Genomic DNA, 121,729 nt, shown 5'->3' on the forward strand with positions numbered 1-121,729 from the left:
ATTAAGTTTTTGTACAAAGAGTCCCAGTACAATATCAGTCTGTTGGCGTGCGATGAAGAGGATGCGCGCTTGCTAATTTTACTTTTCTATTAAACATACTTCTTTCCGTATTAAATATTATAGTTGATTTACATTTTAGGATACCTGAGGATTAATTAGAGACGTAGTTTGACTTGTTTGAACAAAGTTTAGCGGAAGCTTTTTGGACTCCTTTGTCTGCACGTTCAACGAGTGGATTACTGGAATCGATGGCGCCAACTGAACTGACTTTTTGGGATATAAGGATTTTATCTAACAAAATGACCATTCATGTTGTAGCTGGGACCCTTGGGATTGCAAACAGAGGAAGATTTTCAAAAGTAAGTGATTTATTTAATCGCTATTTGTGATTTTTATGAAGCCTGTGCTGGTTGACAAATATGTTGTGGGGCGCCGTCCTCAAACAATCGCATGGTTTCGCTGTAAAGCCTATTGTAAATCGGACAATGCAGTTAGATTAACAATAATTTACGATTTGAAACGATACAAGATACTTGTATGTTCATAAATGTTTAATATTACAATTATAGATTTGAATTGCGCACCCTCCAATTTCACCGGATGTTGTCGACTGGTTTCCCACTAGCGGGACGCCTAGCCTTATTAAGGGGGAAGGTGTTACAGGCTTTGGTTTTTCCATTTATGTTTTCTTGCTGGGAAACGTAACAACAAACAATGGTGTAAAACAAGCTTATATTTTGGGTTGGATGTTGCATCCAATTGTTAATATTTTAATCAATGTTCATTAGTCTTTCAGTTGTTAGTCTTGTTTTTTATCCTCTTATGTATGTTGTGTACTAAATATTTCTGTTTATTTTCATTGTTTTTTTCTGTGAAGCCATTGCGTTGCATCCATGTCTGAAATGTGCTGTATAAATAAAGCTTGATTTGATTTGAACATATTGTAAAACAAATGAACCCAATGACTGACCAAACAAGACTCTTGCAAAACCAATGAACAAATATGTGCAAAAGCAACACATTTCTTGGTCAATCTTAGTATGAAAAACTATCACTTTTCAAGCGTGGTGGAGTTGTAAACACCACCCCCGGCTCTACCAGGGGCTTGAGGTGGTCTCCCGCAGCTCTGCTTATGTCATGTTCTGTGGCCTTGCTGTTCCATTTCTTGACTGCCCCTGCAACATGGAAAGAAACACATTTAGTAATAGTATATAAAACACTCAGGGCCGGTTTCACAGACAAGGCTTAAGCTTAGTCCCAGACTAAAATGCTTGTTTGAGCTGTCTTAACTCAAAGCGACTTGCACAGACTTATCTTAAAATAGTGGTAGATTTAGCCTGTTCTGGACTAAACAAGCCGATTGCAAGAAGGAGGATTAGAGCTACTCCAGGACTAAATTGAAGCTTAAATACATATTTCAAAAGAGGCAGGTTTAACTTCTGCTTAGTGCTGTTTGTGAGGAAGCCTGGACTATTTGTAATATCTAAATGAAGACCAACATGCACTACAGAGGCCAGCCAGACCAGTACTTGTGGATGGGAGTAAACCATTAAATTACTTTGAGACCGCTTTCGTATGTACAAAGAAAATGCATTGGAGATAATATCTCTGCTTGAGCCTACTTTCCTCTCTGTCTCAAAGAGGAAGGCCTTCACCCAATTCTCTCCAAGTTCTGATCACTTTGAGGTTTTTGGCATCTGGAATCTTTCATTGTGAAACTGGTGATTTGTGTGGTGCCAATGAAGCAACTGTGTATAGAATAGTTCAAAGTCTGCATGGCCATTTGTGAACTGAGGAGTCTTTACATCAAGTTTCCTGATGCTGCAGGCCAAAGCAACTATAAAGTGCACTTCTCTGAATATGGGCACTTCCCAGGAGTGATTGGCTGGTTAGATGGATGTCATGTTCCCATCTCGTGTCCATCAACTCCTGATGCTGAGGAGTACCATAACCCACGGTACACACCCGAGCTGGGGTCCGTCCTCACGGTCCATCAACTCCTGATGCTGAGGAGTACCGTAACCATCACGGCCACAACCCTGGCTGGGGTCCTCCTCACGGATCACACTCCTGATGCTGAGGAGTACCGGAACCATAACAACTGGTTTTCCATCAATGTTCAGGGTGGATGCACTCCTAATTTAGAGTTGTCGAACATTGTTGCCCGTTAGAAAGGTGCAACTCAGGATTGAAGGATTTCCCTCAACTCTTCATTGGTCTCAGTTTCAGAGAGGACAACATAGTGGATCACTACTTGGTGACAGTGGATATTAGGGTGAGAAACATGGTCTACTAATAGTTACTACATAGTAATATGGTCTACTAGTAGTTACTACATAGTAATATGGTCTACTAATAGTTACTACATAGTAATATGGTCTACTAGTAGTTACTACATAGTAATATGGTCTACTAACAGTTACTACATAGTAATATGGTCAGAGGATATTAGGGTGAGAAACAGATGTACCCATGGCTGAGGCAGATGTGTCCATGACTGAGGTAGTTGTGTCCGTGGCTGAGGCAGATGTGCTCATGGCTGAGGCAGATGTGTCCGAGGCTGAGGCAGATGTGTCTGTGGCTGAGGCAGGTGTGTCCGTGGCTGAGGCAGATGTGTCCGTGGCTGAGGCAGATGTGTCCGTGGCTGAGGCAGATGTGTCCGTGGCTGAGGCAGATGTATCCATGGCAGAGGCGTCCATGACTGAGGCAGATGTGTCCATGACTGAGGCAGGCAATGACCAACGATGACTTGCACACGCAGTTGCTTCACATTGCAGCATTTCAACTAGATGAGATTCATTTAAATATGGAATGTGTTCATTATGTCTTATTTTTGCTTTGATAATGTTTGTTCTGTACAAAATTCAAATAGTGTGCAGCAAAATTAAATGAGTTACTAAACCAAGGCTGGTTTAAAATGTAGTTTGTGGAAATTAAAATACTCTCTCTCATGAATATCCAAATGACAAAAACATGTATTTTTTTACATATCATATTGTTCACCATGGCTGGTAATCACAATTGTCTCATTACTGTCTCTTTTTTGGATCATACCTCTCGCTTCCAACTTCATATCCAATTCAACCTGTACAATTCTTATTTCATGTTCTTCCTTCAGATATTTCATTTTATTCTCATGAAATTCTCTGGTTAACGTTTCATGCATGGTCATCTTCTTTGTTCTCTGCTTAAAGGTGGTGGCAGCATCTTCTCTCAGGGATGTTATAGCAGATGTGGAGGGTTCACACTCACTGTGTACTGCTCTTCCAACCTGTTCACATTACACACTCACTGTGTACTGGCTCTTCCAACCTGTTCACATTACGCACTCACTGGGTACTGGCTCTTCCAACCTGTTCACATTACGCACTCACTGTGTACTGGCTCTTCCAACCTGTTCACATTACGCACTCACTGTGTACTGGCTCTTCCAACCTGTTCACATTACGCACTCACTGTGTACTGGCTCTTCCAACCTGTTCACATTACACACTCACTGTGTACTGGCTCTTCCAACCTGTTCACATTACGCACTCACTGTGTACTGGCTCTTCCAACCTGTTCACATTACACACTCACTGTGTACTGGCTCTTAGTCCCGTGTGGCGCAGTTGGTAGAGCATGGTGTTTGCAACGCCAGGGTTGTGGGTTCGCTTCCCACGGGGGACCAGTACGGAGAAGAAATGTATGCATTCACTACTGTAAGTCACTCTGGATAAGAGCGTCTGCTAAATGACTAAAATGTAAAATGTAAATGTACAACCTGTTCACATTACACACTCACTGTGTACTAGCTCTTCCAACCTGTTCACATTCCTTTCCTCTGGAAAAAGAACACGGTTAGAAGCACAAATAAACTCATATGGTCTTTAGAATGAAGAAGAATAAAGATTGACACAGACAGTGGAATATATTTACCAAAGGAAGTAACCAATTTACTGTCTTTGGTATATGTACCAGTTGTGCTGAGTTCTTCATCTGAACTGTCCAAATGGTCATCGTCTGGTATACCATCCAGAGGTTGGTCATCGTCTGGTATACCATCCAGAGGTTGCTGCTGCTCTATTATTCCAGACAGGAAGTCACTCAATTCATCTTGTTTTGGTGGTCCACCACCAGTAGTAAATCGCTCTCTTCTGATCTCTGCTTTTTCTCTTTTTAAAGCCATTTTAAGGTTCTTCCACAGAGTCTATAAAAGGCAGATATCATTTAATAATAGAAGTGATGTCACAAAAATATGAATATGAGAAATGTGAAATACTGAAAATAATGCAGATATTTCACCTGAAGTTGTTGTTTCTTCTTGTAATCCTGATAATAATGCAGATATCTCACCTGAAGTTGTTGTCTCTTCTTGTAATCCTGATAATAATGCAGATATCTCACCTGAAGTTGTTGTCTCTTCTTGTAATCCTGATAATAATGCAGATATCTCACCTGAAGTTGTTGTCTCTTCTTGTAATCCTGATAATAATGCAGATATCTCACCTGAAGTTGTTGTCTCTTCTTGTAATCCTGATAATAATGCAGATATCTCACCTCTAGTTGTTGTTTCTTCTTGTAATCCTGATAATAATGCAGATATCTCACCTCTAGTTGTTGTACTCTTCTTGTGGTTACATTTCCATTGAATTCACTGCAAATTGCAGCTCAACCCGCTTGTTCTACTGCTCAGTAGCAGCGGTGTGGTTTTAACCTTCAATACTGGATGGTTTAACATTTGTTTTGGAGCGTTTTTTCATACACGCAAAAAAAAATTCGAACAAATTATTTTGGCCTCTGCTGTTGTTTCATCTCAAGATTCACACAAGTATTGGTGTTTTCTATTCCGGGTTTTAATGAGCACCACTAGACCAACAGCATGTGTTCATACTGAACCTAATCAGGATTAACCCAAGTGTTCATACTGAACCTAATCAGGATAAACCCAGGTGTTCATACTGAACCTAATCAGGATTAACCCAGGTGTTCTCATTTAGGCTTACTTACCTGACTCCAGGACTCCAGTCTCTGACTAACTAAGCCAAATTTAAGATACGTTCAAAGCTACTTAAATGTCCTAGTTTAACTAGTCCTGGCTTAATCTAAGTCCTGCACGGTCTGAATCAAACCCAATGTGTAGTGGGATTGATCTGTTTGATCCATTTGTTTTTTCAGTTTTCTGTAGTTGAATCCTTGACGTATTGTTGATTTCAAAACTTTTCAGTTTCAACAAATGCACTGGATTGGTTGAAAAGTGATACTAAACTTACATACCATGCACTATTTTGACATAGTGGAAGATATACTGAATTCATACTGTTTTTAATACTAAGATGGACCAAGATATGTGCTCATTGGTTTGCAAGAGGGCAGCAGGTAGCCTAGTGGTTAGAGCTGACAAGGTAAAAATATGTTGTTCTGCACCTGAACAAGGCAGTTAACCCACTGCTCCCTGGTAGGCAATCATTGTAAATAACAATTTGTTCTTAACTGACTTGCCTAGTTAAATAAATAAAAATCTGTTGATTGTCAGTCATGAGGTTCATTTGTTTTGCAATATGTTCAAATCGAGCTTTATTTATACAGCACATTTCAGACATGGATGTAACGCAATGTCTTCACAGGAAAAGAACAATGAAAATAAACAGAAATATTTTCTACACAACAAACACAGAAGATTAACAACTGAAAGACTAATGAGCATCCCAAGGAAAATCCATTGATTAAAATATTAACAACTGGATGCAATATTCAACCCTAACGAGATGGACAAGCCAGAACAGGTGTAACACATACTGACTAACGAGGTGACACCAATCAGTGCGCCCTACGTGCTAACGAGCTATACCTGCTAAAGTCCAACCTCAAAACATAAATGGAAAAACCAAAGCCTGTAACACCTTCCCCTTTAAGACAACAAATATATCCTATATTTTTGTTGGACAAGTTTGCTCACCGCCAACAGAAAACAACTTCCATTTCACATTATAATCAACTACAATGCTTCACCTTCTACAATATAAACATGGTGTTTACTGGCTGTCAACAATTAAAAACATTTCTAAATAATAATAATATACAATCGTATCTTTTCTCCTTTTTCTTTCTACAGAATCCTAAAACTCATTAGCTTCTAGAACTCTCGTCTTCCGAAAACTCACTAGCTTCTAGAACTCTCGTCCCATTGGAACGAGCCCAAACAAAACTTATCCCCAATACAGAAAAACGTGCAGTCAAAATAAATTGTGATCCATGGCAACACACTGGCTAAACGCAAAACACTAATCTTTTTGACTGCCCACCCTTGACAAAATCAGCAACCAAGTTGTCCTTACCACGGACATGTCCGATTTCAAGAGGAAACTCCTGCAATATCCGTAGTAACTTTCCACCTGACTGCAGAGCTTCTCTCTCTTTTCAGGGTTCACGAGATAGGCATGTTGTTGGATCTGGGCCCAGTCCCTAATGTCATGCTCTAGTACATTTGGGTTGGCACATCTGAGAATGAACCCTGATATTCTAAATGCAGGGCAACAATGTCAATATAATTGTACCAAAAAATTGTCAGTTGGTTGCATAAATAATTATCTGTAGTAAATGTTACATGAAATGTAAATATGAAATACTTGGTTGCATAGTCTACTTCCAACATCTTTTCAATTACATTTTGCTAGGTAGGATAGCCCAATGTCAAAACACAGTTTTAACGTTTCCAAATCAATAACCAATATGCAGAAACAGTTTGGGATAAATTGAAAACCTCAACATAAAATGTGCTATATACACAAACATCTGCCACAATAATCATATTACTTGTATTTTTTTTAAACAAGCACCTTATAAACTGCACAAGCACCAGAAACGCTGTTGTTTTGACAAGTAGCAATAAATCACTATCTATTAGGGGGGGAAATCAGGTTGTACGTGCTGTTGAAACTAACAACTAAAGCAAACACATGTAAATCGGAGATATCTGTTACCTCACTGGTTAGAGGACAACCTGCAGAAGACAGTCAGCTACATTTTGGAGTGATGTATTTAAATGTAGGGGTCGCTAAACAAAGGAACGCAACACTTATTTGTCATCACTCATCGATATCATGTTGAAATCAATTGCTCGAGATGAGGTTGCACGCCCTGTTAAAACTAACAGCTCAAAAACCACATGGAATCTGGGAATAATGTGTACATCACTGGTTAGAGGACCGTTTGTAGAAAACAGCTAGCTACATTTTGATTCAAGTGGGTCACCAACGTGGTAAGTGTAACCCAGCTCTTTTTTTGTTAGTCACTTTTTGTTAAATCACATAAATAATACTCTTTCAATTCAGAGCCTGGATTTTCCCCTGAGGCTAATATCCATATCATGCTGAACTCAATAGAACAGGGGGCAAACGTTTAGGTTCTACATTGTGACATCATTAAAATACTCCTACTACAAATATTCTACATTGTGACATTATTTCATTGATATCATGAAACAACTCCTTCATGCATGTATTTTCTGATGTGTAATCAGAGAACATTTATCATAGTATCTCAACTTTGTTGAGTGGGCCAATGGCATTCTGGAGGAGCAGCAGGACTATGATGCCGAAGCTCAGACTGCTCTCCCAGAGAAGAGAACAACAACAAAAAAGAAGAGAAAACCAGGTGAGTTGGCAGAAGACGAACCCATTGCTAATGCAGACATGGATTACAAAATCAAGATCCACAATGTGGTACTGGACACTGTTGAAAGTATTCACCGCCGTTATGCAGCAAATGCAGTGCTGTGTGCAGATGTCTCCTGCATGAATCCCAAGCCTTTTCCTGAGATCAGAGAAAAGAGCCTTCCAAAGACAGCCATGAAGGAGCTCCGCAAAAATGCTTACTGGAATTTGATGAACACGCCACTGTTGAGGCATTGCAGGCTGAACTGATCAGCCTTGCACAACAGTGGGAAAGACTGAAACAGTCAGCATTGGAGGAGTACAACAGCAGGGCTGCCGCCGCCACCAGTGATGTATCAGGGGAAGGCTTTGAGGATCCTGATGAAAGGGTGGAGTTGGTGAGCAGAGGTTGTTCCACATGTAAAAACAGCCCGATATGCTGCTATCTTCTCCTGTCTCAGTACAATCTGCTCACGGATTCGTATCACATCATTAATTTGGGCTACAAGTTCCTCCTCACCCTATCCATCACTCAGGTGGCTTGTGAGAGGACCGTCTCCACCATGAAATTTGTGAAGAACCACCTAAGAACCTCCCTCACTCAAGAGAACCTTGAAGCATTCCTTTTGATGGCAACAGAGAAGGAGATTATTATGGGACTTGGCAAAGATGATATCATTGACAAGATGTCAGAGAGCAGTGAGTTACTGCGCCGCCTACTGGTTTACTAGTGGTAATTACTTCCTGGTTACTCTGAAGTAGCTATGCTATGACTCTTCCTTAACAGGCTTTTGTACAGAGGCATTTTTTGGGGGCTTTTGTATTATACTTGCAGTTATGTAGCCAATGTTCAATTTCATTCACTCAGTGTATAGATGTGTTTATTGTTGTGCTGTTTGCTTTATGGACACCAGTGAGTGAACATTGTAATCTACATTTCTTTGCCAAGGAGTGCTTTTTCGATTTTTGTATTATACTTACATTGTTGTAGCTTATGTTCAAGTTCAGTGAATGTGTGTGAAGTTTTATCCATTTATTAAAGTGTCCAGTGATTGGGTCAGGAGAGCCTTACAGTTGAGGGCGGTGCAGTTGCCGTACACAGGCTGTGATACAGATGCTCTTGATTGTGCATCTGTAAAAGTTTGTCAGGGTTTTGGGTGACAGGCCAAATTTCTTCAGCCTCCTGAGGTTGAAGAGGCGCTGTTGCAACTTCTTCACCACGATATCGGTGTGGGTGGATCATTTCAGTTTGTCTGTGATGTGGACTCCCAGGAACTTAAAACTTTCCACCTTCTCCACTGCTGTCCCTTCGATGTGGATAGGGGAGTGTTCCCTCTGCTGTTTCCTGAAGTCCATGATCATCTCCTTTGTTTTGTTGACGTTGAGTAAGAGGTTGTTTTCCTGACACATTTACATTACATTTACGTCATTTAGCAGACGCTCTTATCCAGAGCGACTTACAAATTGGCACCACACTGCATCTTCTTTAGGAGTGCTATTTTTACCCTGTCGACTACTGATCATTCATCCATACTGTGTGTCCTGTCATTGCAGGTAATTTATGACAAATGTAAAAAGTATATGTTTTATAAACTCATGAACACCCGCCAGTTATTAGCCCGGTTTTGTTAGTGTAGGTGTATTATACTTCTTCACCACCAGAGGGGGACATTGAGTAATTCTTCAGGTTAATTTGATATATTTTGAATACTAAAATGGATGTTAGTTTATTCTGATGTTGTGAGTATGAGATTACACATGGAAACAATGTATTTATTTTTATTATAGTCAATTAGGAATTGTTAAATCCGCTATACGATCACAATAACTTTGATAGACATTTCGATAGTTTTTTGTTACTATATTATAAGGCAGATTTATCGAGAATTGCTGTGTGAGTGCTATTTATATCCCGTCACTACTGATCATTCATCCATACTGTGTGTGTCCCATCATTGCAGCTTTGGAAATAAATGAACTATCCATCCATTGCACCTTCCCGTGTTGACTCACTGACTTGTGGGACCAGGAAGGTCACACTAGCTCGATATCTAGCTCAAGCTTGCAAAAGTTGTTTTATTATTTATTTATTATTTTTATTTATTGAATATTCTAAACATACAATATCCTTGCAGTGAAGCCGCTCAACAACTACCTCACACCAGTCATCCAATAGATTCCCATTCAGAGTGACACACAGAAGCATCCAGGGTCAATGCCCTGCTCAAGAGCACGTTGACCAATCTACCACCAGGCCAAAAAACGTGAACCCGAACCCTCCAAAATCCCCAATAGCTGTCCTTCAACCATTCGAGACCCCTCCCACAGTCCCCCCTCAGGAAGAAAAATGAAAAATAAAACATACAATTAATTCCATTCCCCAACCCCAAGAACCCCCCAATGCACCAACAACCAAGAGAATGAACTAAAGAGAAAAAAGGAAAAGACAGAAGAAAACAGCAAACAACAATGCAAAAAAAGAAAACAAAATAATACATTTAAAACAAAGGACATCAAGGACAACTCAAATCATAACAGCAATGCCCACTTTATATGTTTGTGTGCATGTCTGGCACTATTACATGTATGTGTGTGTTCTTGTATGTGTTTATTTGAATGAGAGTGTGTGTATATGCATGTGTACATACACCTGCACGGCATCAGCCTCAGGCAAACCGGCATTAGTTGTAAAAACACTACCACTTAGTGTCATTCAAATGTACTTTTTATTATGTTTTATTTTGACTTTTATTTTGACTTTTACTTTTATCTTTTGACCATCATTCTATCTCCTATCATCTATCTATCATGATGTAGTCACCTGGAATGCATTTCAATTTACAGGTGTGCCTTGTTAAATGTTAATTTGCGGAATTTCTTTCTTAATGCATTTGAGACAATCAGTTGTGTTGTGACAAGGTAGGGGTGGTATACAGAAGATAGCCCTATTTGCTGAAAGAACAAGTCCATATTATATCAAGAACAGCTCAAATAAGCTAAAATAAATGACAGTCCATCATTACTTTAACACATGAAGGTCAGTCAATGCGGAAACTTTCAAGGAAAGGAAGACCCAGAGGAGGAAAGGAAGACCCAGAGTTACCTCTGCTGCAGAAGATAAGTTCATTAGAGTTAACTGTGAAGACAACACAACTATGCCTATGAGATGGTTTGGGATGAATCGGACCGCAGAGTGAATGAAATGCAGCCAACAAGTGCTCAGCATATGTGGGAACTCTTTCAAGACTGTTGGAAAAGCAGCTGGTTGAGAGAATGCCAAGAGTGTGCAAAGCTGTCATCAAGGCAAAGGGTGGCTACTTTGAAGAATCTAAAATATATTTGGACTTTTTTTTACACTTTTTTGGTTACTTCAGGATAACCATATGTGTTACTTCATAGTTTTGATGTCTTCATGATTATTGTAAAATGTAGAAAATAGTAAAGATAAGGAAAAACCCTTGAATGAGTAGGTGTGTCCAAACTTTTGACTGGTAATGTATATACAGTTGAAGTCGTAAGTTTACATACACTTAGGTTGGAGTCATTAAAACTTGTTTTTCAACCACTCCACAAATTTCTTGTTAACAAACTATAGTTTTGGCACGTCGGTTAGGACATCTACTTTGTGCATGACACAAGTAATTTTTCAAAAAATTGTTTACAGACAGATTATTTCACTTATAATTCACTGTATCACAATTCCAGTGGGTCAGAAGTTTACATACACTAAGTTGACTGTGCTTTTAAACAGCTTGGAAAATTCCAGAAAATTATGTCATGGCTTTAGAAGCTTCTGATAGGCTAATTGACATCATTTGAGTCAATTGGAGATGTACCTATGGATGTATTTCAAGGCCTACCTTCAAACTCAGTGCCTGTTTGCTTGACATCATGGGAAAATCAAAAGAAATCAGCCAAGACCTCAGAAAAATAATTGTAGACCTCCACAATTCTGGTTCATCCTTGGGAGCAATTTGCAAATGCCTGAAGGTACCACGTTCATCTGTACAAACAATAGTACGCAAGTATAAACACCATGGGACCACGCAGTCGTCATACCGCTCAGGAAGGAGACGCGTTCTGTCTCCTAGAGATAAATGTACTTTGGTGCGAAAAGTGCAAATCAATCACAGAACAACAGTAAAAGACCTTGTGAAGATGCTGGAGGAAACAGGTACAAAAGTATCTATGTCCACAGTAAAACGAGTCCTATATCGACATAACCTGGAAGGCCGCTCAGCAAGGAAGAAGCCACTGCTCCAAAACCGCCATAAAAAAGCCAGACTATGGTTTGCAACTGCACATGGGGACAAAGATCGTACTTTTTGGAGAAATGTCCTCTGGTCTGATGAAACAAATATAGAACTGTTTGGCCATAATTACCATTGTTATGTTTGGAGGAGAAAGGGGCAGACTTGCAAGCCGAAGAACACCATCCCAACCGTTTAACACGGGGGTGGCAGCATCATGTTGTGGGGGTGCTTTGCTGCAGGAGGGACTGGTGCACTTCACAAAATAGATGGCATCATGAGGATGGAAAATTATGTGGATATATTGAAGCACTATCTCAAGACATCAGTCAGGAAGTTAAAGCTTGGTCGCAAATGGGTCTTCCAAATGGACAATGACCCCAAGCATACTTCCAAAGTTGTGGCAAAATGGCTTAAGGACAACAAAGTCAAGGTATTGGAGTGGCCATCACAAAGCCCTGACATCAATCCTATAGAAAGTTTGTGGGCAGAACTGAAAAAGCGTGTGCGAGCAAGGAGGCCTACAAACCTGACTCAGTTACACCAGCTCTGTCAGGAGGACTGGGCCAAAATTCCCCCAACTTACTGTAGGAAGCTTGTGGAAAGCTACCCAAAACGTTTGACCAAAGTAAAACAATTTAAAGGTAATGCTACCAAATACTAATTGAGTGTATGTAAACTTCTGACCCACTGGAAATTTGATGATAGAAATAAAAGCTGAAATAAATCATTCTCTACTATTATTCTGACATTTCACATTCTTCAAATAAAGTGGTGATCCTAACTGACCTAAAACAGGGAATGTTTACTAGGATTAAATGTTAGGAATTGTGAACAACTGAGTTTAAATGTATTTGGCTAAGGTGTATGTAAACTTCTGACTTCAGCTGTATATATATATATATATATATATATATATATATATATATATATATATATATATATATATATATATATATATATATATATATATATATTAGTATATACATCTATATATTAGTATATACATGGCTTAATGCATCATTACATTAGCCATTTAGCCCCAATATGAATCTCAACTGGTCTCTCACTGTTTAACCAGAATAACAGGAGTTGTGTCCTTCAAACTGTTAGACTGTTAGTCCATAATCAACTAGTCTCTCACTGTTTAACCAGAAGGAGTTGTGTCTTTCAAACTGTTAGACTGTTAGTCCTTAAGCATATCCAGCTACTTACAGTGGCAAGAAAAGTATGTGAAGCCTTGGATTTAATAACTGGTTGACCCATTTTGGCAGCAATAACCACAACCACACGTTTTCTTGAGTTGCGGATCAAACCTGCACAATGGTCAGGAGGAATTTTGGACCATTCCTATTTACAAAACTGTTTCAGTTCACCAATATTCTTGGGGTGTCTGGTGTGAACTGCTCTCTTTAGGTCATGCCACAGCATCTCAAATTGGGTTGAGGTCGCCACTCCAGAAGGCGTTTTTTCTTCTGTAGAAGCCATTCTGTTGTTGATTTACTTCTGTGTTTTGGGTCGTTGTCCTGTTGCATCGCCTAAATTCTGTTGAGCTTCAATTGGCGGACAGATAGCCTAACATTTTCCTGTAAAATGTCTTGATAAACTTGGGAATTCATTTTTCCGTAGATGATAGCAAGCTGTCCAGGCCCTGAGGCAGCAAAGCAGCCCCAAACCACGATGCTCCCTCCACCATACCTTACAGTTGGGATGAGGTTTTGATGTTGGTGTGCTGTGCCTTTTTTTCTGTGTTCCTTCCAAACAAGTCAACTGTAGTTTAATCTGTCCACAGTATATTTTGCCAGTAGCGCTGTGGAACATCCAGGTGCACTTTTGCAAACTTCAGATGTGCAGCAATGTTTTTTTTGGACAGCAGTGGCTTCTTCCGTGATGTCCTCCCATGAACACCATTCTTGTTTAGTGTTTTACATATTGTAGACTCGTCAACAAAGATGTTAGCATGTTCCAGAGATTTCTGTAAGTCTTTAGCTGACACTCTAGGATTCTTCTTAACCTCATTGAGCTTTTGCGCTGTGCTCTTGCTGTCATCTTTGCAGGATGGCCACTCCTAGGGAGAGTAGCAACAGTGCTGAACTTTGCTTCTTGTGAATAGCAAACTCAAATTTTGTGAGAATTTAGTTTTTTATAGGGCAAGGCAGCTCTAATCTTGTCTCATTGATTGTACTCAATTAGCTTTTTGAGAAGTCATTAGCCTGGGGGTTCACATACTTTTTCCAACCTACACTATGAATGTTAAAATGTATTCAATATAGACAAGATAAATACAATTTGTGTGTTATTATTTTAAGCACACTATGTTTGTCTATTGTGGTGACTTAGATGAAGCTCAGATGAAATGTGATGACCAATTTATGCAGAAATCCAGGTCATTCCAAAGGGTTCACATACTTTTTCTTGCCACTTTAGATGTCATGTATTGTCATGTTATGTTCTCTGTAATGAAACATCACCAAGTGAAATAAAGTTGATAAGATACTCTTAATTGACATTAAATAAAAAATGGTTGTTCAGAAATCATTAATTATCATGTTGCTCTGATGAAATGAACAAAATATTTCACAATCATTCCCACTGCTGATATTCACATTGAATAATTACAAGGATCATATTTCTCAGTTGCATTGACCTGCAGACATCAGACACCACCTCTCCCTTATGCACAAGTGACTGAAATGTAACCAATTACACAAAACAGCAAGTGTCTGCCAGCCAATGTGATAATTCCAGTGCAGCACATGTGTAGAGGGATAATTCCAGTACAGTACATTTACATTTAAGTCATTTAGCAGACGCTCTTATCCAGAGCGACTTACAAATTGGTGCATTCACCTTATAATATCCAGTGGAACAACCACTTTACAATAGTGCATCTAAATCTTTTAAGGGGGGGGGGGTTAGAAGGATTACTTTATCCTATCCTAGGTATTCCTTAAAGAGGTGGGGTTTCAGGTGTCTCCGGACGGTGGTGATTGACTCCGCTGTCCTGGCGTCGTGAGGGAGCTTGTTCCACCATTGGGGTGCCAGAGCAGCGAACAGTTTTGACTGGGCTGAGCGGGAACTGTGCTTCCTCAGAGGTAGGGAGGCGAGCAGGCCAGAGGTGGATGAACGCAGTGCCCTTGTTTGAGTGTAGGGCCTGATCAGAGCCTGAAGGTACGGAGGTGCCGTTCCCCTCACAGCTCCGTAGGCAAGCACCATGGTCTTGTAGCGGATGCGAGCTTCGACTGGAAGCCAGTGGAGAGAGAGGAGGAGCGGGGTGACGTGAGAGAACTTGGGAAGGTTGAACACCAGACGGGCTGCGGCGTTCTGGATGAGTTGGAGGGGTTTAATGGCACAGGCAGGGAGCCCAGCCAACAACGAGTTGCAGTAATCCAGACGGGAGATGACAAGTGCCTGGATTAGGACCTGCGCCGCTTCCTGTGTGAGGCAGGGTCGTACTCTGCGAATGTTGTAGAGCATGAACCTACAGGATCGGGTCACCGCCTTGATGTTAGTGGAGAACGACAGGGTGTTGTCCAGGGTCACGCCGAGGCTCTTAGCACTCTGGGAGGAGGACACAAGGGAGTTGTCAACCGTGATGGCGAGATCATGGAACGGGCAGTCCTTCCCCGGGAGGAAGAGCAGTCCTTCCCCGGGAGGAAGAGCAGTACATGTGTAAAGGGTGTAGAGGGATAATTCCAGTGCAGTACATGTGTAAGGGGATAATTCCAGTACAGTGCATGTATAAAGGGTGTAGAGGGATAATTCCAGTGCAGTACATGTGTAAAGGGGGTAGGGGGATAATTCCAGTACAGTACATGTGTAAGGGGATAATTCCAGTACAGTGCATGTATAAAGGATGTAGAGGGATAATTCCAGTGCAGTGCATGTATAAAGGGTGTAGAGGGATAATTCCAGTGCAGTACATGTGTAAAGGGGGTAGGGGGATAATTCCAGTGCAGTACATGTGTAAGGGGATAATTCCAGTACAGTACATGTATAAAGGGTGTAGAGGGATAATTCCAGTGCAGTACATGTGTAAGGGGATAATTCCAGTACAGTGCATGTATAAAGGGTGTAGAGGGGTAATTCCAGTGCAGTACATGTGTAAAGGGTGTAGAGGGATAATTCCTGTGCAGTACATGTGTAAAGGGTGTAGAGGAATAATTCCAGTGCAGTACATGTGTAAAGGGTGTAGAGGAATAATTCCAGCGCAGTACATGTGTAAAGGGTGTTGAGGGATAACTCCAGTGCACCGGTTATTGACTGGAGACTTAAAATGCTGAAAACAGGTCCCTAGTGGAATGACAACAACATGGCTGCTTGCTAAAGAAGAGAGAGAGAGAGAGATAACCATATACATTGCACATGGACCGTAAGAAATCCTGAATGTATTGAAATGCCTGGGCTCGCAGGGGATGTGTTAATTCATAACCCATAATTTATACCTGTTAATTCATAACCCATAATTTATACCTGTTAATTCATAACCCATAATTTATATCTGTTAGTTCATAACCCAACATTTATACCTGTTAATTCATAACCCATCATTTATACCTGTTAATTCATAACCCATCAATTATACCTGTTAATTCATAACCCATCATTTATACCTGTTAATTCATAACCCATCATTTATACCTGTTAATTCATAACCCATCATTTATACCTGTTAATTCATAACCCATCATTTATACCTGTTAATTCATAACCCATCATTTATGCCTGTTAATTCATAACCCATCATTTATACCTGTTAGTTCTTAACCCCATCATTTATGACCTGTTCATTCATAACCCATCATTTATACCTGTTAGTTCATAACCCATCAATTATACCTTTTGCTTGAAAGGGGTGGTTCAGGCAGGCTGGCACGCTCCCTGACCTTATTCGGCAGGAACTAATGGGGATCCATAATAAACCCCAGGAAGAGTAGCTGCTGCCTTGACAGGAAATAATGGGGATCCACAATAAACCCCAGGAAGAGTAGCTGCTGCCTTGGCAGGAACTAATGGGGATCCATAGAGAGATGGTTGTCCTTCTGGAAGGTTCTCCCATTTCCACAGAGGAACTCTGGAGCTGTGTCAGAGTGAACATCGGGTTCTTGTTCACCTCCTTGACAAAGGCCCTTCTCCTGCAATTTCTCAGTTTGGCCAGGCAGCCAGCTCTTGGAAGAGTCTTGGTGGTTCCAAACTTCTTCCATTTAATAATGATGGAGGCCATGGTGTTCTTGGGGACTGTCACGCCCTGACCATAGAGAGCCCTTGGGGTTCTCTATGGTGAAATAGGTCAGAGCGTGACTAGGGGGTGTTCTAGTCTAAAATGTCTATGTTGGTGTGAGTATGGTTCCCAATTGGAGGCAGCTGATGATCGTTGCCTCTAATTGGGGATCATACTTAATGTGGTCCTTTTCCCACCTGCTTTTGTAGGATATTGTTTTGTTTTGTTTAGTGCCTATTGTGTGCTACGTACTGCACGTTCATTTATTCTTTGTTGTTTTAAGTTTCACTGAAATAAATATGTGGAACTCTACGCACGCTGCGCCTTGGTCCGTTCATTTCTCCAACAAACGTGACAGAGACCTTCAATGCTGCAGACATTTTTTGGTACCTTTCCCCAGATCTGTGCCTCGACACTATCCTGTCTCAGAGCACTATGGATAATTCCTTTGACCTCATGGCTTGGTTTTTGCTCTGACATGCACTGTAAACTGTGGGACCTTATATAGACAGGTGTGTACCTTTCCAAATCATGTCCAATCAATTGAATTTACCACAGGTGGACTCCAAGTTGTAGAAACGTCTCAAGGATGATCAATGGAATCAGGATGCATCTGAGCTCAATTTCGACTCTCATTGCAAAGGGTCTGAATACTTAAGTAAATACATTTGCAAAAATAAAAAATATAAATATTTTTGGTTTGTCATCATGGGGTATTGTGTGTAGATTAATGAGGGGGGAAAAGTATTACATTTTAGAATAAGACTGTAACGTAACAAAATGTGGAAAAAGTGAAGGGGTCTGAATACTTAACGAATGCACTGTATACCACTGGCAGAGTTTTCTACCTCTGGCAGAATTTTCTACCACTGCAGTTTTGTACACAGTCATGTGGTATAGAAAAGTCCAATCTTAGGCGAGTACATGGGAGGCACTATACTGTGTGTCTGCAGGTGTCTATCTGGTCAAAACCACTGATACAGATGCCCCTCCACCCTCTGGTGGGATGGATCATGTCTACAGAGAAACCTAGATTCAAATACTTAGATGTGTGTGTATTGGGTATATGTTGTGAAATTGTTAGATATTACTTGTTAGATATTACTGCACTGTTGGAGCTAGAAACACAAGCATTTCGCTATACCCGCAATAACATCTGCTAAACACGTGTATGTGACCAATAAAATGTGATTTTGATTTGAAATGAATGTCCTATTTATCGAAGATGCTTTTGGCTGGAGTCAAAATGACTCCAAAGGATTTGAATTTGTTAAATGTCCATATTGATACAGAAACACTAAACCATGATTTAGATTTATTAAGAACAAGTTGATTGACAAAGTCATGAAAAATTGGAAGAATTTAATTAACCACATTTTGGCTATGATAAAAGATATGCCTCTGGGGTCAAAATGATCCATGTCAGAAGTGTGGTTCAATGAACATATGTAGTGGGTGTAAAGTTTGTTTTAATTTCTCACTCATTAAACACGAATCAATCAACACATGCTTCTCTTTGAACGACTTAATATAATATTCAACTTTTATGAAATAAATGAAAATTTAACTTTTTCCTCACCTGCGTTGCCCACTCCAGACAGCAGATGGCGATGTGCATCTTTTAGGTTCAGGCGATGCTGCCAGTGTGACGTATAATCTAGTGGACGGGACGCTCCAACAACAACAGCTAGTCAGACACCTCGGTAGCTTTCTAGCAAACATAGCTACAACATTCACGCTCTTTACACTGTTTTGGTGTATATTAGTCTCGGTGTATTAAACACACTTCTGTTGTATGCACTTGTTGGCCCATTCAATTATATATGTACGTTGTTTGTCAGCTAGCTGGTTTGCTAAGTTAGCTTAAAACTAGGGTAGTCGCTAATGCTAGCTAGCTAACGTCTCCGACCATGAGTTCACTAAGCTACTCTCCTCCTGATAAAGAAGAAGAGGTCTGCTGGACGGAGAAAGAAGCTCTCGTGAAAGAGGAGGAGGAAGAGGAGGCTGTTACAATACAAAAACAAGTAGAGGGTGAGGCTGTTAAAGAAGAAGAGAAATACGTTTCAGTGAAAGAAGAGGAAGACGCGTTCAGAGTGAAAGAGGAGGAGGATGTTACAGTAAAAGAAGAGGAGGATGAGAAAGAGGATGCAGTTTTTGGAGTGAAAAAGGAGGAGGAAGAAGAGGAGGAAAATGGATTTCTAGGCCCGGTTTCCCAAACGCATCTTAAGGCATCCAATGGTTCTAACGAAAAACGGGCCCTGATTAACACTAGTAAGTACTGTCTTGAAAACAGAGCCACAAACTCTGCAGTTGTTGAACTGATGTGTGGTGTTAAAGGGGAAATCTTAAATTGCTACATCAATATTTTGACTTTTAAATTATGTATTTATAGCCATTGATTCTTGAGGAATATAACACATGCTTCATGAGCTTAGTTCAACTGTTGTACCCCATCAGAACCCCAAATAAGCTTGTTTTACTCCAATGTCTAGAAACAATGTAAATCAACACTGTATAGCCTCAACATGGTTAACTATAATGTTGATATCATTGATGGTCAGTCCTTCCATCATAGGTCTGTCTATGCGTTTGAGACCAGTTACATTTCTCCAGCCCCATCCATCATCTTATTACCAAAACAGTGGTGGAATTACAGCTTTGTTATTGTTTCCAACTCCAGCTTGGTTGATTGATTGTTGTGTGGCTTTTTTAAAGGGACAACCTAGGATTTAAACAGCAACAAAATGGCTGCCCAGAGACTTGGTAAATAGTTGAGGGATGGGGGCTGGAGAAATGTAACCACTCTCAAATTCATAGAGAAAGCTATTGTAGCAACCGTAACCCAACACCTAGTATCTCAAAATCATTGTCTGTGATTAATCTACATTCTATCTAAATTTACATTAAATTATGCAAATCTAAAAGTAACTTTTATTGCCATTGCCAACTGTGTAAAAATAGCCTGCATAAAGCTAGATATAAAAACATTGCAGCCTGCAGGTAGAAAATATCCCAATAAAAATAAATATCCTATATGTCACATTGGCTGCACATGGCCTGTCTACAACAAACTTAACATTCTATCAACGATCAACTGGGTCGGGCCGAAGCTTGCGATAGCATGCTTGCAACATTGTATAAAATATTCTGGGCCCTCAGTTTCCTGCTCCAGTGAGTTTGGGACAGACACAGCTGTCGGCTATTTGTTCAAGGGATTAGAAGTAATCAGGTATTTTATGACATTTCCACTGGATCAGAGCATTACATTTTTACCTTTCATGCCGAGTGGTTATCGAAAGAGTGAGAGCTGGACATATATTACAAATACTTTAAAGAACTATTCTCATTTGCAACTGATTTTAATAAGACTTTGTTTACTTGTTGTTTGAGGTGAAGAGAAATTTGCGTTGAGAAGCTCCTCAGCTCATTAGTGGTGGTGTGTTAAGACAATCAGAAGTACTATCAGACAGCCCCAAAAAGGCACATTTATAGGCCTACATTTGCACGCAGGACAGGTAGACTAGTCCTACTTCTATATGCGTAATCGGGTGCCCGACCTTACTCAGCGCGTTGACAGGAGTGTTTCATACAAAAGACAATGAATAAATTGACAAAACTGACGCATCTTGCGGGGTCAGGTCTGGGTGGTCTGCCATGGGCCGTTTCATTCAGTGCATTGGGTCGGCATGGGGAATGATTCTATTTCCCCATAGTATGTTGTACCGAAGTTGACCGACTGAAAGGGAGTGTAACTTTATGACTATAATTACTGTTCCCTGGAGGAGGGAAACGAGGTACAACACCTGTTTGGCCCCACCCCTTCCTGGGTCGGTGAAGAGCAGTATTACATTGAAGGAATAAATCCGAGCCTCATGCTCATCACCTGTGGAAGGCGGGGCTTCCATCGAGGCACGGATTTAAAAGTATGTTGTACCTAGTTTCCCTCCTTCAGGGAACATTAGTTATAGTCATAGCATGTGGATTTAATAGTATGTTGTAGCTCATTTCCCTCCTTCAGGGAACAGTAGTTATAGTCATAACATGTGGATTTAATAGTATGTTGTACCTAGTTTCCCTCGTTCAGGGAACAGTAGTTATAGTCATAACGTTAAGCTTGTCATATGATGAACTTCAACTTAAATACTGGGTCTTGCTGTGGGACAGTTTTTTGTATTCAGATCTCTGAAATGCACTCTAACTATGTAACATTTAGTGTCTCCTTATGTCATGCTTGGAAAACAGTTTTCATGGGCACAGAAATCCAAAATAATTTCAGAGCTTGCTAAATCCAATGGTTGTAACTGAGAGTCACCTTAAGTTGATTCACAACACCCAAATGGATACTGTCATTAACGTGGTTGTTCAATAATTACACATCATTCTTAATACTGTAGCGGTTTAGTTAGTCACATGTTCAACTATCATGAGCTGATCCAGGAAATCATTTTCTGAATGACAGTCAAATGACAAATATCACAACATACAACAACCAAAGTCCTTCTTCATTCATTACTCTGGTAAAGACAGTTATGCCGTGCTCCACGTTGGATCCAACATCCCTAACAAATTGATGATTAAAATGTGTTATTGTCTGCTTGATTTACAGTAGGGTCTCGTTAGTCTGTTTGGACACAGAGATACTTAGCTCAGAGCTATTTTCCTTTATTCGGGACATTTAGAATGACAACACATTATAGAGTAGCCGAGTGGGATTATTCACAAAATTATCTAGTTATGTTTCCATGTTTCACCTGAAATATTAAATGATTTATAGTCCTAGGTCTATGTTGTTGTTAGGTGAAGTTATGCGTCCTACAGTAGATCTGTTGTTGTTAGGTGAAGTTATGGGCCAATTTGTTTAACAGTTAGTGTACAAACCCTCATTGTCAGGCTGATGGAAAACTAGCCAAAGAGCATTTTACTTGTTGAAGTCGTTTTAAAATATAAAGTAGTACATTTGACAATAACACATACATTATATTATTCAGGACATTCAAACGAGCCTTACAGTTATAATACAAAGTAGTGTGAAATGCACTCTAACCTGGAAATGGAGGCTGTATTTGCTGTCAGCTTATGAGAACTCCACTGAGTTTTCCCCCACGGTGGTGAATTAGTGAATAGACACAGAGCTTAATGTGAGTTTCCTTGAGTAGCACTCCTGATCTTGTGCTGATAGTGCGCTGTAATATTCAGAATACATTGTGAAAAATGAAAAACTTAGCTCACCATTTTTGTTCCAGGCAGATACAGTGGGGGTAAAAAGTATTTGATCCCTTGCTGATTTTGTACGTTTGCCCACTTACAAAGAAATTATTAGTCTATAATTTTAATAGTAGGTTTATTTGAACAGTGAGAGACAGAATAACAACAACAACAAAAAACGCATTTCAAAAATGTTATAAAATGATTTGAATTTCAATGAGGGAAATAAATATTTGACCCCTCTGCAAAACATGACTTAGTACTTGGTGGCAAAACCCTTGTTGGCAATCACAGAGGTCAGACGTTTCTTGTAGTTGGCCACCAGGTTGTCCTCTGAGTCATTCAGATGTTCATTGGCAAACTTCAGACGGGCATGTATATGTATTCTTGAGCAGGGGGACCTTGCGGGCGCTGCAGGATTTCAGTCCTTCACGGCGTAGTGTGTTACCAATTGTTTTCTTGGTGACTATGGTCCCAGCTGCCTTGAGATTATTGACAAGATCCTCCCGTGTAGTTCTGGTCTGATTCCTCACCGTTCTCATGATCATTGCAACTCCACGAGGTGAGATCTTGCTTGGAGCCCCAGGCCGAGGGATATTAACAGTTCTTTTGTGTTTCTTCCATTTGCGAATAATCGCACCAAATATTGTCACCTTCTCACCAAGCTGCATGGCGATGGTCTTGTAGCCCATTCCAGCCTTGTGTAGGTCTACAATCTTGTCCCTAACATCCTTGGAGAGCTCTTTGGTCTTGGCTATGGTGGAGAGTTTGGAATCTGATTGATTGCTTCTGTGGACAGGTGTCTTTTATACAGGTAACAAGCTGAGATTAGGAGCACTCCCTTTAAGAGTGTATAAAAGACACCAGGGAGCCAGAAATCTTTCTGATTGAGAGGGGGTCAAATACTTATTTCCCTCATTAAAATGCAAATCAATTTATAAAATTTTTGGCATGCATTTTTCTGGATTTTTTTGTTGTTATTCTGTCTCTCACTGTTCAAATAAACCTACCATTAAAATAATAGACTGATCCTTTCTTTGTCAGTGGGCAAACGTACAAAATCAGCAGGGGATCAAATACTTTTTTCCCCCACTGTATATTAGATCCATAACTGGCGGTTTCCTCATTAGCAGGAAGGACTTTCTGCAACCAATTGTGTGTGCTTTGCCCTCGTGCTGCAATTTTAGCAAACACAGGTTGGAGCCTATATTGGAGACCAAAAGTCGTCTGGCACAGTGCTTAACGTTTCAGCAACATGAATAACTTATTTCTAGCCTACAATCATTGATGTTACTACTGTGAAAACGAGAAAACAAGACAATTGTCATATAATTTAACAGACGTCAATTGTTGTACAACTTCATGGGTATGCTCTGGGCATCACCTTTTACCTCAAATAAATATTGGATTTCTGCTGTTGTGGGCCTTTAACTGTCTGTCTGACTTTGTCTTCACACAGGAGAGAAATGTGGATCCTCTGGGGAGCCTCAACAACATCATGATGCTGACGAGGCAGAGAAGAGTCTCTCCACATCAGAACACCTCAAGAAACACCAGCAGAGACCCACTGGAAAGAAATCTCACCACTGCTCTGACTGTGGGAAGAGTTACTCAAGATCAGATTCACTAAAAGTGCACCAGAGAATTCACACAGGTGATAAATCTCATTGCTGCTCTGACTGTGGGAAACGTTGCAAATCTTCATCAGAACTTAAAATACACCTGAGAATTCACACAGGAGAGAAATCTTACTGCTGCTCTGACTGTGGGAAATGTTTCTCAAGATCAAATTCACTAAAAGTACACCTGAGAATTCATACTGGAGAGAAATCTCACAGCTGCTCTGACTGTGGGAAGAGATTCGGCTCTTCGTCAGACCTTAAAATACATCAAAGAATTCACACAGGAGAGAAACCTTTTGGCTGTGATCAGTGTGGGAGGAGTTTTACTCTGCTACAAAACCTGAAATCACACCAGAGAATACACGCTGGAGAGAAACCTTATGGCTGTGATCAATGTGGGAAGAGTTTTTCTCGGCCAAGCAACCTGAAATCACACCAGAAAATACACACTGGAGAGAAACCTTATGGCTGTGATCAATGTGGGAAGGGTTTTACTCTCTCAAGCTGCCTGAAATCACACCAGAGAATACACACTGGAGAGAAACCATATAGCTGTGATCATTGTGGGAAGAGTTTTGTTACAGCTAGCCAACTGACTGTACACCAGAGAACACACACAGGACAGAAACCTTTTAGCTGTAATCAATGTGGGAAGAGTTTTGTTACATCTAGCGATCTGACTGTACATCAGAGAATACACACAGGAGAGAAATCCTATAGCTGTAATGAATGTGGGAAGAGTTTTACTCAGTCAAGTAGCCTGAATAGACACCAGCGAACACACACAGGAGAGAAACCTTATGGCTGTGATCAATGTGGGAAGAGTTTTGTTTCATCTCAAAATTTGAAGGTACACCAGAGAACACACACAGGAGAGAAATCTTTTAGCTGTGCTCAATGTGGGAAGAGTTTTACTTGGCTTTACAGCCTGGAATCACACCAGAGAACACATACAGGAGAGAACTCTCATAGCTGTTTTCAATGTGACAAGAGATACTCTGATAAAAGATCTCTGATCAAACATCAGAAAGTACATGCATGAAGGAGTTTTTTCATGATATCAATGAAATAATGTCACAATGTTTTAACATTGTAGAAGGAGTATTTTAATAATTTCACAATGTGGGTAGTTGTTTCAGTGACTTGAAAACAACATAATTTCAACATACTTGCAATCTGTACACATAGAGTTATATAATAAATTGGTCTGTAATCAATAATAATACATTTTATTAACAATCTTACATCACTCCAGTATTCCTTGACAACATTCAAGTGCTAATTGTCTTCATTCCACTACTGAATAAGCATGACTCATATTTCAAACATTCAGCCTGACTAAAGACATCCAGCCTGTTTTATTATTGCCAATACATATTAATGTACATTTGGTTTTGATATTTCAGATTTACAATTCATGTAATAATTATTAATGCAACCAACTGACAATTTTTGGGTACTATTATATTGACATTGTTGCCCTGCTTTTAGAATATCAGGGTTCATTCTCAGATGTGCCAACCCAAATGTACTAGAGCATGACATTGGGGACTGGGCCCCGATCCAACAACATGCCTATCTAGTGAACCCGGAAAAGAGAGAGAAGCTCTGTAGTGAGGTGGAAAGTTACTACGGGTATTGCAGGAGTTTCCTCTTGAAATCAGACATGTCCGTGGTAAGGACAACTTGGTTGCTGATTGTCTCAGATGTGGGCAGTCAAAAAGATTTGTGTTTTGCGTTTAGCCAATGCGTTACTATGGATCACAATTTATTTTGACTGCACGTTTTTCTGTATTGGAGATTAGTTTTGTTTGGGCTCGTTCCAAGTGGGACGAGAGTTCTAGAAGCTAGTGAGTTTTAGGAAAATGAGAGTTCTAGAAGCTAGTGAGTTTTTCAAAAATTAAGATTGTAGAAAAATATATATATTTAGAAATGTGTTTTTTCCTGTTTTTAATTGTTGACAGCCTAGTTAGTTCCCTCTTCTATCTAAGGGACATTTCTGGTTTTCCTGCTGGGGAACGAAACGACAAACAATGTAGTAAAACAAGCTGATATTTTATCCAATTCTTACTATTTTAATCGATGGCATTTCCATAGGATGCTCATTAGTCTTTCAGTTGTTAACCTTATGTTTGTGTGGTAAATAAGTTTTTTCCTGTGAAGCCATTGCATTGCATTGCATCCATGTCTGAAATGTGCTGTGTAAATAAAGCTTGTTTTGATTTGAACATATTGCGAAACAAATTAACCCAATGACTGACCAATCAACAAACAAATATGTGCAAAAGCAACACATATCTTGGTATGAAAAAGAAAATAAATTCAGTGTATCTTCCTCTATGCCAAAATAGTGCATTGTATGTATGTTTAGTATCACTTTTCAACCAACCCAGTTCATTTGTTGAAATCAACTATACGTCTAAGGATTCAACTACTTCAACTGAAACAAACAAATGGATCAATCCCACTTTTCCAGCATGCTGAAGGCGTGGTGGAGTGGTAAACACCACCCCCGGCTCTACCAGGGGCTTGAGGTGGTCTCCCACAGCTCTGCTTATGTCATGTTCTGTGGCCTTGCCGTTCCATTTCTTGACTGCCCCTGTAACAAAGAAACACATTTAGTCATATTATATAAAACACTCAATGTAATGGCAAAGAAGCATCTACGACCTCAGTTACACCTGGCACCTAAATGTGACTTTTGTTATCTGATCACTCCAAGCTGCATTAGGTTCAGATCTACCAGGATGGGCCTTGGACGCAGTCAGGCCACTGAATATGCATAAGCAAAGTACATTCTTCACAAATTACCTTCATAATATCAAAGAACAAATGTGTCTGAGGGGAAATTCACGTTCATACAGCCAAAAGGGGTGAGAAATTACACGAATGTGATGGAACATATTCCTTTTTGCTGACGTGATGAAACGCTAAGGGTTCATAAATATTTACCATCTAAACCATGTGTGACCTCTCACCTCTCTGGCTGTAGAAGTGTTCTTCCTAACCAGTCCCTCACTGGGCCTTCAGAGGAGAGGAAGACTGAGGAGGGATGGATGGGTCAGTCAAAGTGTAGAGCTGCTGTCTGACAAAATCACTATTTTAGTAGTTCATTAAAGTAAATAAGGCTTTATGACTGCGAATACTAACTATCACTTAGATCATGTATTTTCAGGTAGAGATACATCTTTGAGACGTCCCTAGCCCATTAAAGTTGACATTTAAAATGGTTAAGGTAGGGGTTAAGGTCAGGGTTTAGGATAGGGATGTCCCAAGGATCCCGGATAGCATTGACCATTGTGCATTCTTCTGTCTCTTTTACATGATGGGTTCTGACTTCTGAACTTGAAAATATGAAATATCCTTATTATGTGAAATTGAATGAAACAATAATATATGTTGATGCTAATATGATGTACAATATTCCATGATGTTTCTAACAATATATTTAATATGCCATATACTATTTTTTAACAGTTTCACTAATTCATTTTAATTAACTTAATCATTATGATTCAACTTCAGTACACCGTCTCACCTCATACTGTATTCCAGCAGCTGACTTGATCGTTGATGCTAATCAGCATGTTTGAATCTGAGAGTAAATAGAGCCGACTACACTCTAAAAGTGAAGGGTTCAACTGGAGTTGTTCTCAGATCCCCTAAGAACCGTAGGGTTGTTGGTCAATGAAAAACATCCCCATACGGTTCTTCAAAGAACTTGTTAGAAGGTGGGTTCATCGAGGAACCTCCGTTGTTGCTGGACTTCTTCCGGGAACTTCGCAATTAATACTGAAAACGCTGGTGACAAGTTTGGATGCGACTACAGTTAAAAAGGTTAAATTGGGTTGATGTTTGGCTCTGAATGTCTCGAAATAATTTATAGAATAATATAACATACTAATAATGAATAACGAAGACAATTATGGTTTTCTGTTAATATCTTCCATAACGTTACTATAGCTAATTAACGTAAATATTAGAAAGCTGGGTTTGACCGTTGTATGAGCTACAGTACAGTAACGTTAGCTAGCTAGCCCCAGCTCCTCTCATACTGGGAAGACCCCCCACGAATTTTCAGGCCTTAAGGGCAGTTTTATTTCAAATGTAGTACCCGGATGGAGAAAATCTAAAACGCGTTTTATAGTTACATCGTTAGGGTAAGTTAACCTAAAGTGGACACACTCCCACCAGTTTCTGAGACAATTGGCCAGACTTTGTAGACTGTTTAATAATGCTTAAACCTCATCTTTATCAAATTATCAATTCAAAATACCAACTCAAAACCTACGTTTGTCCTCATGTAACCGATGTGAAATGGCTAGTTAGTTAGCGGTGGTGCGCGCTAATAGCGTTTCAATCAGTGACGTCACTCGCTCTGAGTCTTGAAGTAGGGTTTCCCGATGCTTCGTGGGGTGTCAGTTGTTGATGTGTGCAAGGGTCCCGGGGACGGAACCTACACTGTTACACTCATATGGGTTGTTTAAATTGTATCTAATTATATTCCCAGTATTACTTAATCAAATCTCTAGTAATCGATTATACACACATACAATTGATCATATTTACATATATTCACAAAATCCATATAAAACTTAAGAAATTCTCAGGTACTCACGGCAAACATTCCATTTGTTTTTTCAAGGACTCTCCACAGCTACGAAGCAGCTCTCCAAACATACTCCCAGCGAACCAAAAAAATATAAGTTTGGTTCCGGGGCAACGACCGGATCGTCAACGGTTCTCTAACCTCCCAGAGACCGCAGCAAAATCAAGCCTCCCAGGAACTATAGACCTTCCGCTGCTTTCTAAAATATCATCCCGCTCTCAATACCACCCAGTGATATTCTACGATGGAAGTGAAGGAACGGAACCCCAAGATAACGTTATATCAAAGCTTATTATCCAAATGTCAATCATCTGATTAAGCATATTTCTATATGAGGAACTGTAGATCTCTATGTTACTATCCAAACATCAGATTATGACTGTCACACAACTCTCATATCACAGTCACACAATGCTATTCCCAAACATACCTAATCAATTAGTTGTTTTTCAACAATATTTTAACCTGCAGGAATATTTTAACATTTCGATCTCATGGTTAGTTCCTAGGATAATGCAACTCATACATTTACATATTTCAATACTTCTAAAATGGGGTCCAGGTTTAAAACAATTACAGGTGCACCTTACTATCTTATACTATATCATAAATTGTCTTAACTAAACACAGATTCTAGTTTTCATCCAGTTCACACAGATAGCTGACAGCCTCAGAGCCTCCTGACTGGGCCCTGTTTACTCCTCCAAGGTGCCCCCCTCACACAGGAAAACACACTCAGAGCCTACGAGGCTTTTCTAAAAACTACACTTTGTGTTTCGCTCACCTCATTCTTTTTTTTTTTAAACTACGTTCGAGATGTGGTACCCACTCAGATCAAAGGTGGGTCCATCTGCGCCGTTCCCGAAGTGTGGTCTCCCAAGATAAAGGATCCCTCGTGCACGATTTACCCAGGTCGTCAGGAGCGGTCACCAAGTGAAGATTCACATTCTCATCTCCAAATGTGGTTGTTAATTTCGTTAATATCAAATGAGAAGACAAACTTATCACACAAGTCAGTTATTCTTAAAATAAATCTTTATTCACTTATAAGGGAGCAGGTCAATACAACGTACACATAAAGTGAATCAATTGAGTGCTCTACGATAATGATGGCTGGTCGACGAATCACCCCCAGATGATTCGTTGAGAGCCCAGAGACAAAAGTACAAAGGTCTTTTACAGCCAAGATACACCCCTTTCAACCTACATGATGAACAACAGATGTATAGAACGGGTCACAAGGTTAAGATTTGTATGAAAGATACTTATAATTCTCAGCAGGTCATCTCTCCCTTGTACCATATAGAACAGAAACATTAACTCATGCTCTGGAATGTGGTCTCTTTAGGTTTTATCACCCAAAAGACATTGTAAATCTCCTGTCAGTGTTATCTCCCAGAGGCCCATCAGTAGAACACACAGACACAATAGTTCTAAGAACCCTCTATTCTGTTGCATAAAACCACCATTTGATGCAATAAAAGTATTTTAACATAATCTTGCAGTTTTGCTCTGTGTCCACTGAAAGTTGACTAGTAACAACAACTGGGACCTAAAAGACACCAATGAGACCCACTAAATCAGAAACAAAAGAAAAACAGGACGCAAACCAAAAAAGGTGGCGCAACCAAAGTTGTTGGCTCTCCACATCTATCAAGACAACTGGAGCACTGGGCCAGACACTCTTAAATAGCACCTGGACCAGCTCAGGTGAAACACCTTCCCACTAATGAGATGGACAAGCCAGCACAGGTGTAACACATACTGACTAACGAGGTGACACCAATCAGTGCGCCCTACGTGCTAACGAGCTATGTGCTAAAATCCAAACCTCAAAATATAAATGGAAAAACCAAAGACTAACACCTTAAGAGAATGCTTACCACCAACAGAAAACAACTTTTATTTCACATTATAATCAACAACAATGCTTCACCAATATCAACATGGTGTCTACTGGCTGTCAACAATTAAAAACAAGAAAAAAAAAACATTTTCCCCCCCACTAGCTTCTAGAACTCTCATCCACTTGGAACGAGCCCAAACAAAACTCATCCCCAAAATGGAAAAACGTGCAGTCAAAATAAGATCCATGGCAACTCACTGGCTAAACGCAAAACAAAAAACTTTTTGACTGCCCAACCTTGAGACAATCAGAAACCAAGTTGTCCTCACCATGTACACAAGCACCAAAAACGCTGTTGTTTTGACAAGTAGCAATAAATCACTGATATCGATTAGGGTGGAAATCAAGTTGTACGTGCTGTTGAAACTAGCACAACTAAAAAAACACATGGAAATGGGAGATATCTTTTACCTCGACTGATTAGAAAACAACTTGCAGAAGACAGTCAGCTACATTTGGAATGATGCATTTACATTTAGGGGTCGCTAAACAAAGGAACACAACACTTATTTGTCATAACTCTTCAATATCATGCTAAAATCATTTGTGAGCGAGGAGGGAGATGAGGTTGCGCGTCCTGTTAAAACTAACAGCTCAAAAACCACATGGAATCTGGGAGAAATGTGTACATCCCTGGATAGAGGACAATTTGTAGAAAACAGCTAGCTAAATTTTGAAGTGTTGCATCTTGATTCCAGTGGGTCACCAACGTGGTAAGTGTAACACAACTCTTTTTTTGTTAGTCACTTTTTGTTCAATCACATAAATAGTACTCTTCCATTTCAGAGCCTGGATTTTCCCCCTGAGGCTAATATCCATATCATGCTGAAATCAATTGATAAGGGGGCAAGCATTTAGGCTTCTACATTGTGACATCATTAAAATACTGCTACTACTTTCTCTCCTGTGTGTGTTCTCTGGTGTCGTATCAGACTGCTTGACTGAGTAAAACTTTTCCCACATTGACCACAGCTATAAGGTTTCTCTCCTGTGTGTGTTATCTGGTGTCGATTCAGAATGCTAGATGTAATAAAACTCTTCCCACATTGCTTACAGCTAAAATACTTCTCTCCTGTGTGTGTTCTCTGGTGTACAGTCAGATGCCCAGATTGACCAAAACTCTTCCCACATTGATCACAGCTATAAGGTTTCTCTCCTGTGTGTCTTCTCTGGTGCACTGTCAGATCTCTAGATTGACCAAAACTCTTCCCACATTGACCACAGCCATAAGATTTCTCTCCTGTGTGTGTTCTCTGGTGTAGAGTCAGATTGCTAGATGCAGCAAAACTCTTCCCACATTGATCACAGCTATAGGATTTCTCTCCTGTGTGTATTCTCTGGTGCACTGTCAGATCTCCAGATTGACCAAAACTCTTCCCACATTGACCACAGCTATAAGGTTTCTCTCCTGTGTGTGTTCTCTGGTGTAGAGTCAGATTGCTAGATGCCGCAAAACTTTTCCCATATTGCTTACAGCTAAAATACTTCTCTCCTGTGTGTGTTCTCTGGTGTACAGTCAGATGTCCAGATTGACCAAAACTCTTCCCACATTGACCACAGCTATAAGGTTTCTCTCCTGTGTGTGTTCTCTGGTGTAGAATCAGATTGCTAGATGCAGCAAAACTCTTCCCACATTGACCACAGCCATAAGGTTTCTCTCCTGTGTGTGTTCTCTGGTGTTGCGTCAGATTGCTAGATGCAGCAAAACTCTTCCCACATTGACCACAGCTAAAAGGTTTCTCTCCTGTGTGTGTTCTCTGGTGTAGAGTCAGACTGCTAGATGCAGCAAAGGTCTTCCCACATTGACTACAGCTATAAGATTTCTCTCCTGTGTGTGTTCTCTGGTGTAGAGTCAGATTGCTAGATGAGGTAAAACTCTTTCCACATTGACCACAGCTAAAAGGTTTCTCTCCTGTGTGTGTTCTCTGGTGTAGAGTCAGACTGCTAGATGCAGCAAAACTCTTCCCACATTGATCACAGCTATAAGGTTTCTCTCCTGTGTGTATTCTCTGGTGTAATGTCATATGGCCAGATCTAACAAAACTCTTCCCACATTGATCACAGCTATAAGGTTTCTCTCCTGTGTTGATTCTCTGATGAATTTTAATGCCTGTTGAGGAGGTGAATCTCTTCCCTGTGGATCTCTGCAGGTGTTTCTTGAGGTGTTCTGATCTGGAGAGAGACTTCTCTGCGTCTTCAGCATCATGATGTTGAGGCTCCCCAGAGGATCCACGATAGTCCCGTATCTCTCCTGTGTGAACAACAAAGTCAGACAGATGGTTAAAGGCCTACAACAGCGGAAATCCACTGTAAAGGTGATGCCAACAGCGTAGCCATGATATTGTACAACAATTGACGTCTGTAATGAATGTTAAAATTATTTGACAAATGTCTTAAAATGAGCAAGAAGTCATATTTTGTCTTGTTTTCACATTAGTAGTAAATCGGTGATTGTAGGCTAGAAATAAGTTATTAAAGTTGTTGAAATCCTAAGCAGTGTGCCAGATGACTTTTGGTCTCCAATACAGGATCCTTTCTGTGTTTGCTAAAATTGCGGCACGAGGGCGATGCGCACACAATTTGGTTGGAGAAACTCCTCCCTGCTAATGAGGAAACCACTAGTTATGGATGTAGTGTTTCTGCCTGGAGCAAAAATGGTGAGCAAAGATTTTAGTTTTTCACAATGTATTCTGAATGTGAATGGGGGGAAACTCAGGGGAGTAACCTCCATTTCCAGGTTGCTTATGAGTACATTGCACACTACTTTGGATTATAATTGTAAGGCTCATTTGAATGTCCTGCTTAATATAATGTTTGTGTCATTATTGCAAATCAACTGCTTTATACTTTAAAAAACACTTCAACCAGTAAAATGCTAGCTTTTCCATCAGCCTGACAATGAGTGTTTGTACACTATTTGCAAATTGGTCCATAACTTCACCTAACAATAACATAGACCTACTGTAGGACCCATAACTTCACCAAACAACAACATAGACCTAGGACTATAAATAATTTAATATTTCAGGTGAAAAATGTAAAAATACCAGATACTTTTGTGAATAATCCCACTAGACTACTCTGTAATGTGTTGTCATTCTAAATGTCCTGAATAAAGGAAAATAGCTCTGTATGTTGTACAATAGCCTACCAATCAAGGAACGGCGGACTATGTATTTTTGTAAATAATAGCTGGTGCACGATATCTAAGGAAGTCTAAGGAGTATCTCATGATAAGCTGTAGACCACACGATCTACCTCCCAAGTTTATCTGTATTTTTCGAAGCTGTTTACATACGACCACAGACTGAGGCTGGCACTAAGACCGTATTGAATGAGCTGTATTCTGCCATAAACAAACAGGAAAACGCTCACCCAGAGGCGGCGCTCCTAGTAGCCGGGGACTTTGCTTTGCTTCCTGGTCAGGTCGCAGTTGCAAATGAGAACTTGTTCTCAACTAGCCTACCTGGTTAAATAAAGGTGAAATAAAGAAATAAAAAATAATGCAGGGAAACTTAAATCTGTCTTACCAAATTTCTAAGATTTCCAAAGCTCTCCCCCACCCTCCATTTGGCAAATCTGACCATAATTCTATCCTCCTGATTCCTGCTTACAAGCTAAAATTAAAGCAGGATGCACCAGTAACTCGGTCTATAAAAAAGTGGTCAGATGAAGCAGATGCTAAGCTACAGGACTGTTTTGCTATCACAGACTGGAACATGTTCCGGGATTCTTCCGATGACATTGAGGAATACACCACATCACTTACTGGCTTTATCAATAAGTGCATCGATGACGTCGTCCCCACAGTGAACGTACGTACATACCCCAAACCATTGATTACAGGCAACATCTGCACTGAGCTAAAGGCTAGAGCTGCCGCTTTCAAGGAGCGGGTCTCTAACCCGGAAGCTTATAAGAAATCCCGCTATGCCCTCCAACGAACCATCACAGGCAATGCGTCAATACAGGACTAAGATTCAATCGTACTACACCGGCTCTGACGCTCATTGGATGTGGCAGGGCTTGCAAACTATTACAGACTACAAAGGGAAGCACAGCCGAGAGCTGCCCAGTGACACAAGCCTACCAGACAAGCTAAACTACAGCAAATAACACTAAAACATGCATGAGAGCACCAGCTGTTCCGGAAGACTGTGTAATCCCGCTCTACGCAGTCGATGTGAGTAAGACCTTTAAACAGGTCAACATTCACAAGGCCGCAGGGCCAGATGGATTACCAGGATGTGGACTGCGAGCATGTGCTGACCAACTGGCAAGTGTCTTCACTGACATTTCCCACCTCTCCCTGTCCGAGTCTGTAATACCAACATGTTATAAGCAGACCACCATAGTCCCTGTGCCCAAGAACACTAAGGTAACCTGTCTAAATTACTACCAACCCGTAACACTCACATCTGTAGCCATGAAGTGCTTTGAAAGGCTGGTCATGGCTCACATCAACACCATTATCCCAGAAACCTTAGACCCACTCCAATTTGCATACCGCCCGAACAGATCCACAGATGATGCAATCTCTATTGCACTCCACACTGTCCTTTCCCACCTGGACAAAAGGAACACCTATGTGAGAATGCTATTCATTGACTACAGCTCAGCGTTCAACACCATAGTGCCCTCAAAGCTCATCAATAACCTAAGGACCCTGGGACTAAATACCTCCCTCTGCAACTGGATCCTGATGGGCCGCCCACAGTTGGTAAGGGTAGGTAACAACACAAACGCCACAATGATCCTCAACACAGGGGCCCCTCAGGGATGCGTGCTCAGTCCCCTCCTGTACTCCCTGTTCACTCATGACTGCACGGCCAGGCACGACTCCAACACCATCATTAAGTTTGCCAATGACACAACAGTGGTAGGCCTGATCAACGACGAGAGAGTCTATAGGGAAGAGGTCAGAGACCTGTCCTTGTAGTGCCAGGACAACAACCACTCCCTCAATGTGATCAAGGCTAAGGAGATGATTGTGGACTACAGAAAAAAGAGGACAGAGCACGCACCCATTCTCATCGACGGGGCGTAGTGGAGCAGGTTGAGAGCTTCAAGTTCCTTGGTATCCACATCCTTGGTGTCCACATTATAGGCTTAGTGAAATGGTGAACTGTTGAAATCATGGAAACATAATGACTATTCTAATTCTAGAGCTGGAATAGAATGTGCAGCACCTTGAATACATTGTTTTTTTCATGACTACCAACTAATAAACCAGGGAGGAATTATTGACAGGTTAGGAGGGTGGTGGAGACATCCAAGAGAGGGAAATCAGGAAGGGAAATGGTGGCAAGTAGTGCAGACGAAAGGGAGAAAAAGTTGGTGAAGCAACAGATGTGCTGGAATGAGAACAATATAGATGCTACTTCAAGAAACTCACATCTTTCACAGCAAAGAGAGTGGGAGTCTGGGGGATGACTGGAGGAGCAATGGAGGAAACATTGTGGGATTCTCTTGGAGTGAGTACAGTTGTTGAGAATGAGTGGACGATGGTAAAGGACAGTGGAGTGAAAAGGGCTAAAGTTGGTAATGAACAGCAGTTTATGGTTGGAGTGCATCAGCAAGGATGTTTTTTTGGGTGACCCGTTAGCAGTCTCAAAGATGGTGAAGGATGAATTGGGTAAAGTGGAATTGGTTTGAGTGACCAGGAGCGGTATGATGCTGATTTCGTGTGTCAACAGCGCAAAAGGAGAAAGCTCTGTGATTCAACAAGATGTGGACGTATGATGTGGAAGGCTATAACTTTCAGAGTAGGGCACCGGTTAAAAGTGTCATCTCTGGTGTTGCGTTGAACATAGAGGCTGGGTGGTTTAGGGATAACATTCCAGGTAGACGCACGTCGATTAAATTGAATGATAGACGGAAGGTTTTACTGTCGTTTGGTGAACTGGTTCTCCCATCTTATGTATAACCTGGGTATGTGAGATATGCGGTGAGACCCTATGTATAGAAGCCGCTGCGGTGTTACAATTGTAAAAGTTTGGACACGTGGCAAGTGTTTGTCTAAGGAATAAATATGTCGTAGTTGAAGAGTCAGATGAAGCATGTTGTTGTAATTGTGATGGGAATCACGCTCCCAAGTTCCTGGAATGCCCTGTATGGATGAAGGATGTCACAGTAGCTAGGCCCATCTAGCAGGTGTCCTATGTGGAGGCAGTGAAAATAGCTGAAGAAGTGAGTAGAGAGAAGGTAGTGGATGTCCCACAGTCTGCATTGAAGCCATGCAGGAGAAGGATCCCAAAACACTAATAGTGAAGGTGGACTTTGTTGTGTTTATAGTGCAAGAGATAAATTGCACTAGTCACACTAATACAAAATCAAAAGAAGCTTGACATTGTGAAGGCGGCAAATAGATTTCTAGATCTCCAGAATACTGAATGAAGAGGTTCCCCCCCTCCCAGATTCCTGAAAATGTTTTGTTTTTGGGGTACATCACATTTAACAAACCAAACATTGAAATACCCTTATAGAAGGTAAAGTAAAAACCCAAACCGGTCCGTGCATCAATACTGGTATATAGTCAAATACGGTATACCGCCCATCCCCAAGGCTAGGTTGAGAGTGGGCAGACATCGTACACATCACACTCAGGCAGACAAGACGTTTGATCCGACCAAAGACCCAATCCATCTCCATGTCCCGCAACTCAGACTTAGCCGAGGTAAGGGCACCAAGGAGAGGAAGTCACTATCAGAAACACTAAGCCTCATAAATAATGCTACACGATTGTCAAGAGAACTTGAGGGTGGACTGGCAGGGAAATAGTGTCAGACGTCCCCTAGTCTCGTAAATTAACTGATGTACATGAACACAAAGTCCAGGGGGTGAGCACGCTCTACCACTAACATGCTGACCACAGTGCTCGCGTCACGTGCGCGAGCATTGCAAAACAAATAAATGTACACATACATGTTAATCAATCATTGCACCCACACTGCTTGCGCGCATCAACGAGCTTCTGCGTACCCAGGCGCTAAAATACAACTTGCTTCTATTTGTGACTCTCGACGCACTGCAAGTCCCACCTCTCCCATCTCCTCATTGGTTTTTAGGAGCATATACCCACGTGGGTGATTGAAAGATGAACTGAGATCCAGACTACAGTCCAGTTGTTGGTGGTAATGCACCTTAAAGTTGGTTGCCAACCGCCATATAAAGTCCAAAGAAGAAAAGGAAGCCTGAAGGAAGGAGGAGAGATGATGAGAAACTAATTTGGTTCGAACGCAAGGCACTACTGCCATCTAGGACCGTTTGGGGCGTTGCTACTGGTTACTGATTTTGATGTGATCTGCAAGTATTATGTGAAAGTATATTAAATTATTTTGAAGTGATAGTATTTGAAACTATTTGGATGTGATATGAAAGTATTGTGTTTAATTATTTTGATATGATATGAAAGGATCGTATCAGGATCCGCCCCTTTTTTAAAACATTTTCGCCTAAAATTATATTCCCAAATCTAACTGCCTGTAGCTCAGGCCCTGAAGCAAGGGCATGCATATTCTTGGTACCATTTGAAAGGAAACAGTTTGAAGTTTGTGGAAATGTGAAAGGAATGTAGGAGTATTTAACACATTAGATCTGGTAAAAGATAACACAAAGAAAAAAAACAACCGTTCTTTTGTATTTTTTTGTACCATCATCTTTGAAATGCACGAGAAAGGCCATAATGGATTATTACAGCCCAGATGCAATTTAGAGTTTGTCCACTAGAGGGCAGCAGTGTATGTGCAAAGTTTATTCTGATCCAATGAGCCATTGCATTTCTGTTCAAAATTGTCTATCAAGACTGCACAAATGTGTCTAATTTGTTTATTAGGGATGGGGCTGGAGAAATGTAACCATCCATGATATCAACATTATAGTTTTAACCTGTTAGGGCTAGGGGGCAGCATTTGCACGTCTGGATAAAAAAAATGTACCCGATTTAATCTGGTTACTAATCCTACCCAGTAACTAGAATATGCATATACTTATTATATATGGATAGAAAACACTCTAAAGTTTCTAAAACTGTTTGAATGGTGTCTGTGAGTATAACAGAACTCATTTGGCAGGCAAAACCCTGAGACATTTTCTGACAGGAAGTGGATACCTGATGTGTTGTATTGACTTTAAACCTATCCCATTGAAAAACACAGGGGCTGAGGAATATTTTGGCACTTCCTATTGCTTCCACTAGATGTCACCAGCCTTTACAAAGTGTTTTGAGTCTTCTGGAGGGAGATCTGACCGAACAAGAGCCATGGAACGATGATGTCCCATTAGACACCTGGCGCGCGAGTTCATGTTGGGTACCCTCGTTCCAATACGTTATAAAAGAGTATGCATTCGTCCACCTTGAATATTATTCATGTTCTGGTTAAAAAAGGCCCTAATGATTTATGCTATACAACGTTTGACATGTTTGAACGAACGGAAATATATTTTTTCCCCTCGTTCATGACGAGAAGTCCGGCTGGCTTAGATCATGTGCTAACAAGACGGAGATTTTTGGACATAAATGATGAGCTTTTTTGAACAAAACTACATTCGTTATGGACCTGTGATACCTGGAAGTGACATCTGATGAAGAGAATCAAAGGTAATGGATTATTTACATAGTATTTTCGATTTTAGATCTCCCCAACATGACGTCTAGTCTGTATCGCAACGCGTATTTTTCTGGGCGCAGTGCTCAGATTATTGCAAAGTGTGATTTCCCAGTAAGGTTATTTTTAAATCTGGCAAGTTGATTGCGTTCAAGAGATGTAAATCTATAATTCTTTAAATGACAATATAATATTTTACCAATGTTTTCTAATTTTAATTATTTAATTTGTGACGCTGACTTGACTGCCGGTTATTGGAGGGAAACGATTTCCTCAACATCAATGCCATAGTAAAACGCTGTTTTTGGATATAAATATGAACTTGATAGAACTAAAAATGCATGCATTGTCTAACATAATGTCCTAGGAGTGTCATCTGATGGAGATTGTAAAAGGTTAGTGCATCATTTTAGCTGGTTTTATGGTTTTGGTGACCCTGTCTTTGACTTGACAAAACATTACACACAACTCTTGTAAATGTACTGTCCTAACATACTCTAAATCTATGCTTTCGCCGTAAAACCTTTTTGAAATCGTAAAACGTGGTTAGATTAAGGAGATGTTTATCTTTCAAAGGGTGTAAAATAGTTGTATGTTTGAAAAATTTGAATTTTGACATTTATTTGGATTCAAATTTGCCGCTCTTGAAATGCACCTGCTGTTGATGGAGTGCACCACGGGTGGCACGCTAGCGTCCCACCTAGCCCATAGAGGTTAACCATGTTTTGAGGATATATGGTGTTTGTTATATTTACTGACAAACATTGGAGTAAGAAAAACGTATATTTTGGGTTCAGATCAAATCAAATCAAAAAAAAAATTATATAGCCCTTCGTACATCAGCTGATATCTCAAAGTGCTGTACAGAAACCCAGCCTAAAACCCCAAACAGCAAGCAAAGCATGTGAAAGAAGCACGGTGGCTAGGAAAAACTCCCTAGGAAAAACTCCCTAGAAAGGCCAAAAACCTAGGAAGAAACCTAGAGAGGAACCAGGCTATGAGGGATGGCCAGTCCTCTTCTGGCTGTGCAGGGTGGATATTATAACAGAACATGGTCAAGATGTTAAAATGTTCATAAATGACCAGCATGGTCAAATAATAATAATCATAGTAGTTGTCGAGGGTGCAACAAGCACGTCCGGTGAACAGGTCAGGGTTCCATAGCCGCAGGCAGAACAGTTGAAACTGGAGCAGCAGCATGGCCAGGTGGACTGGGGACAGCAAGGAGTCATCATACCAGGTAGTCCTGAGGCATGGTCCTAGGGCTCAGGTCCTCCGAGAGAAAGACAGAAAGAGAGAAGAGAGAATTAGGGAGAGCATATTTAAATTCACACAGGACACCGGATAAGACAAGAGAAATACTCCAGATGTAATAGACTGACCCTAGCCCCCCCGACACATAAACTACTGCAGCATAAATACTGGAGGCTGAGACAGGAGGGATCAGAAGACACTGTTGCCCCATCCGATGATACCCCCGGACAGGGCCAAACAGGCAGGATATAACCCCATCCACTTTGCCAAAGCACAGCCCCCACACCACTAGAGGGATGTCTCCAACCACCAACTTACCGTCCTAAGACAAGGCCGAGTATAGCCCACAGCGATCTCCGCCATGGCACAACCCAAGGGGGGGGGGGGGGCCAACCCAGACAGGAAGACCACGTCAGTGACTCAACCCACTCAAGTGACACACCCCTCCCATGGACGGCATGGAAGAACACCAGTAAGCCAGTGACTCAGCCCCTGTAAAAGGGTTAGAGGCAGAGAATCCCAGTGGAAAGAGGGGAACCGGCAAGGCAGAGACAGCAAGGGCGGTTCGTTGCTCCAGCCTTTCCGTTCACCTTCACACTCCTGGGCCAGACTATACTTAATCATAGGACCTACTGAAGAGATAAGTCTTCAGTAAAGACTTAAAGGTTGAGACTGAGTCTGCGTCTCTCACATTGGTAGGCAGACCATTCCATAAAAATGGAGCTCTATAGGAGAAAGCCCTACCTCCAGCCGTTTGCTTAGAAATTCTAGGGACAATTAGGAGGCCTGCGTCTTCTGACCGTAGCGTACGTGTAGGTATGTACGGCAGGACCAAATCGGAAAGATAGGTAGGAGCAAGCCCATGTAATGCTTTGTAGGTTAGCAGTAAATCCTTGAAATCAGCCCTTGCCTTAACAGGAAGCCAGTGTAGGGAGGCTAGCACTGGAGTAATATGATAAAATTTCTTGGTTCTAGTCAGGATTCTAGCAGCCGTATTTAGCACTAACTGAAGTTTATTTAGTGCTTTATCCAGGTAGCCGGAAAGTAGAGCATTGCAGTAGTCCAGCCTAGAAGTAACAAAAGCATGGATTAATTTTTCTGCGTCATTTTTGGACAGAAAGTTTCTGATTTTTGCAATGTTACGTAGATGGAAAAAAGCTGTCCTTGAAACAGTCTTGATATGTTCTTCAAAAGAGAGATCAGGGTCCAGAGTAACGCCGAGGTCCTTCACAGTTTTATTTGAGACGACTGTACAACCATCCAGATTAATTGTCAGATTCAACAGAAGATCTCTTTGTTTCTTGGGACCTAGAACAAGCATCTCTGTTTTGTCCGAGTTTAAAAGTAGAAAGTTTGCAGCCATCCACTTCTTTATGTCTGAAACACAGGCTTCTAGCGAGGGCAATTTTGGGGCTTCACCATGTTTCATTGAAATGTACAGCTGTGTGTCGTCCGCATAGCAGTGAAATTTAACATTATGTTTTCGAATGACATCCCCAAGAGGTAAAATATATAGTGAAAACAATAGTGGTCCTAAAACGGAACCTTGAGGAACACCGAAATTTACAATTGATTTGTCAGAGGACAAACCATTCACAGAGACAAACTGATATCTTTCCGACAGATAAGATCTAAACCAGGCCAGAACTTGTCCATGTAGACCAATTTGGGTTTCCAATCTCTCCAAAAGAATGTGGTGATCGATGGTATCAAAAGCGGCACTAAGATCTAGGAGCACGAGGACAGATGCAGAGCCTCGGTCTGACGTCATTAAAAGGTCATTTACCACCTTCACAAGTGCAGTCTCAGTGCTATGATGGGGTCTAAAACCAGACTGAAGCGTTTCGTATACATTGTTTGTCTTCAGGAAGGCAGTGAGTTGCTGTGCAACAGCTTTTTCTAAAATGTTTGAGAGGAATGGAAGATTCGATATAGGCCGATAGTTTTTTATAGTTTCTGGATCAAGATTCGGCTTTTTCAAGAGAGGCTTTATTACTGCCACTTTTAGTGAGCTTGGTACACATCCGGTGGATAGAGAGCCGTTTATTATGTTCAACATAGGAGGGCCAAGCACAGGAAGCAGCTCTTTCAGTAGTTTAGTTGGAATAGGGTCCAGTATGCAGCTTGAGGGTTTGGAGGCCATGATTATTTTCATCATTGTGTCAAGAGATATAGTACTAAAACACTTTAGTATCTCCCTTGATCCTAGGTCCTGGCAGAGTTGTGTAGACTCAGGACAATGGAGCTTTGGAGGAATACCCAGATTTAAAGAGGAGTCTGTAATTTGCTTTCTAATGATCATGATCTTTTCCTCAAAGAAGTTCATAAATGTATTACTGCTGAAGTGAAAGCCATCCTCCATTTGCGAAGGCTGCTTTTTAGTTAGCTTTGCGACAGTATCAAAAAGAAATTTCGGATTGTTCTTATTTTCCTCAATTAAGTTGGAAAAATAGGATGATCGAGCAGCAGTGAGGGCTCTTCGATACTGCACGGTACTGTCTTTCCAAGTTAGTCGGAAGACTTCCAGTTTGGTGTGGCGCCATTTCCGTTCCAATTTTCTGGAAGCTTGCTTCAGAGCTCGTGTATTTTCTGTATACCAGGGAGCTAGTTTCTTATGACAGATGTTTTTAGTTTTTAGGGGTGCAACTGCATCTAGGGTATTGCGCAAGGTTAAATTGAGTTCCTCGGTTAGGTGGTTAACTGATTTTTGTCCTCTGACGTCCTTGGGTAGGCAGAGGCAGTCTGGAAGGGCATCAAGGAATCTTTGGGTTGTCTGAGAATTTATAGCACGACTTTTAATGCTCCTTGGTTGGGGTCTGAGCAGATTATTTGTTGCGATTGCAAACGTAATAAAATGGTGGTCCGATAGTCCAGGATTATGAGGAAAAACATTAAGATCCACAACATTTATTCCATGGGACAAAACTAGGTCCAGAGTATGACTGTGGCAGTGAGTAGGTCCAGAGACATGTTGGACAAAACCCACTGAGTCGATGATGGCTCCGAAAGCCTTTTGGAGTGGGTCTGTGGACTTTTCCATGTGAATGTTAAAGTCACCAAAAATTTGAATATTATCTGCTATGACTACAAGATCCGATAGGAATTCAGGGAACTCAGTGAGGAACACTGTATATGGCCCAGGAGGCCTGTAAACAGTAGCTATAAAAAGTGAGTGAGTAGGCTGCATAGATTTCATGACTAGAAGCTCAAAAGACGAAAACGTCATTGTTTTTTTTTTTGTAAATTGAAATTTGCTATCGTAAATATTAGCAACACCTCCGCCTTTGCCGGATGCACGGGGGGTATGGTCACTAGTGTAACCAGGGGGTGAGGCCTCATTTAACACAGTAAATTGATCAGGCTTAAGCCATGTTTCAGTCAGGCCAATCACATCAAGATTATTATCAGTGATTAGTTCATTGACTATAACTGCCTTGGAAGTGAGGGATCTAACATTAAGTAACCCAATTTTGAGATGTGAGGTATCACAATCTCTTTCAATAATGGCAGGAATGGAGGAGGTCTTTATACTAGTGAGATTGCTAAAGCGAACACCGCCATTTTTAATTTTGCCCAACCTAGATCGAGGCACAGACACGGTCTCAATGGGGAAAGCTGAGCTGACTACGCTGACTGTGCTAGTGGCAGACTCCACTAAGCTGGCAGGCTGGCTAACAGCCTGCTGCCTGGCCTGCACCCTATTTCATTGTGGAGCTAGAGGAGTTAGAGCCCTGTCTATGTTCGTAGATAAGATGAGAGCACCCCTCCAGCTAGGATGGAGTCCGTCACTCCTCAACAGGCCAGGCTTGGTCCTGTTTGTGGGTGAGTCCCAGAAAGAGGGCCAATTATCTACAAATTCTATCTTTTGGGAGGGGCAGAAAACAGTTTTCAACCAGCGATTGAGTTGTGAGACTCTGCTGTAGAGCTCATCACTCCCCCTAACTGGGAGGGGGCCAGAGACAATTAATCGATGCCGACACATCTTTCTAGCTGATTTACACGCTGAAGCTATGTTGCGCTTGGTGACCTCTGACTGTTTCATCCTAACATCGTTGGTGCCGACGTGGATAACAATATCTCTATACTCTCTACACTCGCCAGTTTTAGCTTTAGCCAGCAACGTCTTTAGATTAGCCTTAACGTCGGTAGCCCTGCCCCCTGGTAAACAGTGTATGATCGCTGGATGATTAGTTTTAAGTCTAATACTGCGGGTAATGGAGTCGCCAATGACTAGGGTTTTCAATTTGTCAGAGCTAATGGTGGGAGCCGTCGGCGTCTCAGACCCCACAACGGGAGGAGTAGAGACCAGAGAAGTCTCGGCCTCCGACTCCGACTCGCTTAATGGGGAGAACCGGTTGAAAGTTTCTGTCGGCTGAATAAGCGACACCGGTTGAGCATTCCTACAGCGTTTCCCTCCAGAAGCCATGAGAAAGATGTCCGGCTGCGGGGACCGTGCGAGGGGGTTTATACTAACGTTACTATCTGTATCTGTACTAGCTGTACTTACTGGTGGCACAGACGCTGTTTCATCCTTTCCTACACTGAAATTACCCTTTCCTAACGATTGCGTCTGAAGCTGGGCTTGCAGCACAGCTATCCTTGCCGTAAGGCGATCGTTCTCCTGTATATTATAAGTACAACGACTGCAATTAGAAGGCATCATGTTAATGTTACTTAGCTTCGGCTGTTTGAAGTCCTGACGAACCATGTCCAGATAAAACCTCCGGGTTGAAAAAGTTGAATGAAAAAAGTTGAGTGAGGGAAAAAGTAAAAATATACGGTAATGAAAAAGTAAAAAACCGTCAGGTAGCAAAGTAAGATCGGCAACAAAACGCACAGCAGCGTAAAAAAGTCTGCAAGTTGTGACCGGAAACAGGAAACAGAGATACGACAGTTGAACTAAGCTCATGAGGCATTTATACGTGATTTCTTCAAGAAACAATGAGTGCATATCATTAATGTATAAGTCCCAAAATGGATGTAACAACTGCTGATTGCCCCTTTAAGAGTACATCTTGGGCTAAGCTAATAGGAGACATTGAGTACTACAGTATTTCAGGCATTATCATTGGATGCATTTGATCAATTGTTAACGTTTTGGTGATGGTCCACTCTTGATGTTCTACACATTACAGTGTAGCTTCAGCCATTCCTACAGAACAACATTAAAGTGTAGAACCCCTTTACTGCATATTGGTTCAACGACTGCAGAGACGGTACTTACTGGTGTTAAACAGATCTCCAACCTCCTCTTCTTCCTCCTCCTTTGACGTGACAGTCATCACCCCTCCTCTTTCACTCCAAAAACTGCATCCTCCTCTTTCTCTTCCTCCTCTTCTTTTACTGTAACATCCTCCTCTTCTTTCACTCAACGCATCTTCCTCTTCTTCACTGAAACGTCTTTATCTTCTTCTTTCACGGTAACCTCTACTTGTTTTTGTATTGTAACATTCTCATCTTCCTCCTCTTCCTCCTCCTCTTTCATGAAAGCATCCTTCTCCGTCCAGCAGACCTCTTCTTTATCAGGAGGAGAGTAGCTTACTGAACTCATGGTCGGGGATGTCCACTAGCTAGCATTAGCGACTAGCTTAGTCCTAAGCCAATTTAGCAAACCAGCTAGCTGACAAACAACGTAAATATATAATTAAATGGTCCAACAAGTACATACGACAGAAGTGTGTTTAAAACACATCGACTAATATACACTAAAACAGTGTAAAGAGCGTGAATGTTGTAGCTATGTTTGCTAGAAAGCCACCGAGGTGTCTGACTAGCTGTTGTTGTTGGAGCGTCCCGTCCACTAGATTATACGTCAGACTGGCAGCATCGCCTGAACCTAAAAGACGCACATCGCCATCTGTTGACTGGATTGGGCAATGCAGTTGAGGAACCAAAAGTTTATTTTTCATTTATTTCATAAAAGTGTAATATTATATTAAGTCGTTCAAAGAAAAGCATGTGTTGATTGATTCGTGTTTAATAAGTGAGTATTTATAACAAACTTTACACCCACTACATATTTGCATTGAACCATACTTCTGACATGGATCAATTTGACCCCATAGGCATATCTTTTATCATAGCCAAAATGTGGTTAATTCAATTCTTCCAATTTTTCATGACTTTGTCAATCAACTAGTTTTTAATAAATCTAAATCATGGTTTAGTGTTTCTGTAACTAAATGGACTTATAACAAATTTAAATCCTTTGGAGTCATTTTGATCCCAGCCAAAAGCACCTTTGATAAATAGGACGTTTATTTCAAATCAAAATCAAATCACATTTTATTGGTCACATACACATGTTTAGCAGATGTTATTGCGGGTGTAACGAAATGCTTGTGGTTCTATCTCCGACAGTGCAGTAATATCTAACAAGTAATATCTAACAATTTCACAACATATACCCAATACACACAAATCTAAGTATTTGAATCTAGGTTTCTCTGTAGACATGATCCATCCCACCAGAGGGTGGAGGGGCAACTGTATCAGTGGATTTGACCAGATAGACACCTGCAGACAAACAGTATAGTGCCTCCCATGTACTCTCCTAAGATTAGACTTTTCTATACCACGTATCACATTACTGTGTACAAAACTGCCAGGGATACAAAACTCTGCCAGCGGTATACAGTGCATTCGTAATGTATTCAGACCCCTTCACCTTTTCCACATTTTGTTACGTTACAGCCTTATTCTAAAATTGAAGATTTTTTCCCCCTCATCAAATCTACACACAATACCCCATAACGACATCACAATACCCCATAATGACAAACCAAAAACAGGTTTTTAGACATTTTGGCACATTTATTAACTTAAGTATTCAGACCCTTTACTATGAGACTCCAAATTGAGCTCAGATGCATCCTGATTCCATTGATCATCCTTGAGATGTTTCTACAACTTGATTGGACATGATTTAGAAAGGCACACACCTGTCCATATAAGGACCCACAGGTAACAGTGGATGTCAGAGCAAAAACCAAGCAATGAGGTCAAAGGAATTATCTGTTGAGCACTGAGACAGGATTGTGTTGAGGCACAGATCTGGGGAAAGGTACCAAAACATTTCTTCAGCATTGAAGGTCCCCAAGAACACAGTGGCCTCCATCATTCTTAAATGGAAGAAGTTTGGATCCTCCAAGACTCTTCCAAGAGCTGGCCGCCCAGCAGAACTGAGCAATCGGTGGAGAAGGGCCTTTGTCAGGGAAGGATCCAAGAACCCGATGGTCACTCTGACAGAGCTACAGAGTTCCTCTGTGGAGATGGGAGAAACTTCCAGAAGGACAACCATCTCTGCAGCACTCCACCAATCAGGTCTTTATGGTAGAGTGGCCAGACAGAAGCCACTCCTCAGTAGAAGGCACATGACAGCCAGCTTGGAGGTTGCCAAAAGGCATTCAGGCCAAAGAGTTAATTCTTGGTTACATCAGACCAGAGAATCTTGTTTCTCATGGTCGGAGAGTCCTTTAGGTGCCTTTTTGGAAAACTCCAAGCAGGCTGCCATGTCCCTTATACTGAGGAGTGGCTTCCATCTATGGTAGAGTGGCCAAAGGACTGATTGGTGGAGTGCTGCAGAGATGGTTGTCCTTCTGGAAGGTTTTCCCATCCCCACAGAGGAACTCTAGAGCTCTGTCAGAGTGACCATCGGGTTCATGGTCCCTTCCCTGACAAAGGCCCTTCTCCACCGATTGCTCAGTTCTGCTGGGCGGCCAGCTCTTGGAAGAGTCTTCCAAACTTCTTCCATTAACGAATGATGGTGGCAACTGTGTTCTTGGGGACCAATGCTGCAGACAATTTTTGGTACCATTCCCCAGATCTGTGCCTCGACACAATCCTGTCTCGGAGCTCTAAGGACAATTTCTTCGACCTCATGTGCTTTGTGTTTGCTCTGACGTACATTGTCAACTGTGGGACCTTATATAGACAGGTGTCATCATACACAATATGATTTCATGTGGCATAAACAAAAACACATTCTCAGTCTAAAATATAAGTCAGAATACAGCCTTTCTATTCTCTCATTTGATTTCAGGTTCTCTGAATGTCCTTCCACACAGAGAGAGAGCAGTGGTAGGACTTTTATCTTGTGTGTCCTCTTATGCTCTTTCAGGCTCCCTAACCAGGTAAAACCCTTTCCAGACTGGGAGCATTGGAAAGGCTTTTCTCCACTGTATCCTCTCATGAGCTTTTAGGTCCGCCATTCATGAAAATCTATATTTACACTGGGAGCAGAAAATGCTTTTCTCCTGTGTGTATTCTCTCATGCCTTTTCAGGTTAATTAACATGGTAAAACTCTTTTCACACTGGGAACATTGGAAAGGCTTTTCTCCTGTGTGTATCCTCTTATGAGCTTTTAGGTCCCCATCCTGATTAAAACTCATTCCACATTGGGAACAGTGATAAGGCTTTTCTCCTGTGTGTATTCTCTCGTGCCTCTTCAGGTTAGCTAACACAGCAAAACTCTTTCCACACTGGGAGCATTGGAAAGGCTTTTCTCCAGTGTGTGTCCTCTCATGCAGTTTCAGGTTCCCTAACCAGAGAAAACTCTTTTCACAGTGGTGATGTCTCACTGGTTTGGGCGTCTCTGGGTCTGGTTCCCCTGAAGGAGTCTTCCCGCTGTCAGAGTGAGAGAGTATCTCGTTAAACAGAGACCTGAATGAAACCTCCACATGATAAAACTGTCTTCCTATGAGGTTTAATCTAGACTAGATCCCTCAATAAAAGAGCAGGACTGGTCATCACAGAGTGGCTGTAGTGCTTTGTAGGCTGGGTAAATCCATTTGAATTCAATACATTTTTGACAGCATCCCTTTTGATTTAAAAAAAAAGCTTTCCTTACATGTTTGCCTATGGAAGAAGTGATAAGAAAGTGACTTTTTGTAACTGAATGTAAAAATATTCATGAGATATACAGTACCAGTCAAAAGTTGGGACACACCTACTCATTCCAGGGGTTTTCTTTATTTTTACTATTTTCTACATTGTAGAATAATAGTGAAGACATGAAAACACATATGGAATCATGTAACCAAAAAAGTGGTAAACAAATCAAAATATATTTTAGATTCTTCAAATTAGCCACCCTTTCCCTTGATGACAGCTTTGCACACTCTTGGCATTCTCTCAACCAGCTTCACCTGGAATGCTTTTCCAACAGTGTTGAAGGAGTTCCCACATATGCTGAGCACTTGTTGGCTGCTTTTCCTTCACTTGGCGGTCCAACTCATCCCAAACCATCTCAATTGGGTTGAGATCGGGTGATTGTGGAGGCCAGGTCATCTGATGCAGCAATCCATCACTCTTCTTTTTGGTCAAATAGCCCTTACACAGCCTGGAGGTGTGTTGGCTCATTGTCCTGCTGAAAAACAAATGATAGTCCCACAAAGCGCAAACCAGATGGGATGGTGTATTGCTTCAGAATGCTGTGGTAGCCAGACAGGTGTGTGCCTTTCCAAATCATGTCCAATCAATTGAATTTACCACAGGTGGACTCCAAGTGGTAGAAACATCTCAACGATGATCAATGGAAACAGTATACACACCTAAGCTCAATTTTGAGTCTCATAGCAAATGGCCTGAATACTTATGTAAATAAGGTATTTCTGGTTTTTATTTTTAATAAACGTGATTCTTTTTCTAAAAACCTATTTTCTCTTTGTCATTATGGGGTATTGTGATGTCATTATGGGGTATTGTGTGTAGATTGATGAGGATTAGTATTTATTTAATCCATTGTAGAATAAGGCTGTAAAGTAATAAAATGTGGAAAGACTTAAGTTACAAAAAAAGGGGTTAAGTAATTTTTTTAATATCTCTCAGATATAGCACCGACACTTCAGAACAAACATACTTTAGATGTTTTGGGGGGGAAACAATGTTACTATGGTTACTGTTGTTCCATGTTGTGAATGTTATCCCATGTGTTACTATGGTTACTGTTGTTCCATGTTGTGAATGTTATCCAATGTGTTACTATGGGTTACAGTAGTATGGACAAATAACTTTTTGACATAAATTAACTTTTGAATATTTTTTTGTTGATACTTCAAGGCATCTTACAACTCAAAATCAGAAAGCCAAATTATCCTTGGTTTAACCTTAAAACAGTACTATACTGGGGAAGCCCTTCATGTTGGAGGGTGTTTCTACAGTACTATACTGGGGAAGCCCTTCACGTTGGAGGGTGATTCTACAGTTCTACACTGGGGAAGCCCTTCATATTGGAGGGTGATTCTACAGTTCTACACTGGGGAAGCCCTTCATATTGGAGGGTGATTCTACAGTTCTACACTGGGGAAGCCCTTCATATTGGAGGGTGTTTCTACAGTACTATACTGGGGAAACCCTTCATGTTGTTGGGTGTTTTGCCTTTGACACTTCAGTAACTGGTTCCAGTGTGTTAGTACAAGGCGTGGAGATGGTTGCATGGAAGTTCCTTTATATAATGTGGAACTGGAATCTGATCTTATGTCTCATTCCGTTGTCGTTGGAGTGAGGCCTAGCCTACTGGTGAAGGGGGTCTCATTCATATTGGGAAATGATTTGGCTGGAGGGAAGGTTGTGCCAAATCCTGTGGTTTGTAATGTCATGACGTTGGCCTGTGGGTAAGGTGTATGACCCCCCCCCATAAATACCTTTCTCCCTTCCCCTCTCTTTCTGACCCTACTGAAGGACTGTTGAATAGCCTTTGTTAAATATAGAGAGTCTGGGAACATCAAACAAATGGGGAAAAGGAACCATATTTTGGTAATAAAACCAGTTGGAAATATGCTTTGGAACGTAATGAGTATGGATGTCAGTTCGGTTGTCATCTGAGACATTATGACTGATGACAGGACGACAAACTGTACCTGGAAAAGTATACACCCTCTAGTTATCAGAGTCACATGGAATTGTTATGCAATTGAAATGTTTGATATTGAAATTGTTTGTTAGGAGATTAAATGTAATTTTAGCTTCCAAATGAGAGAATTGGGTTTTCATAAGGAAAGTGCCCTGCTTGATCAGTGGCCTGCCCCTGTGAAGAGACAGGGGTTATAAACGATGAAACACATCCTTCCCCCTCTCCACTATATAAGCCTTTGACGAAAAGATAACCACATGTTCCAGTACGTGAGGTCTGCAGCCTCTACGTTAGAAGGACACACATGTCAAGTACAGAACTAAGCCAACCTCGGCGTGAGCTTTGGTGGCGAATGGTATGAACTTTGAGCTTATTCACTACAGAAGTGATACTTCCTAGCCGTTGAGTTAGCAGCGGCCGCTGTAGACGTGGGCTAGGAAAGGACGGAGGATCCAGTCTACCACAGACGAAGATACCACCAGTACCCAATTTACCACCAGAGTCATTCTTCCGAGGACAGGAAGATCTGTTGGCCAACCCGGCCAGCATCTACGACCAATATACCGAAGCGCAGCTCAGAGTAAATATTTATTGCATTTTCCTTTTCCAAATGGGCGGTAATTTAATAATGCATATGATAATGTATTTACGATAGCATAGCTGCTGTTTCTTTGTTCCTAAATCTTCCCGCTCTTTCATTCAAGCCCAACCCCCTTTCCTTTGTGTAACCAGCCATCATACAGGTTCCGTCCACCAGGGACGTTTTCTGTATGACATCATTTGTATTCTGTGTATTTGTAATTCTGTGTGATTAGTTTAGGTATTTAGTAAATAAATAATTAAACCCAATTTTGTATTGCTGATTCAACTTGTTAGTCAGGGTTCGTGAAGATAGCCAAGAATTTACAACTTTCATTATGAGACTGAAAATAACATAAGGGTTAATATTGACTGCTATCGATGTAAAATATAAATAGGTCTTTAAGAGTTTATTTCGGAAGATAACGGCTCTATAAACACTCTTCCGTGGTGTCCCGACTTTCTAGTTAATTACATTTACATTATTAGCTTAATCAGGTAATATTAATTACAGAGAAAGAATTTTATAGGTTAGCATGTCATATCACTTAATCCGGCATAGCCAAAGACACGACAGTAAAGAACTCAGAATTGAGGAACCTGATGGGTTATCAGAAAAGTACCCTACAGTGTTCCCAGCATGTGCCATTACACGTGCTCTGTCTAAGAAAGTCACCGGGAGCAAGTCTAGTGTTGAGGATGTCAGCGATCCCACCATGGTCCATCTGTCTGAGACGTTTATGGGTGATCCTGATTTCGGTAAACCTCCTGAGTTGATCTCTCCTTTGAAAACCACAAAGGTGAGAGTTTGTAGAACCTCTGAATGAAGAGGGGATCCCTACAGTTGACACTTGGATGTCTAGGAAGCATCAGATTGCTGAACAGAGTAAAGATGTTTCTAGGAAGCAGCATATTGCTGAACAGAGTAAAGATGTTTCTAGGAAGCAGCAGATTGATGACCAGAGTAAAGATGTTTCTAGGAAGCAGCTGATTGCTGAACAGAGTAAATATGTTTCTAGGGAGAGGCTGATTGATGAACAGAGTAAAGATGTTTCTAGGAAGCAGCTGATTGCTGAAAAGAGTAAAGATGTTTCCCTCTACCCTCTTTTTGCTGAGATATATCCAGAAGAGGAGTTTAATGAAGTTTCCGTTGGTAATTTTGACAGAGATGGTGTTCTAATAAGGAAATGGCGCTCTAACGAGGAAATGGCGCTCTAACGAGGACATGGTGATCTATTGAGGAAATGGCACTCTAACGAGGAAATGGCATGGCGTTCTAACGAGGAAATGGCGTTCTAATGAGGAAATGGCATTCTCCCGCCACTTCTGGACAAGACGATTGGCCCAGTTTATCTCAAATTGTTGTTCCAGTGACACTTCGACAAGAGATACTGAGGTTGGCTCACGATGGTAGTATGGCAGGCCATCTTGGGGTCAACAAGACGTCTGAAACAGGATGTTGTGGCTCACTGTAAATCCTGTGGCGTTTGCCAGCGGACAGGTGAACTGAACCAAGCTGTACCGGTTGCACCTTTGCAGCCTATTCCTGCTTTTGACAAACCTTTCAGCAGGGTTGTGGTGGACTGTGTTGGTCCTTTGCCCAAAGCCAAGAGCGATATTTCAGTTAACTAGTGATAGACTATTTATAAACAAATCATCCAGCAATCATACACTGTTTACCAGGGGGCAGGGCTACCGACGTTAAGGCTAATCTGAAGATGGTGCTGGCTAAAGCTAAAACTGGTGAGTATAGAGCTATTGCTATCCACGTTGGCACCAACGATGTTAGGATGAAACAGTCAGAATCTGTTGAATCTGACAATTAATCTTGATGGTTGTACAGTTGTCTCAAATAAAACTGTGAAGGACCTAGGCGTTACTCTGGACCCTGATCTCTCTTTTGAAGAACATATCAAGACTGTTTCAAGGACAGCTTTTTTCCATCTACGTAACATTGCAAAAATCATTAACTTTCTGTCCAAAAATAATGCAGAAAAATTAATCCATGCCTTTGTTACTTCTAGGTTGGACTACTGCAATGCTCTACTTTCCGGCTACCTGGATAAAGCACTAAATAAACTTCAGTTAGTGCTAAATACAGCTGCTAGAATCCTGACTAGAACCAAAAAATGTGATCATATTACTCCAGTGCTAGCCTCCCTACACTGGCTTCATGTTAAGGCAAGGGCTGATTTCAAGGATTTACTGCTAACCTACAAAGCATTACATGGGCTTGCTCCTACCTATCTTTCCGATTTGGTCCTGCCGTACATACCTACACATACGCTACGGTCACAAGACGCAGGCCTCCTAATTGTCCCTAGAATTTCTAAGCAAACAGCTGGAGGCAGGGATTTCTCCTATAGAGCTCCATTTTTATGGAATGGTCTGCCTACCCATGTGAGAGACACAGACTCTGTCTCAACCTTTAAGTCTTTACTGAAGACTCATCTCTTCAGTAGGTCCTATGATTGAGTGTCGTCTGGCCCAGGAGTGTGAAGGTGAACGGAAAGGCTCTGGAGCAACGAACCGCCCTTGCTGTCTCTGCCTGGCCGGTTCCCCTCTCTCCACTGGGATTCTCTGCCTCTAACCCTATTACAGGGGCTGAGTCACTGGCTTATTGGTGTTCTTCCATGCCATCCCTAGGAGGGGTGCGTCACTTGAGTGGGTTGAGTCACTGATGTGGTCTTCCTGTCTGGGTTGGCGCACCCCCTTGGGTTATGCCGTGGCGGAGATCTTTGTGGGCTATACTCGGCCTTGTCTCAGGATGGTAAGTTGGTGGTTGAAGATATCCCTCTAGTGGTGTGGGGGCTGTGCTTTGGCAAAGTGGGTGGGGTTATATCCTGCCTGTTTGGCCCTGTCCGGGGGTATCATCGGATGGGGCCACAGTGTCTCCTGACCCCTCCTGTCTCAGCCTCCAGTATTTATCCTGCAGTAGTTTATGTGTCGGGGGGCTATTATATCTGGAGTATTTCTCCTGTCTTATCTGGTGTCCTGTGTGAATTTTAGTACGCTCTCTCTAATTCTCGCTTTCTTTCTTTCTTTCTCGGAGGACCTGAGCCCTAGGACCATGCCTCAGGACTACCTGGCATGATGACTCCTTGCTGTCCCCAGTCCACCTGCTCCAGTTTCAACTGTTCTGCCTGCGGCTATGGAACCCTGACCTGTTCACCGGACGTGCTACCTGTCCCAGACCTGCAGTTTTCAACTCTCTAGAGACAGCAGGAGTGGTAGAGATACTCTCAATGAAAAGCCAACTGACATTTACTCTTGAGGTGCTGACTTGTTGCACCCTCGACAACAACTGTGATTATTATTATTTGACCATGCTGGTCATTTATGAACATTTGAACATCTTGGCCATGTTCTGTTATAATCTCCACCCGGCACAGCCAGAAGAGGACTGGCCACCCCTCATAGGAAGAAACCTAGAGAGGAACCAGGCTATGTTTTGGCCTTTCTAGGGAGTTTTTCCTAGCCACCATGCTTCTACACCTGCATTACTTGCTGTTTGGGGTTTTAGGCTGTTTCTATACAGCACTTTGAGATATCAGCTGATGTAAGAAGGGCTATATAAATAAATTTGATTTGATAATGCAGACATTATATAGTAGTTCATATGTATTACTGGTAGAGTGTACTCTTCTGGTTGAGAGACATTTTTGGCTTTCTTGCCGGGAAACGTCACAATGGATGTTTAAAAAAACGCTTTCCTACATTTCCGCGCAGCAGGCCAAGTAGTTCTATGCTCAGGTGGGCGCTCCCTCAACATGATCAGGACAGAGAAACCAGACATGCTCATTGCTCACATGGAGCACTCCAAACAAAAAGACAATGAAAAAAATGTACAAAATTGTAAATGATGGTTATGAAATAAACCAAAACTTGTTTCTCACAAGTGTAGCAGGTTTTAAACAGACAACGTGTCCACTCCGAGAATGACAACAGTAAATTATTGTAATTAATACATGCATTAACAGAAATGAATGTAACCAAATGACAGGAAGTAACAGTACATTTACTACTGGTGACATTTGTAATGGGGAATTGATATAATAAACTCAATCTAAGGGCAGTCAATTCACACAATGAAACAACGAAGGAGCAAGAATTGGTAGAAGCCAGCGGAGGACATTCTGAAGAGAGACTCACCTATATCTTCACCACACAACCCTCCCCTTCTTCTTGTCTCAACATTTTAAATTACACTCAAGAGACATTATCTTCACACCTATTTGAGATGCTTTTCACTGACAGCCACAACTCAATAATCAGCGAGGCCTATTGCCACACGCACTGCCCAAATAGGCATAAGCCTCCAAGCTTGTGATTTTAAACCAAACGCAGGTATTTGTTTTAAAGAAGGTAATGATCCCCGATTCCTCTGTGGCAACGTCATGCTTTCTGGTGAAGTATTTTATTTATTTCTGTATAGACAGGAGTAATTATATCATTTAGGCAAATTTATTTCAAATTATTTACCTGTTGGACCCACCACTATGTCATTTCTCTTCTGTTCTATTAGACCCACCACTATGCCATTTCTCTCCTGTTCTATAAGACCCACCACTATGTCGTTTCTCTCCTGTTCTATTAGACCCACCACTATGTCATTTCTCTTCTGTTCTATTAGACCCACCACTATGTCATTTCTCTCCTGTTCTATTGGACCCACCACTATGCCATTTCTCTCCTGTTCTATTGGACCCACCACTATGTCATTTCTCTCCTGTTCTATTAGACCCACCACTATGCCATTTCTCTCCTGTTCTATTAGACCCACCACTATGTCATTTCTCTCCTGTTCTATTAGACCCACCACTATGCCATTTCTCTCCTGCTCTATTGGACCCACCACTATGCCATTTCTCTCCTGTTCTATTAGACCCACCACTACGCCATTTCTCTCCTGTTCTATTGGACCCACCACTACGCCATTTCTCTTCTGTTCTATTGGACCCACCACTATGCCATTTCTCTCCTGTTCTATTGGTTTTCATATCAACTTTATTTCGTTGTCCACAAGCCAAAAGGTACAATCCTAGTTGTTGCAGCTTTAGACTCCCCCTCTTTCTAAGTTTCTAACTGTCAGACATGAACCTCTATCAGGTGGACTGTATAGAACGGTGTGTTCATCTCTGTCAGATATGAACCTCTACCAGGTGGACTGTATAGAACGGTGTGTTCATCTCTGTCAGATATGAACCTCTATCAGGTGGACTGTATAGAACGATGTGTTCTAATAAAAACACTATAGGAGTTGTCTCGAGATGGCGATGCATATTCATGCCATGAGTACTAGCTTTGCATTTCTATCCATTGAATACAGGCGGTTGACGTCAACAACCCTCATAGAATATATATAAAAATAGATTACAATAATAAGAAGTATCCACCAAACCAAAGAAAGGGTAGGCGGGAGTGATAAGAGAATTTTCTAATGAAGGTAAATGAATCAATAAACCATGATGAATTATTAGTCATACAGCATGGTTAATGAATAATCAATGTAATGATCAATGTAGGGAGCGATTGGTCTGACTAGTTCTGGAAAGTCCAGGAACCACTGGAGAGGGAAAGAAATGTGTGTGTATGCAATTAGTATAGAGAGCTACAGAAGCAGATGGTCAAGGGAGTAAAACTTCAAAGAGTTCCTAACCTTGAAGGAAAGGAACAGGCTGAGCCAGAAGGTGATAAACAGTGTGAGAAGTTTATGGGGGTTGCAGGTCACCAACGGATTGTGTGTAAATGCATGTGCGTAAGTAAGCAAGAACTATATAATGACTGTTTTGTTATCCTGACGCCAGAACGTTCTCATGAATAAAGCTACAGAAACCTTTTGCAAAAAGCTGAGTCCTTGCCTAATTATTTTAACCCATTGTCTTACAAACTTTGGACATTAGTCAAGGCGAATTGATTATTGATTATTATCATCAAGATATAAAATTCCTTTGACAGGGAGCTAGAGAACCAGCAGTGCCGCTTTGTGGACAACGACTCCCCTTGTTTGGGCGGAGAGTCATCTTGTCAGTATATCCATAATCTTTGGTGTAGCCAACCCAACTCTCGCATGGCACTATTGGGGGGCACGGTGTGTAGTAAAACATCACTACACGAAAATCACAACATGATGTGCCCCCCAGATATATATTTGAGAAGGGTCGGAAACGGAACGGAGAAAACAAGAGGTAGCTTGCTCTCTACATCGTCTGATTCTAGACATATCAGTCATCATCCTAGGGCCCTCCGTTGAAGAGGTATTGACGAGCCAACTCCGAATATCCAAAGTTAAAAACAAATTGAAGGCGGCACTTACTGGTGTTAATCAGATCTCCTATCTCCACCTCTTCATCCTTCAATGTGACAGTAATCTCCCCTTCCTTCTTCACTCCAAAAACGACATCCTCCTCTTTCACAGTAACATCCTCCTCCTCTTTCACTCTGAACGCGTCTTCCTCTTCTTTCACTGTAACGTCTTTCTCTTCTTCTTTCACTGTAACAGCCTCACCCTCTACTTCTTTTTTAACTGTGACATCCTCCTCTTCCTTCTCCTCTTTCACGACAATGTACAGCCCCAGAGCTTCTTTCTCCGTCCAGCCGACGTCCTCTTCTTTAACAGGAGGGGAGTAGTTTAGGGAGCTCATGTTCGGATATGTTAGCTAGCTAGCTATCATTAGCGACTAAGCTAGTGCTAACTTAACCAGCCAGCTACTATAGCTGACTAATACAAAATAACGTAATATTACATGAAATGGGTTAACAAGAAGATACGACAGAAGTGTGTCTAAAACACAGCAGCTAATATACACCGAAAGCGTATAAATAGCTTGAATCCGTCGGCTATGTTGGCTAGCAAGCTACCGAGGTGGTTGACTAGCTGTTTATGAAGAACCGTCCACTAGATTATACGTCACGCTAGCAGCATCGCCTGAAAGACGCACATCGCCGTCTGCTGACTGGAGTGGGAAACGCAGTTGAGGAAATATTTTATTTTCAGACAAAGATTATTTTAAATGAATTTAATTAAATAATACCATTATTTGAGACATACAAAGACAGGAATGTGTTGATTGATTAGTGCGAATAAAAAAATGTTTAACAGCATATGTAAGGCAGTTTCATTAAGTCATACTACATCTAAATTGGCAGCTAGCTACTGTAGGTCTATACTGCTCGTACAAGGTGTAACAATACATCATGTAGATGTATATAATGAACAGACTAGGTCTGTACTGCTCCTACATGGTGCAACAATACATCATGTGGGGCTTTAAGGCAATGCTGCTAGTGTGACGTATAATCTAGTGGACGGAATGCTTCTTTCAACAGTATTAACAGTCAGCCACCTCCGTAGCTTGCTAGCCAAAATTGCCGAACCAATTAAGCTCTTTAGACGCTTTAGTGTATATTAGCCACTGTGTTTTAAACCCACTTCTGTCGTCTAGTTAGTTATGCGTTTTAATTTCATATTTACGGTGTTGTTGTTATTAGTCAGCTAGCGGACTGGTTAAGTTAGCATTAGCCTAGCTAGATAGCATCCCCGACCATGAGTTCACTAAGCTACTCTCCTCCTGCTAAAGAAGAGGTCTGCTGGACGGAGAAAGATGCTCTCGTGAAAGAGGAGGAGGAAGAGGAGGCTGTTACAATAAAAAAAGAAGTAGAGGGTGAGGCTGTTACAGTGAAAGAAGAAGAGAAAGACGTTTCAGTGAAAGAAGAGGAAGACCCGTTCAAAGTGAAAGAGGAAGAGGACGTTACTGTGAAAGAAGAGGAGGAAGTGAAAGAGGAGGAGGAGGGGGAGATGACTGTCACATTGGAAGAAGAGGAGGAGGAAACTGGATATCTGGGCCAGGTTTCCCAAGGGCATGTTAAGGCATCCAATGGTTCTAACGGTGAACGGACCCTGATTAACACTAGTAAGTACTGTCTTAAAAACAGGCACAAACTCTGCAGTTGTTGAGCTGATGTGTGGTGTTAAAGGGGAAATATGCAATAGCTACATCCATATTTAGACTTTTTTAATTGTTAATTTATAGCCATTGATTCTTGAAGAATATAACACATGCCTCATGAGCTTAGTTTAACTGTTGTACCCCATCAGAACCCCAAAGAAGCTTTTTTACTCCAATGTTTAGAAACAATGTAAATCAACACTGTATAGCCTCAACATGGTTAAAACTATAATGCTGATATCATGGATGGTCAGTCCTTGCATCCGTAGGTCTGTCTATGAATTTGAGAGTAGTTACATTTCTCCAGCCCCATCATCATCTTATTACCTAAACAGTGGTGGAATTACAGCTTTGTTATTGTTTGAACTGCAGATTGGTTGGTTGATTGTGTGTCTTTTTTAAAGGGGAACCCTAGGATTTAAACAGCAACAAAATGTCAGCCCTGAGACTTGGTTTGGTAAACAGCTGAGGGATGGGGGATGGAGAAATGTAACCACTCTCACATTCATAGAGAAAGCTATTGTAGCAAACGTAACCCAAAACCTAGCGACCTCGTCAAGAAGTTCAGACATCTTGGTGTAACAGTTATAAGGTGTTGGCTTGACAGTCGCTGGACCTGAGTCCAGCTCAGGGCTACCCCCTGAATTGACTACACTATAAATACAAGGACTGGCCATCCATAAGGTCAAAATGATAGTTTTAACAAGATTTCAAGGCTATACAGTGCTTGTTTACTAACAGTGGCATTATACGAGCTTATGTTTTTGTTTCTGGTGGGGTAATACAGTTGAAACATTTGAGGTGTTTATATGTTATATTCTTCAAGGATCAATGGTTATACAGTAAATGGGTCTTTCTATACCTGCCAGTGTAGATTTCCTTAGGGGGTCAAATTTGTTAGAGCTGTTGATAAGTCATTAGCTGTTTTAGAGTACTCATACTAACTGTACTATTTGTGACGTGAATTGAGTATATAGCATGCTTATTGGTTATAGTATGATGCAGTTAGTATGCCAAAAGTTCCCGGATGTCGTACTAAATTCGCCAAAATATGACGTATACACGCAGTACTTTAGGACCCATAATGAAATTCTTCAGGAAATGGGCGTGGCTTCACATCGTTTTCAGATTTGAAGAAAATGGCGTAAAATATTCAGCCGAAGTCCAACGAGAGCCGATACAAATTCATTCCTTTAACTGATTATGACAAATGTTAAGAAAATGTTGAACAATGTAATAAAGTAATGACTTTTCAAATAAGTTACCTTACACGTTATTTTGGCAGACAATTTGTTAGCATGTTATTACAGCAGTATGTACTGGAATTTTAACTAAAATTCGCTCTGGCTATCTACTCTGATTTCAGAGCACTCTCGTCTGAGTGAACCAGAGTGCAGAATAATGAATTTACTAGCCCTCAACACCCGTTGAATATGTCCAGGTGTCAGTAAACATAGGCAAAAAAAGCATAATTTAAATGTTTTCCAGCAGCACAGTTACAGTCACTCTGGATAACATGAAAACTGCCTAACCAGCTCTGCTAGGGCGAGTAAAATGGTCAGAGTCTCATTTGTGTCTGGAAGTAGCTAGCAAGCTAAGGTCAGAACGGTCAAATCAACCCAACTCCTCGGCCGGAGCGTTGTTGAAGGAATTTAATATCTTGATGATAATAATCAATAATCAATTCGCCTTGACTAATGCCCAAGGTTTGTAAGACAATGGGTTAAAATAATTAGGCAAGGACTCAGCTTTCTGCAAAAGGTTTCTGTAGCTTTATTCAGAGAATGTTCTGCCGTCAGGATAACAAAACAGTCATTATATAGTTCTTGCTAACTTATGCACATGCATTTACACACAATCCGTTGGTGACCTGCAACCCCCATAAACTTCTCACACTGTTTATCACCTTCTGGCTCAGCCTGTTCCTTTCCTTCAAGGTTAGGAACTCTCTGAAGTTTTACTCCCTTGACCATCTGCTTCTGTAGCTATACTAATTGCATACACACATTTCTTTCCCTCTCCAGTGGTTCCTGGACTTTCCGGAACTAATCAGACCAATCGATCCCTACATTGATCATTACATTGATTATTCATTAACCATGCTGTATGACTAATATTTCATCATGGTTTATTGATTCATTTACCTTTATTAGATAATTCTCTTATCAATTCCACCCTTAAATGATTCACTAATTCACCATGATGATCACATGCTATAAGTAATCACTAATAATCACACGCTATATGGAAATACAATAATCACACACTATATGGAAATACAATAATCATGCGCTATATGGAAATACATAATTGTGAAATCACACGCTATATGGAATTTAATTGTGATACAAGGATTAAACAAAACCAATACATTAATTATACCTCCTATACCCATCAATGACAGTCCTAGGCCTCTTTCCAATTATGACACTTCGATTCAGGATTTTCATCATCATTTTCATTAAAGGAACAGTCTATCAAAACGTTGAAAATTCAATCAAAACGTTGAAAATTGTTTCATCAAACATTGGCTCCTCGTTATTGAAAGAGACGGAGCCATCTTCCTGGCCTGGAGGCCCGCATTCGCCATCCCACTGATCGGAGCTCGGAATTCGTCCATATCTCACCATCTGCTGCGTCATCGATCTCTCTAGAGTCCTGGTGATTAAACCTCTCATACATGGGACGAGACAACATCCACACAACACAAACACACTCATACAGGTGAAAGCAGCCCATAATACAGTTCTTACAACACTTTACCATTTCCCAAACATGGGATGTGTTATCAGGAATGTACGTGTAGCGCTGAACCTAATCATTCTACCTACACTGCCCTCTTCTGCCAATAACATATCGAGAGTCAGTCTATTTTACCAGGTCATGAGGGGGGTGGCGGATAATTGGTCAGAGAACCTCTTTACTGCATCCCTGTTTTCATTCATGAATCTCTGTTGATTATTAAAGATGTCATTAATCCAATCCACATTTCTATTTATTGTCAACCACCAAAATAATGTAGTGTTAAAGCCTTCACATATTTGATTCATAGCTTTGTATTCATCTGGAACTTCCCTGAGGATGCCAATAGCATCCCTCTAGACAAAACCACTCCCATCCTGGTCAAAACTCCTCCTGTGCCTACTTTAGCCTCCTATAACTGGCCTCTGATGACTAACTCGAACTGGTTGGACCAATAACCCCAGGGCGCAAGTTCCTAACCACCCTTTGTGGTAATTTCTGTCGTATGCGTCCTTTACTGGTACTAGCCCACTCTTCATCAGTTATAGGTGCTGTGAGGTTAAATTTTTTTTATTCATCTTTCAAACCTAAGTCAGTCACATTAACGATTACTTTCAGCCATTAAAATCATCTTAGTTCTTGGTGCCATTCTTGTATCTATAACACTGGTATTCATCCGGAATTTAGGTGAACCGAGGTGGGTTGGCTGAGTACTTCAATCTGGCCAACCCCAATTCCTGTACAGTTGTCTGCTTCCCCAGGAAATTGTTTAATGTTTACCTTAAATTCTACATCTTGATCTTCTTTGATTCCTTATTCTGTATGTCATTCATCAGTGTATTATATAGTTTATCTTCTACTTCTTCTCAATGACAACGGTGTCCTATGATTAGTACCGGAAGGTGGTGGATCTGAATGTATCAGAAAGGTTACCAAAACTATGATGCAGCTTAGAGTCTCTACTCTTCCCAAAAACCGCCAACCCTCTCCTGCCCTTAGTCTCTCTGCTAGGTACCACCCCATACTCACACCTCTAGGAGCACACACAGTGATGAACGGTCGGGATAGGAAATCTTCGTTAAGCTTGTCATATGATGAACTTCAACTTAAATACTAGATCTTGCTGTGGGACAGTTTTTTGTATTCAGATCCCTGAAATGCACTCTAACTACGTAACATTTAGTGACTCCTTATATTACACTGGGAAAACAGGTTTCATGGGCACAGAAATCCAAAATCATTTCAGAGTTTGCAAAATCCAATGTTTCTGATTCACGTTAACTTTATAGACAACACCCAAATGGATACTGTCATTAACACAGTTATATAATAATTACACATAATTCTTAATACTGTAGCTGTTTTGTTAGTCACATGTTCAACTATCATCAGCTGATCCAGGAAATCATTTTCTGAATGACAGTCAAATGACAAACATCACGACATGCAACAACAACCAAAGTGCTTCTTCATTCATTACTCTGGTAAAGACAGTTATGCTGTGCTCCACGTTGGATTCAACATCCCTAACAAATTGATGTTTATAATGTGTTGTTGTCTGCTTGATTTACAGTAGGGTCTCATTAGTCTGTTTGACACGGAGATACTTAGCTCATGTGTAGAGAACTGTTCCTTGATGGATAGGCTATTGTACAATACACAGAGATATTTTCCTTTATTCAGGACATTTAGAATGACAACACATTACAGAGTAGTCTAGTAGGATTATTCACAAAATTATCTGGTGGTTAGGTTATGAAATGTCACGACAAAGACATTTTAGTTTCCATGTTTCACCTGAAATATTAAATGATTTATAGTCCTATATCTAAGTTGTTGTTTGGTGAAGTTATGGGTCCTACAGTAGGTCTATGTTATTGTTAGGTGAAGTTATGGGTCCTACAGTAGGTCTATGTTATTGTTAGGTGAAGTGGGTCGGAAGGTAGCCTTGTGGTTAAAGTGTTGGGCCAGTAACCGAGAGGTTGCCAGATCGAATCCCCGAGCTGACAAGGTAAAAATGTGTTGTTCTGCCCCTGAGCAAGGCAGTTAACCACTGTTATGTCAAGTTATGGGTCCAACAGTAGGTTTATGTTGTTGTTAGGTGAAGTTATGGGTCCTACAGTCAGTCTATGTTATTGTTAGGTGAAGTTATGGGTCCTACAGTAGGTCTATGTTGTTGTTAGGTGAAGTTATGGGTACTACAGTAGGTCTATGTTATTGTTAGGTGAAGTTATGGGCCAATTGGTTAAAAACTTAGTGTACAAACCCTTATTGTCAGGCTGATGGCAAAGCTAGACAAAGAGCATTTTTCTAGTTGAAGTGTTTAAGTATAAAGCAGTGGATTTATGGCAATAACACAAACATATTAAGCAGGTGATTCAAGCGAGCCTTCCAATTATAATCCAAAGGTAATGTGAAATGCACTCATAAGCAACCTGGAAATGGAAGCTATTTTTGCTGTCAGCCTATGAGAACTCCCCTGAGCTTTCCCCATGATGGTGAATTAGTAAATAGACAGTGCTGAATGTGAGTTTCCTTGAGTAGCACTACTGATTTTGTGCTGATATTGTGCTGTAATATTCAGAATACATTGTGAAAAACTCAAATCTTTGCTCACCATTTTTGCTCCAGGCAGATATATACTACATCCATAACTAGTGGTTTCTTTATTACCAGATATACTACATCCATAACTAGTGGTTTCCTCATTACCAGATATACTACATCCATAACTAGTGGTTTCCTCATTACCAGATATACTACATCCATAACTAGTGGTTTCCTCTGTCGTGTCTTTGGCATCATTAAAACGGAAGACATGTTTATCAAATAACTCTCTGTAATTATTATTACGCGATTAAACTGATTAATCGTGTAACTGTAATTAACTAGGAGGTCGGGGCACCAAGGAAAATATTCAGATTACAAAGTAATAATTTTCCTAATATAACTTTCCGATATCATAATATCTGATCTATTAGTCTTCGGATTAATAATGTATTCTTTACCTCGTCAGTCTCATTACAAACGTCGTAAATTGTTGGTTATCTGCACGAACCCAGTCTTCACTATGAGTCATCCATACATCATCCATACATCAATTGTCTTAAAATCATTTATTTACTAACTAAGGAATTCACAGAAATGCATAACAAACAGATATGGTTACAAGGAAATGATAGGAGAATGTGCCCTAGTGGGCTAAACCGGCATGGCGGCTTGTTAAACAAAAGAGTTGATAATTATAACAATTGATATGCTAATCCTTTGCACATGAACGCTCACTCATTCGGGAACAATTGCAATCAATATATATATTTACGCTCAGTGTCTCATCGGGATCTTTGTTGAAAAGTTTGTTTCTGTTGGAGAGTTTTGTCCTCGCGTTCTCTCTCTCTCTCTCTTGGTTAGAATGGATATTTCAAAGTGACATTCATTAATGTTGTTATAGGACAGATGTTTCGTCGGTCTTCGCGTTCAATGATACCGAATTCCTAGCTGCAGACTAGTAATTAATATCAAAGACTTGTTATTATTCTGTCGGTATCAATAGTCTAAGAGTTTAACCACATGGTATGGTTAAAGTTCAGAACAAGGAATGCATGGTCAAACCTTGGCCCTCTCGTTATCGAGGTAAGCTGGTCTCCAACCTTTAGCCACTCGTAATGGAGATAAGCTCGGTCTGCTGATAGAAAAGGCTGTCTCATGACGCCAGGTCCCGTCTGTTCATGGGGGCGTGCCGATGACTTGGTGAAACTTTAAACAGAAATACAATTCTCTCACATTAACATCTTACAACCATCCCAACATATTCCAAATAGCTTTATCCTTATTCATTAATTTTTATACAACCATTAGATGTAAGTCTCACAACTGAGGCTATTATATAAACATGATTATGGTAATATGGCCATATTGTCTCTCATGAGTTTCACAAAATTGTACCAAACGGGCCAGTTTGTAGCTGGATTCTTCACCGATCTTTTATACCTTCTCCAGAACATAAATGTCGTTCGGTTCTCCAATCCTGTGAGGTGGAAGAACTCCTTGGTTCTTTCTATGAAACCCACTCTCTCTTTATACTGTGGCCATGAGACAGGACATTTTCTTAGGAATTTACGACCGCTCTCACAGAGCCTGTGTGGGGGAGACAGAGGTAGGGGGATGGTGCATAGAAAACCCAGTAACTTAGGCAGATGTTAACAACGCACACACACTCATGAAATATATATAATTACATTCATTCCCCAATGAGCGGCGTTGTGGTACTAAGTGATGGTTGTATGGGGACTTTGTTTATGGCTCTATCACTTCCTAAGTGTCAAAGGAACTGAACCGAAAAGGAATGAAAGCATAAACAAAAGATATACAAAATATAGTTCTCACACAAAATCATCTAATTGGACTGTATTCTATATACGTCCAATGTTCTGGCAAAATGATTATCATGGCATTGTCTCTAATGCCATATCTAGGGTTTTCCTACTTGGTGTGTTGTGTTGCTTAGACACTATCCTACGTTGATAACTATATGATAAGTCTACAGCTGTAATGCACTAGTTTTGGGCAGTCTACAGGGATTACCTATGGACTTTTGGGAAGAAAACTGGTGAGTGCTGTAGAGTCAAAGGCCTAGAAGTAAATGTTCAACTTTACTAAGGCTGGTATTTTGCTTGGACCCTTAAGTGATCGTAGCATAAATCCTAATTGGATGTTCCGTTGTGCATGTGCATTTATGCTTACACAAGCACGCATGTCAAGGGAAGAAAACCAAGTATCCTAGCAGATTACAACTTGTTCAGAATGAGTCTGACGTAGTCAGGTAATTTTCAGGTCAATGCCTGGAGGTCAGTCAGAATTGGTGTCAAGGGAGTCTGTAGTAGTTTTTCTACAAGTCACTGTGTCTTCCACTATTGTAGTGGCGATAGGTATGAAGTCTATTTCATAGCTATGTTATCCACGGAGGAGCTAACCTCACGACGGAAGTACTCTTTTTAAGTATTGGACCAGTCGTACGTGGTGTGATCATCGTTCATGACTTTTAATAATTTTCCTCCTGAATGGAGGGTCCCATTTATTAGTGACGTGTGTTAACCATTGGAAGAGTGCACTGGAGATTCCCCTCCGCGTGTTGCACTCTGAGTGACTTCTATGTGGCTGTTGTCAAGGGTAATTTGATTGGTTAGGTCTCTAACCTTCTTACTGATTGTAGCTGGACTGACTGTTGCTGGTATTGGTACTGGTACTCAAGGGGACCAGTTATCCTACTGATTTATTCTGAAATATTATACTACCGGAACACATGATTGGAGCATTTTACTAGTTGTATTGTAGTTGAACCTACACATGGCAAGGAATGATTATTGTTGCCATTTGTTTTGGAGGTGGACAAGTCCACTGGACTTCCTTTTCGACCAGTGTGGTACACCTCAGTACTATCTTAGATGTGTTCTAAGATAATCCCCATCTAGGGGCCTGTCTGCTCCTCACTGTTCTCATAGGGGAGTTTACAACTAGATTTGATTTATGCTCTGGCGGCCTCGTACGGTGTTGTCCGTAGTCTCGACCCCCCCCACCGGCCTCGATGAGGCTCATCATGGGTCTGGGCTACTATTCCCCCCCCCCCTTTGTGACCCCCCCCCCCCCCCCCCCACCAGCAGGTGGTGTTGGTTTCCGAGGCGCAAACGAAAAGATCGGACCCTATGTATGAGTTTTTTATGAGAATGGTTGTAACCTTTCAACCAAATCTCCTGGTGTTTGTGCTTCAAAACGCTCAGTGGCTGTCGAGGCATGTCAGTCACCACCGCGTCCGCGTGTGGCAACCTCTTCAGTACCTGCGAACTGAGACGAGGATATCGGTCTGTGATATCGCAAAGTGTTTCACCAGTGGGAGTCATCGGGTCAGTTGCTGGACTGACACCATTAGTGTAATTGTAAGGGTTGACAGTCCCCAACAAAGAGGAAGGTGTATCATCGGAAGCAGAATATACTGTGCACATCGATGTTTTTCTTGCTGAGACGGCTGCAGTGCTTGCGGAAGTGCCCGAAGGGCAAGAGAAGTTCATCTCAACTATCGTATTGCACGACTGCAAGGAGGAGGGAAGTTGCTTATTAACAGACAGCTGGCTCGAAATCATGAAAAGAATGGTCAATCCAGTTGGCTGATGGAATGTGTCGAGATATCGTAATATCTCCTTGGATCGGATTCTGCACCAAGAGGTTTCTAAACGTCTTTTTCCCAAGGGGTGCTTTCGACAGATACCCCTCGTGAATGACTGCGTTGCAGCTAGCGTTAGGGGAAGACAGTGTGGTCAGTGGAGAAGGCACTGTGGCCTGTGACCATACCTGGTTGGTTTTCCAATCCATCAATGGGAGTAATCGATCCATCAAGTCTGCTCCAAGTAGCAGGGGTACAGTTTCGAGGCTGGTAACATACACAGGGTGAACGAGCGATACGTCCTTGAAGTGTAGTTTCAGCATGACTCTCAATGTGAGAGGCGAGGTAGTCTGAGTGACCCCTCAAAGTGTAGTGTCACATCGTTCCACTGTTAACCAACGTTTAATTGGCTTCAAAGCCCTTTTGAGATCATCGAACAATGTTTGAGAGATGAGTGATATTGTCTCACCCGAATCAATTAGCGCATGACAAGTTAAGCAGTCCTCCAGGACTGTTTCCAGGTATGGCCGTTTAGATTCGTGGTTAGTGGACATATTCCCCACAAAGTGGAGTGGTCGTTCGCAACGACGTGATGTGCCATTTCTGTTCAAGGTGGAAGCAGATTGACTTTTCCGATTTTGAGTGGGCTTGGCTTTAACGAAGCATTTGACCTTTTTCTTCGCAACCTTTGTATCAGAGTCTGTAGACAAAGCCCGGGGGCTTGTTTCTTGATCAAGCGGGCCCTGGATAGGGTCTTGAATGAGAGCGGGAGAAATTTGAACTTTAACGTCCTTGCTATGTGTGTTAATTCCTGCGGACCTGGTGTTCGGTAATTCCCCGTCTAGTCCTTGTGACTTCTCTTTTACCCTTTTCTCAAATTGTTCTCGCTTTAGTTCTTCCTGTAGTGGGACTTCTGGAGAACATTGGTCTACGTTTTGATCGTCCTTCAACCCTTTGTTACCCTTGTGCTCTGACACTGTTTGTGGGTTGGGTGCAGGAACGTAGCGAAAAAGTCAATTGTAGCGGTAGTCATGTTGATGGCAACATAATTTAGTTATTTCGACCGCGGAGGTTATTGGAATCATGGTTTCGTGGTAGAAACTGTTGTTGTGCGTCATCTCTCAACGCTCCAATACCTGATAATGCATCCTCTAACTGGAGTGAGTGCTCCTGGTCAAACTTCAAAACCGAGTGGTCAGGGCTCTTAGCGTTGTGAACTTTTGATGCCTCAAAAGCTGTGCTTGCAAGCTCTCTGAGTTGTAGGATAGGCAAGCCAACGTGGGCAGCAGGGCCCAAGTAGGTAATGAAGGTAGGATACATGTTTGACAGAAACATTTGTTTGAATGGTAACAGCTCGTCCATTCCTGTTTCAATGAGTAGGCCAAAGTAAGCTGAACGGAGCCTATGATAGTAAGCTTGTGGATGTTCGTTCCGAGCTTGTTTGACGGTGTTAGACAGTGAGCTATCGTGTTTGCGAGTCGCAGAACCACTGAATTCTAATTTCAAAGCTGTGGTAAGTTTAGCGTAGTAATTTAGCACGTGTTGCTGTTGTAGACGAATGAACCTTGTCACGTGTCTATTCGACGTTCGCTTCAACAGGTAAACCCTGTCAGAACCCATAGCGATCGGGTAGCCATCCAACGCGTCCTCTGTCAGCTAGGAACGTCTCAGTATCGTTTCGCTGACCTGGAACGGGGTCAAAGTTTGTCAAGGTATTCCGCGCCAAGCGGGCAGAGAGGGTTGGCTTCATCCTGTGGAGAGATTGGGGCCAAAAGGAGAAGCCAAGCCTTTTTGTTGTTGGCCAAGAGGCGCCATATTACTCAGTGCCGAAGGGCCAAGAGGAGAAGACTGAGGGACACATGAGGGAGGCAAGGTCTGAAACCTATCGTCTTTACTCCTTTGAGTACAGGGCTCCAGTTGCTTGGGTGGGTAGTCGCGCTGTAGAGCGTGACCATTCTGGATTTCCTCCAGATGGTACCTAAGGGTGGTATTCTGCTGCATTGCAGAGTCCACTTGAGTGTTTAGAGTACCGATTTTTGACACGTGAGTGTCACACCTGCTCCTTTCGGTCTCAAACTTATCTGTCATGGTTTGCAGATAGAGGTCTTGAGTACGGAGTGAGAGATTCAGTGATGAGATTTCCTCCGCTTGCTTAGAAATCAATATTTCCATCTTCATCACCTGAGTTCTCTCATCATTCATTTGGTCAGCGACTTCAATAAGTTCTGCTGATTTGTCATCCAACTTTGTCATTGTGTTCATTAACTGATCTTCTTTGGTCTGCAGCGCTTTGAGTAGAACCGTGTTACTTTGAGTAACGTTCAACAAAACTGCATGCATGTTATCAAGTTGAGCGCTCCTGTTTGTAGATAACTCTTCAGATTTATCTAGTTTGGCGTGGACATCATCCTATTTAGTTTTGGCTAAATCGACTTGTTCCTGTAGCATATGATTTTGTTCCTGTAGAAGACGATTTTGTGGAAGAGCTTGTGCTTGTTCATCGTCATACGTTTTTGCAATTACATTTAATTGTTCAGTTTTCAGGCGCAGTTCCATAGCTAGCAGAATTTTTCCCTTTTCTGCATTTGTCATTGGTTTCCCGGTTCTCTCCACCTGTCCCTTTATGTCTACCGTTACCTGCTCGTGCTTCAGCTGTGCACTGCGGTATTGGACAGATGCCAATCTCGGATGGCAAGACATCAGGGCTAGACTGGAGAGAACCTTTACGAGGCCTGCGCCCGATGGTTGATTTTGGAAAGCGTTGTCTGCTTTTCCACTAATGGCATAATTAGGGTTGGTATCGCTGCTGAGGTCAGAGATCAATCCATTTACGGGTGGAGGTTCACTAATTAGCGGGCGAGTGGGGACTACCCCCTCTGATAGCTTGCACATTATTAGAACATTTGAAAGGAAAAATGTTTTTCCTAGTTTTCCAAAATTTGGTTTTGGAATGTTGGGAGCTGCAAAGACAATTTTAATCTATTTATAGACGTTAATGACCCATCAGTACTGTACAGTACTGTGGGAGTTGGACGTGAATGAATTTGCAAAAGCAAATTTAATTAATCAATGATAATGATTAATCATACCTGGATAGGCTATCTGGGAATTAAACGTTAAATTAACCTGGGAAGTTGGTTCATATAGGTTACTATTGCAAAGTTTAAGATGTCTCATTTAATTGGAAGAACCTAGAAAGGTATGTTCGACAATTTAAATAAATAAATTGAATGAGACAATGATACCCAAGCAATTGAGATTGCTGGATTATCATAAAAGTAATGTAGTTTAATTCACCACTATGGTATATTTCCCCTAGGGCCGAAGCCACATGGGATTCACTCCCGTCAGTAATGGGTTTTACTGAATGTGCTTTGCTAAAGCAGATTTTACTGATTAATCTATTTATGATAAATCAAACCTGTATAGGCTATCTGGGAATTAACTTTCAGTTAACCTGAGAGCTTTGCTTCTTCTAAGTTAAATGTGGAAAAAGTTAATCTTGTCTCATTGTAGATGCCTAATCAATTTGGATATTATTTAAAAGATCCGCTTGAAAAGGTAAATCTGGCAATTTCACTTGTTAGTTAAATTGAACGAGACGTCGATATCCAGTCAATTGCGATTGGCTGGATATCTTACCATGATCCACGTTTGGATTTCCCCTACTTTTCCCAAAAGATGTACTGGCGATTCTTCACCACCAGTGATGCAGAATGCTGAAATCAAACGGAAGTACAAAGGGCGGGACTTCCGTCGCGCCAGGCGGAGGAATTTAAACGGGGCACAGGAAGAGGAAATAATTTCCCCTTTGTTTAGCTTAGCATCAAGTGCAAGCTATTCCTACTTTGTTCAGAAATCTCACTTCCAAGCACAAAAATAGGGTCCTCTCACAATGGAAAGGGTGGGTTTACTAGTGACGTCTCACATTAACCCATTCGGCATACTTTGCTAGCGTTTATGTTGACCGGAGCGACACGGTACATAAATACAGATACGCATGTGGTCTGCCCACACTGTCTTAGTGCAGTAGGGGAATAGTTCGTCTCGGTCACCGAACAAATATCTACTAATTTCTAACCTTACTGGCTCTATGCCCTTGCTCTAGAAGTTAATATTGACCGACAGAAATAGTACCGTTTGGCCTAACGGACTAAATCTGGAATTTATCCCTCATTGCTATCGACATACGACCAGATCCACTCTTCAAAATAGCTTGTTCCAATGGGAATACACACACAACCAATTTGTATAGATAGCAGCCTGTGTACAATTCTGTTTTCACAATTGATATATAGAATTCCACAGCAAAGTCCAATTCTATCTTAGATTCCTCGCACGGGGGCATCATAAATGTATATTATCAAAATGACCCAAACGTGCGTCCTTGTTTTAGAGTCCTCACAGGGGGCGCCATAAATGTTGTGTCTTTGGCATCATTAAAATGGAAGTCATGTTTATCAAATAACTCTCTGTAATTATTATTACGCGATTAAACTAATTAATTGTGTAACTGTAATTAACTAGGAGGTCGGGTCAACAAGGAAAATATTCAGATTACAAAGTTATAATTTTCCTAATATAACTTTCAGATATCATAATATCTGATCTATTAGTCTTCGGATTAATGATGTATTCTTTACCTCGTCAGTCTCATTCCAAACGTCGTAAATTGTTGGTTATCTGCACGAACCCAGTCTTCACTATGAGTCATCCATACATCAATTGTCTTAAAATCATTTATTTACTAACTAAGTAATTCACAGAAATGCATAACAAACAGATATGGTTACAAGGAAATGATAGGAGAATGTGCCCTAGTGGGCTAAACCAGCATGGTGGCTTGTTAGACAAAAGAGTTGATAATTATAGCAATTGATATGCTAAACCTTTGCACATGAACGCTCACTCATTCGGGAACAATTGCAATCAATATATATATTTACGCTGAGTGTGTCGTCGGGATCTTTGTTGAAAAGTTTGTTTCTGTTAGTGTGTTTTGTCCTCGCGTTCTCTCTCTGTCTCTCTCTCGGTTAGAATGGATATTTCAAAGTGACATTCATTATTGTCGTTATAGGACAGATGTTTCGTCGGTCTTCGCGTTCAATGATACCGAATTCCTAGCTGCAGACTAGTAATTAATATCAAAGACTTGTTATTATTCTGTCGGTATCAATAGTCAAAGAGTTTAACCTGTTTAGGATAGGGGGCAGTATTTTCACGGCTGGATAAAAAACGTACCCGATTTAATCTGGTTACTACTCCTGCCCAGTAACTAGAATATGCATATAATTATTGGCCTTGGAAAGAAAACACTCCAAAGTTTCTAAAACTGTTTGAATGGTGTCTGTGAGTATAACAGAACTCAAATGGCAGGTCAAAACCTGAGAGATTCCTTTACAGGAAGTGGCCTGTCTGACCATTTATTGTCTTTCTTTGACATCTCATTCAATTACAAAGGATCTCTGCGGTAACGTGACACTTCCCACGGCTCCAATAGGCTCTCAGAGCCCGGGAAAAACCTGAATGTCGTCATTTCAGCCCCAGGCTGAAACACATTATCGCCTTTCTCAAGTGGCCGGTCAAGGGACTGTGGGCTTAGGCGTGTGCACTGGCCGCCCCCGTCTTTGTGTTTTTTCCTCTGTTTGCCGAAAAGGAGATTCCCGGTCGGAATATTATCGCTTTTTTACGAGATAAATTGCATAAAAATTGATTTTAAACAGCGGTTGACATGCTTCGAAGTACGGTAATGGAATATTTAGAATTTTTTTGTCACGAAATGCGCCATGCGCACGACCCTGATTTACCATTTCGGATAGTTTCTGGAACGCACGAACAAAACGCCGCTATTCGGATATAACGATGGATTATTTTGGACCAAACCAACATTTGTTATTGAAGTAGCAGTCCTGGGAGTGCATTCTGACGAAGACAACAAAAGGTAATCAAACTTTTGTAATAGTAAATCTGATTTTGGTGAAGGCTAAACTTGCCGGGTGTCTAAATAGCTAGCCCGTGATGGCTGGGCTATGTACTTAGAATATTGCAAAATGTGCTTTCGGACATATCGAGTGCATAGAGGAGTTCTGTATCTATAATTCTTAAAATAATTGTTATGCTTTTTGTGAACGTTTATCGTGAGTAATTTAGTAAATTGTTAGTAAATTCCCCGGAAGTTTGCGGGGGGTATGCTAGTTCTGAACGTCACATGCTAATGTAAAAAGCTGTTTTTTTGATATAAATATGAACTTGATTGAACAAAACATGCATGTATTGTATAACATAATGTCCTAGGTGTGTCATCTGATGAAGATCATCAAAGGTTAGTGCTGCATTTAGCTGTCTTCTGGGTTTTTGTGACATTATATGCTAGCTTGAAAAATGGGTGTCTGATTTTCTGGCTGGGTACTCTGCTGACATAATCTAATGTTTTGCTTTCGCTGTAAAGCCTTTTTGAAATCGGACAGTGTGGTTAGATAAAGGAGAGTCTTGTCTTTAAAATGCTGTGAAATAGTCATATGTTTGAAAAATTGAAGTTTTTGTATTTTTGAGGAATTTGTCATTCGCGCCACGCCTATCATTGGATATGGGCGGTGCCGCAGCGGAGTCTAGATGTAAGAGGTTAACCATCTGTCTGACTTTGTTGTTCACACAGGACAGAGACGGGACTATCATGGATTCTCTGGGGATCCTCAACAACATCATGAAGCTGATGAGGCAGAGAGTCTCTTCAGATCAGAACACCTCAAGAAACACCAGCAGAAACCCACAGGGAAGAAATCTTACTGCAAATCTTCATCGGAACTTAAAATACACCAGCGAGTACACACAGGAGAGAAAGCTCACCACTGTTTTGATTGTGGGAAGAGTTACTCAAGATCAGATGCACTTAAAGTACACCTGAGAATTCACACTGGAGAGAAACCTTTTGGCTGTGATCAATGTGGGAAGAGTTTTACTCAACCAAACAGCCTGATAGTACACCAGCGGACACACACAGGAGAGAAACCATATGTCTGTGATCAATGTGGGAAGAAATTTACTGTGTCAAACTCCTTGATAGTGCACCAGAGAATACACACGGGAGAGAAACCTTATAGCTGTAGTCAATGTGGGAAGAGTTTTACTCAACCAAACAGCCTGAAAGTACACCAGCGGACACACACAGGAAAGAAATCTTATGGCTGTGATCAATGTGGGAAGAAATTTACTGTGTCTAACTCCTTGACAGTGCACCAGAGAATACACACAGGAAAGAATCTTCACCATTGTTCAGATTGTGGGAAAAGCTTTTCAACATCATGGTCATTGAAGGTGCACCATAGAACACACACAGGAGAGAAACCTTATGGCTGTGATCAATGTGGGAAGAAATTTACTGTGTCAAACTCCTTGATAGTGCACCAGAGAATACATACAGGAGAGAAATCTTATAGCTGTAGTCAATGTGGGAAGAGTTTTACTCAACCAGACAGCCTGATAGTACACCAGCGGACACACACAGGAGAGAAACCTTTTGGCTGTGACCAATGTGGGAAGAAATTTACTGTGTCAAGCTCCTTGATAGTGCACCAGAGAATACACACAGGAGAGAAACCTTTTATCTGTTATCAATGTGGGAAGAGTTGTACTACATCTAGCCATCTAATTGTACACCAGAGAACACACACAGGAGAGAAACCTTATAGCTGTGATCAATGTGGGAAGAGTTTTGGTACATCTGGCTGTCTGAAGACACACCAGAGAACACACACAGGAGAGAAACCTTATAGCTGTGGTAAATGTGGGAAGAGTTTTACTCACTTCAGCAGCCTGATAGTACACCAGCGGACACACACAGGAGAGAAACCTTTTAGCTGTGTTCAATGTGGGAAGAGTTTTAGTACATCTGGCTATCTGACTATACACCAGAGAACACACACAGGTGGACAAACTTTGTAGCTGTGATCAATGTGACAAGAGATTCTCCGATAAAAGACATCTGATCAAACATCAGAAAATACATACATGAAGCAGTTGTTTCATGATATCAATGAAATATCCCACTTTGCAAAATGTAATTGAAAAGATGTTGAAAATAAGCAGCTGAAGCCTCCGGGAAGGAGTGGGTGTTTTTCTGGTCGTTTTTTTAAATTACTTGAAAACAACTTAATTTCAACATACTTGCAGCCTATACACATGGACACAGTATAATAAATTAGTCTATAATCAATTTTATTAACAATCCTACATCACCAGTATTTCTTGACAACATCCAAGTGCTAATTGTCTTTATTCCACTACTGAAGAAGCAGGTCTCAAATCACCTCATATTTCAAACATTCAGCCTGACGAAAGATACGTTTTATTATTCCATGCCTCACCATTAAGTGAATTATTGCCAATACATATTAACAAAGGGGTGTACATTTGGTTTTGAAATTTCATGTTTACAATTCATGTAATATTTAGTAATCATAATTATTTATGCAACCAACTGACAATTTTTGGGTACAATTATATTGACATTGTCGCCCTGCTTTTAGAATATCAGGGTTAATTCTCAGATGTGCCAACCCAAATGTACTAGAGCATGACATTGGGGACTGGGCCCCGATCCAACAACATGCCTATCGAGTGAACCCTGAAAAGAGAGAGAAGTTCCAGTGAGGTGGAAAGTTACTACGGATATTGCAGGAGTTTCCTCTTGAAATCAGACATGTCCGTGGTAAGGACAACTTGGTTGCTGATTATCTCAAGGGTGGGCAGTCAAAAATATTTGTATTTTTGTCAGTGCGTTGCCATGGATCACAATTTATTTGAATCCACGTTTTTTCATATTGGAGATGAGTTTTGTTTGGGCTCGTTCCAAGGGGACGAGATTTCTAGAAGCTAGTGAGTTTTAGGAAGACGAGACTTCTAGAAGCTAGTGAGTTTTAGGAAGACGAGAGTTCTAGAAGCTAGTATGTTTTTCAGAAAGAAAAAGGAGAAAAAAATAAGATTGTATAAAAATATATTTAAAAATGTGTTTTTGCTTGTTTTTAATTGACAGCCAGTAGACACCATGTTTATATTGGTGAAGCATTTTAGTTGTTTTCTGTTGGTGGTGAGCAAACTTGTCCAACAAAAATATAGGATATATTTTTTGTCTTAAGGGGGAAGGTGTTACAGGCTTTGGTTTTTCCATTTATGTTTTGAGGTTGGACTTTAGAACGTATAGCTCGTTAGCACGTAGGGAGCACCGATTGGTGTCACCTCGTTAGTCAGTATGTGTTACACCTGTTCTGGCTTGTCCATCTCATTAGGGTTGAATATTGCATCCAGTTGTTAATATTTTAATCAATGGATTTTCCTTAGGATGCTCATTAGTCTTTCAGTTGTTAATCTTCTGTTTTTGTTATCCTCTTCTGTTTGTTGTGTACTAAATATTTCTGTTTATTTTCATAGTTTTTTTCCTGTGAAGCCATTGCGTTGCATCCATGTCTGAAATGTGCTATGTAAATAAACCTTTAATGACCGACAATCAACAGACTTAATTTTTTATTTTTTTTAACCTTTATTTAACTAGGCAAGTCAGTTAAGAACAAATTCTTATTTATAATGATTGCCTACCAGGGAACAATGGGTTAACTTCCTTGTTCAGGGGCAGAACAACATTTTTATGCCCTCTTGCAAAACCAATGAGCACATATTTTGGTCCATCTTAGTATGAAAAACAGTATCAATTCAGTATATCTTCCACTATGTCAAAATAGTGCATGGTATGTAAGTTTAGTATCACTTTTCAACCAATCCAGTGCATTTGTTGAAACTGAAAAGTTTTGAAATCAACAATACGTCAAGGATTCAACAACTGAAAACTGAAACAAACAATTGGATCAAACAGATCAATCCCACTGGACATTGGGTTTGATTCAGACCCTGCAGGGCATAGATTAAGCCAGGACTAGTTCAACTAGGACATTTAAGTAGCTTTCGTGAACGTGTCTTAAATTTGGCTTAGTTAGTCAGAGACTGGAGTCCTGGAGTAAGGTAAGTGTTGGTTCCACTTTTCTGGGCTCCGTTATTTACTTAACAAGTAAGTAATACTCAATGTGCACTTATAAATCATTACAATTTCCATCAAAATACAGCTGTAGACAGAAGTCAAAGATCAAACATCAGACATACAACTGATGTCTCTCCTGAGTTCTGCCCCGAACAAAAGAAAGACAGGATCTTATATAGATCACACCTTATCTCCTATGTCCAAAACCTGCATGTGCAGCTAAAAGAACAAGTTATTCTTAACACAAGGTTTCTGAGAACCTGTCTCACCGGTATGCAAATCTGCCCTTGTTTAAGAGACAAACAGACACTGTCTCTCTGTGTCTCGCTATCACCCTCAGTCCCTTTTCTCACCTTTTCTCACAGACGCGGGGCTGCGGGTTTTGGCAGAGAGCTAGACACAGACAGAGGCCTCAATATTCAGCTATACAGTGAGAATAGGTACAATGGCACGTAAGCAAATTAATAACAACATAATCAGTGGTGGGGGTCTTTAGAAGACCCCCAAAATCAACTTTAACTCTTCAATTCCTCCAGATATTTCAAAACATCGTTCCAGAAAGCGAGCGCTAATGTACATTCCCATATTGTGTGAAAAAATGTCCTAGTGTCTTTTTGGCATTAACAAGACAGAATTGTTGATAAGCACCATCTTATGAAGCCTTGTTGGGGTCCAATGAAACCTCTCTTATATTGAGTAAGTTTTCCCCTGGCTTCCCTTATGTTCCTCCCTGAGCTGGACAATATTTTCAACCAGGTATCATCCTCAATTTCACAGTAAAGGTCAATTTGATAAATTGTTCTGAGGTTTTTATAGTCTTTACTCTGCAGATGACTAAATATTGAGTAAAAAACATCTGCTTTATGTTTGGGTAATTCCAAATACTCAGCTATTGGGTTCTTTCCTGGATTTTGTTGAAAGCCGGTTAACAAACATTCTCTCAATTGTAAATATTTCCAGAAATGTCCCTTGTTTCCCACATCATGTTTTTTTTTACCAAATTTGAGAAGTTAAACAACTTCATTGTACAGATCACCTTTAGTATGAATTCCTTTCATTACCCACTATTTCCAGTACACAGACTTCTTTCCAATCCATAGCCTAGGATTGTTCCACCATGATGAAGATCCTTGTTTTAGATGTGAAATTCCACATATCTTGTGTACTGTTCTCAATACTTCTTTTGAGTGTAACAAAATTGGGTTGGGAGTTTCAACAGACCTCTGTAAGACTATGTGACAGAGTATCAACAGAGATGAAAGGATAACTTTGTTACCGTTCTATTGTTATCCAATCCAAGCCAGCATCCCATTTGCCCCAATGCTTTGCCGATTTAGCCATTTCAAATGATAAGTGGTACAATGTAATATCTAGTACAGCCTTCTACATCCCTTGGTGAGCACATCTTCTTCATATTAATCCTGGGGTTTTTCCTTTCCCACATCAAGGATTTAGTTCAACTGTTTAAAATACCGGTCTGTAATATTCATAGGTAACATTGCAGAGATCTCATTAAATTGTGGGACCACAACCATTTTAATTACGTTGATCTTTTCCCCATAAAGAAAGTTTCATATTTTCCAATTTGTCTAAATTGGTCTTAATCTTAATCTTGACTACTTTGACTTTGTCCAAATTTGAGCTCAACTTAATACCCCAATATTTAGTCCCAGTATGGAACCCATTTGAAATGATATGGGGTAACGGTTCCAGAGTAATACATGGCGTTAATTGGCATTGCTTCCCACTTTATTTCAATACATTTTGTAGCCTGACAAACTACAATATGATTCAATAGAAGTAAGTAATGGTGGTAGAGACCGAAGAGGATCAGAGACCAGCAGTAGAATACCGTCTGCATACATAAGCAGTTTGTGTTCTTTTCCTCCGCCATGGACACCCCTAATTTCTGGATCTGTTCTGATCATTGTCGCAAGAGGCTCTAAAACTGGTAACTAGGAGAGGGGAGAGACAGCAACCCTGCCTTGTGCCTCAGAAAGACAAAAAAGAGACATTGATTCCATTGGTAAGTACTGTTGCTTTAGGATTGGAATAGGAGAGGGGAGAGAGAGCAACACTGCTTTGTGCCTCAGAAAGACAAAAAAAGAGACATAATTCCATTGGTAAGTTCTGTTGCTTTAGGATTGGAATAGAGGACCGCTATCATTTACAAAAGTCAGGTCCAGAACCACATTTTCAAAGGGTTCTGAAGAGAACCCCACTCTACCCTATCAAATGCCTTCTCAGCATCTAAGGAGACCGCAGTGGTAGGAAGTTTATTTGAGCGGTTTAACCACATGAGATGTAAGAGCCTCCTCATATTATCAGTTGAGGTCCTGTTCTTAATAAATCCTACTTGATTGCTATGTATAATATTAGGTAGTACCTTCTCTAAGCGCATCACAAGGGTCTCATTGAGAATCTTACAGTCCACATGAAGGAGGCTGATAGCGCTAAAATTCCCAGGTTCTGTAGTATCTCTATCCTTTTTAGGAATCAGCAATAACAAAGCCTCATTAAAGGTGTCCGGAAGGGAGACATTTTTAAATGTCTCCTGGTAAACCACTGTCAATACAGGTACAAGAATGTCAATATACTTTTATAATATTCTACAGGAAGGCCATCCAGACCTGGTGATTTTCCTGCTTTCATAGATGAAATGGCGGCTCTAACCTCCTCTTCTGTTATAGAACAGTCCAGGTCCTCTACCTGGCTATCTGATAATCTAGGTAATTCTACACCAGACAAAGAAGTATCCATATCTACGGGGCTCGCTGAACAGGAGGATTTATATAAATCTTCATAATAACATTATAACACACTGTTAATCTCTTTGGATGAGGTCACCATCTTAGTGTCCTTCTCAATTGCTGGAGTTCCGTTCCAAGTGTTGTGCATTTTTTCTTGTCTTGCTAGTAGCCTGCCTGTCTTCTCACCTCCCTCATTAAACTGGTTCTAAGTCTAAACAGAGCATATTCTGCCTTTTTGTTATACATTTCTTGCATCGGAAATGTGAATTTGCAGGCAGTTTTTGAAATGTGCTATCTGTGAAATGTCTTTCCAAATCCCTTTCCAGGCCACATATCTGTTTCTAATCTTTTTACTGCTTCAGACCCTTCTCTCTTCTTTCTGGACACATGTTATTTCCCCTCTAATACACCAGAGCCTACCATAATACATGCTTTAGAGGTTTCCCACACTGGGGAAATCCTTTCAGTTGAGCCCATCTGCTAGTGACTGGCTAAATATCTCATCTTGTAATATCATTGTGTTGAGTCTAAATCTACCCTTCCTCTGCTAGTGACTGGCTAAATATCTCATCTTGTAATATCATGATGTTGAGTCTAAATCTACCCTTCCTCTGCTAGTGACTGGCTAAATATCTCATCTTGTAATATCATGATGTTGAGTCTAAATCTACCCTTCCTCTGCTGGTGACTGGCTAAATATCTCATCTTGTAACAGCATGATGTTGAGTCTAAATCTACCCTTCCTCACACTTTCGGAGTTTAGATCAACATAAATAATTACTGTCCAGCACATTGTCTAGGAAGGTACTGTTCATAACTCTACTATACAATGATCTGTGAGGGCAAAGGGCATTGAACATTATCCTAGTACACACCTGCCTGCAGGACATTGAGGAAAATGTCTCATTGGGCCAGCTGATGGGCCCTGGGCAAATCTCTTGTACTGGAAGTACTCTGACATGACTTCCTCTGGTGTAATCATGCCTTAGTCAAGAGCTCCTTGTAAAAGGCAACCAGACTCCTGAACTCCTCCTGACCATACTGACTGAAGGCCTCTCTGACTAAGAACCACACAGAGACCTGCATTTTGTAGTCAGTTTAATAATATGTGTGAAAACTGACTTCAGGTGATTGAGGGATCTAGTCTAGATTAAACGTCATAGGAAGTTTTATCATGTGGAGGTTTCATTCAGGTCTCTGTTTAATTAAACTGTCTTTGACAGGGGAGAGACCAGACTCTCCTTCTGACAGCAGGAAGAGTCCTTCAGGGGAACCAGACCCTGAGACGTCCAAACCAGCAGGACGACATCACTGCTCCCAGTATGGAAAGAGTTTTACTCAGTTAGGGAGCCTGAGAACACATAAGAGAATACACACCAGAGAGAAGCCTTACCACTGTTCCCAATGTGGAATGACATTTAACCAGTTAGGGAGCCTGCAAAGACATGAGAGGGGATACACAGGGGAAAAGCTTTTCCAATGTTCCCATTGTGGAAAGAGTTTTGGCCAGGTAGGAAACCTGAACAAGCATGACAGGACACACACAGGTAAGAAGATGTACTGCTGCTCCCAGTGTGGAGAGAGATTTACCCGGTTAAGGTACCTGAAAGAGCATGAAAGAATACATACAAATATACAGGAGGAGAAGACATACCACTGCTCTCATTGTGGAAAGACATTTTCCCAGTCAGAGGACCTGAAATCACATGAGAGAATAGAGAGGCTGTGTTCTGACTTGTGTTTTTGACTGAGAATTTGTGATTTTGTTTGGACTGTCAGACTTGAGTTCACTTTGTGTAATGTTAGTGCACCATTTTTTTATTGCAATCAATCCATTGTCTGAAAGCGTTGGAAATACACTGAAAACATCCAAAATACATCCTGTATACTGCTAAAATCTACAACGCCATGTAAAAACAAGATGACATTGAGGTTAAATAAACTGTGCTTTATCAATGTAACATCTTTTGACACGTCCACTGTGGGGCTCTGCAGAGTCATAATATCCATAACAACTACAGGTCAAACGAGGAAATGGTTCCAATCGTTTTTCCACCATTCATTTTTCCCATAGGGCTGTGTTTTGTTTAGGCTTACCCTGGTGTGACGTTTTGATAACTATGTAAATCTCTCTAGGACAAGATGGCTGAGGGCACACAGTGTGTTGTGAATTTATTGTAATGTTTTTAAAATGGTATAACTGCCTTTATTTTTGCTAGACCCTAGGAAGAGTAGCTGCTCCCTTGGCAGGAACTAATGGGGATCCATAATAAACCCCAGGAAGAGGAGCTGCTGCCTTGGCAGGAACTAATGGGGATCCACAATAAACCCCAGGAAGAGGAGCTGCTGCCTTGGCAGGAACTAATGGGAATCCACAATAAACCCCAGGAAGAGTAGCTGCTGCCTTGGCAGGAACTAATGGGGATCCATAATAAACCCCAGGAAGAGTAGCTGCTGCCTTGGCAGGAACTAATGGGGATCCATAATAAAACCCAGGAAGAGTAGCTGTTGCCTTGGCAGGAACTTATGGGGATCCGTAATAAATACAAATACTTGTATCAATATTTTTGTCTCTCTTTACTCTCGGATTCTAAAATGCTTATTAGCATCAAAGTAGATTACATTCAAGACTACAAATGACTACAGATAGTAAATAACCTTGATATGTAAAAAATGACATTTTAAAACAGTTTAGATGTAATTGTAAAAGTATTTTATCAGCTCTGAGTCTCTGATATGGTTTTGCATCAGGAACATCAGGTTCTTCTGTTATTTAATATGGTTTGATTTCATTAAGAAATGGAATATAGAACAGAATATATTTATTTTAAGTTAATTTGTTCTACCAGTTATCAACATATTGTTAAATATATATATAGTGGCTTTAGTTAATAAACTTTATTTTGTGTTGCCATGGTATCAAGTATCGTTTTGGTATCGAGTATCGTTTTGGTATTGAGTATAATTTTGGTATTGAATATTATGATACTAAACCTGGTATCAGTATCGAAGTCAAATGTGGTATTGTGACAACACTAGTCTAAAGTTTGAACATTCTCACGTCAACTTTTGCATGAATACTGGCGCATGCACATTTTGGCGTACAGTGCATTCATAAAGTATTCAGACCACTTGACTTTTTCCACATTTTGTGACGTTACAGCCTTGTTCTAAAATGGATTAAATTGTTTTATTTCCTAATCAATCTACACACACCATGATGACAAACCAATGTTTGCAAATTTATACAAAATAAAAAACTTAAATATTACATTTACAGAAGTATTCAGACCCTTTACTCAGTACTTTCGGCTGGGGTCAAAATGGCTCCAAAGGATTTGAATTTGTTAAAAGTCCATATTGATACAGAAACACTAAACCATGATTTAGATTTATTAAGAACAAGTTGATTGACAAAGTCATGAAAAATTGGAAGAATTTAATTAACCACATTTTGGCTATGATAAAAGATATGCCTCTGGGGTCAAAATGATCCATGTCAGAAGTATGGTTCAATGCAAATATGTAGTGGGTGTAAAGTTTGTTTTAAATTCTCACTCATTAAAAACGAATCAGTCAACACATGCTTCTCTTTGAATGACTTAATATAATATTAAACTTTTATGAAATAAATTAAAAATGAACGTTTGATTCCTCAACTGCATTGCCCACTCCAGTCAGCAGATGGCGATGTGCATCTTTTAGGTTCAGGAGAAGCTGCCAGTGTGACGTATAATCTAGTGGATGGGACACTCCTTCAACAACAACAGCTAGTCTGACATCTCGGTAGCTTTCTAGCAAACATAGCTACAACATTCACGCTATTTACACTGTTTTGGTGTATATTAGTCGCTGTGTATTAAACACACGTCTGTCGTATGTACTTGTTGGCCAATTTAATGAAATATTTACGTTGTTTGTCAGCTAGCTGGTTTGCTAAGTTAGCTTAGAACTAGGCTAGTCGCTAATGCTAGCTAGCGAACATCCCGACCATGAGGTCACTAAGCTACTCTCCTCCTGCTAAAGAAGAGGAGGTCTGCTGGATGGAGAAAGAAACTCTCATGAAAGAGGAGGTGGAAGAGAAAGAAGTTACAATACAAAAACAAGTAGAGGATGAGGCTGTTACAGTGAAATTAGAGGAAGACGCGTTCAGAGTGAAAGAGGAGGAGGATGTTACAGTAAAAGCAGAGGAGGAAGCACCGAGATGCAGTGTCTTAGACCGCTGGCCACTCGGGAGCCCCAAAATCATGTTCTAGTGCTGTCCCCAACTAAAATATATCTAGGTCAACCAAGAGTTGTCTGTTCTTTCTACCAATCGCCCCATGTGTTTTAATAAAATCAACTATATGTACTTAATTTATCTGATGCTTTAAGCACGCTGTTTTATTAAATAATTACAGATGCACAAATGACTAGAGGGAGCCAGTCATCAATATAACCTATCCAGAAGAAGAAAAACTCTTCCCGACTGCTGTTATGCTCCTGACGTTTTCAGTAATAGACTACACCAGCAGTCAGCAACCTTTTCCATTTGGTGCCAATTTATCTGACCGTTTCTACTGATCTGGTGCCAGTTATGGTTTTCATATTCACATTTTACTAGAACAGTTTCATTTAATTTATAATAGTATCTCAATATCATTGTCTGTGATTAATATACATTCTATCTTAATGAAAATTATACAAATCTAAAAGTAACTTTTATTGCCATTGCCAACTATGTAAAAATAGCCTACATAAAGCAAACAAATAAAAACATTGCAGCCTGCAGGTAGAAAATATCCTATAAATAACATTTGTTCACATGGCCTGTCTACAACGAACTTGAAACATTGTATCAACTATCAATTGGGTCGGCCCAAAAGTTGTGATAGCAAGCTTGCAACATTGTATAAAATATTCTCGGCCCTCAGTATCCCGTGCCAGTGAATTTGGGACAGACACAGCTGTCGGCTATTTTTGCAAAGAATAAGAAGTAATCAGGTATTTATGACATTTCCACTGGATCAGAGCATTACATTTTTCCCTTTTATGCTAAGGGGTTATCGAAAGGGCGAGAGCTGGAAATCTTTTACTGAAATACTTTGAGGAACTATTGTTATTCGCAATTGATTTTGATTAGACTTTGTTTACTTGCTGTTTGAGGTGAAGAAAACATTTATTTGAGAAGCTCCACAACTTATTAGTGGTGGTGCGTTAAGACAATCAGAAATACTATCAAACATCCCCAAATGGGCACATTTATACGCCTACATTTGCGCGCAGGACAGGTGTGCGTCCTTACTCAACATTGACAGGAGTGTTTCAAACAAAAGACAAATAAATTGACAAAACTAATGCATCTTGCGGGGTCAGGTCTGGGTGGTCTGCCATGGGCCGTTTCATTTAGTATCCGTTTGGGTCGGCATGGGGTATGATTGTATTTCCCCATAGTATGTTGTACCGAAGTTGACCGACTGAAAGGGAGTGTAACTTTGATTATATTTACTCTTCCCTGAAGGAGGGAAACGAGGTACAACACCTGTTTGTCCCCACCCCTTTCCTGGGTCAGTGAAGAGCGGTATTACATTTAAGGAATAAATCCAAGCCTCATGCTCATCACCTGTGGAAGGCCGGGCTTCCAGCGAGGCACGGATTTAATAGTATGTTGTACCTAGTTTCCCTCCTTCAGAGAACAGTAGTTATAGTCATAACGTGTGGATTTAATAGTATGTTGTACCTCATTTCCCTCCTTCAGGGACAAGTAGTTATAGTCATAATGTGTGGATTTAATAGTATGTTGTACCAAGTTTCACTCCTTCAGGGAGCAGTAGTTATTGTCATAACGTTAATCTTGTCATATGATGAACTTCAACTTAAATACTGGGTCTTGCTGTGGGACAGATTTTTGTATTCAGATCTCTGAAATGCACTCTAACTACGTAACATTTAGTGTCTCCTTATGTTACGCTGGGAAAACAGTTTTCAAGGGCACAGAAATCCTAAAGCATTTCAGAGTTTGCTAAATCCAATGGTTCAAACCAAGAGTCACCTTAACTTTATTGACAACACCCAAATGGATACTGTCATTTATGCGGTTCTTCAATAATTACACATCATTCTTAATACTACAGCAATTTAGTTAGTCACATGTTCAACTATCATCACCTGATCCAGGAAATCATTTTCTGAATGACAGTCACATGACAAACATCACGACATGCAACAACAACCAAAGTGCTTCTTCATTCGTTACTCTGGTAAAGACAGTTATGGCGTGCTCCACGTTGGCTCCAACATCCCAAACAAATTGATGTTTATAGTGTGTTATTGTCTGATTGATTTACAGTAGGGTCTCGTTAGTCAGTTTGCACACAGAGATACTTACCTCATAATGTGTAGAGAACTGTTCCTTGATGGATAGGCTATTGTACAACACAATAGGACATTTAGAATGAAAACACATTTAAGTGTAGCCTAGTGGGATTATTGACAAAATTATCTGGTGATCAGGTTATGAAATGTCATGACAAAGACATTTTAGTTTCCATGTTTCACCTGAAATATTAAATTATCTTTAGTCCTCGGTCTATGTTATTGTTAGGTGAAGTTATGGGTCCTACAGTAGGCCTTTGTTATTGTTTGGTGAAATTATGGGTCCTACAGTAGGTCTATGTTATTGTTAGGTGAAGTTATGGGTCCTACAGTAGATCTATGTTATTGTTAGGTGAAGTTATGGGTCCTACAGTAGGTCTGTTGTTTGGTGATGTTATGGGTCCTACAGTAGGTCTATGGTATTGGTATAACTAGCAGTTTCCGCATTAGCATGGAGGAGTTTCTGCAACCAAATTGCATGTGCATCGCCCTCGTGCGCCAATTTTAGCAAACACAGAAAGGGGTCTATATTGGAGACCAAAAGTTGTCTGGCACACTGCTTAGCATTTCAACAACTTTAATAACTTATTTCTAGCCTACAATCATCGATGTTTCTGCTAATGTGAAAACAAGACAAAATATTACTATAGTTTCTGACTTGACTGTCTTAAGACAATTGTCAAATAATTTGAACATTCATTACAGACGTCAAATGTTTGTACAACATCATGGCTACGCTTTTGCAGGTTGTCCTCTAATCAGTGTGGGAACAGATATCCCTCATTTCCATGTGTTTTTTTAGTTGTTACTTTCAACAGCATGTACAACCTGATTTTCCCCCTAATCGATATCAGTGATTTATTGCTACTTGTCAGAACCACAACGTTTTTGGTGCTTGTGCAGTTTATAAGGTGCTTGTTTAAAAAAATCTAAGTAATGTGGTTATTGTGGCAGATGTTTATGTATATAACACATTTTATGTTTAGGTTTTCAATTTATCCCAAACTGTCTGCATATTGGTTATTGATTTGGACACGTTAAAACTGTGTTTTGATGTTGGGCTATCCCACCTAGCAAAATGTAATTGAAAAGCTGTTGAAAGTGGACTATGCAATCAAATATTTCATATTTACATTTCATGTAACATTTAGTAATGATTATTATTAATGCAACCCACTGACATTTTTTGGCTACAATTATATTGACATTGTTGCCCTGCTTTTAGAATATCAGGGTTCATTCTCAGATGTGTCAACCCAAATGTACTAGAGCATGACATTGGGGACTGGGCCCCGATCCAACAACATGCCTATCTAGTGAACCCTGAAAAGAGAGAGAAGCTCCGCAGTGAAGTGTAAAGTAACTACGGATATTGCAGGAGTTTCCTCTTGAAATCAGACATGTCCATGGTAAGGACAACTTGGTTTCTGATTGTCTCAAGGGTGGGCAGTCAAAAAGTTTTGTGTTTTGCTTTTAGCCAGTGAGTTACCATGGATCACAATTTATTTTGACTGCACGGTTTTCCGTTTTGGAGATGAGTTTTGTTTGGGCTCGTTCCAAGGCGACGAGAGTTCTAGAAGCTCGTGAGTTTTAGAAAGACGAGAGTTCTAGAAGCTAGTGGCGGGGGGAAAAAAAACTTGTTTTTAATTGTTGAGAGCCAGTAGACACCATGTTTATATTGGTGAAGCATTGTAGTTTATTATAATGTGAAATGGAAGTTGTTTTCTGTTGGTGGTGAGCAAACATGTCCAACAAAAATATAGGATACATTTGTTGTCTTAAGGGGGAAGGTGTTACAGGCTTTGGTTTTTCCATTCATGTTTTGAGGTTGGACTTTAGCACGTACTAGCTCTGTTAGCACGTATAGCTTGTTAGCACGTATAGCTCGTTAGCACGTAGGGTGCACTGATTGGTGTCACCTCGTTAGTCAGTATGTGTTACACCTGTGCTGGCTTGTCCATCTCATTAGTGGGAAGGTGTTTCACCTGAGCTGGTCCAGGTTCTATTTAAGAGTGTCTGGCCCAGTACTCCAGTTGTCTTGATAGATGTGTAGAGTCAACACCTTTAGTTGCTCCACCATTTAAGTTTGCTTCCTGTCTTTAAGTTTGGTGTGGGTTTTTCTTTCGTTAGCCTCTTCTTGGGCAGATTTAGTGGGTCTCATGGTGGGTGACTTTTATGTCCCAGTTGTTGTTACTATTTAACTTTCCATGGACACTGAGAGCAAAATTGCAATCTTATGTTATAATAATATTATTTCACCAAATGGTTGTTTTATGCAACAGCTTAGAGGGTTCTTATTACTATTGTGTCTGTGTGTTCTACTGAGGATGGGCCTCAGGGAGAAAACACTGACAGGAGATTTATGTCTTTTGGGTGATAAAACCTAAAGGGACCGCATTCCAGAGCATGAGTTAATGTTTCTGTTCTATATGGTATCAGGGAGAGATGACCCCAGGGCCAGACCCTGGTCTCTACACAAAGAGTACTGTTTTTACAGCAGATACTGTCTGCTGAGAATTATAAGTATCTTTCATACAAATCTTAACCTTGTGACCCGTTCTATACATCTGTCATTCGTCATGTAGGTTGAAAGGGGAGTATCTTGGCTGTAAAAGACTTTTGTCTCGGGGCTCTCAACGGGTGATTCGTCAACCAGCCATCATTATCGTAGAGCACTTAACTGATTCACTTTATATGTGTGCGTTGTATCGACCTGCTCCCTTATTAATAAGTGAATAAAGATTTAGTTTAAGAATAACTCTGACTTGTGAAAAGTTTGTCGTCTCATTTGATATGAAAGAAATGAACCACATTTGGGGATGTTAATCTTCACTTGGTGACCGCTCCTGACGACCTGGTGCACCAGGGAGACCACACTTTGGGAACGGAGCAGATGGACCCACATTTGATCTGAGAGGCAGCGAGCCGAGTGGATACCACATCTCAAACATAGTTTTAAAAATAGAAAGAGGAGAGTGAAACACACAAAGTGGAGTTTTTAGAAAAGCCTCGTATGCTCTGAGTGTGTTTTCCTGTGTGAGGAGGGCACCTTGGAGGCGTAAACAGGGCCAAGGCAGTAGGCTCTGAGTGTTTATTCCTGTGTGAGGGGGTCACCTTGGAGGTGTAAACATGGCCGAGAGTTGTGTGACTGCGATATGAAAGTTGTGTGACTGCGAGAGTTGTGACTGTGATGTGAGAGTTGTGTAACTGTGATGTGAGAGTTGTGTGACTGCGATCTGAGAGTTGTGTGACTGCGATCTGAGAGTTGTGTGACTGCGATCTGAGAGTTGTGTGACTGAGTCTTAATCTGAAGTTTGGATAGTAACGTATAGAAATATGCTTAATCAGATGATTGACATTTGGATAATAAGCTTTGATATAACGTTATCTTGGGGTTCCGTTCCTTCACTTCCATCGTAGAATATCACTGGGTGGTATTGAGAGCGGGATGATATTTTAGAAAGCAGAGGAAGGTCTCTAGTTCCTGGGAGGCTTGATTTTGCCGCGGTCTCTGGGAGGTTAGAGAACCGTTGACGATCCGGTCGTTGCCCCGGAACCAAACTTATATTTTTTTGGTTCGCTGGGAGTATGTTTGGAGAGCTGCTTCGTAGCTGTGGAGAGTCCTTGAAAAAGCAAATGGAATGGTTGTCGTAAGTATCTGAGAATTTCTTACGTTTTATATGGATTCTGTGAATATATGAAAATATGATGAATTGTATGTGTGTATAATGATTACTAGAGATTTGATTAAGTAATACTGGGAATATAAATAGATACAATTTAAACAACCCATATGTAGACGAACATAGGTTTTGAGTTGGTATCTTTAATGGGTCATTTGATAAAGATAAAGATAAAGAGGTTTAAGCATCATTAAACTGTCTACAAAGTCTGGTCAATTGTCTCAGCAACTGACTGGAGTGTGTCCACTTTAGGTTAACTTACCCTAGCGATGTAACTATAAAACACTTATTTGATTTTCTCTGTCCGGGTGCTACATTTGAAATAAAATGGGGGAGGGGGTTCTTCCCAGTATGAGAGGAGTTGGGGGGGGGGGTTATTCCCAGTATGAGAGGAGTTGGGGGGGGGGTTCTTCCCAGTATGAGAGGAGTTTGGGGGGGGGGGGTTATTCCCAGTATGAGGGAGTTGGGGGGGGGGATTCCCAGTATGAGGGAGTTGGGGGGGGGTTATTCCCAGTATGAGAGGAGTTGGGGGGGGGGCGATTTTCCCAGTATGAGAGGAATTGGGGGGAGGGGGGTTCTTCCCAGTATGAGAGGAGTTGGGGGAGTTATTCCCAGTATGAGAGGAGTTGGGGGGGAGGGATATTGCCAGTATGAGGGGAGTTGGGGGGGTTATTCCCAGTATGAGGGGAGTAGGGGGGGTTCTTCCCAGTATGAAAGAAGTTGGGGGGGCATTCTTCCCACTATGAGAGGAGTTGGGGGGGATTATTCCCAGTATGAGAGGAGGTGGGGGGGCATTCCCAGTATGAGGGGAGTTGGGGGGGATTATTCCCAGTATGAGAGGAGGTGGGAGGGGCATTCCCAGTATGAGGGGAGTTGGGGGGAGGGTTATTCCCAGTATGAGGGGAGTTGGGGGGGTTATTCCCAGTATGAGAGGAGTTTGGGGGGGGGGGGTTATTCCCAGTATGAGAGGAGTTGGGGGGGGGGGGGTTATTCCCAGTATGAGAGGAGTTGGGGGGGGGCGATTTTCCCAGTATGAGAGGAATTGGGGGGAGGGGGGTTCTTCCCAGTATGAGAGGAGTTGGGGGAGTTATTCCCAGTATGAGAGGAGTTGGGGGGGAGGGATATTGCCAGTATGAGGGGAGTTGGGGGGGTTATTCCCAGTATGAGGGGAGTAGGGGGGGTTCTTCCCAGTATGAGAGGAGTTGGGGGGGGATTATTCCCAGTATGAGAGGAGGTGGGGGGGGCTATTCCCAGTATGAGGGGAGTTGGGGGGGATTCTTCCCAGTATGAAAGGAGTTGGGGGGGCATTCTTCCCAGTATGAGAGGAGTTGGGGGGGATTCTTCCCAGTATGAGAGGAGGTGGGGGGGGGGGGGTTATTCCCAGTATGAGAGGAGTTGGGGGGGCATTCTTCCCAGTATGAGAGGAGTTGGGGGGGATTATTCCCAGTATGAGAGGAGGTGGGGGGGGCATTCCCAGTATGAGGGGAGTTGGGGGGGATTATTCCCAGTATGAAAGGAGTTGGGGGGTGCTCTTCCAAGAATGAGATTAATTGTGGGGGGATTATTCCCGGTATGAGGAGTTGGGGGGGATTTATTCTCAGTATGAGAGGAGTTAGGTTGGTTCTTCCCAGTATGAGAGGAGTTGGGGGGGGTTCTTCCCAGTATGAGAGGAGTTTGGGGGGGGGCATTCCCAGTATGAGGGGAGTTGGGGGGGGGCATTCCCAGTATGAGAGGAGTTGGGGGGGGGCATTCCCAGTATGAGGGGAGTTGGGGGGAGGGTTATTCCCAGTATGAGGGGAGTTGGGGGGGGGGCATTCTTCCCAGTATGAGAGGAGTTGGGGGGGGGGGGGGTTATTCCCAGTATGAGAGGAGGTGGGGGGGGGGGGGGGGTTATTCCCAGTATGAGAGGAGGTGGGGGGGGGGGGGTATTCCCAGTATGAGAGGATTTGGGGTGGGGGTTCTTCCTAGTATGAGAGGAGTTGGGGGGGTTCTTCCCAGTATGAGAGGAGTTTGGGGGGGGGGGGGCATTCCCAGTATGACGGGAGTTGGGGGGGGTTATTCCCAGTATGAGGGGAGTTGGGGGGGTTATTCCCAGTATGAGAGGAGTTGGGGGGGGTTATTCCCAGTATGAGAGGAATTGGGGGGTATTATTCCCGGTATGAGGAGTTGGGGGGGGGGGGGGTTCTTCCCAGTATGAGAGGAGTTGGGGGGGGTTCTTCCCAGTATGAGGGGAGTTGGGGGGGATTATTCCCAGTATGAGAGGAGGTGGGGGGGATTATTCCCAGTATGAGAGGAGGTGGGGGGGGTTATTCCCAGTATGAGAGGAGTTGGGGGGGTGTGCTTCCCAGTATGAGAGGAGTTGGGGGGGTGTGCTTCCCAGTATGAAAGGAGTTGGGGGGGAGGGGGGAGGGGGGGTTATTCTCAGTATGAGAGGAGTTGGGGGGGTTTCTTCCCAGTATGAGAGGAGTTGGGGGGGGGGGGGGGTTATTCCCAGTATGAGAGGAATTGGGGGGGGGGGTTCCCAGTATGAAAGGAGTGGGGGGGTTCTTCCCAGTATGAAAGGAGTTGGGGGGTGCTCTTCCCAGTATGAGATTAATTGTGGGGGGATTATTCCCGGTATGAGGAGTTGGGGGGGAGGGTTATTCCCAGTATGAGGGGAAGTGGGGGGGGGGGTTATTCCCAGTATGAGGGGAGTTGGCGGGGGTTCTTCCCAGTATGAGAGGAGTTGGGGGGGGGGGGTTATTCCCAGTATGAGAGGAGTTGGGGGGGTTTCTTCCCAGTATGAGAGGAGTTGGGGGGGGGGGGGGGGTTATTCCCAGTATGAGAGGAGTTGGGGGGGGTTATTCCCAGTATGAGGGGAGTTGGGGGGGGGTTATTCCCAGTATGAGAGGAGTTGGGGGGGGGGTTATTCCCAGTATGAGAGGAGTTGGGGGGGGGGGGGGTTCTTCCCAGTATGAGAGGAGTTTGGGGGGGCATTCCCAGTATGAGGGGAGTTGGGGGGGTTATTCCCAGTATGAGGGGAGTTGGGGGGGTTATTCCCAGTATGAGGGGAGTTGGGGGGGGCATTCTTCCCAGTATGAGAGGAGTTTGGGGGGGGGGGTTCTTCCTAGTATGAGAGGAGTTGGGGGGGGTTCTTCCCAGTATGAGAGGAGTTGGGGGGGGGGGGTTATTCCCAGTATGAGAGGAATTGGGGGGGGGGATTATTCCCGGTATGAGGAGTTGGGGGGAATTATTCCCAGTATGAGACGAGTTGGGGGGGGGGCGATTTTCCCAGTATGAGAGGAATTGGGGGGGGGGGGGGGTTCTTCTCAGTATGAGAGGAGTTGGGGGGGGATTATTCCCAGTATGAGAGGAGGTGGGGGGGGTTATTCCCAGTATGAGAGGAGTTGGGGGGGTGTGCTTCCCAGTATTTAAGGAGTTGAGGGGGGAGGGGGGGTAATTCTCAGTATGAGAGGAGTTGGGGGGGTTTCTTCCCAGTATGAGAGGAGTTGGGGGGGGGGTTATTCCCAGTATGAGAGGAGTTGGGGGGGGGGGGGGGTTCTTCCCAGTATGAGAGGAATTGGGGGGGGGGGGTTATTCCCAGTATGAGAGGAATTGGGGGGGGGGGGGGGGGTTCCCAGTATGAAAGGAGTGGGGGGGGCTCTTCCCAGTATGAAAGGAGTTGGGGGGTGCTCTTCCCAGTATGAGATTAATTGTGGGGGGATTATTCCCGGTATGAGGAGTTGGGGGGGATTTATTCTCAGTATGAGGGGAGTTAGGTTGGTTCTTCCCAGTATGAGAGGAGTTGGGGGGGGTTCTTCCCAGTATGAGAGGAGTTTGGGGGGGGGGCATTCCCAGTATGAGGGAGTTGGGGGGGGGGTTCATTCCCAGTATGAGGGGAGTTGGGGGGAGGGTTATTCCCAGTATGAGGGGAGTTGGGGGGGGGGCATTCTTCCCAGTATGAGAGGAGTTGGGGGGGGGGGGGGTTATTCCCAGTATGAGAGGAGGTGGGGGGGTGGGGGTATTCCCAGTATGAGAGGATTTGGGGTGGGGGTTCTTCCTAGTATGAGAGGAGTTGGGGGGGGGGGGTTCTTCCCAGTATGAGAGGAGTTGGGGGGGGGGGGCATTCCAAGTATGACGGGAGTTGGGGGGGTTATTCCCAGTATGAGAGGAGTTGGGGGGGTTATTCCCAGTATGAGAGGAGTTGGGGGGGGTTATTCCCAGTATGAGAGGAATTGGGGGGTATTATTCCCGGTATGAGGAGTTGGGGGGGGGGGTTCTTCCCAGTATGAGAGGAGTTGGGGGGGGTTCTTCCCAGTATGAGGGGAGTTGGGGGGGGTTCTTCCCAGTATGAGAGGAGTTGGGGGGGTTCTTCCCAGTATGAGAGGAGTTGGGGGGGGGGTTATTCCCAGTATGAGAGGAGTTGGGGGGGGGGGGTTCTTCCCAGTATGAGAGGAGTTGGGAGGGGGGGGGGGGGTTATTCCCAGTATGAGAGGAGTTGGGGGGGTTATTCCCAGTATGAGAGGAGTTGGGGGGGGGGTTTTCCCAGTATGAGAGGAGTTGGGGGGGTTCTTCCCAGTATGAGAGGAGTTGGGGGGGGGGGGTTCTTCCCAGTATGAGAGGAGTTGGGGGGGGGGGAGTTATTCCAGTATGAGAGGAGTTGGGGGGGGCGATTCTTCCCAGTATGAGAGGAGTTGGTGGGGGGGGGGGCGATTTTCCCAGTATGAGAGGAAGTTGGGGGGGGTTCTTCCCAGTATGAGAGGATTTGGGGGGGGGTTCTTCCCAGTATGAGAGGAGTTGTGGGGGGCATTATTCTCAGTATGAGAGGAGTTGGGGGGGGGGGGATTTTCCCAGTATGAGAGGAGTTGGGGGGGGGGGTTCATTCCCAGTATGAGGGGAGTTGGGGGGGTTATTCCCAGTATGAGAGGAGTTGGGGGGGGTTATTCCCAGTATGAGAGGAGTTGGGGGGGGGGGGCGATTTTCCCAGTATGAGAGGAATTGGGGGGGATTCTTCCCAGTATGGAAGGAGTTGGGGGGGGGGGTTCTTCCCAGTATGAGAGGAGTTGGGGGGGGGGGGGGTGTTCTTCCCAGTATGAGAGGAGTTGGGGGGGTTCTTCCCAGTATGAGAGGAGTTGGGGGGGGGGGGGGGGTTATTCCCAGTATGAGAGGAGTTGGGGGGGGGGGTTATTCCCAGTATGAGAGGAGTTGGGGGGGGGTTATTCCCAGTATGAGGGGAGTTGGGGGGAGGGTTATTCCCAGTATGAGGGGAGTTGGGGGGGCATTCTTCCCAGTATGAGAGGAGTTGGGGGGGGGGTATTCCCAGTATGAGTGGAGTTGGGGGGGGGCATTCCCAGTATGAGGGGAGTTGGGGGGGAGGGTTATTCCCAGTATGAGGGGAGTTGGGGGGGCATTCTTCCCAGTATGAGAGGAGTTGGGGGGGGGGGGGTATTCCCAGTATGAGAGGAGTTGGGGGGGGTATTCCCAGTATGAGAGGAGTTGGGGGGGGGGGGGGTCTTCCCAGTATGAGAGGAGTTGGGGGGGAGGGTTATTCCCAGTATGAGGGGAAGTGGGGGGGGGGGGTTATTCCCAGTATGAGGGGAGTTGGGGGTATTCTTCCCAGTATGAGAGGAGTTGGGGGGGGGGGGGATTCCCAGTATGAGAGGAGTTGGGGGGTGGGGGGGTGTTCTTCCCAGTATGAGAGGAGTTGGGGGGGGGGGTTATTCCCAGTATGAGAGGAGTTGGGGGGGGGGGGGTATTCCCAGTATGAGAGGAGTTGGGGGGGGGGGGGGTTATTCCCAGTATGAGAGGAGTTGGGGGGGGGCATTCCCAGTATGAGGGGAGTTGGGGGGAGGGTTATTCCCAGTATGAGGGGAGTTGGGGGGGCATTCTTCCCAGTATGAGAGGAGTTGGGGGGGGGGGTATTCCCAGTATGAGAGGAGTTGGGGGGGGCATTCCCAGTATGAGGGGAGTTAGGGAGGAGGGTTATTCCCAGTATGAGGGGAAGTGGGGGGGGGGGGGGGGTTATTCCCAGTATGAGGGGAGTTGGGGGGGCATTCTTCCCAGTATGAGAGGAGTTGGGGGGGGGGTATTCCCAGAATGAGAGGAGTTGGGGGGGGTTATTCCCAGTATGAGAGGAGTTGGGGGGGTTATTCCCAGTATGAGGGGAAGTGGGGGGGAGGGTTATTCCCAGTATGAGGGGAAGTGGGGGGGGGGGGGTTCTTCCCAGTATGAGAGGAGTTGGGGGGGGGGGGGGGGTTCTTCCCTGAATGAGAGGAGTTTGGGGGGGTGTTCTTCCCAGTATGAGAGGAGTTGGGGGGAGGGTTATTCCCAGTATGAGGGGAGGGGGGGGGGGGGTTATTCCCAGTATGAGAGGAGTTGGGGGGGGGGGGTTATTCCCAGTATGAGAGGAGTTGGGGGGGGGGGGTTATTCCCAGTATGAGAGGAGTTGGGGGGGGGCATTCCCAGTATGAGGGGAGTTAGGTTGGTTCTTCCCAGTATGAGAGGAGTTGGGGGGGGGGGGTTATTCCCAGTATGAGAGGAGTTGGGGGGGGGCATTCCCAGTATGAGGGGAGTTGGGGGGAGGGTTATTCCCAGTATGAGGGGAGTTGGGGGGGCATTCTTCCCAGTATGAGAGGAGTTGGGGGGGGGGGGTATTCCCAGTATGAGAGGAGTTGGGGGGGGCATTCCCAGTATGAGGGGAGTTGGGGGGAGGGTTATTCCCAGTATGAGGGGAGGTGGGGGGGGGGGGGGTTATTCCCAGTATGAGGGGAGTTGGGGGGGTTCTTCCCAGTATGAAAGGAGTTGGGGGGGGGGGCATTCTTCCCAGTATGAGAGGAGTTGGGGGGGGGGGGTTATTCCCAGTATGAGGGGAGTTGGGGGGGGGGGGGGGTTCTTCCCAGTATGAGAGGAGTTGGGGGGGGGGGGTTCTTCCCAGTATGAGAGGAGTTGGGGGGGGGCATTCTTCCCAGTATGAGAGGAGTTGGGGGGGGGGGTTATTCCCAGTATGAGAGGAGTTGGGGGGGGGGGGTTATTCCCAGTATGAGAGGAGTTGGGGGGGGGGGGGTTATTCCCAGTATGAGAGGAGTTAGGTTGGTTCTTCCCAGTATGAGAGGAGTTGGGGGGGGGGGGTTATTCCCAGTATGAGAGGAGTTGGGGGGGGGGGGTTATTCCCAGTATGAGAGGAGTGGGGGGGGGCATTCCCAGTATGAGGGGAGTTGGGGGGAGGGTTATTCCCAGTATGAGGGGAGGTGGGGGGGGGGGGTTATTCCCAGTATGAGGGGAGTTGGGGGGGTTCTTCCCAGTATGAGAGGAGTTGGGGGGGGGGGTTCTTCCCAGTATGAGAGGAGTTGGGGGGGGCATTCCCAGTATGAGGGGAGTTGGGGGGAGGGTTATTCCCAGTATGAGGGGAGGTGGGGGGGGGGGGGTTATTCCCAGTATGAGGGGAGTTGGGGGGGTTCTTCCCAGTATGAAAGGAGTTGGGGGGGGGGCATTCTTCCCAGTATGAGAGGAGTTGGGGGGGGGGGGGTTATTCCCAGTATGAGGGGAGTTGGGGGGGGGGGGGGGGGTTCTTCCCAGTATGAGAGGAGTTGGGGGGGGCATTCCCAGTATGAGGGGAGTTGGGGGGAGGGTTATTACCAGTATGAGGGGAGGTGGGGGGGGGGGGGTTATTCCCAGTATGAGAGGAATTGGGGGGGGGGGGGGGGGTTATTCCCAGTATGAGAGGAGTTGGGGGGGGGGGTTATTCCCAGTATGAGAGGAGTTGGGGGGGGGGGGTTATTCCCAGTATGAGAGGAGTTGGGGGGGGGGGGGTTATTCCCAGTATGAGAGGAGTTGGGGGGGGGGGGTTATTCCCAGTATGAGAGGAGTTGGGGGGGGGGGTTCTTCCCAGTATGAGAGGAGTTGGGGGGGGGGGGTTCTTCCCAGTATGAGAGGAGTTGGGGGGGGGCATTCTTCCCAGTATGAGAGGAGTTGGGGGGGGGGTTATTCCCAGTATGAGAGGAGTTGGGGGGGGGGGTTATTCCCAGTATGAGAGGAGTTGGGGGGGGGGGGTTATTCCCAGTATGAGAGGAGTGGGGGGGGGGGGGTTCTTCTCAGTATGAGGGGAGTTGGGGGGGGGGGGTTCTTCCCAGTATGAGAGGAGTTGGGGGGGGGGGGTTCTTCTCAGTATGAGGGGAGTTGGGGGGGGGGGGGTTCTTCCCAGTATGAGAGGAGTTGGGGGGGGGGGGTTCTTCCCAGTATGAGAGGAGTTGGGGGGGGGGGTTCTTCCCAGTATGAGAGGAGTTGGGGGGGGCATTCCCAGTATGAGGGGAGTGGGGGGGGGGGGTTCTTCTCAGTATGAGGGGAGTTAGGTTGGTTCTTCCCAGTATGAGAGGAGTTGGGGGGGGGGGTTCTTCCCAGTATGAGAGGAGTTGGGGGGGGGGGGGTTATTCCCAGTATGAGAGGAGTGGGGGGGGGGATTTATTCTCAGTATGAGGGGAGTTAGGTTGGTTCTTCCCAGTATGAGAGGAGTTGGGGGGGGGGGGTTCTTCCCAGTATGAGAGGAGTTGGGGGGGGCATTCCCAGTATGAGGGGAGTTGGGGGGAGGGTTATTCCCAGTATGAGGGGAGGTGGGGGGGGGGGGGTTATTCCCAGTATGAGGGGAGTTGGGGGGGTTCTTCCCAGTATGAAAGGAGTTGGGGGGGGGGCATTCTTCCCAGTATGAGAGGAGTTGGGGGGGTTATTCCCAGTATGAGAGGAGTTGGGGTGGGGGTTCTTCCCAGAATGAGAGGAGTTTGGGGGGGGTTATTCCAAGTATGAGAGGAGTTGGGGGGGGGGGGTTATTCTCAGTATGAGGGGAGTTGGGGGGGGGGGCTCTTCCCAGTATGAAAGGAATTGGGGGGGGGTTCTTCTTAGCTGTTAATTTCCCTCCACAAGGGGGCGTACATGTAACGTTTCCAAAATGGGATAGTATTGTACATGTAACGTTTCCAAAATGGGATAGTATTGTACATGTAACGTTTCCAAAATGGGATAGTATTGTACATGTCACGTTTCCAAAATGGGATAGTATTGTACATGTCTCGTTTCCAAAATGGGATAGTATTGTACATGTAACGTTTCCAAAATGGGATAGTATTGTACATGTACTGTTTCCAAAATGGGATAGTATTGTACATGTAACGTTATGCCCCCTTGTGAGTTAATAGTATTGCATGCTGTAGCAGGCTATATAAAGAGGAAGCCCTCCATTGACGATTCAGTTCGTTGTAACATCTCGTCTGGACAGGTCACCGTCCTTAGTTAGTTAACGTCAACGAAGCTAACGTTAGCTAGTTCATTATCACAAAAGTGAGAACTGCTCTAGATTGGAAATTTACTTTAATGAGTGTAAAGCCATGTTGGCTTTATGGAAACGATATACAATATATGGGAAAGAATATAGTTGAGGAAATAATCCAAACCTAGTTTTGCCTAGTTAGGACATAACGTTAGCTAGCTAGCTAACGGTACTGTACTGTAGCTCATACAACGCCGACGGTCAAACCCAGCTTTTTTTTAACGTTAATTAGCTACAGTAACGTTATGGAAGCTATTCACAGAAAACCATCATTGTCTTCGTTATTCATTAGTATGTTATATTATTATATAAATGATTTCGATACATATTCAGAGCCAAACATCGACCCAAACGTACCTTTTTAACTGTTGTCGCATCCAAACTTGTCACCAGAGTTTTCAGTTGTAATTGCGAAGTTCCCGGAAGAAGTCCAGCAACAACGGAGGTTCCTCGATGAACCCACCTTCTAACAAGTTCTTTGAAGAACCTTTTGGAGCTGTTTTTCATTGACCAAGAACCCTACGGTTCTTAGGGGATCTGAGAACAACTCCAGTTGAACCCTTCACTTTTAGAGTGTAGTCGGCTCTATTTACTCTCAGATTCAAAAATGATAATTAGCATCAACGATCAAGTCAGCTGCTGCTGCTCAAATACAGTATGAGGTGAGACGGTGAACTGATGTTGAACCGAGCAGTCAGCTGCTCCAATACAGTATGAGGTGAGACGGTGAACTGATGTTGAACCGGGCAGTCAGCTGCTGCTGCTCCAATACAGTATGAGGTGAGACAGTGAACTGATGTTGAACCGGGCAGTCAGCTGCTGCTCCAATACAGTATGAGGTGAGACAGTGAACTGATGTTGAACCGGGCAGTCAGCTGCTGCTGCTCCAATACAGTATGAGGTGAGACTTTGAACTGGTCAAAACCCAGTTTTAAAACAAAGTTAACGTATCAAAATCAATAACCAATACGCAGAAACTGTGTTATATTGAAAACCTAAACATAAAATGTATTATTTACACAAACATCTGCCACAATCATATTACTTGTATTTTTTTAAACAAGCACCTTATAAACTGCACAAGCACCAAAAACGCTGTTGTTTTGACAAGTAGCAATAAATCACTGATATCGATTAGGGGGAAAAAATCTGAGGCCGAGGCTCTGCATCTGTCCTCGTGCTCCTAGATCTTAGTGCCGCTTTTGATACCATCGATCACCACATTCTTTTGGAGAGATTGGAAACCCAAATTGGTCTACATGGACAAGTTCTGGCCTGGTTTAGATCTTATCTGTCGGAAAGATATCAGTTTGTCTCTGTGAATGGTTTGTCCTCTGACAAATCAATTGTAAATTTCGGTGTTCCTCAAGGTTCCGTTTTAGGACCACTATTGTTTTCACTATATAGTTTACCTCTTGGGGATGTCATTCGAAAACATAATGTTAAATTTCACTGCTATGCGGACGACACACAGCTGTACATTTCAATGAAACATGGTGAAGCCCCAAAATTGCCCTCGCTAGAAGCCTGTGTTTCAGACATAAAGAAGTGGATGGCTGCAAACTTTCTACTTTTAAACTCGGACAAAACAGAGATGCTTGTTCTAGGTCCCAAGAAACAAAGAGATCTTCTGTTGAATCTGACAATTAATCTGGATGGTTGTACAGTCGTCTCAAATAAAACTGTGAAGGACCTCGGCGTTACTCTGGACCCTGATCTCTCTTTTGAAGAACATATCAAGACTGTTTCAAGGACAGCTTTTTTCCATCTACGTAACATTGCAAAAATCAGAAACTTTCTGTCCAAAAATGACGCAGAAAAATTAATGCCTGCTTTTGTTACTTCTAGGCTGGACTACTGCAATGCTCTACTTTCCGGCTACCCGGATAAAGCACTAAACAAACTTCAGTTAGTGCTAAATACGGCTGCTAGAATCCTGACTAGAACCAAAAAATTTGATCATATTACTCCAGTGCTAGCCTCCCTACACTGGCTTCCTGTTAAGGCAAGGGCTGATTTCAAGGTTTTACTGCTAACCTACAAAGCATTACATGGGCTTGCTCCTACCTATCTTTCCGATTTGGTCCTGCCGTACATACCTACACGTACGCTACGGTCACAAGACGCAGGCCTCCTAATTGTCCCTAGAATTTCTAAGCAAACGGCTGGAGGTAGGTCTGCCTACCAATGTGAGAGACGCAGACTCAGTCTCAACCTTTAAGTCTTTACTGAAGACTTATCTCTTCAGTAGGTCCTATGATTAAGTATAGTCTGGCCCAGGAGTGTGAAGGTGAACGGAAAGGCTGGAGCAACGAACCGCCCTTGCTGTCTCTGCCTTGCCGGTTCCCCTCTTTCCACTGGGATTCTCTGCCGCTAACCCTTTTACAGGGGCTGAGTCACTGGCTTACTGGTGTTCTTCCATGCCGTCCATGGGAGGGGTGCGTCACTTGAGTGGGTTGAGTCACTGACGTGGTCTTCCTGTCTGGGTTGGCGCCCCCCCCCCTTGGGTTGTGCCATGGCGGAGATCGTTGTGGGCTATACTCGGCCTTGTCTTAGGACGGTAAGTTGATGGTTGGAGACATCCCTCTAGTGGTGTGGGGGCTGTGCTTTGGCAAAGTGGGTGGGGTTATATCCTGCCTGTTTGGCCCTGTCCGGGGGTATCATCGGATGGGGCCACAGTGTCTTCTGATCCCTCCTGTCTCAGCCTCCAGTATTTATGCTGCAGTAGTTTATGTGTCGGGGGGCTAGGGTCAGTCTGTTACATCTGGAGTATTTCTCTTGTCTTATGTGAATTTAAATATGCTCTCTCTAATTCTCTCTTTCTGTCTTTCTCTCGGAGGACCTGAGCCCTAGGACCATGCCTCAGGACTACCTGGTATGATGACTCCTTGCTGTGCCCAGTCCACCTGGCCGTGCTGCTGCTCCAGTTTCAACTGTTCTGCCTGCGGCTATGGAACCCTGACCTGTTCACCGGACGTGCTTGTTGCACCCTCGACAACTACTATGATTATTATTATTTGACCATGCTGGTCATTTATGAACATTTTAACATCTTGACCATGTTCTGTTATAATATCCACCCTGCACAGCCAGAAGAGGACTGGCCACCCCTCATAGCCTGGTTCCTCTCTAGGTTTCTTCCTAGGTTTTTGGCCTTTCTAGGGAGTTTTTCCTAGGGAATTTTTCCTAGCCACCGTGCTTCTTTCACATGCATTGCTTGCTGTTTGGGGTTTTAGGCTGGGTTTCTGTACAGCACTTTGAGATATCAGCTGATGTACGAAGGGCTATATAAATACATTTGATTTGATTTGATTTGGTTGTTCTGTTGAAACTAACAACAACAAAAAAACACATGGAAATGGGAGATATACACTGCTCAAAAAAATAAAGGGAACACTTAAACAACACAATGTAAATCCAAGTCAATCACACTTCTGTGAAATGAAACTGTCCACTTAGGAAGCAACACTGATTGACAATAAATGTCACATGCTGTTGTGCAAATGGAATAGACAACAGGTGGAAATTATAGGCAATTAGCAAGACACCCCCAATAAAGGAGTGGTTCTGCAGGTGGGGACCACAGACCACTTCTCAGTTCCTATGCTTCCTATGCTTCCTGGCTGATGTTTTGGTCACTTTTGAATGCTGGCGGTGCTTTCACTCTAGTGGTAGCATGAGACGGAGTCTACAACCCACACCAGTGGCTCAGGTAGTGCAGCTCATCCAGGATGGCACATCAATGCGAGCTGTGGCAAGAAGGTTTGCTGTGTCTGTCAGCGTAGTGTCCAGAGCATGGATGCGCTACCAGGAGACAGGCCAGTACATCAGGAGACGTGGAGGAGGCCGTAGGAGGGCAACAACCCAGCAGCAGGACCACTACCTCCGCCTTTGTGCAAGGGGGAGCAGGCGGAGCACTGCCAGAGTCCTGCAAAATGACCTCCAGCAGGCCACAAATGTGCATGTGTCTGCTCAAACGGCCAGAAACAGACTCCATGAGGGTGGTATGAGGGCCCGACGTCCACAGGTGGGGGCTGTGCTTACAGCCCAACACCGTGCAGGACGTTTGGCATTTGCCAGAGAACACCAAGATTGGCAAATTCGCCACTGGCGCCCTGTGCTCTTCACAGATGAAAGCAGGTTCACACTGAGCACATGTGACAGACGTGACAGAGACCGGAGACACCGTGGAGAACGTTCTGCTGCCTGCAACATCCTCCAGCATGACCGGTTTGGCAGTGGGTCAGTCATGGTGTGGGGTGGCATTTCTTTGGGGGGCCGCACAGCCCTCCATGTGCTCGCCATGGAGGGCTGTGATGAGATCCTCAGATGAGATCCTCAGACCCCTTGTGAGACCATATGCTGGTGCAGTTGGCCCTGGGTTCCTCCTAATGCAAGACAATGCTAGACCTCATGTGGCTGGAGTGTGTCAGCAGTTCCTGCAAGAGGAAGGCATTGATGCTATGGACTGGCCCGCCCGTTCCCCAGACCTGAATCCAATTGAGCACATCTGGGACATCATGTCTCGCTCCATCCACCAACGCCACGTTGCACCACAGACTGTCCAGGAGTTGGCGGATGCTTTAGTCCAGGTCTGGGAGGAGATCCCTCAGGAGACCATCCGCCACCTCATCAGGAGCATGCCCAGGCGTTGCAGGGAGGTCATACAGGCACGTGGAGGCCACACACACTACTGAGCCTCATTTTGACTTGTTTTAAGGACATTACATCAAAGTTGGATCAGCCTGTAGTGTGGTTTTCCACTTTAATTTTGAGTGTGACTCCAAATCCAGACCTCCATGGGTTGATAAATTGGATTTCCATTGATTAATTTTGTGTGATTTTGTTGTCAGCACATTCAACTATGTAAAGAAAAAAGTATTTAATAAGATTATTTCTTTCATTCAGATCTAGGATGTGTTGTTTAAGTGTTCCCTTTATTTTTTTGAGCAGTATATATATATTTGTTTAGAATGAATTATTCATGAAGGTAGGGCCTGTAGTGTCAGGTGCAGGGTTGAGATTCCGGTCTCGATTGTTGATTAGATGTATGAATAATTATTTAATCTATCAAAATGTTTTGCTTACAATAAAAGCAATCGGGATTGATCGATCCGCCTGTATTGTCTATAAACATCCCAAACAAAGGAATCATTATAATGTATATATTTCTATCACCATAGTCTTAAGATGTATAAAGGAGCGTTTTTAGTTTTTTCAGAAATATATTGGTTGTCTTTAGCTTTAGTTCTGGGGCGTTAAAAGTGTGAGTAATGTATGTCCTCGTTCCACAGAGCTCTTTTTCCGTCGCATGTTTCTGTGACCCCCCTCCCCCCATGAATTCAGTTCTGAGACTCAGACCCATCTCAAGGGAAACAAGCTCTCTCTGTCGCTCTCTTTCTCTTTATACAGCAAAATAGGCTATTACTTTACAATGTCCCGACTCAGTCATTATATTTTACCTCACTGGTTAGAGGACAACCTGCAGAAGACAGTCAGCTACATTTTGGAGTGATGCATTTAAATGAAGGGGTCGCTAAACAAAGGAATGGAACACTTATTTGTCATCACCACATCGATATCATGTTGAAATCAATTGTGCGACAGGAGCGAGTTGAGATTGCATGTCCTGTTAAAACTAACAGCTCAAAAACCACACAGAATCTGGGGAAAATGAGTAAACTTTGTAGACAGCTCGCTACATTTTCAAGTGTTGCATTTTGATTCAAGTGGGTCGCCAATGTGGGAAGTGCAACACAACTCTTTTTTTGTTAGTCACTTTTTGTTAAATCACATAAATAGTACTCTTTCAATTCAGAGCTTGTATTTTTCCGTGATGCTAATATCCATATCATGCTGAAATCAATAGAACAGGGGGCAAACATTTAAGGTTCTACATTGTGACATCATTAAAATACTCATACTACAATGTTAAAACATTCTACACTGTGAGATTATTAAAACAACTCCTTCATTTATGTATTTTCTGATGTTTGATCAGAGATCTTTTAACAGAGTATCTCTTGTCACATTGATGACAGTTATGAGATTTCTCTCCTGTGTGTGTTCTCTGGTGTGCTATCAGGCTGCTTGACTGAGTAAAACTCTTCCCACATTGAATACAGCTAAAAGGTTTCTCTCCTGTGTGTGTTCTCTGGTGTGATATCAGGGAGCATGACTGATTAAAACTCTTCTCACATTGAGTACAGCTATATGGTGATTTCTCTCCTGTGTGTGTTCTCCGGTGTGATTTTAAATCACTTGATCTAACAAAACTCTTTCCGCAATCAGAGCAGTGGTAAGGTTTCTCTCCTGTGTGTGTTCTCAGGTGTACTTTCAGGCAGCTTGCCTGAATAAAACTCTTCCCACATTGAGTACAACTACACGGTTTCTCTCCTGTGTGTGTCCGCTTGTGTAATATCAATCCATTTGGCTGAGTAAAACTCTTCCCACATTCATTACATCTATATGGTTTCTCTCCTGTGTGTGTTCTCTGGTGCATTATCAGGGAGCTTGACCGAGTAAAACTTTTCCCACATTGATTACAGCTATATGGCTTCTCTCCTGTGTGTGTTCTCTTGTGTGCCTTCTGAGAGCTCGATGTAGTAAAACTCTTCCCACATTGAGTACAGCTATATGGTTTCTCTCCTGTGTGTGTTCTCTGGTGTACCTTCAGAGAGCTAGATGTAACATAACTCTTCCCACATTGATCACAGCTATAAGAGTTCTCTCCTGTGTGTGTTCTCTGGTGTAAAGTCAGATAGCTAGATGTAACAAAACTCTTCCCACATTGAGTACAGCTATAAGGCTTCTCTTCTGTGTGTCTTCTCTGGTGTTTAGTCAGATTGGAAGACGTAGTAAAACTCTTCCCACATTGAGTACAGCTATAAGGCTTCTCTCCTGTGTGTACTCGCTGGTGTATTTTTAGTTCTGATGAACATTTACAATGTTTCCCACAGTCAGAGCAGCAGTGGGGCTTCTTCCCTGTGGGTCTCTGCTGATGTTTCTTGAGGTGTTCTGATCTGGAAAGAATCTTCTCTGCCTCGTCAGCATCATGATGTAGTTGAGGCTCCCAAGAGAATCCACGATAGTCACGTCTCTCTCCTGTGTGAACGACAAAGTCAGACAGATGGTTAAATGCCCACAACTGCAGAAATCCACTGTTTATTTGAGGTAAAAGGTGATGCCCAGAGCATAGCCATGAAGTTGTACAACAAAAGACGTCTGAAATCTTGACAATTAAGACAGTCAAGTGAGCAACAATAGTCATTTTCTTTTCTTTTGTCTTGTTTTCACATTAGTGATAACTACTGTAGGACCCATAACTTCACCTAACAATAACATAGACCTACGGTAGGACCCATAACTTCACCAAACAACATCATAGACCTAGAACTATAAATCCTTTAATATTTCAGGTGAAACATCGAAACTAAAATGTCTTTGTCATGAAATTTCATAAACTAATCACCAGATAATTTTGGGAATAATCCCACTAGGCTACTCTGTAATGTGTTGTCATTCTAAATGTCCTGAATAAAGGAAAATAGCTATGTGTGTTGTACAATAGCCTATCCACCAAGGAACAGTTGTCTACACATTATGAGCTAAGTATCTTCGTGTCCAAACTGACTAACGAGACCCTACTGTAAATCAAGCTGATAATAACATCAATTTGTTTGGGATGTTGATCCAACATGGAGCACGGCATAATTGTCTTTACCATAGTAATGGCTGAAAAAGCACTTTGGTTGTTGTTGCATGTCGTGATGTTTGTCATTTGACTGGCATTCAGAAAATGATTTCCTGGATCAGCTGATGATAGTTGAACACGTGACTGTAACTAAACAGCTACTGTATTAAGAATTATGAGTAATTATTGAAGAACCACATTAATGACAGTATCCATTTGGGTGTCGTCAATAAAGTTAAGGTGATTCTCGGTTAAAACCATTGGATTTAGCAAACACTGAAATGATTTATAATTTCTGTGCCCATGAAAACTGTTTTCCCAGCGTAACATAAGGAGACACTAAATGTTACGTAGTTAGAGAGCATTTCAGAGATCTGAATACAAAAAATTGTCTCGTTAAAACGAGAGGCTGCCTGGATCTTTAATTTAAAGACCCTTGCTTCCGTCGGTCTCAACGTAGCCGTTATTGTAATATTGCTATTCATTGTAAATGTTTGTAGGTCTATGTAGCCAAATTGTATCTATGACCGTATGCTATCCATTTATGTTTTTTATACGTTCTATTTATATCTGTAAATTGACCAATGATATCAGGCCACACTCGGCCATGATTACAGACATTCAACAAGCACTTACACAAATGACTGATGAGAACTTGATGATAAAAAGATTGTGGGGCTGTTTTGTTAGACTTCAGTGCGGCTTTTGACATTATCGATCATAGTCTGCTGCTGGAAAAACTTACGTGTTATGGCTTTACACCTCCTGCTATATTGTGGATAAAGAGTTACTTGTCTAACAGAACACAGAGGGTATTCTTTAATGGAAGCCTCAACATAATCCAGGTAGAAGCAGGAATCCCCCAGGGTAGCTGTTTAGGCCACTTGCTCTTTGAGTAAAGCCAGTGTGTCTATGTATGCGGATGACTCAACACTATACACGTCAGCTACCACAGCAACTGAAATGACAGCAACACTTAACAAAGAGCTACAGCTAGTTCCAGAATGGGTGGCAAGGAATAAGTTAGTCCTAAATATTATAAAAACTAAAAGCATTGTACAAATCATTCACTAAACCGGAAACCTCAACTAAATCTTGTAATAAATAATGTGGAAATTGAGCAAGTTGAGGTGACTAAATGTTTGGTGTAACCCTGGATTGTAAACTGTCAAGGGGAGAAGTCAATAATAAAGTGCTGCCTGCCTCGCCTATCAACAAGGCAGGTCCTTAATGTTCATAAGTCCACAGTAAGACACATTGTCTATACATAGAGAAAGTTCAGCACTGTTGCTACTCTCCCTAGGAGTAGCCATACTGCGAAGATGACTGCAAGAGCAAAGTGCAGAATGCTCAATGAGGTTAAGAAGAATCCTAGAGTGGCAGCATAAGACTTACAGTAATCTCTGGAACATGTTAACATCTCTGTTGACAAGTCTACGATATGTAAAACACTAAACAAGAATGGTGTTCATAGGAGGAGACTACGGAAGAAGCCACTGTTGTCCAAAAAAAAAAATGCTGCACGTCTGAAGTTTGCAAAAGTGCGCCTGGATTTTCCACAGCGCTACTGGGAAAATATTATGTGGACATATGAAACTACAGTTCAGTTGTTTGCAAGGAACACACACCACGTGTGGAGAAAAAAATACATTAAAAACTTATCCCAACTGTAAAGTATGGTGGAGGGAGCATCATGGTTTGGGGCTGCTTTGCTGCCTCAGGACCTGGACAGCTTGCGATCGTCGATGGAAAAGTTTATCAAGACATTTTGCAGGAGAATATAAGGCTGTCTGTCCGCCAATTGAAGCTCAACAGAAGTTGAGTGATGCAACAAGACAACGACCCAAAACACAGAAGTAAATCAACAACAGAATGGCTTCAATAGAAGTGGCCCAGTCAGAGTCCTGACCTCAACCCGATTGAGATGTAGTGGCATGACCTCAAGAGTGCGGTTCACACCAGACATCCCAAGAATATTGCTGAACTGAAACAGTTTTGTAAAGAGGAATGGTCCAAAATTCTTCCTTGTGCAGGTCTAATCCGCAACTACAGAAAACATTTGGTTGAGGTTATTGCTGCCAAAGGAGGGTCAAACAGTTATTAAATCCAAGGGTTCACATACTTTTCCCACCCTGCACTGTGAATGTTTACACGGTGTGTTTAATTAAGACATGAAAATGTATGTGTGTTATTAGTTTAAACAGACTGTGTTTGTCTATTGTTGTGACTTAGATGAAGATCAAATTTTATGACCAATTTATGCAGAAATCTAGGTAATTCCAAAGGGTTCACATACTTTTTCTTGCCACTGTATGTATATTTGTAAACAACAGCTGGTGCACAAAATCTAAGGAAGTTTCAAGGTTTTGCTCGTCTGAGATAGAGTACCTCATGATAAGCTGTAGACCACACTATCTACCAAGAGAGTTTTCATCTATATTTTTCGTAGCTGTCTATTTACCACCACAAACCGATGCTGGTACTAAGACCGCACTCAACGAGCTGTATAAGGTCATAAGCAAACAGGAAAACGCTCAGCTAGAGGCGGCGCTCCTAGTAGTCGGGGACTTTAATGCCGGGAAACTCAAATCCGTTTTTTCTTCATTTCTACCAGCATGTCACAAAGCTCTAGACCACCTTCACTCCACACACAGAGACGCATACAAAGCTCTCCCTCACCCTCCATTTGGCAAATTTGACCATAATTCTATCCTCCTGATTTCTGCTTCCAAGCGAAAACTAAAGCAGGAAGCACCAGTGACTAGATCAATAAAAAAGTTGTCAAGCTACAAGACTGTTTTGCTAGCACAGACTGGAAAATGTTCCGGGATTCTTCCGATGGCATTGAGGAGTACACCACATCAGTCACTGGCTTCATCAATAAGTGCATCGATGACGTTGTCCCCACACCCCAACCAGAAGCCATAGATTACAGGCAACATTTGCACTGAGCTAAAGGTTAGAGCTGCCGCTTTCAAGGAGTGGGACTCTAACCCAGGGAGCTTATAAGAAATCCCGCTATGCCCTCCGACAAACCATCAAACAGGCAAAGCGTAAATACAGGACTAAGATCGAATCATACTACACCGGCTCTGACGCTCGTCGGATGTGGCAGGGCTTGCAAACCATTAGACTACAAAGGGAAGCACAGCCGACAGCTGCCAGTGACACGAGCCTACCAGATGAGCTAAACTACTTCTATGCTCGCTTTGAGGCAAATAACACTAAAACATGCATGAGAGCACCAGCTGTTCCGGAAGACTGTGTGATCAGCAGGGTCAGACAGATTACCAGGACGTGTACTGCAAGCATGCGCTGACCAACTGGCAAGTGTGTTCACTGACATTTTCAACCTCTCCCTGTCCGAGTCTGTAATACCAACATGTTTTAAGCAGACCACCATAGTCCCTGTGCCCAAGAACACTAAGGGAACCTGCCTAAATGACTACCGACCCATAGCACTCACGTCTGTAGCCATGAAGTGCTTTGAAAGGCTGACATGGCTCACATCAACACCATCATCGCAGAAACCCTAGACCCACTCCATTTTGCATACCACCCTAACAGATCCACTGATGATGCAATCTCTATTGCACTCCACAATGCCCTTTCCCATCTGGACAAAAGGTACACATATGTGAGAATGCTATTCATTGACTACAACTCAGCGTTCAACACCATAGTGCCCTCAAAGTTCATCAATAAGTTAAGGACCCTGGGACTAAACACCTCTCTCTGCAACATGATCCTGGACCTCTTGACGGGATGCCCCCAGGTGGTAAGGGTAGGTAACAACACATCCACCACGCGGATCCTCAACACAGGGCACCCTCAGGGGTGCGTGCTCAGTCCCCTCCTGTACTCCCTGTTCACTCATGACTGCACGGCCAGGCACGACTACAACACCATCATTAAGTTTGCCGATGACACAACAGTGGTAGGCCTGACCACCGACAAGACAGCCTATAGGGAGGAGGTCAGAGACCTGGCTGTGTATTTTAGCGCCTGGCAACGCAGACGCTAGTTGGCGCGCGCAAGCAGTGTGGGTGCAATGATTGAATAACATGTACGTGTAAATTGATTTTGCAACGTTCGCACACACGACACATCCGGTTTGAGCAGCGTGTAAGTGGACGAGGGTGTCTTTTAAGTGTTTGGACCATGTAGCCGGGTAAACTCAGAGAAGAAGACATGGTAGGAACCAAAGTGTTGGTCAGTGTTTCCAGGTGACACTAATTCGATTTTACATGTTTTCTTACGTCATGTAGCCGGCTAGCCAGCCAACATATTCATACTCTCTTATTCCTCTCTGGTAAGATACACCTGCACAATCATTCTTATCTAGCTCTACACCAGCACTGGTAGCAGGCAGTATTAGCTAGTGATTAGCATTAGCGGATAACACATTATTTTAGCAACACCTTGCTAAGAAAAGACAAACTAGCAGAGAGTAGTTTGCAGACAGTAAGATAGACAAACTAATAGTGTATAGAACGCTTGTGGAGAGCAGTATGTCTCCAACATTGTTACATCATCTGACCAAGCAGAGTGAACAGCAAGAAAGGGCTCATGACTGAGTAACTGCTCTCTCCTTGAGTGACAGGGGGCAGGGCTTGGTGTGGTTAGTGACATGCAGGACTAAACTATGAAAACGGACATTAAATGAATCACATTTAACAAACCAAACATTGAAATACCCTTATAGAAGGCAAAATAAAAACTCAAACTGGTCCGTGCATCAATACTGGTATATAGTAAAATACGGTTTTCCGCCCAGCCCCAAGGCTAGGTTGAGCGTGGGCAGGCACCATACACACCACACTCAGGCAGACAATACGTTTGATCTGACCAAAGACCCAATCCATCTCCGTGTCCCGCAACTCAGACTTAGCCGAGGTACGGGCACCAAGGAGAGGAAGTCACTATCAGAAACACTAAGCCTCATAAATAAACGACACGATTGTCAAGAGAACTTGAGGGTGGACTAGCAGGGAAACAGTGCCAGACGTCCCCTAGTCTCATACATGAACTGATTCGAGTGAGGGCAGCCTAATCATGCACCTAGCTGAGACATACAAGACAACAAATGTGAGAATCTCTTTATTCACTTGGGCATGGTTGCTTACCCGAATCTGTCTTAACCTTCATCGTCTAGGTCACATTTTTACCCATCTCACTCATTGCTTTAGCCAGGACAAGCAATCCGAAGAATAACTCATTGTTTGTGATTAGGAAACTATGAGAACCACACAAAGTCCAGGGGGTGAGCACTTTCTACCACTAACCTGCTGACCACAGTGCTCGCGTCACGTGCGCGAGCATTGCAAAATAAATGTACACATACATGTTAATCAATCATTGCACCCACACTGCTTGCGCGCGTCAACGAGCTTCTGCGTAGCCAGGTGCTAAAATAGAACTTGCTTCTATTTGTGACTCTCGAAGCGCTGCAAGTCCGGCCTCTCCCATCTCCTCATTGTTTTTTAGGAGCATATACCCACGTGGGTGATTGAAAGATGAGCTGAGGTCCACACTCCAGTCCAGTTGGTGGTGGTAATGCACCTTAAAGTTGGTTGCCAACCACCATATAAAGTCCAAAGAAGACAAAGAAGCCTGAAGGAAGGAGGAGAGATGATGAGAAACTCATTTGGTTCGACCGCAAGGCACTACTGCCATCTAGGACAGTATGGGGCGTTGCTACTGGTTACCTATTTGGATGTGATATGCAAGTATTATGTGAAATGATTTTGATGTGATATGAAAGTATCTGAAATTACCTTGATGTGATATGCAAGTATTGTTTGAAAGTATCGTGATGTGATATGAAGGTATTATGTGAAATTATTGATGTGATATAAAAGTACAATGTGAAATTATTTTGATGTGAAAGAAATTGAAATTATTTTCATGTGATAGTATTTGAAATTATTTTGATGTGATATGAAAGTATTATGTGAAATTATTTTGATGTGATATGAAAGTAGAGCGATTTATGTTTCTAGAAATGTATCGCAACTGAGAATCAATTCACATTTAGATGGAATATTTGACTACCGTAAATTACGGACTATAAGCCGCAACTTTTTTCCCACGCTTTGAACCTCGCGGCTTAAACAGTGACGCGGTTAATATTTTGGATTTTTCCCGCTTTCAATTTTTTTTTCTACAAAAAAACACATTCTGTGACGTGCTCAGTTTTTTTTAAGCTTTCATTAGACCAATGAAATTGCCGAACGGGTTAAGGTCAAACAGTGACGAGAGCGACAATGAAAACGATCCAATATCGGATGAAGCAATTGAGGCTATTCAACTCTGACACCGAAGGAGATGACTTCAGTGGTTTCAGGGCACAGGAGGAGGAAGATAGTGACCAATGACTTTCTTGGTAGGCCGTGTTTCGTTAAAGCCTATTTATTTTTGTTACAAGCCGTGTTTCGTTAAAGCCTGTGTAAAGTTAATTTGTTTCAATGTACCGGTAGGCACCTGCGGCTTATAGACATGTGCGGCTTATTTATGTTCAAAATAATATATTTTTTTTAATTCAGTGGGTGCGGCTTATTTTCAGGTGCGCTCAATAGTCCGGAAATTACGGTATTTTAGCTGCCAGAGCCAGTCTACCTCTGAAAATAACATACAGTCCTTGGACCTTGATGAGTAACGGTAAACCCTCTTAAGGATCCGCCTCTTTTTTTCCCTTCAATTTTCACCTAAAATGACATTGCCAAATCTAACTGCCTGTAGCTCAGGCCCTGAAGCAAGGATATGCATATTCTTGGTACCATTTGAAAGGAAACACTTTGAAGTTTGTGGAAATGTGAAAGGAATGTAGGAGAATATAACACATTAGATCTGGTAAAAGATAACAAAGAAAATAAAAAAAGGTTATTTTGTATTTTTTTGTACCATCATCTTTGAAATGCAAGAGAAAGGCAACAGTGCATTATTCGAGGCCATGAGCAATTTAGATTTTGTCCACTAGATGGCAGCAGTCTATGTGCAAAGTTTTAGACTTATCCAATGAGCCATTGCATTTCTGCTTAAAATTGTCTATCAAGACTGCCCAAATGTACCTAATTTGTTTATTAATAACTTTTCATTTTCAAAACTGTGCACTCTCCTCAAACAATAGCATGGTATTCTTTCACTGTAATAGCTACTGTAAATTGGACAGTGCAGATTAACAAGAATTTAAGCTTTCTGCCAATATCATATATGTCTATGTTCTGGAAATTGTTCTTGTTACTTACAACCTTACAACCGCTAATTGCATCAGCATAAGTTAGCTCAGCCGTCCTGTGGACGGGACACAGATCCTGAAGAAGTTGTTTAAAGCAGCAACAAGCAGTAGAAACAAAAACAAAGAGTACTCCCCGCCAGTTTCGGTAAAAAGCTGAGGGATGTGGCTGGAGAAATGCAACCATCCATGATATCAACATTATAGTTTTAACCATGTTTTGAAGATATACGGTGTTTGTTCATATTTACTGACAAACATTGGAGTAAAAAAAAAAGGTTATATTTAAAATTTCAATTTTCACATTCTGGATTCTGATGGGGTACGACAGTTGAACTAAGCTCATGAGGCATTTAGAATTCTTCAAGAAACAATGGGTACATATCATTAATGTATAAGTCCCAAAATGGATGTAACAACTGCTGATTGCCCCTTTAAGAGAACATCTTGGGCGAAGCTAAAAGGAGATATTGAGGACTACAGTATGTCAGACATTGTCATTGGATGAATTTGATCAATTGTTAACTCTACACTCTTACTGTTCTACACGTTAGTGTAGCTTCAGCCATTCCTACAGAACATTAAAGTGTAGAACCCCCTTTACTGCATATTGGTTCTGCAGAGACGGTACTTACTGGTGTTAAACAGATCTGCACCCTCCTGTTCTTCCTCCTTCTCCTCTTTCAATGTGACAGTCATCTCCCCCTCCTCATCTTTCACTCCAAAAACGAAATCCTCCTCCTCTTTCACTCTGAACGCGTCTTCCTCTTCTTTCACGGTAACAGCCTCACCCTCTACTTGTTTTTGTATTGTAACAGCCTCCTCTTCTTCCTCCTCTTTCACGAGAGTTTCTTTCTCCGTCCAGCAGACCTCTTCTTTAGCAGGAGGAGAGTAGCTTAGTGAACTCATGGTCGGGGATGTTAGCTAGCTAGCATTAGCGACAAGCTTAGTTCTAAGCTAATTTAGCAAACCAGCTAGTTGACAAACAACGTAAATATATAATTAAATGGGCCAACAAGTACATACGACAGAAGTGTGTTTAATACACAGCGACTAATATACACCAAACAGTGTAAAGAGCGTGAATGTTGTAGCTATGTTTGCTAGAAAGCTACGGAGGTGTCTGACTAGCTGTTGTTGTTGAAGGAGCGTCCCGCCCACTAGATTATACGTCACACTGGCAGCATCGCCTGAACATAAAAGACGCACATCGCCATCTGCTTACTGGAGTGGGGAACCAAAATTGTATTTTAAATGTATTTCATTAAAGGTTAATATTATATTCTGTTGTTCAAAGAGAAGCATGTGTTGATTGATTCGTGTTTAATGAGTGAGAATTTAAAACAAACTTTACACCCACTACATATTTGCGTTGAACCATACTTCTGACATGGATCATTTTGACCCCAGAGGCATATCTTTTATCATAGCCAAAATGTGGTTTATTCAATTCTTCCAATTTATCATGACTTTGTCAATCAACTTGTTGTTAATAAATCTAAATCATGGTTTAGTGTTTCTGTATCAATATGGACTTGTAACAAATTAAAATCCTTTGGAGTCATTTTGACCCCAACCAAAAGCACCTTTGATAAATAGGACGTTTATTTCAAATCAAAATTGAATCAAATTTTATTGGTCACATACACGTGTTTAGCAGATGTTATTGCGGGTATAGCGAAATGCTTGTGGTTCTAGCTCCAACAGTGCAGTAATATCTAACAAGTAATATCTAACAATTTCACAACATATACCCAATACACACAAATCTAAATATTTGAACCTAGGTTTCTCTGTAGACATGATCCATCCCACCAGAGGGTGGAGGGGCACCTGTATCAGTGGTTTTGACCAGATAGACACCTGCAGACACACGGTATCGTGCTTCCCATGTACTCTCCTAAGATTGGACTTTTCTGTACCACGTATCACATGACTTTGTACAAAACTGACAATGGTAGAAAACTCTGCGAGCGGTAGAAAATTCTGCCAGAGGTAGAAAACTCTGTCAGTGGTATACGGTGCATTAGTTAAGAATTCAGACCCCTTCACTATTTCCACATTTTGTTACGTTATAGCCTTATTCTAAAATTGAATAATTTTCCACCCTCATCAATCTACACACAATACCCCATAATGACAAACCAAAAACAGGTTTTTAGACATTTTTGCAAATGTATTTACTTAAGTATTCAGACCCTTTGCTATGAGACTCGAAACTGAGCTTAGATGCATCCTGATTCCATTGATGATCCTTGAGATGTTTCTACAACTTGACTGGAGTCCACTTCAGGTAAATTCAATTGATTAGACATGATTTGGAAAGGCACACACCTGTCTATATAAGGTCCCACAGTTTACAGTGCATGTCAGAGCAAAAACAAAGCCATAAGGTCAAAGGAATTGTCCATAGAGCTTTGAGACAGGATTGTGTTGAGGCACAGATCTGGGGAAAGGTACCAAAAAATGTCTGCAGCATTGAAGGTCCCCAAGAACACAGTGGCCTCCATCATTCTTTAATGGGAGAAGTTTGGAACCACTAAGATTCTTACTAGAGCTGGCCGCCTGGCCAAACTGAGAAATCGGAGGAGAAGGGCCTTGGTCAGGGAGGTGAACAAGAACCCTATGTTCACTCTGACAGAGCTCCAGATTTCCTCTGTGGAGACGGGAGAACCTTCCAGAAGGACAACCATCTCTGCAGCACTCTACAAATCAGGCCTTAATGTAGCAATGATTAAATTGTCAACATTTATTTCAATGGACAATTCAGTGAACTGTTCTGTGAAAGGTGTCAGCTAGAGATGACATGCAGGAGCTTGCAGGGATTTGTTGTCTTGCATGTCGTCTACTTTGATGCTAATTAGCATTTTAGAATCCGAGAGTAAAGAGGGACAAATATATTGATAAAGTTGTTGTATTTATTATGGATCCCCATTAGTTCCTGCCAAGGCAGCAGCTACTCTTCCTGGGGTTTATTGTGGATCCCCATTATTTCCTGTCAAGGCAGCAGCTACTCTTCCTGGGGTTTATTATGGATCCTCCATTAGTTCCACTGGCAGGGTCTGGTACACCACCTGGTACACTGGCAGGGTCTGAATCAAACCCAATGTCCACCTGGTACACTGACAGGGTCTGAATGAAACCCAATGTCCACCTGGTACACTGGCAGGGTCTGAATCAAACCCAATGTTCACCTGGCACACTGACAGGGTCTGAATGAAACCCAATGTCCACCTGGCACACTCTGGGCTAAACTTTGCTGTCTCTTTCCATGAAACGTGGATGCCAAATTAAAGTGCTTGGGAACCTAACAAGTCTTCAGGCAAGGTTTACTCATGTGGTTAACCAAACCACCTCTATTAGACGTCACCTCTTTGGACCTCATCTCAGTGAGTTTAGGTTGGGGAAACCATGGAGGAGAGGGCTTTGGACCTAGTTCATTGCATTGAGGAGGAGGAGAGAGCAGCTGTAACACAGTACCTGGTCTAGTTCATGGCATTGAGGAGGAGAGAGCAGCTGTAACACAGTACCTGGTCTAGTTCATGGCATTGAGGAGGAGAGAGCAGCTGTAACACAGTACCTGGTCTAGTTCATGGCATTGAGGAGGAGAGAGCAGCTGTAACACAGTACCTGGTCTAGTTCATGGCATTGAGGAGGAGAGAGCAGCTGTAACACAGTACCTGGTCTAGTTCATGGCATTGAGGAGGAGAGAGCAGCTGTAAGACAGTACCTGGTCTAGTTCATGGCATTGAGGAGGAGAGAGCAGCTGTAAGACAGTACCTGGTCTAGTTCATGGCATTGAGGAGGAGAGAGCAGCTGTAAGACAGTACCTGGTCTAGTTCATGGCATTGAGGAGGAGAGAGCAGCTGTAACACAGTACCTGGTCTAGTTCATGGCATTGAGGAGGAGAGAGCAGCTGTAACACAGTACCTGGTCTAGTTCATGGCATTGAGGAGGAGAGAGCAGCTGTAACACAGTACCTGGTCTAGTTCATGGCATTGAGGAGGAGAGAGCAGCTGTAAGACAGTACCTGGTCTAGTTCATGGCATTGAGGAGGAGAGAGCAGCTGTAAGACAGTACCTGGTCTAGTTCATGGCATTGAGGAGGAGAGAGCAGCTGTAAGACAGTACCTGGTCTAGTTCATGGCATTGAGGAGGAGAGAGCAGCTGTAACACAGTACCTGGTCTAGTTCATGGCATTGAGGAGGAGAGAGCAGCTGTAAGACAGTACCTGGTCTAGTTCATGGCATTGAGGAGGAGAGAGCAGCTGTAACACAGTACCTGGTCTAGTTCATGGCATTGAGGAGGAGAGAGCAGCTGTAAGACAGTACCTGGTCTAGTTCATGGCATTGAGGAGGAGAGAGCAGCTGTAAGACAGTACCTGGTCTAGTTCATGGTACTGAGGAGGAGAGAGCAGCTGTAAGACAGTACCTGGTCTAGTTCATGGTACTGAGGATGAGAGAGCAGCTGTAAGACAGTACCTGGTCTAGTTCATGGCATTGAGGAGGAGAGAGCAGCTGTAAGACAGTACCTGGTCTAGTTCATGGCATTGAGGAGGAGAGAGCAGCTGTAAGACAGTACCTGGTCTAGTTCATGGTACTGAGGAGGAGAGAGCAGCTGTAAGACAGTACCTGGTCTAGTTCATGGTACTGAGGAGGAGAGAGCAGCTGTAAGACAGTACCTGGTCTAGTTCATGGTACTGAGGAGGAGAGAGCAGCTGTAAGACAGTACCTGGTCTAGTTCATGGCATTGAGGAGGAGAGAGCAGCTGTAAGACAGTACCTGGTCTAGTTCATGGTACTGAGGAGGAGAGAGCAGCTGTAACACAGTACCAGTGGTGTAAAGTACTTAAGTAAAAGTACTTTCAAGTACTACTGAAGTAGTTGTTTTGGGGGATCTGTATTTATTTTTCTATTATTATTTTTGTCAACTTTTATGGTCCAATTCAGCACTTATCAAGAGAACATCCCTGGTCATCCCGACTGCCTCTGACCTGACAGACTCACTAAACAGAGAACATCCCTGGACGTCCCTACTGCCTCTGGTCTGATGGACTCACTAAACACAAATGCTTCATTTGTAAATGATGTCTGAGTGTTGGAGTGTGCCCCTGGCTATCCGTAAATAAAAAAAAAACAAGAAAATGGTGCCGTCCGGTTTGCTTAATATAAGGAATTTGAAATTATTCATACTTTTACTTTTGATACTTAAGTATATTTAAAACCAAATACTTTTAGACTTTTACTCAAGTAGTATTTTACTGGGTAACTTTCTATTAAAGTATCTATACTTTTACTCAAGTATGACAATTGGGTACTTTTTCCACCACTGATCATGAGTCTAATCTGGTCTCCTTCGACATGGTTAGCCTCATTATGAGCCTAATCTGGTCTCCTTCAACATGGTTAGCCTCATTATGAGTCTAATCTGGTCTTCTTCAATATGGTAGCCTCATCATGAGTCTAATCTGGTTCTCCTTCGAAATTGTTAGCCTCATTATGAGTCTAATCTGGTCTCCTTCGACATGGTTAGCCTCATTATGAGTCTAATCGACATTGTTAGCCTCATTATGAGTCTAATCTGGTCTCCTTCAACATGGTTAGCCTCATTGAGTCTAATCTGGTCTCCTTCGACATGGTTAGCCTCATTATGAGTCTAATCTGGTCTCCTTCAACATGGTTAGCCTCATTGAGTCTAATCTGGTCTCCTTCGACATGGTTAGCCTCATTATGAGTCTAATCTGGTCTCCTTCAACATGGTTAGCCTCATTGAGTCTAATCTGGTCTCCTTTGACATGGTTAGCCTCAATGAGTCTAATCTGGTCTCCTTCGACATGGTTAGCCTCATTATGAGTCTAATCTGGTCTCCTTCAACATGGTTAGCCTCATTGAGTCTAATCTGGTCTCCTTCAACATGGTTAGCCTCATTGAGTCTAATCTGGTCTCCTTCAACATGGTTAGCCTCATTGAGTCTAATCTGGTCTCCTTCAACATGGTTAGCCTCATTATGAGTCTAATCTGGTCTTCTTCAATATGGTAGCCTCATCATGAGTCTAATCTGATTCTTCTTCAATATGGTAGCCTCATCATGAGTCTAATCTGGCTCTCC

At 42.4% G+C, this 121,729-nt stretch overlaps 5 protein-coding genes across 7 annotated transcripts in view; 3 read left to right on the forward strand and 2 right to left on the reverse strand.

Moving 5' to 3' along the window:
* LOC145859419 (uncharacterized) overlaps nt 1–937 on the forward strand; it is a 25,795-nt gene extending 24,858 nt beyond the window's left edge. Inside the window, exon 2 of the mRNA XM_082958705.1 lies at nt 1–937. This exon is cut by the window's left edge and continues 3,817 nt beyond it. The gene's annotated coding sequence lies outside the window, so the exon portion shown is untranslated.
* A 17,839-nt stretch (nt 938–18,776) lies between these two features.
* On the forward strand, nt 18,777–26,164 carry LOC123725615 (uncharacterized). The gene is made up of 2 exons (XM_082958707.1): nt 18,777–19,376; nt 23,770–26,164. Exons 1-2 carry the CDS (start codon nt 19,016–19,018, stop codon nt 24,972–24,974), a joined length of 1,566 nt encoding a protein of 521 aa, XP_082814833.1. The 5' UTR covers nt 18,777–19,015; the 3' UTR covers nt 24,975–26,164.
* A 3,394-nt stretch (nt 26,165–29,558) lies between these two features.
* On the reverse strand, nt 29,559–58,626 carry LOC106564398 (uncharacterized). Of its 3 annotated transcripts, none has more exons than XM_082958700.1 (2): nt 58,056–58,626; nt 29,559–32,698 (listed from the first exon to the last, which is right to left on the reverse strand). In XM_082958700.1, the coding sequence occupies exons 1-2, from the start codon at nt 58,381–58,383 to the stop codon at nt 31,326–31,328; spliced, it is 1,701 nt and encodes a 566-aa protein (XP_082814826.1). In that variant the 5' UTR covers nt 58,384–58,626; the 3' UTR covers nt 29,559–31,325. The 3 variants fall into 3 exon arrangements, with proteins under 3 accessions (XP_082814826.1, XP_082814828.1, XP_082814827.1); XM_082958702.1 differs by lacking the exon at nt 29,559–32,698 and adding an exon at nt 39,018–40,326; XM_082958701.1 differs by lacking the exon at nt 29,559–32,698 and adding an exon at nt 48,083–48,933.
* Nucleotides 58,627–59,055: 429 nt separating this feature from the next.
* On the forward strand, nt 59,056–76,663 carry LOC106564413 (uncharacterized). Its single transcript, XM_014130503.3, has 2 exons — nt 59,056–59,652; nt 75,243–76,663. The coding sequence occupies exons 1-2, from the start codon at nt 59,286–59,288 to the stop codon at nt 76,526–76,528; spliced, it is 1,653 nt and encodes a 550-aa protein (XP_013985978.3). The 5' UTR covers nt 59,056–59,285; the 3' UTR covers nt 76,529–76,663.
* Nucleotides 76,664–106,083: 29,420 nt separating this feature from the next.
* Nucleotides 106,084–116,771, reverse strand: LOC123725616 (uncharacterized). Its single transcript, XM_082958710.1, has 2 exons — nt 116,259–116,771; nt 106,084–107,800 (listed from the first exon to the last, which is right to left on the reverse strand). Exons 1-2 carry the CDS (start codon nt 116,530–116,532, stop codon nt 106,668–106,670), a joined length of 1,407 nt encoding a protein of 468 aa, XP_082814836.1. The 5' UTR covers nt 116,533–116,771; the 3' UTR covers nt 106,084–106,667.
* Between the last annotated feature and the right edge of the window lie 4,958 nt (nt 116,772–121,729).

The sequence above is a fragment of the Salmo salar genome, chromosome 12, assembly GCF_965601325.2.
Source record: "Salmo salar chromosome 12, fSalSal1, whole genome shotgun sequence".
Lineage (NCBI taxonomy): Eukaryota > Metazoa > Chordata > Actinopteri > Salmoniformes > Salmonidae > Salmo > Salmo salar.

What these genes read in the sequence shown, in the direction of transcription:
- LOC123725616 (XM_082958710.1), bottom strand. Translation starts at nt 116,532, where the DNA reads ATGAGTTCACTAAGCTACTCTCCTCCTGCTAAAGAAGAGGTCTGCTGG. An exon ending in TGCAGATCTGTTTAACACCA is followed by an intron (nt 107,801 to 116,258) that starts GTAAGTACCGTC and finishes TCGTTCACACAG; the next exon opens with GAGAGAGACGTGACTATCGT.
- LOC123725615 (XM_082958707.1), top strand. Translation starts at nt 19,016, where the DNA reads ATGAGTTCACTAAGCTACTCTCCTCCTGATAAAGAAGAAGAGGTCTGC. An exon ending in ACGGGCCCTGATTAACACTA is followed by an intron (nt 19,377 to 23,769) that starts GTAAGTACTGTC and finishes GTCTTCACACAG; the next exon opens with GAGAGAAATGTGGATCCTCT.
- LOC106564398 (XM_082958700.1), bottom strand. Translation starts at nt 58,383, where the DNA reads ATGAGCTCCCTAAACTACTCCCCTCCTGTTAAAGAAGAGGACGTCGGC. An exon ending in AGGAGATCTGATTAACACCA is followed by an intron (nt 32,699 to 58,055) that starts GTAAGTGCCGCC and finishes TTGTTCACACAG; the next exon opens with GAGAGATACGGGACTATCGT.
- LOC106564413 (XM_014130503.3), top strand. Translation starts at nt 59,286, where the DNA reads ATGAGTTCACTAAGCTACTCTCCTCCTGCTAAAGAAGAGGTCTGCTGG. An exon ending in ACGGACCCTGATTAACACTA is followed by an intron (nt 59,653 to 75,242) that starts GTAAGTACTGTC and finishes TTGTTCACACAG; the next exon opens with GACAGAGACGGGACTATCAT.